A 144,179-nucleotide genomic window follows, 5' to 3' on the forward strand; every position below is an offset into this window, starting at 1 on the left:
CTGAGCTCTGCTGCAACCACCGCCATCACCTTCGTGAAGACTCGAGGTGCTGAAGTAAGATCAAACTGAAGGACCGCAAACTGATAGTGCTGCGATCCCACCACAAACCGGAGATACTTCCTGTGCGACTTGAGTATCGGGATATGAAAGTAAGCATCCTGCAAGTCGACAGATACCATCCAATCTCCCTAGTTCAACGCCAAAAGCACGTGAGCTAGGGTCAGCATCTCAAACTTTTCCTGTTTGAGGAACCAATTCAAAATCCTCAGGTCCAGGATTGGTCTCAACCGACCATCATTCTTGGGGATCAGGAAGTATCTTGAATAACAACCCTGACCCCTTTCCTGCTCTGGAACCAACTCCACTGCACCCTTTGAAAGGAGGACTAGAACCTCCTGTTCTAGTAACAGGAGATGTTCTTCTGAACAGAAGGATGGACAGGGTGGGATGGGGGGTGGAAACTCCCGAAAGGGAAGGGCATAGCCTTTCCCCACAATGCTGGTGACCCAGGAGTCCGATGTTATTGCCTCCCACATGTGGAGAAAGTTCATTAACCTCCCCCCTACAGGAGTGGCATGCAAAGGAATTGGTGGATGACTAAGGCTGCTTCCCATGGTGCACCCCTCCAGAGGAAGAGGCAGAGTGCTGCTGGGTGGCTCCTCTGGTTCGGACCCTACCACTCCCCCTGTATGATCTATAGGGGAGGGCAGTGGCGGCTTGCTGCTGAAACCTGCCCCGAAAGGAGGAGCCACGACCAAACCCCCTAAATCTTCTGAACAACCTAGAAGAAACAGAAGAGGAGGCTTACAAGCCTAACGATTTTGCTGTGGCTCTACTCTCTTTAAATCTTTCAAGGGCAGAGTCCGCCTTTGATCCAAAAAGTTTATCCCCATCAAAGGGAAGATCCAGCAGGGCTGACTGAACATCGGATGAAAACCCTGAAGAACGAAGCCAGGCCTGTCTCCTCGTAGCCACAGTGGTGCCCATAGCTCTGGCCACAGAATCAGTCGTGTCTAGCCCTGACTGGATTACTTGAGTCGCCGCAGCCTGAGCATCAGAAACAAGGCCCAACACTTCCTAAGGCAATTCGAATGAGATGACTTGATCTCCTCCATAAGGGCGTAGATGTATCTGCCCAAGATGCATGTGGCATTGGTGGACTTGAGGGCCATACTACAAGATGAAAATGCCTTTTTTCGAAGACTGGTCCATCTTTTTAGAGTCTCTGTCCGAAGGCACACCTGGAAAAGAATCTGGAGCAGTGAGAGATGAACATGAAGCTTGTACAACCAGGCTTTCTGGAGTCGGGTGCCTCGACAAAAAGCTCAGATCTCCAGGAGCCACACGATACCTGCGCGCCCCTGTCCTATTAACAGCCATAGATGAAACTGGCTTTTTCCAAATCTCTAGAATTGGATCCAGGAGAGCCTCAATAAAAGGCAAAAGTGGCTCTGCAACTGCTGAAGCTGGATGTAGCACTTCCGTTAGTATGTTGGGTTTTGACTCAGCCACTGGAAGAGGAAGGTCCAAAAAGTCAGCTGCTTTCCTTAAAACAGAGTGGAAAGAAGCAGCTTCCTCTGTATATTCCCCAGGAGAAGTTAAATCCCACTCTGGAGAAGTGTCTAAGCCACTTGCCGTGTCCAAACCGTGGAGATCTACAAGAGGTTCTTCAATCTCACCCTCCTCCAAGGCCTGCTTTCTATATTCCTGTTCTTCAAAGAGGCGAAGAGCTAGCCTCCTTGAATGAAGCCTGGCCTCGATCCTTGGCTGACGCCGATCCTCCGATCCATCAGACGCCGGATCCATCGGTGCCGTGGGCTTCTTCGCCGCCGACCGAGGTAGAGGACGCTGGGGCGCTGGAACAGCAGTCTTCATCGGAGTCGCAGGTCGTGTAGGCGACGCCAAAGGAACCAGCGCCGAACCAGCACCTCCCATTGGAAGGAAGGGCATGAAAGGTGCCGGTCGTAAAGGAGCCGGAGCACCCATATTAAAGGCCAATGGCCCCGAAGGACCAGACGGACCACCACCTGGAGCCATCTGCTGAAAAATGGCAAACATCGCATTTAGAAATGCAGAACTATCAGCACTAGGCGCCGGGAATGCCGGATACTGCGGAGCCTGAGCCCGAGGTGAAAACTCCTGTTCCTGCTGAGGTACGACCTCGAAGACAGATGGCGGAGTCATAGGTGAAGCCGGGGATTCGGGAGGCGACTGCGGCTGTGGAGTGATGGTGGGACTAACCTCCCATGTCTTTCGGCGCCGAACCGAAGGCGACATCGAGCGTGAACGCTCTCTACTCGACCGGCGCCGAGATTCATGACGGCACCGGGAGTCACGGTGACGCTGATGAGATTTAGGCAAAGATGATCGGTGCCGATGCCGCTTCTCTTTCTTTTTGGACTTCGCCAAAAACAGCTTCGCCTCCCGTTCCTTCAACGCCTTAGGATTCATGCGTTGACAGGATTCATATTTCTCCACTTCATGGTCGGAGCTCAGACACCACAAGCAATCCACATGTGGGTCTGTCACCGACATCTTGCCTCTGCACTCTCTACAAGGCTTAAAGCCCGACTTTCGCTGAGACATCTTGAAAAAAATTGTAACTGTAACTACGCAGAGCATAAACAGTTGCTCCCTCGAACAATAACCGTCGCTTGAAGGCACGGAAAAAAGGGAACGGACGTCAGCACGCCGGCGAGGACCACTTATTGCCTGTATGACGTCAGACGGCGTCACATGGGCAATTGAGACGTCCTCGTCAACGTGCAGAAGCTAGGAAGAAAATTTCCGTTTGATGCTGGCGAATGGGGGAAAATTCAATGAGTGAGGAATCCACAGGTAGTTGTATCCATCAGAAAGAGAAATTATTGAGAACTGTTTATCCTGTGTCAGAGGTTATCTTATCCATTGGCTTCACCATATTAGGACTACATGTATTACCCTGGGTAAACCAATTATTGTTTAATTTGATGGGGTTAACAGAAGGTGGAAGGGAGTGGGTAAACAAAGCATTGTTGCCTTCAAGTAAAAAAGATAGGGAGTAAATGGAGTTTATTAAAACCCAGATCAAGGATTACATTATGATTTAAACCACCCTTCGGGGCAGAACCTCTTGGGATAGGTCTCTCCTTAACCAGATTTTGACTAAAAATTGTTAGATGGAAATTATGTTTTTTCCCTTGGGCAGTTTGCTTCACTTCTATCCTGCTTTGCCCATGTGACGAAAGCTCCCTGCAAAAACTGCTACATTATTTTTTCCTGTGGTTTTGATGCTTGTTTTACTAGGCGATGTTTAATACCTGTTTTAAGAGGATTATTTTTTAATCAATGTAAATCGGCCCTGTTATATTTACAAAAACAGAGTTACCCCCGTGATTTGTGCTAATGTCTGCTTCTTTCTTAAAAGTGCTTTACATGCAAGGAATTAAACCTGGCACATTTGTTGTTGTTAAGTGGTGGGGGTTTATGCATGACTATGATTTGATATGACTACACAATTGGGATCATTGGATGGTTTGTTTATTTGTAAGTATGAGGGTCGTATGTGATGATGGGTTTATGGTAAAGTTGTTAACTTGTGATGTTTTAATTTGTATACTTTTATGATCATTGTTTAACGTTTGAATAAAGCCTATCAGATTGTATCGACTACAGCATCAATAATGTATTATGCTGTCACACAAAATTCCAGGACTGGAAACAGTGGCCCATATTTATACTTTTTTAGCGCTGCAGTTGTATTTTTTAAGTTTGCGCTGCTTTTGCGTCAAAAAACAACGCAAATGCGGCGCAAAAAAAGTATAAATATGGGCAAGTGTCTGTAAAGAACTGGAGGTAGGTGCTCACCTAAGCACCAGCCATCAGACAGATTTAGGCCCATATTTATACTTTTTGATGCAAACCTGCACTAGCGCAGGTTTGCGTCAAAAAGTTTAACGCCAGCTACCGCCATTCTAACGTGCCAGCCGGGCATCATATTTAATGAATGTAGCCGGCGCTGCGGCCTGGTTAGCGTCAAAATAATTTACACTAACTGGGCAGCGGAGGCGTAGGGAAGACTGGGAGTTGTGCATCAAAGAATGGTGCAAGTCAGGTTAGAGAAAAAAATATTGGCTCTAACCTAACTAGCATAATTTTTTGATGCACAACCCTCATGGAAATGACTCATGGCTTAGTAAAGACAGGAGTCATGCCCCCTGCCCAATGGCCATGCCCAGGGGACTTCTGTCCCCTGGGCATGGCCATTGGGCACAGTGGCATGTAGGGGGGCCCAAGTTAGGCACCCCTATGTCACTAAAAAAAAAATTTAATACTTACCTCTACTTACTGTATATGGGTCCCCCCATCCATGGGTGTCCTCCAGGCATGGGCAAGGGTGGCAGTGGGTGTCCCTGGGTGGAGGGAAGGGCACCTGTGGACTGCTTCCATGGTCAGAGACCATGGAAATTAGCCCACAGGTCCTCTAACGCCTGCCCTGACACAGGCGTTAAAAAATGACTCTAAACAGGCTTAGAGCCATATTTTTAAGGCCCTCCTCCTCCCGTGAGTCATTTTTGCACGGGAGTATAAATAAGGCGCAAATGCCTTTGAATAATCTTTTGCCCAGGAACGCCTACCTTGCATTTCATTGACGCAAGGTAGGTTTCCACTGTAAAAAATGACTCTAACTCCATATATTTGGTGCTAGACGGGTCTAGTGCCAAAGTATAAATATGGAGTTAGGTTTGCCCCGGATTTGCGTAAAGAAAATAATGCAAATCCGGCGCAAACAAAGTATAAATATGGGCCTTAATGACTCAGAATGCTCTGGGTGTCAGCTTTTTTTATTATACCTGTAATGAATAATAGGTTATCATTCTATACTGGTGAATAAAAAAGCAGTAACAAAGAGGGTGAATGACCCACGTCCATAAAGAGGGTGAATGACCCACATACATAAAGACGACATACCACTGGCAATGATGCCCCTCCATCAACAGAGGAAATACTATAAATTGCTACATTTTGCACAGCTTAATTCATTGTTTATGCCGAAATTTTTGTGTTTATTTGGTTCAAAAACGGTAATTTAACACAAACCATCACGCAAAGAGTAGAATTTAAAGAAAATGTAGGATAAATTACATTGAGAAACCTCTTGACTATTAGGAGCGTTTCTTCCATGTGTCAAGTAATTTAACATGCAGTCTGTGACGTAGCTACCAGAGTTTGTTTTATGTCAATTCCTCCCCACTGTGATAACAGAATTTGGCATTTGCACTCTTGTAATAAACGTATGAATGCGTGTTTATTAGTACAGTTGATCTGCATAATGTGTTATTGGGTCACATTTATTTCCACTGGCATGGTATAAATAGATGATACATATATTGTAAATATATAATTTTATATATGAAGGACAAAATATTCTAATTTTATCTGAAGAGGCTTAGATCACCTGCACAGAATATTTTTAAATCTTCTGCAATCCATCACAGAATACCTTCCATTTAATTTTTTATCTTTTCAGAGACATCAGTTAAGTGCTTTTTCAAAACACTCTTTTATCATGTGTTCTTGGATATCTACATACATTTCAGAGCACTCTGCAGCGTAAACCTCAGTGTGATCTTGTCCCTAAATTTTTGTCTCCACCCTCCTATGTTTCTGAATTTTTTGCTGGCCATAGGTCTCTGTGCACTATACCACTGCAATGCAATACTAAAGTTAAAGTGCTTGTACTCACTCTCTACAGCATGGTAAACTTTTATCTAATCAAATATTTAATTTACTTATAACTTCCTAGGAAAGTGAACTACCATGTTTCCAGGGCCTGTAAATTAAATTCTACTAGTGGGCCAGCAGCACTTATTGAGGCATCAACTTAAGTTGCTCCTTAAATATGTCTGAGGTCTGGAGTTGTAGCTTGAATGCAATTTTAAACTTCCAGTTTGACTTGGCAAAATAACCTCCTTGCCAAGAGTTAAACTCCTGTTTTATTGCATGTAAGTAATTTCTAAGGTAGGTCCTAGTCAGCCCACAGAGCATGGTGCATTTTAATTAAATGGTTGGACATGTACTTTTAGGTTTTACATGTCCTGGTTGTGAAAAACTCCTAAATTCGTTTTTGACTATTGTGAGTCCTATCTCTCCCAAAGGATAACATTGGTTTGCCTTATTAGATTTAATAAGTGCTAAAATTTGATCATGAGAAGGTAGGTAGGAAATTCATATTTGAATATTATATAAGAATTGTAATTTTAAATACTCTTTAATGGTAAAGTTGGATTTTAACTTATAATTTTGAAAGTGCCACTTTTAGAAAGTTGTTCTTTGTGCATACAACCTGCTCCTGCGTCACATGACACGGTGTTGTTTGCAGTTGGACATTGTTTATTCCTCCCAGACAGTCACACAATAGAGGGATTAGGTGTGCCTGGATGGGCCGTCACTAGCAGAAATGTGGGGGTGGGGGGGCTAGGCAAAGTCCCATATGGCAATCAATAGGATGTGCCCTGCCTTCACACAAAGGACTTCACACTACTTCATTGTGCCTGTAGTCAGACTGGGACCAGGGCAGGGAAGTTTGGGAATTTCAAGCACTTCAAAGTAAAATCTCTAGAAAATTCTGCTTCGTAATTGGTACCAGATATAAAAATAGGGCCCTTAACCCATTTTTCAGTTCACTTTCTGGACCAGTGGAAGGACTTGTCAGAGGACTGCCTGCTGCTGTGGCCTGCTGTGTACTTCAGAAGACTGCTTTACTGCACCTGGAAGGAATGCTATGCTGCCTGGAGCCTGCCTTGAACCCTCAAAGGCCTAACCTGCTGCTTGAGAAGTGTTCCACCTCATGAACCCAGGGCTCCTTGAGTGACTCAAAGAGCTAGTTGGCTGGCCTCCTGATTGGAACCTCATGGACAGAAAAGATTCCAACTATCTTGAACCCTCACATGGACCTAGCCTAAGTGAGCCCTGGCCCTCCAGGTGGTGCCCCTCTAATCCTGGACCCTTGGACTTGGTGCTAAAGGTGCCCAGATAGCCAAAATCCAACACTTGGGCCTTATGAACTGAGAGGAGACCGGGACCTACCTGCTTGCGATCTGCTCAAGGTTCATCACCAGTGGGCCTGAGTTCATGACAGCTCTTGCTACGTACTTCTCTGCAGCAGCAAATCCTGCTCAGCAGTCCATCGCAGAGGGGGTATCTCCCCTTGTGCAGCCCTTGTCGGCTGCAGCCTGCACATTTGTATTAATGGAGGTTTTCGACCTCCAAAAAAGAAATCTTCACTGCAGCTTTGTCCACAACTTCCCAATGATGATGCCTCCTCCTCGGACACTGCCTGCAGTCTTGCCACGCTGAACCATATTCTCAAACATTTTCCCACTAATTTTCTTCTAAATTCAAAGGTAATCGCCGACTAAGCCCAATCAACTTCTTGTATCAGACCTGCACTCTATTGCGGTCGGCCATATTTTTCAACTTTGACCCAGTCTTGCGTCGTTAGGTGTCTACGGTTGGCGCTTTGATCTTTTTGGCACCAGTTTTTACCTTAACTTTTAAAAATTCATAACTAGATTTTTGTTTTTTGGGTGTCAGATAATCTATTACAATTTACTCTCTGTTTCTAAATTGGTGTGGGATTTTTATTGTGTTGTGTTTTTCACTTTATAACTGTTTAAGTGATGCATAAATACTTTACACATTAGCACTAAGTTAAGCTTGACTGCCTCATCACAAAGCTCAATAAATTAAACCACAAATTGCCCACCATAAAAAATGTACAGAGTTGCTACATCAGGACTGCATTCACTTCAAGATAGGTTACAAAACTTGCAAAACAGTGATAAATAGTGCTCTCACTTGACAAAAAATGATGTCCTATAGAGTCAATGGATTAGAAGAAGCAAGGACATTATCAGGTTGGACATGAAGAACTGCAAAAAACAAGAAAAAAAAACATAGAAACAATTCAAATGCATCTACGCATCCATAAACTGACACAACCCACTAAATATCAGGTTTGCACTCTTACTCATTTGTTTCAAAAAGCATCTACTCAATCTATAAAGGTTGCCAGTACTTGCATGGCCGTGTTGATTATGGACTCCATTCCTGTATGCCTGGCTATATAGGCTGTGCCTCTGACCAGTCCCACCAGCCACAGACAGATACACAAGCCGAAAGCTGCCAACTGCAAAGTGTGACATCAGTGGACCTGGGTTCAGGACCTGGCTGAAGGCTACATCCTACACTTAGAGCCAAGAGGGCATGGAAAAAGGCTGTACCCAACAGGCTCTGGGGGTAGAGTGTAGAGGATTCAGGCTGCACCCAGTGGGCACTAATGCTATGGATACAGGTAAATTCCAGGCAACGGTTAAAATATATTTTTTCAAAACCAGACACAAACAAAGCAAAGCTTTCATTCACAGACACTGGAGCTTCCTACTGAAATGTGTAACTATTCACCATAAAAAATCCAATAAAAAACTTTAATTAAAGGACATAATCATTGCTGAAATTCCACAGTCATGATTAGCTTTGCCACTACACCCCGCCTATAGGAATGTAAATAAACTCACAAATGACATAATAGATGAAATCACAATTGATATCAAATCAAGGTTTATAAAGCGCAACTACTCACCCGTAAGGGTCTCAAGGTGCTAAGATGGTTTGTTCTTTGAGCTTCAGTTGAAGAACCAGGTCTTAAGGTCCTTTCTGAATTGAGGTAGCAAATAGTGACTGCCTGGGGTGCAGGGGCAGGGTGTTCCAGCTCTTTGCCGCAAGGGAGACGAAGGATCTTCCACCAGTGGAGGTCTTTCGTATGCGGGGTACGGTGGCTAGTGCTTTTTGACCGGAGCGAAGAGGTCTGGTGGGGGAGTCGAAGGTGATGCGCTGTTTGCTGTATGTGCGTCCTGGGTCATGGAGTGCCTTGTAAGCGTGGGCGAGGAGCTTGAAGTTAATTCTTTTCTCAATAGGAAGCCACTGGAGGTCTGTTAGGTGATTGGAGATGTGTTTACAGCTGGGGGAGTCCAGGATGAGTCTTGCAGAGGCCTTTTGCTGTAGCTTCTTCAGGTTCTTCTGGGTGGTACAGGTGTAGAGCGCACTGCCTAGTCAAGTCAACTGGTAACCAGGCATAGGCTATGGTTTTGCGGCAGTCCTTTGGGATCCATTTGTAGATCTTCCAGAGAAGTCAGAGACTATGAAAGCAGGAGGATGCGACTGAGTTGATTTGGCGGGTCATGGTGAGCCATGCTTAAACCTAAGATGCAGACAGTGTTTGTATATTCCACTTATTCAGTTCTGTAATCAATTCTGAGGACTTCTGTATATTTGGGATTTCACCTCAGACTAATACAGGCGTTGTTTTTGTCAAATGTATGAGCAGGCAGCTGGGGCAGAGCTGGGAGACTCATCTGAGAAGAAAACCAAAACAAGGCTCTAAAGATATATGAGCTGTCCCATGTAGCTACCTATAATCCAGCAATAGGGGTGGGTCTCACTTTCTCAGAGAACAAAAGTTGGATAAGGGTACCTGAAAACTCCCTGACTTCAAAGAGACCCAGTGTTTCCTCTATTAAACATTCTCTGGTATGGCTTATCACAAAGGTCTCTGGAATGACAGAACATTCTCCTTCAATAAACATCAGCTGTCTGCTCTTTGGTCCTCTCCCTCCATCTTAGGTACAAACAGATTTGGCCACATCCAGAACAGAGGCAAATGTGGCCATGGCCACTTAAACAACATATACTCTGAGCACTCATGTTACTTAAATGGACGTGCACATATGTGCCACTTATATCGCACATGTTTGGGTGAAGAACCTAGTTTCGGGAGACTGCAAGACAAACTGAAAAAAGGGGTGAGAGATCCCAGTATGAATCGCTGCACTGAAGCAGCCCTTCCAACTTTCCAACACAAGAACCTTAACTAAACACTATAATGTGGAGAATGAGGCATCATGCCCTCCGCATTACCTCCTCAATGCTGTGGAAGTGAAATTCTCACTGTCCACACAAGCAGAGAATATCCTTCTTGTGCAACCACTAGAAGAATTTCTTTAAACACTAATCTTGAGATGCAGGAGAAAAGCTTCCTTCATAATTCTTTTCCATTCTGTATGATGAGCAGTACAAACTGTGTACTGAGGTCACACGGTGAGTGAAAGCAGAGAGCACAATTAGACACCATCTGCTTTAACTTTGGTTGGTATACAGGGGCATATTGCATCTCCTCTTCATTTATTAAATGGGGAGAGGTATAGTTGACAATGTCCCTTTTCCAATGGTGTCTCTCCCTAGTGTAACCCTGCTTGGAGATCACCACGAGGGCAATCCTCAAGCAGGGAACCTGTCACTACACTGCAGGGAGGGACAATGCTTCCAAACAACAAGTGCTTCCTCCTTAAAAAAAAAATATTCTGCCTTTCCTCCACCTTGAGAAGGCCAATAGGGGACAAAAAGCCTATTAAACCCAGTAAATATATTTTTATTTGACAAATGGGGTGGAGGGGCTCACCCTGGCATTTGGCTGTGCCCCCCACCAGAAGGCACACAGAGGGTGCAGAAAGTCCATCTTAGACACAGGGATTACTTTACATAAGAAAGAATAAGGAGGGGGGGAGCGGCTCACCCTGGCATTGGGCTGTCCCCCCACTATGCACACATATGGTGCAGAAAAACCACTACAACAGGGATTATTTTATACAGCAAGCAATACGGTGGGAGTGGCCCGTCTTGGCAGGGGTCCAACCCTCACCGTAAAGAACCCAACAATCTCTCTACCTTCTGGGGGCAGAAAGTTAACTAGACATTAGAGAATTGATTTTTAAAAATGAGACAGGCCAGCCCACTCTGGCATGTGGTTATGCCTCTACCCTAAAACAGCTCTGACAGACTTTCTGCTCCACAGGTGGCTCTTTGGGGGTTAACTGCCCTCTCAGGGAACATAAAGCCTTTTATAACACCAGGGATTATTTGATTTAAAAGAAAGAATGAAGTTGGGGCAGCCTGCGCTGGCACTGGCCTGGTACCCATCCTAAGGCCCCAACAGTCTCTCTGCCTTCTTCGGGGGATGGGGTGAGGGGCAGAAAGCTCACTAGAGATTAGGGGATTATTTTTAAAGAAATGAGTAAGCCAGCGGGTCTGGAAATGGGTAGTGCCCACACCCTCCAACAAATCAGACTGTCTTTCAGCCACTGTCGGTGCAAATTAGGTGGTTTACCTCCAGTCTGCCAATCCCAGGGGCATAAAGCCAAATAGACAGCAATGAATTCTCTTTTTTTTACAACTGGCATAAGGTGGCTCATGCCTCTCCCCACTAACAACACCAACAATCATTCTGCCCACTGTGGCAGCAGCTTGTGGAGTTTATTGCCTAATGTGACCACCTTTGGAAGTGGGGACATAAAGCCCACTACAAAACCACAGACTAATTTGTACAGTAAAAATAATAATGGGTTGGCGTGACCTACCTTGGCATTGAGCCTGACCCACCCCATTACAGCCCCCTGCCCAACCCAGGGGAACAGAAAGCCTGCTGCATACCAAGGGTTATATTTCAAAAATAAAAACAAAAGTGAGCGAGTGGCCCACAATGGCATCAGGCCTGACCACACATCTCTAAAGACCACAGTACTCTTTCTCTCCCTTCGGAGAGGCAAATTGGGAGATTTTAAACCAGACTGCCCCCCAGAGGGGTACAAACCCTGATGGACTCCAGAGCTAGGTTTTTAAAATCTAGCTCTGGAGTCCTCGCTCTGGCTGTACACCCCAACTCTCAAAGCCCCAGCAGTCTTTCTACATCCCCTGAGGCCTAAAGCGTCTCCATCCGCATGGCAATGGAGAGGACATTTGGGATATTTTAGGAGAAGTTTTGGATATGGGCTAACAGGGAAGGGGTTAATCCCTGGCATTCTGCCTCCTCCAGGTGGCAGAAAATGGAGTCCCCCTGGCGTGGATGGGTACCTCTCTGGTGTCGACAGCCAAGGAAGTTTAGGATAGCCAGAGCCACCTTGAACACAATGGTGGAGCAAAACATAAATAGCTTCAGCGACTGCCTATAGTGATGACAGGTGACATAACACTGAAACACACAATACAATGCATACTTACCAAGCAGCCAGGCCCTCTCTGTTTGTAGTCGTGCCATCAGATGTGGGAAATTTCTGTTCCGCATTATGTAGGAATCATGCACTGATCTCGGAAACTTGGCTGTGACTTGTGAGATGTACTGGTCTGCAAGATACACACACCTGTACGTTAATTGAGTGGTAGTTCTTCCTGTTCCAATACACCTGTTCATTGGCACTGAGAGGGACCAGAGCTACATGGGTGCCATCAATGGCTCATACCACTTGAGGAATGTGTCCCATCCCATAAACGTCTTCCTTCACAAACGCCAAATCCGCTTTTAGGGGGAACCTGATGTAACTGTTCAGGCGCTTCAACAATGCACACTGTACATCCTTCAACACCAGACTGAACATGGGCTGAGACATCCCAGATGTTAAGGCCACAGTATTCTGAAAGGACCCGGTGGCAAGGAAGTGTAGCACTGACAAGACTTAAACAATGGGAAGTATGCAATACAGATTGCGAGTGGCTGGCATACGATCAGGCTCCAACTGTGTACATAAATCCATGATGGTATAGCGATTCAGGTGATATGTTTGGATGGCATGCCTGTTCTTCCAGGTTGCCAGATCCACTAATGGACGGTACACTGGTGTTTCCCTCACTCTCCTCATGGCATGATAACTATGTTGAGAAGAAAGAATGTACAATTAGTTATGCAGTATGAACACATCACCACCACCTTGTATATTACCTGATACCTAACATCATTATAGGTGGCATAGGACTGCTGACATATATAATGCAGAACTCAGATATTTACCACATTAACATTCATTGCTGCTAATTGCCTTACATGTAAATTGGAATGTACATATGAAACATATGTCATTGTATATGTGTGGGTGACTTTGCTGTCATGGACTCATTACACACATGTTTCGGTATCTGCCCATAGCTAGCCGTGGCCTAGGTATCACATAGTCGCTTTACATTGTTACCAACATTTAGACAGCCTGAACATATCATTGTGTAAAGACAGTCACAATATGTTGCACAACCATGAAGGGCCAACATACAGTTACACTACAAATAGGGTGAGTGAGAGACGCAAATTATTTTTCACATCCATCGAATACATGTGGCCAAAATGGCATGTGCCTGACCTACTGTAGTGGACAGTTGGAAGTGACCTAAGCCTGCCGGCGGAAGTCATTATGGCGGTAGGTGGTCGCAACTGCTGTGCAACTTATCATTGGTTAACATTGCGGCCTTTGGCTGACTGGAGCCAATGGGCATGACCGCCGGTGGTGACGGTCCTGTACGTGGCGGCCATGACTGCCATTTTCTGCAATTATGCTCACTTGACTCCTGACATTGTTGCTAACAAGATCTCCACAACGTGAGCTGCTGTGTACTGCCACTGTGAGCCATCATGCAGGTGATAGGGCCCATGCCTTCACCCCCAAAGAGCTTGAAAAGCTAGTGGGGGAGGTCCTACCCCTGTATGGACAGCTATATGGGGCACCAGAGGAACAGGTGAGTACAATGGCCCAGCCATGTGTGATAGGTGTTGTGTGTGACGTTTATTCGGGCAGGAGAAATGGTGAGTGTGTAGATGCATGCAAATGCCATGTTGTGAAAGTGTGTGAGCAGATAGGATGGGTATGTGTGCCTACTTGCAGTGACAGATGTGTAGTTACCAGTTCTAATGGCATGGTGTATGTATGTATACATGACTTTTCCCTTTTGCCTGTGTCATACATGCAGGTAAACGAACATCGGAAGAAGGGGATATGACGTGCCATCGCCAAGCAAGTGCGGACTCTGGGGGTCCACAGCCGGCAGAGCACCTATTGTCACAGGCGGTGGGAGGACCTGAGATGCTGGGCCCAGAAGATTGTGGAGGCACAGCTGGGGATGTCCTCCCAATGAGGAAGGGTGCCCATTGCGGCGTGTCCCCCTAATGGCCTGCATCTCTGCATTGGCCTACCCTGAGGTCGATGGGCATTAGAGGGTAGCATAGCAGCCACAAGGGGGTAAGTACTGACTGTATCCTGGTCCTTGGCTCTGGTTCTATGGTGTTTGCTGTCACACTGTAGCAGCTGTGACCATGTTTTAGGTGTTACATGTATGTAGATTAGTGGGCGTATGTAGTACCCACACTGCCTATTAGATGTAGATCTGGCATTAATAGAATGATGAGTACGTTTATTTCACCTGTATCAAGACCTATCTATGACTGCATGTGGAGATGCTCAGATGACAATGCTACTTGTGTGAGTTCACCCAGCCATTTAAAGGTTGTAAGATGCAGTTTCACCCTACACATAGTGTATGTCCTGGTCCATCCTTCAGCATACATGCTCTAGTAGCTGTAAAGTGTCTGAGCACTCCCATCTATCTTGATCACCTGTATTAGCCACTGGGTGCCTGGCATAATGTGTACAGGGGCCGTGTAACATTTCTTATGGTACAGGTATTGACTCCATGTGAAGCAGGCCTCTCCATCACTGCACAGATATGGCTAGGATAAACAGTACATATGGGTCTGTAAAGGTGTCCCCAGTGTCCCATCTTCTTCATACTATAGGGTATGTAAAGGTAGTAAAGGAAGGCTATTCAACTGTGGGTGTCTGATTTTGTCTATTTGTCCTTTACATGCATCCCCATGGCACTGACATATGGGCAAATCATACTTAAGTCAAAGGCTTTGTTCCCTACTTGGTAAGTGGCTAGGCAGTGCTACCCTATCACTATATGCAATGTCCATGCAATGTGTGCCAAAGTCCTACCAATTACAGTGACACGTTATTGTCTGCATGCATCATGTCTCAATGGTTACTTGGGGTTATATGGATTACTAGATGACATAGCCTAGCCAGGAGATGTATAATTATAGTTGTCCTTGTTTTAATGTGTGCATGTGATGACCCTCTGTCTCCATCTCTATTTGTCCCCCCCCCTCTCTATTTATGTGCATCAACATTGGCAGGCGTAGGAGACAGGGCACAGGCGAGTGGGGATGCTGCTGGCTACGGGACCCAGAGTGCGGATACAATGAACAGCGAGGGACCCAGTGGACCAGAGGGCTAGGGGAGTGCCACTGGAGAGACTGGATCTTCCGCTTCATCATACTCGGAATCCTCCTCCAGTGGACACTCCCTGGCAGTGGCAGACCCTTCTGCCCCTGTAAGCCCTGCTGCCCTCAGTGAGGCAGCTATTGACCTCCTGAGGTCGAACTCTGTGGGTCAGTCGACCGTTGTGAATGCCATCCAGGGACTGGCAACTCAAGTCCAGCAGAGTAATGTGTTCCTGAAGGGAATTCACAGTGCACTGGCTGGCCTACAGAGATCCTTTCAGGTTCTGGCATCCAAACTGATGGCAGCAATTCACCCTTTGTCTTCCGTCCCCTCTCCACCTTCTTCTTCCCAATCCCAAACCCCTCTTCCTCATCCCAGTCAAAGCACACAGACAGACAAGCATGCATCCACTTCAACATCCAAGGGTACCACCGACAACCACAAGCACCACAAGACCCACCACTGGCATGCACACAGACAACACCCTGCTGCAGACACACCAACACTCACTGCCTGCACTGACTCCCCGGCCACCCCCACCTTCACAGACACTACACTGGACACACCTGTAGACACCACACCCACATTCAATGATACAGCCACAACTCCTGTCCTACCTACACTCACCACAATAGCAAACCCTCAGACATTTATCCCAGTCACCAGATCTGCAGCCACCACAACCACAGACATAACTACATGCAGCACATCCACCATACCTGAAGTCACCACCCAAACAGACAGTCACCTATCCACCACGGCATCTCCCAGCACCTCCACCCCCCTCCTCCCAAAACACATAAACGCCCAAACTCACCCAACCAACAGACACCCAGCACACACAAGCATACCTTGCACACACATGCACCAAAGACATTGCCTAAAACACCTCTCACAAGCACTCCCTCTCCCTCCACTCCCAAACCCTTTTGCCATGACCGTTCCTATGTGTATAAGAATTCTTTCCTCTCGGAGTTGAACCTTTTCTCTACTCCACTCCCACCCTGTGTGTCCCCCCAAAGATCTGTATCCATCCTTCCGTCCAGCCCTTCCACCTCCAAGTCCTCTCCTGGCCCCCCTGCAGCTACCCATGCACCTCCCCTGCCAATAAGTCGACCCCTCCCAAGAGTTCCCAGCCCTCCCCTAAGCCTCGACCTAAGCCTCCCCTTCCAAGCCCAAGGATCTACCTCCCAAAACCAAGCCCACCCCCTCTATTCCTTGAGGTGCCTGCCTACCCCCTTGATGCCCCTACATGTGGAGGTTGTATGGCATTCAGGAATCAAGTAGGGGCACTAGAACATGCCAATTGTGCATGATGCACATATTTTATTGGACTGGCCAATGGCCTACTAATCTTGTACCTAGTTATGTATATATTTATATATTTATTGCCATACATCTGGGCTAACCAGTTGTTGGTTCCATGGTTACATTTTTGTCCTGCCTTTCGTTCATTATGGCTGTTTTGATCTTGGCTGCTTTAGCTTGTGTGTGAGTACGTTTTGTGTGTGTGTTGATAGTTAAACCAGTTATATGTGGCCAGCATGTGTGGGTGTGTCCATTGCATTTGTCCCGCTGTGATGGCTGTGTATTGAATGATGGGCATGGATGAGTTAGGGACACGGATTAATGTTGATATTGTGTGCACTGATTGTGTTGACATGTGTTATTTCGCCCTTGTGTGGTTGTACTATGTGTGTGTGTGTTGATTGTTATGTCAGATCCGTTGTGATGTGTGTTGGCGGGATATGACGAATGGCTTGTTGTATGGATGTTTGATTGTGTGTGCTGGTTCTCTAGTGTTGTTAGGTTGTGCTGCATGTATGATTTGTCACGTGGAAGTGTGTATTGTGGATGTATGATGGTGATTTTGAGGTGTTGCCGTTCTGGTGTTGTTGTGTCATTTGGTTGTGTTGTGTGTTGTAGTGTTAGGCTGTGCTGGTGCTGTGCAGCTGGGTGTTGGTGTGTGTTTTGAAAGTGTGTTTGTTGATCGTAGTCTGTGTACTATGTATGTGCGTGTGTGTATGTGGCTATGTGTGGGATGTTTGTGTCAGTGTGAGGGTACGTGTGTGTGTGTGTTGCCATTGACACCCAAATAGGTTGTGTATGATGTGTGCGCATGTATACATTGACATTGTGCAACGGTGTCAGGTAAGTGTGTGTACTCACGGTTGCTGTTGTCATCGTCATTGCTGGTTCCGGAGTCGTTGGGGAAGCAGAAGCAGCGGAAAGCTGTGTAGCTCTGTTTCCATAGAGACAAAAGATGGGTATGTGTTCCTGAAGGTGAGTGTTTTCTTTTATAGAGTGGGTTTCCACCAGGGTTTCCACAATGGTGCGACCTTGGCAGTGTGCAGCCTCGTAATCTGTCTGGCGAGAACATTCTCTCTGCTGGCCTGAAGGTAGCTGCCATCATCTCTGGTGACCTGACCACACTGGCGGTGCTGGCGGTGGATTGCATGTATTCTGTTGGGAAGACCGCCATAGTCATAATTTGGCAGTCTTCTCTGCTAGCCTGTTGGTGGTATGACCACAACCGCCAACATGGCAGTCATGAGACCGCCAAAATCATAATGACCCCAAAATGTCTAATGGAAAATTGCAGATAATGGAAATGATTAAGGTTTATTGGCACAGGTAATCCTCTAATGAATTTTCATTTTTTTTTTATCTTCTTGTTACATTTTTCTTTGTTTTACATATTACAGTCATATGTAGCAACTGTGTGACATATATCTGTACCTAAGAGTGGCAACAGAAGTCATCAGGATGATGAGCTGAAGATTCAGTAAACACGTAATGATAAACAAGAACTGTGAAATTACATAACAAGTCTGCACCACATTTCAGGAGGAAGAGAAAATGAGCAACATTACAGAGGAACAACATGCAAAATAATAAATGATGGGGGGGACAGCTATTGACTGGAGAGGTCCCTGCGCTTTCAGGAGTAGGAACCTCTCTGGGTGTGTCATCTACAGGTAACAAATCAGTTGGAAAGTTGACCAGGATGGCCTCCCAACTAGATGCAAGAGGGTATTTCTGCAGGCCCGCATGTCTTTCCTGCCTAGGCCAGTGCCTTCAGCTCGGGTCCAAGCCTGCATGGAGGGTTCCTAGGCAGTAATCACTAGAGGTACAGGCGACCTCCACTTTAGGGTAAGCAATCGTTTGGCCAGGAGGAGCCCCAGGTCAACTGAACTGGGTGGTGGCTCTGTGTTTCTTGTCCCAGCGGTGAAGGCCTAGCAAGCAGACCAGTATTTGGTGTGGGTTGCCCTGTACAATTGGCCAAAGGTGTGGCCACACCCAGCCAATAGTGGTGCAGGGAGGGGCAGGGCCAGAGAATGTGTATTAGACCAGCATCAGGCAGGGCACAGTGGGGGCAAACAGCATTGGCACGGCGGTGGTAGTAGCGGTTCAACTTGTCTGAGTGAGATAAGCTCTGTGAAGTATGTAATGTTGAATAAGGCAGAAATGGGTATTACGTGGGATAAGCGCTAAGTATTCCAGAATGGCAACCCATTCCTTATCAGTACAAGGGCAACCCAAGTCTGTCTCCCTGTGCCGGTGCAAAGGAGTTAGTGGAAATGTGGCGTGTGTGCGCAGAGGTTCCTCAAGCTACCGTGCAAATGGCGTCCCCTTCCCATATCTGAAGGTATTGAATTGTGAGTTGTATCAGATGTTCCTGTTGCATGCCACGTCCATCATACATCTGACACCAAAAGTATAGAGTTATGTAACAAAACATGACCATAAGGGAGTCTCTTATCTGCAACCAGGATCTTGAAGGGTAAGATGGATCCATTGCCTTAGAGATCTCCTATTGTGTGCAAGCCTACTTCATGGCAAACAGCAAGCTCCTTCGCAGAGGTGGTTCAGTCTCCCTCGAGGTTCCCAAGAGTGGTATAGCTGGGGCTCCGCTGATAGCAGCGGTGTGCCACACGTAGTAGTGCAGGGTTTATGGTGGCATTTTAGTGCAGGGGTCAAAGAGGTGTAATATGTGAGACAAACTCCAGGCATGGGAAATCGTGGCAGTGTTGGCAAGCTGGAGGCCCGCCAGCCAGCAGGCCAACCATGGCAGCAGAGATGCCGGGTAGTAATGCTTGAAGTTCAGGACAGCTAGCCGACCCTCAGTTATTGACAAATAACATTTATGAAGTGCCACACTACAGCTTGGGGTGTGCCAGAGATGTTCCCTTGTGAGTTTCTCAAGAGTTTGAAAAAAGGATTTTGTAATGTAAAGGGAAGGATTAGCCAAATTGTATAACAAACAAGGACGCAACACCATCTTGACAAGTATTATCTGCCCGCATCAGAAAGAGGGATTGATTTGCAAAACACCATCTGTGCCCTCAGTGAGGACACCATCCGGGTAAGACTGACATCAAACAAGTTGACAACTTCACGATAAACATGAACGTTCAGGTAGCAAAACGCGAAGGGCTGCCATGTCAATCGGGCACCGTTAAGGAGGTAAGCAGGATCAGGAGTGGAAGCATTAAAGGAGTAAAGGCATGATTTTGTCCAATTAAACTTAAGCCCTGAGATTGTTAAAAATCCGTCAAATTTAGGCACTATGGGGGTCATTCTGACCCTGGCGGTCCATGACCGCCAGGGCAGAGGGCAGCGGAAGCACCGCCAACAGGCTGGCGGTGCTTCCTGGGCGATTCTGACCGCGGCGGTAAAGCCGCGGTCAGAAAAGGGGAGCCGGCGGTTTCCCGCCGGTTTCCCGCTGGCCCAGGGAATCCGCCATGGTGGCGCTGCTTGCAGCACCGCCATGGGGATTCCGACCCCCTTCCCGCCAGCCTGTTTCTGGCAGTGTCCACCGCCAGAACCAGGATGGCGGGAACGGGTGCCGTGGGGCCCCTGCACTGCCCATGCCACTGGCATGGGCAGTGCAGGGGCCCCCTAACAGGGCCCCACAAAGATTTTCACTGTCTGCTTTGCAGACAGTGAAAATCGCGACGGGTGCCACTGCACCCGTCGCACCCCTGCAACTCCGCCGGCTCCATTCGGAGCCGGCTTAATTGTTGCAGGGGCTTTCCCGCTGGGCCGGCCGGCGGTCTTCTGGCGGTCGCCCGCTGGCCCAGCGGGAAAGCCGGAATAGCCGCTGCGGTCTTTTGACCGCGGACCGGTCTTTCGGCGGGAACCGCTTGGCGGGCGGCGACCGCCGACCGCCGCGGTCAGAATGACTGCCTATGTCAGGGGAGATTTCTTGTACATCTCGAAGGTAAAGGAGCAGATCGTCAGCGTAGAGTAAGACTGAGTGTAAACCATCTCCTAGTGGGATCCTCCAGTCCCAGCCATGTGCAGAGGGTGGCCGCCAGTGGTTCAGTGCCGACGGAGAAGAGCAGGGTGGACAGTGGGCACTCCTGTTGGGTTCCCCTTCCAGGGAGTCAAATGCCTTCTATAAATTCAGTACAAGGGAGCCCGATTGTGGGCAAGAACGGGAGGCATACTCTAGAATACTAAAGAACCTCTATAGGTTGAGAAAGTTATTTCGGGCATGGACAAACCTGTTTTGATCTGGGCGTACCAGCGCCAGTACCAAGGGGGCCAGGTGGTCGGAGAGGATTTTGTCCAGTATTTTATAATCTGAGTTATGAAGAGCAAGTGGGTGATAAAACCCTAAAACAGCAGAGTCACAATCAGGTTTCGGAAGTGAGATGAGGAGTGCCTCAAGAAGTGAATATGTCAAGCAGGCAGGCAGTAGGGCTTTGTCATACAGTGTCTGTTGGCGGGGGTCTAAGAGCAGAGCATAGGCAATATAAAATTCAGTTGGGAGACTATGAGGACCCGGGGCTTTCCCTGTGGCAAGTTCACGGATAGCCTCCTGAAACTCAAACGGGGTGATAGCACCACCCAGTTTAAGCCTCTGGTCAGGGAATATGCAGGGCAAGTAAAGGGTGGCTAGAAAGGAATCAATCTCACCCGTATTAATAGGCATGACCGAGACATACACGGAGGGGTAGTGATGCGTCATTTAGATGTGGATGGCCTTCTGGGTATGGAGGAGTGACCCTACCTCTGATTGAAGTGTCAATATGGGGTGTCTTGAGCGTTCTTGGTGGATGAGCCATGCTAGTAGCTAGCCCGCCCTGTCTGTTTCTGCATAAGGGAGCGGAGATGCTCTAAAAGTGCAACATATTTCCCCTGTGCCAGGTGCAAGTGCTCCTTATGCTCAGGAGCCAGGAGAGCTAATGATCTGTGACCCTGCAGGTCATGTTCTATATGGTAATGTCCCTTCAAATTTCTGATGCACGATCCAGATTTGTCCAAGACAGTGGCAACAACCTTAAAGATGTCCAACTTGAGTAAACGAGTCGAAGCTGTGTTGGCATTATTGTCAAAATGTTCCACAATAGCAATGCCCAGTGAGGCACAAAATGGGGGTGGGGGTCAACCAATCCTGCCAGCTGCAGTTTCCATGTCAGGATTGAGGCGGTTCTGGATCCCAGTTCAGTTGTAAGTGTAGAGAGTTGTGGTCTGAGTGATTGCGACCTAATTAATCAATGTGTATTGTGTGGGCAAGGATGTCCAGTGTGCCAACCAGACCATATATGCAAACATGCAGGTTATGTGGGCGTAAATTTAAGGAGTAGATCCTGGTGTGCACATTACGCAGGCACCATATGTCGGACAGTCGCCAGTGTTCAAGCCAGGCAGCTAGTGCCTGGGCATTAAACGTGTTGACTGTGCGGGGAAGAGCAGGCAAGGAGTGGTCTATGTCTATGTCTAGGACACTGTTGAAGTCTCCACCAAGGAGCCAAGGTATCCTGTTCCAGTGTGAGAGTACCCCTAACAGCTTGACCAGGAATCCCGACTGGTCAGATAAAAAAAAAAAAAAAAAAAGGGGAGTGGGAGAAAGAGGGAAGATTGAGGGGGAGGAGTGAGAGGAATGAAGGCATTAATCATGTTATCAATTATAAACACAATAAGCAATAATGAAATATACCATGAATAGTAAAAGTGTACCATACAATTTATAGCAGAACTTAGCCAATGCCATAGGCTCTTTGTGGTGTCACATGGGGGTGGTGTGACAGAGTCTAACTTGGAAGGCCAGGTTGTCGAGGAGCAATCTTCACTGGAGGATTTGGACATTGCTTCATCCAGGTCAGATAAGAAGGTTGGGTCTTGGATCGTCGCTGCCGCCTTGTAGTGCTTTCCTCTTATTTAGTTTCTAAGCACTAACATAACACAACAGAAATGCACTTCTGAGGTCAAAGAAGACTTTTATTGTTATTTTATTCTTCCCCAACCACAATGTTTATGAATGAATGACGAATTAGTAGCTTTCAAGTCCGCGTTAATCAAACAAAATATATCAGTTTGCAATATACACAGCAGGTTATATTTATAAGATATTGAATGCAAAGCAAAACAAATACTTCACCGTGTGGGAACTATTTACAGCTACATCTTTCTAAGGTCTGCAAGCTGGGGACCCCTGTCAGCCGCGAGAAAGAGTGTCATCTACCCACACGGGATGCTGGCAACTGGCGCCAAGCTCCAGCACGAGGTCCGGCAGATTCGAATCTGACTCTCTGCAGCCTGTTACATTCGTTACAAAGGTGTGCCCCCTCCTCTCAGACCTGGGAAACTGAGCAAGCCTTTTGGAGACTGGCCAGGTCTCCAAGACTACTCCTGTTCCCAAGCTCAAGGGAAGAGAAACGACGCCCATGTACTCTCTCTTATCAGGTCTAGTCTACTGTGAGAGCAAAACATCTTGGTTCTCTGGTACAAAAACACAGCTTGGAAAAATACAGAACTCCACGTTAAAGGCAATGGGCAGCTAACCTAAATATCAAATGCAATGTCATGTTAAAGGCAATAGGCAGCTAACCTAAATATCAAATGCAATGTCTAGTGTCATGTCAAAGCCAATAGGCATCTAAGCTGAATACAAAATGCAATGTCTTATATCATGTCAAAGCCCATAGGCAGCTGAGCTGAATATAAAATGCAATGTATAATATCATGTCAAAGCCAATAGGCAGCGGAGCTGAATATCATGTCAAAGCCAATAGGCAGTTAAGCTGAATACAAAATGCAATATATAATATCATGTCAAAGCCAATAGGCATGCAATGTCAAAGCCAATAGGCGGCTAGACTGGATACAGCATATCAAAGCCAATAGGCAGAATACAGAATGTAATGGCTAATGCAATGTCAAAGCCCATAGGCGGCTAAACTGAATACAGAAAGCAATGGCTAATGCCATGTCAAAGCCAATAGGCACAATACAGAATGTAATGACTAATGCAATGTCAAAGCCCATAGGCGGCTAAACTGAACAAAACATACCATGTGCTACTGGTGAACATTGAGCAACTAATATGCGCAGTGGTGAAACACAAAGTCATTGGTCAAAACAAAACTCCATCAAATAGCAGGACATTCCGCCCTTTGACCAATGAATTTTTGTTTCACATATCTCATATTTCAAACAAACAAAAAAACATCAGCACAAAAAAAAAACATTATGATCAAAGCAATCCCTGTAAAGCAATAGAAGTGAATTAACACATTGATTTCATAACCTTTCACATCAGATACATCTACATAGAAAAGACTGGGCAATTTTTTTTTTTCTCTGAATGAGTCTCTAATTCAACAGTGTTAGCAATTTGATGTGGCATGAGTTCTGCTCATGTAAAGGGGCACGGTCCACCTGAAAGGTTTTCTGGAAGGTAAGCAAAAATCAGAGTTCCATACGAGAGGGAAAAAAAAAAAAACACAGCAAACAAGTTGAACTTGAACTGAAGGCGCAGTTTGCGCAAAATGGATCCATGGCGCTGGCACTTTACTCAGCCAGGTTCAGGTTGGGGATTCGGTCCCTTCCCCGACCCCACACGCACACACCGGAAGGGGGACCACACAGCGCACTCAGGGACAGTGGCGAAACGTGGTAGGATCTGCAAAAGAAACAAGTATGACTTTTCTTGCAAATAACATTTTTCATTTAAACTGCACCCTTCCTCTTTCTTTCCCTGTTTTATAATCAGCAGGACGTTTTTGGGGCCCTTTGTTATATTTTCTGCAGGTTCTGGAGGGTCACTTGGGGCTTCAGCCCACACATCAGTACTGAGGTTTTTATCTGCTGCGCCACAGCTTCCTTTTTCTTGCACTGTCAGAAGGGCTGGGGCAGACTCCTTCTTTACCAAACCTCCATTCACTGCACTTTTGTCAATTTGGGCTATTCTGTCTCCAATTTGTATGAATGAATCAGATTCTTTTCTAGGTATCAGCATAATTTCGATTTTTCCTTGGTAATTTGCAGCAATCACTCTCCCTAAAACCTGATCAATTTGCCATTTCTGTTCTGGTAACTTTCCTCTCCCCAACTGCTCTGTGACTGCTTGCATGACAGATTGCTTTTGTGCGTGCTGCACAGTTTTTATCAAATCTAGGGGAATGTGCATCTCTCTCATCTCTGCCCACCTGTAAGTGGCCTTTTCACATTTCTGGGGCACCCACATAGCCATCCCCACTAAGGCAGAATTCTGGGTGAACACTTCTCTCTCTGAATTTTTCTGATTAACATCTGCAAGGTAATTGAACCAGTTAGGTACAAGCCATGTGGCTAAAACATTATCAAAGAACCAAAAATCAGCGTAAAAATGACACATCTCACGTAGCTCTTGCTTTAAAATCTGACACACATTATACAACTCTGTTCCTTCTACGGTGCCAGAAAACAACATTTCAGTCAATGAATCATCAGTAAAACAAACATGCTTTTTATCTTCAGTGGACACGAATTCAAATGGTGCACACAATTTCATTGATAATTCTTTTATCTGTGGTACTCTAGCCCTGTCTTGCAAGTACCAGATCCATTGTATGATTCTAGCTAGGGGCAGTATTTTCTTCCCTTGTTCTTGAATTACATGTACATCAGTTTTTCCTTCTTGCACTGCGCAGAAACCTAAAGTCTGCATTATTTCATTTGCCAAATCACAAGCGCGCAGCTGCATATTATTTTTCACAGTGACCATGTACAAAAGTGTTAGGATTTCTCTCAAATGAGGGCTATTCTTTTTCCAAAAATCAAACAAGCTAATGAAACTCGGGGTGTCTTGCTCTAAAATCCTTCGTTTTACTTGTGCATTTTGCAACGGTAACTCGTCGTCCGTGTTATCAGTTAAGGAATGCACTTTGGCTGCCAAAAACCCTGGCTCACACGGAAACTCAGTGCAGCTCGGAGCTGTCTTAACCCCCTCATTACTGGAATGGGACAAGAAAGATTCTTCAAAAACAGCCTTTTTATAACTTTCAGTCTTATTTTGAATTATTGTATCCTGGCTAATTTGCTCACGTAAATTCCTATTTTCATGTTCCAACTTCCTACATTTCTCCTGCATTTCTCTGTAAGCAGATAAAGGTATCCAGACCTTTCTGTCATCATTACTTCCAAAACACACGTTTTCTACATATATACAACAGGAATTATTTCTCAAAACATTATCAGGCCTTTTAGCTACACATGCATTTTCTTCTGTAATTCCCCAAACAGAAAACAATTCACAGTTTTTCTTAGCACCATCAGGCAGTTCATCAACACATGTATTCTCAGACATGGTCTGCCGTGCTACTGTGATTCTCCAAACAGAAAACAATTTCTGTAATTCTCCAAACAACAAAAAACAATTACACTTTTAAAGTGTGCACTTAGAAATCTACTAACTCGTCAAACCCCTTCTTAATCACCTCTTAGTGACCGACACCCCACTTCTGGTACCAATTGTAGTGCTTTCCTCTTATTTAGTTTCTAAGCACTAACATAACACAACAGAAATGCACTTCTGAGGTCAAAGAAGACTTTTATTGTTATTTTATTCTTCCCCAACCACAATGTTTATGAATGAATGACGAATTAGTAGCTTTCAAGTCCGCGTTAATCAAACAAAATATATCAGTTTGCAATATACACAGCAGGTTATATTTATAAGATATTGAATGCAAAGCAAAACAAATACTTCACCGTGTGGGAACTATTTACAGCTACATCTTTCTAAGGTCTGCAAGCTGGGGACCCCTGTCAGCCGCGAGAAAGAGTGTCATCTACCCACACGGGATGCTGGCAACTGGCGCCAAGCTCCAGCACGAGGTCCGGCAGATTCGAATCTGACTCTCTGCAGCCTGTTACATTCGTTACAAAGGTGTGCCCCCTCCTCTCAGACCTGGGAAACTGAGCAAGCCTTTTGGAGACTGGCCAGGTCTCCAAGACTACTCCTGTTCCCAAGCTCAAGGGAAGAGAAACGACGCCCATGTACTCTCTCTTATCAGGTCTAGTCTACTGTGAGAGCAAAACATCTTGGTTCTCTGGTACAAAAACACAGCTTGGAAAAATACAGAACTCCACGTTAAAGGCAATGGGCAGCTAACCTAAATATCAAATGCAATGTCATGTTAAAGGCAATAGGCAGCTAACCTAAATATCAAATGCAATGTCTAGTGTCATGTCAAAGCCAATAGGCATCTAAGCTGAATACAAAATGCAATGTCTTATATCATGTCAAAGCCCATAGGCAGCTGAGCTGAATATAAAATGCAATGTATAATATCATGTCAAAGCCAATAGGCAGCGGAGCTGAATATCATGTCAAAGCCAATAGGCAGTTAAGCTGAATACAAAATGCAATATATAATATCATGTCAAAGCCAATAGGCATGCAATGTCAAAGCCAATAGGCGGCTAGACTGGATACAGCATATCAAAGCCAATAGGCAGAATACAGAATGTAATGGCTAATGCAATGTCAAAGCCCATAGGCGGCTAAACTGAATACAGAAAGCAATGGCTAATGCCATGTCAAAGCCAATAGGCACAATACAGAATGTAATGACTAATGCAATGTCAAAGCCCATAGGCGGCTAAACTGAACAAAACATACCATGTGCTACTGGTGAACATTGAGCAACTAATATGCGCAGTGGTGAAACACAAAGTCATTGGTCAAAACAAAACTCCATCAAATAGCAGGACACGCCTGTAAGGTGATTCCTTTACCGTGAATCATCTGTTTCAGAGGAATGGTGCTATACCAGGGGAGCAGTTTGAGAGGCGGCAACCATGTCCTCCCTCTGTGAGGGTGGTTGCAGTCACAGTCTCCTGTTGAACCGAGCCAGTGGGGTCCAGCCGAGAGTTATCAATCCAATCCCAAGCATCTTTAGGGTCCATGAAGAAAGACATCTTGCAATCTTGTAATAGACAAAGTCACTACCGGAAAAGGAGGGAGTATCTAATTTCCAGTGCATGAAGACGCCAGTTAACTGAGAGGATGGAGTTCTGCCACGCTGCGCCGCCAGAGTGTAATCTGGGACTATCATGACCTGTGTGTTGTCAACTGCTATTTCCAGGAGCTTGCAGGGTTCTTGTAGAATTCAATTGCGGTCTAGTGACCCAGTTCAATCGAGAAGAAGGGCAGAAGAGCAGTTGAGGGAGAATACTGCATAGCCAATTTTCTGCATAGAAGACCCGGCCTTGTGCTTCAAACCCACAACGTGAATGTTGTTTCAACAGGAACATCCTTCTATAACTTCAGCTCTTTCCTCCAAAATACAGACTTGCTCCTGTAGGGTGTGCAGTTCCTTCTCAGCCTCACAGGCTTTTGGGTGTATCATGGAGTTTGCCTGTTCTGTATTTTGGACTTTGTCTGCCAAGTTGTGGTGGTCCGTCCGTAGTATGATTAGGTCCACTGCAAAAGTTTCTATCTTGTGTTCTAGTGAGGTAGGGGAGTTCTCTATCGCTGCCAGGACAGCGTCCAGTTTGCCTTCTATGGACATGGAGTCAGTGTTGGTGCTCTCAGCCGCCAGTTGGGATGCGGTCACAGAATGTACAGGGGTGTTTTGAGTCCCAAAGCGCAGGCGTCCCCTAGTGAGCAATAGGTTCTGCAGTCAATTGAGGGGATCCAAGCACGTAGAGGGAGCTGGGCCCGCTTGCAATTGCCAGTTAGTGTGCAGGGGTAACGCAGCATGATCAGACCAGCCTGCAACACTGGCGAGCAGTTGTAATATAGGAGGCATATGATTAATGCCCTGGAGGGGCAGCAAATAGACCATTCCCAACCAGTGAATGGAGAAGAAGCAACAACCAATTGGGCCCGGTTCGCACATCAGAGCTCCCTGATAATGTACAGCTTAAGCAGCCCCATGGAACCTGTCAGGGATAATGGTGGTCAGTGTAGTGAGCTCCTGACTTCGTTAAAGTAGAAGTCCCACATGAGTGAGCAGTGTCACCACGGGCTGGTGGCCAGTGCATGATTAATGTGGACGACAACAGCCTGTGGCATCAAAAGTAAAGTGGGAGCCAGATGAGTAGCATGTTGTTCAGGGGGAGGTGTATCTCCACTCCTAGCCCAATAGATAAGCAGTGCACCCCCAGGGTATTAAGGATTAGGGGGGTTAATCGGGGTCAGCCGGGCCCACAGGCCAAAAGGTTGGGAGGGGTGGAAGTCGAAAAAGAAGGCCTATATCCCAGAAAAACATAGGTCCGATGAGCGCAAGGCCCAGTCGGGCCGCGAGGGGCAGTGCCTCCCCTACCTTCCTCTAGCGTGGGCCCCCAGTGGGCGCAGACCCAGATCACAGAGTAGAGTCAGCCGGGGCGCTCCTCAGGCAGCATGTGCAAGTAGATTGCAGTGTTGTGGTGCGGGTACCGCAGTGTAGCTGTGGGCCAGCATAGGCCCCTGAGTGGTAGGGGTTGCTGAGACACCACCAGGAGGTCCCTACAGTCTGTGTCGCGTGTTGCCAGGTGATCCTACATCAAGCAGGGGCAGAAGGGTAGAAAACATAGCCGTGGAGAGCTCATCTCATGAGGCAGGAACAAAGTCTCAGGCTCCACAGGCAGCCAGCGCAGGTAATCCTCAGTGCCGGGGCTCAAGCTCGTGGACAGTGACGGTCATGGGGTCCACGGGGAGGCTCCCACAACAACGTTGTCTGATGTTTGCCAGCCTGCCTCTAGCTGGGGGAGGGTTTTTTTGACAAGGCAGCTTCAGTGTGCCGCAGGAGCAAGGCCTCTGCAGTGGCTCAGGGGCCAGGTCTATTGGTCTGCAATGTGGTGTGTGGCCGGCCGCCTGGGCAGCGGTCCCCATGCATGGAGACCAGTCAGTCAGCAGCCCCCGTAAAGTGGCACAAGCAGGTTGCAAGTGTCTGGCAATTCATGGCAGCGCCAGTAGCAGAGACGTTGGCACATGGGATGCAGGATGAGTGCCAGATAATGGGGTTATGATGCGGAGCTGCACTGTAGAGCACCCACCATGAACAATATTTATTAAGCCTACTTTTTGTCATACCCAAAAGTGCAAGCATCACAGAGGAAGGCTTTGGCGAGGGGTTCAATTACACTGCAGGAGAACTCGGAATGGAGTAGTGGGGGGCACTCTGAATCTTATGTAATTGGTGGAGACTTGGTTTCAAAAATGTATAGTATGCGACCAGCTCATAACTGTGTCATAATCAAGATGGGTGGTGCAGGGGTGGGGTGGGATACTCAGAGAGGCATATCTGTTAGAGGTACTCCAGGACATAATATAATTTGAATGCAGACACTACACACACAACGTCTGCACAAAGAAGGCCCTTAAACATAAGTTTAGGGACTGCAAAAAATCTGCATCACAACTAGGAAGGGAGAGTGGACCCCACTGCCCCAACAGAGGCTAATGTCTGGTAGATCAAGGAAATGATTACACGTGTAAAGGTCAGTGAAGATGTAAAAGTCAAGTTACAGAGTAATGGTTTTGCAGAGACACCACAGTCCTACTGTGCCAGTATGTCCAATGGTATCTGGGGGGATTTCATCAGAGGGGTACAATAGACACTGAGAAATCTTCCACAAGTGACGGTTCCGGTAAAAGTACCCTATTCTCAATTCACCAATCATTGCCTCACCAAGCTTCATTTTAGCAAGATACATATGGTGTACCTGGTCCTGAGACAGCAGTGGGTGTAGTGATAGCCCTGGTGGAACAGGAGTTAGAAAGTTATGATAATGAGTGCCATACATTCCCCAGGTGGTTCAATAAAGGCACTGTGGAAATCCGTGGGACGGGGTGAGAGAGACAGTGGGCTCCATTGATTCCGGTGATTGGTTAGTGGTAGTTTCAGGGTAGTGTGGGAGACTGCCCAATAAAACTGAAGGGCATCATCCTAGGCAATGTGCCTATGAGTTTCTCTTGTGCTCAAAATGGGGAAAGGAAAGCAAGCAAGGGGGGGGGAGGTCGGTGGCGTGTGTCACAGTGGAAGGATTGGGGTTATTTTGGTGACTGTATACTTCCTTTAGTGACTTAGTGCCCCTCTTTCCCCGTTTTCCCTCCTCCCTGGTTCCCGTCCCCCGTGCCCTCCGTGCCCCTCTCGTCCCTAGGAGGGACCGTACCTTCCAAAGCCACGACCTTCCGGGCCGTGGCTGGAATCTCGCGTCTTCTGGGTCTGTGTAGCCTTCAGCGTCTTGTTTCCCGTTCCGTCAAAGGGGTCCTGCGTCCTCGGGGTTTCACTCTCCTGCGCGTCCTCCTCTGGTCGGCGTCCTTGAAGTGACGTTCCGCACCGCTGCATCGTTGACCGTCCTGTCTTTAACTTCCTGAACCAGGAAGTTGATGCTGCCGCCGCGCCGTAGCGTCCCCTCGTTGCCAAGGCAGCGTAGTGATGTATCAATGCAGCCGGCGGAATGATGTCGGATCCGAGGCATTAGAGACGCGGTCTCCGAGACCCGTCTACAGGGGGGTCTTGGATTTTCGCTACAGCTGATGATACTAGTAAAGGCCTTATTAGGGAAGTAAGTTAGTTGGCGGGGTTGCTCCAAAAGAGACTTGAGGTGTCTCTAGGTGCCGGAAGATGGGCAGGGGGTCACTGCAAGTGGAGCCACCTCAATAGCCGGCAGTGAGCATGAAGAGGCGGGGAGTTCTATAGTTACCAAAGAGCTTCAGCGGTGAACAGGAGCACCAGGTCTCAAGGACTTTCCCCCCAAGAACTCAAATCTCTAGTTGTGTTACCTATAATAAAATGCCACGCCTGGCTTCCAAGTGCTATTGGCGTCCCAAAGAGGTCTCTCCTCTGCCAGGCCTCCTCCCAGATCCACAGCCTGCACCGAAGAAAGAATCGTGAATTTCCCCAAGGCAGTGCGTTCTTTTAGGAAGCCCTCCAGTACCACGAGCGGTCCCAATAGCACCATACGGTCCTTCAAGATTGCGGGGTAGGTGGTAAAGAGAGTTCCCAGTGGGTTCCAAGTAGTATGAAGCTACAATTTCAGCTGTCTCCCACTGCTGTATAGGCTCCCAACTCATTCCGCTAATTCCCACCTCAGGCACTGTCCAGAGGCACCGCCACATTCTGTTCAAGCGGCCGGCGTCATGCTCCGGGGCTCAGCATGCCACGTGGCAAATGTCGGAAAGTTTTCAGGTGCGGCGTAGGAGCTACTTGTCAGCTGGGGATAGGCGGCTTCGATGGAGAGTTCAGGCACGGCCCTGCAGGCCTATATTTATGGTGCAAGGTAGCCCTTCATCCGGTAGAAAGCACTTAGGACGGCAGTTTCACGCAGCTGGGTCACGAAGGATGAGAGCCGCAGGTCAGGGGGCTCTGCAGAAGGATCCCAGATGTGAGGATGACCATCCCAGCCCTGCAGTCAATCCCCCGGGCTCCCCGTTCACCTCCTTGGGGGTCTTGTCTCTCCCCCGCTCTTGCCCCAGCAGCAGACACCGCTTTCCAGGCCACAGCAAGTGTCGGCACCCTTGACGCCATGGCAGCACAATAGTCAGCCGCAACCCTCAGTCACCAAGGTCTGGGTTCTTGGATGACTTCTAGCCTCCGGGGATGTAAGCCCTTGTACTCCGGAGGCAGCAGCTGGAGCGAGGCGCATGAAAGATGGAGCCGTCGGACAATCTAGACCGCAATGGCAAAAGCACCACAATTCTTCAGGTGCCAGTGAAAGATCCCAGCTGATAGGCAACTCACAGGTTACGGTTGTTATGGCCGGGTCGTTGTGGGCTTCAGCGCGGCCCGGATGCGGTGGATGACACCAGGAGACATTCCTGAGGGACATTCCTGAGGGTAGGAGCTCCCCCAAAATGCGTATCACTCCATGTTCAAGATGGCTACGCCCCATCACTTCCAATTTTAACACTACATCCAGTCACTGGACATTCTAATGGTGCCTGCAACTGAGAAAACTAGAACTACCTTTCATTTCAACTTACCTTTAGCTGAGAGGCCCCTACCCATTCTCGCAATACTTCTATATGTGAGTTTGTGATTCACTTTTCATTTCTACTTCCTGTCCAGCTGAAAGGCTGTAGAACTTGATCCCATTCACACTCAAGCAACTGCAAGGCCCTGAATCACTAATACTATATCTACATTCAGCTGAGAGACCTTGCTTCACTATCCATTCCATTATTCCCTCCAATTGAGACCATGCACCCTTCCCCTTTGACACTTTACCTCTGGTCCCTACTTGCAAGAATTCCCACCCATATTATTCATACATGCCAAAAATTTAGAACTGGTGGACATTTAAAAAAATCGTAGTAATGGATTAGTCCCCCTTGACTTCTTGAAGCAGAGACAATTTCAGTTGAGAAACAACCAGAATAAAGCCTGCCAAATCGGGAGTCTCCCTCCTGAAGAGGGACTATTGGCATGTATGTTTGTTGCATACAAATGGATTTATTCCACTTAATCATTCCGACAATACCATCTCCACTTCAATGCGGGCTGACAGGGACAGTGATTTTCCCCAATTTTTTCTCCTAACCTCCATACCCCTGAACTGTCCAAAACCTGTTTGCTCCAAGACCTCCCATATACTGTGCAACTCCTACATCTCCATTGGTCGCTCTTTGTCCATCATCCACAACAGCAGCGAAGTTGCAGAGCTTTTCTCTTTCACTATGGATAGCCTTCCGTTAGCTTGCGTTCCGCGTCTAACTCACGCTCGGGCCTGGTCACGTGACTAACGTGATTTCGACGTCGTCGCTATGTCGGTAGTATTTCTTCTGCGGTTACCAGTTAATAGCGGCAACCGGATTTTGGAGAAAAAATAACGGACTGTATATGGAAATTGTGCATGGGTAGGCACACTAGGCGCAAGTTGCCGGTCTTATGCATAGCCTTTACGCCGGTCCTATGAACTGAAGCGGTTAAAATACAAGTAAGACATTTGCATATTGTAAGGACTGTGCACCTGCACCAAGTACGTTTTTATAATAATGAGTGAAGTAAAATCCTTGTTTTTGTGGTCTGCAGTTGGTACTGCAATCGGAGCCGCTGCAGGAGTGGGTTTTGCGTATTATAGTCAACAGTCTAGAGTCAGGAAAACTCAGGCCGAAAAGGTGAAAGAGGAGGTGCAAAAAAAGAAGGCTGCAGGTGGAGTGGGAAAGAATAGAGCAAAACAGCCAGGAAAACGTGACGAAAAGGAACGTGATGAGCAACACCCTCGACCAAAATGGATTGTTGCTGCATCTTCTGAAGATGAAGCAGAGTTCCCAGAAAAGAAGCAGGAAAAAGAAAATGAACAATTAGATGCTGCTCTTAATACCGTGGACCAACTGAAATCTCCAATGGAAAGAAACCGGGACGCTTTAAATGCTTTGGAAAACAAACTGCCAAAGTCGAACTTGCCGAATCCAAATAGAGAGCCGAGTAATTACAAAACCAAAAGCGCAGACCTATCCCAATCTGCCTTTCTTTATTTGGTTGACTCAACTGAAGACATTTACATAACTTCAAATGGAAGGTGAGTTCTAGGTAAAAGGACTCCAATCAGAAAGTGACGTGCTTCAGTTCTTTTGTATACTGTATACAACATGTTCAAGATTCACCTCTGCCACTGAGCCTTTCAAAACTACTACCTGTGTAGGAAAAAACAACAACAAATGAGCTGGTCATGTATGGTTTCTATTTTATCTGATTGGTAGCAATTAGCGTTTTGGTCATACAAATAACTTATATACAGAAAATCCGAGTTGCTTTATGTTGCACATTGATATTGGTCACACATGATGTGCGTAAGTATCCATTAGTATGTTTTCTCTACTAGCAGATCTTCCCTTGCCTTTTTCTATCAATTGCATCTAATATTCCATTATCCAAGAACGCATTGGCACCTACTCTATGGGTTAGGAAGCATTTGCACCCTTTGAGTTTGAATTTGCACAATGTTCAGTATGTATTTTAACTGTAAAAGTTTCTAAAATATGTAATTTTTTGTTATATGATTTAATCTGCAGCTTCAGTTGCTGTTAATTTGTTATTGAAAACACAGTACAAAGACCAAAAGATTTTTTTGGAGTCCCTGGCAGACAGTGTTGAATATCGGGACAGCCGAGTATGAAGTTGGCTTAATTTTAATTTGAGCACATGTGACGGATTTCCTTCCAGCCCCCTACAGTCCCTGCCTCGTATTCTCCCTCTTGAATCAGATTGGATGAGAGGCCATTTAGTTGTGGCGAGTGTACTCAATCTGTACAAACATAATCATTACGTTTTTCCATTACCACCAACACATGTGGGATTTTCCTTGGGGTAGCTTGAAAGTGAAAGTTTTTTTTGACGATTTCTCTCATAAGCGCTGAAAAGTTTGCAAATTTACTATGTATTATGTTTACATTGTGTGTATGTCTGACATTGCTGTGACTTTTACTTCACACTTTGAGTGATGCTTTATCTGAAGTTGAGCAACAATAAAAAAAATTCAAGCTTACGCGTTAAGAATTTTCAATTCTATTAAGGACACGGAGGCGAGGATTATGCTTCTCTTTCTATGCTTTATTTTCATACAGCAGCCAATAGGAGAAGAGGGGTTATCAACACAATCTCCGTTCTCAGACGGCGGACTTGGGAAAGGACACAAGGAATCATGCTGAACGGGGGAAATGCATAAGCTCAATGGGGTGACAAGTCTTGGAGAAAGGCATTGGTGGCCATCGCTTCCGGATCTGGTCTCCAGCTGAAGAAGAGAGGAAGCTGGCGATTCAATCTCGAGGCAAATAGATCTTTCGAGAAAGGGCCCCATTTCTGGTTGAGAGTGGCGAACACTTTTGGGAGGAGCATCCAATCGCTGGAATCCCGCAGGAATCTGGAATTCCAATCCGCCACTGTGTTGCGAGTCCCCGGAAGGTTCTCCGCAATCACAGAGATGCGATGTTGGAGGAAATATTGCCAGAAATCCCTGGCAATGCGAGCTAAGGTCTGCGATCTCGTGCCCCCCAGTTTGTTCACATATCTGACCGCGGAGATGTTGTCCATTCTCAAGAGAATGCAACAATCCGCCTTCGGAGGAGACACACTCTGGATTACAAAGGATCCGGCTAAAAGTTCCAGGCAGTTGATGTGGAGGCGGAGTTCCTCCTCTGACCAACGGCCCCCCGTGGTCCCATCCCCACAACGGGCTCCCCAGCCCCATATGCTGGCATCCGATTCCAGAATAACATCCAGGGACGTGCCGAAAATCGCTCGCCCATTCCAGGCCTCCATGTGCTCTAACCACCAGGTTATCTCCGAGCGGACCTCTGGATTCAGAGGAACTAAGTCCGTATAAGACAAGCCCTTCTGGAGGTGAGAAATCTTGAGCCGTTGGAGGGCTCTGTAGTGTAACGGACCCGGGAAAATAGCCTGGATCGAGGATGATAAAAGACCCACCATCCTGGCTAAACTCCTCAATGACACTTTCTGTCTGGACAAAAGGAGGCTCAATTCCTTCTTGATATTGCGCACCTTCAGAGGAGGAAGGATCAACTGAGCTGTCACCGAGTCTATCTTGAAGCCCAGAAACTCGATCTGTTGAGACGGGCGGAGACAAGACTTGGGCTGATTGATTATGAAGCCCAGATCCCGAAGAAGCTGGATCGTCCAAGACAAATGGACCTGAAGGAGAAGGGGGTCCTGAGCCATAATGATCAGGTCGTCGAGGTAAACTATCAGACGCACACCCCATGCGCGAAGGGATTCCCACCACAGGCCTCATCACGTTGGTGAAGCACCAAGGAGCGGAGGAAAGCCCAAAAGGAAGTACTTGAAACTCGAAGCACTGGCCTTGCCAGAGAAACTGAAGGAAACGCCGGTGAGGCGGGAAAATAGGAACGCTTAGATAAGCGTCCTTTAGGTCTAGCCGCACTAACCAATCTGCTTCTTGCAGTATATCTCCGAGGAGATGGATTCCTTCCATCCTGAAATGTCGGTAGACCACCCATGCATTGAATTCCTTGAGATTTAGGACCAAACGCAATCCTCCCCCTTTTTTGTCTACCAGAAAAATGGGGCTTAGGAAACCCGTGGGATGGGGAACAGTTTGGCAAATAGCACCCTTCTTGAGGAGCGCTTGAACCTCCAAGTCTATGATGTCTATATCGGGACGGGAAAAATGGGGAAGAGGAGGAGGGGATTGTTGATAAGGGGTCTGGTAAAATTCCAATCTGAACCCTTGAACGGTCTGTAACAGCCAGGGGTCCCTGGATAATTTTTTCCATTCCGTCAAACAAGTTTGGACCCTGCCCCCAAGAACCACCTCGGAAGGGTGGATTATTCTCACCTGAATTGGTGCGATCCTGGGTATCTCTTTGCTGACCTCTGTATGAGTTCTTGCGGTACCGGCCCCTACCTCCTCGGGACGAGATGGATAGAAGGTGGAGCCTGCTTGTTGCTCTTTGTAATATCCACGGCCCCTGGACAGGGCATCTCGTCTGGGGCCTTGATAATAGGAGCGGCCAGACGAGCGACCCCGCAGACGTCCGGCTCTCCGAAAAAGAGTCTCTCTGAAGACTTTTTTGAGCGACAGTTGGGCTTTATCCATGGTATTGAAGGTCGCAGCAAATTTGGCTAAGTCCTTAATGAAGGGGGCCCGAAAAGGAGACCCTGGGCCACAGGGCCCGCCTCAGATGTGGCGAGTTCAGTGAGCTGAGGGTCGATTCTCATTAGGATAGATCGCCTCCTTTCTGTTGATAAGGCCACGTTGGCATTGCCTAGATGGCAAATGGCTCGCTGAGCCCACCCTACCAGGATGTCAGGATCGATAGGGGATTGAGACTCCTTGGCTACGTAAGCCACCTCCAAGATCTTTGCTAGAGGGCCAGAGAGGTCCAGGAGCTTGTCTTGGCAAGAGCGCCAAGCACGGTCTAGACCCTTTTTGGGGTCCTTAGCCCATTTCTTTAAGAAGGTGACCATCGTAGGATAAACGTCTGGTGTATCCGTGACCTTACCCTCCAAGTCTGGGCAAGGGCACTCAGCGCAAAGCCTGGCCATCACGTCCTCGTCGAAACCTGCTCTATGGTTTTGGTGGTATTCTGCCACCTCGGGCGGTGGAACCCAGCTTGGGGAGCGGGGGTGGATGATCTCCTCCGGGCTGAAGGTCAAGACACGAGGGGCTTTGGGAGGCGGGGCTTTAGCAGTCTCCGACTTCTTGCGTTTGCTCGGGCCCAGCCGGTCCCCGAGATCCTCCTCAGAATCAGACTTGGATGAAGATTTGGAGGACGACTGGTCTGAATCTGAACCATAAGTATCTTGCGCTTGAGAGGAGCTATAACCGTGCTCCTTTTGAATGGAGGAGGCCAATTTCCTGAAAATGTCGGAGTGGGCCCAAGACTTGGCTTTAGCCTTACCTTTGGAGGTAGAGGGCTGGTCAGATAATGCCTCATCCGAAGGCGCAATGTGGGGCAGCCAACCTTTTTGGCGCACAAAGCTCTCAAAATGATGGGTGAGGGGCCCCAGAGCCTTCGCCAGTGCCTTATTTACCGAGAGCTGCACGGTATTGTCTAGCGCGCCCACCAAATTATCATCAAGAAAGGGAGGCTCACTCCCAAAATATTCCTCGTCCTCATAAGTATATGACTGGGCCATAATATCTCTGTCACGTGGAAAACGTGGATTCTGGGTAGTACAAGACTACAATCAGGGGTAGTGCAAACCCCAGCAGGCTGCAAGCAGCAGGGATAAAACACTGCTTTACAAAGATTTAGAGTGTGGAGGGAGCCAGCCTGCAGCACTCTAGGCAGCTCCTAATTTGATTTATCCAACCCTGGTCACAACGTGATGCCAGGGCGTCAGGGAGTGAAGAAGAAGCGGTCAGGCAAAAAAACTATAGGCAGCGATAGCTAAAAATGCTGCACAACCCTTGCAAAGGCTTCAGGAATCGTCGCTGGGAAATACTAGGCACTCGCACCGTCTCGTTCTCTGTCCGCACCTTTAATTAAAAAACAGGCGCCAGGAGAACGAGCAAGCGCGGGTGCGCGTCTAGAGAGGGCGCGCAAGCGAGGAGAGAGAGAGAGCGCGAGAGCGCGTGCGCGTCAGGCCGCAGGTTAAAAACAGCTGATCCGCCTCAACCTACGGAGAATATCTCCGAGCCGGGAAAGACCCAACACACTCCCGCTCCACAGAAAAAATGCCGCGTGACCAAACACAGCGCGAATAGCAAACACCGTCAGAAGAAACAATGGCAAGGTAAAGAGGTAATGCACTTAACTGGCTGCGGAAGCAGCAAAGAAAGAGGAAGTTCATTGAATTTACTAGGTATTATGTTTACATTGTGTGTATGTCTGACATTGCTGTGACTTATACTTCACACTTTGAGTGATGCTTTATCTGAAGTTGAGCAACAATAACTTATGTCATGGAAGGGTGCTATACTATCAATATCAGGAATACTCGTTGCGCATTTTGAAATGTTCATTTGACATGTACTGGCACTTCATGTAGGAGGCTGGCCTGGTTTATAGTGGGTACATAAGGTATTTACACCTTATACCAGATCCAGTTATCCCTTATTTGTGAAATGTAGGCAGTGTTGTAGCAGCTTAGGCTGTCTAGCGGTAGCTGTAGCAGAGCAGCTTTGGTTGAACTAGGAGACATGCAAAGCTCCTGCAATACCACTTATAGTTACTCAGTACTTATACACAATAAAATACAATACTCAGTGTTACCAAAAATGAAGGTACTATATTTTAGTGACACAAGGTTAAAAATATCTTAGAAGCAATACTCCTTCTGGAGGTAAGTATTATACACAGTATATACACTAGAGACCAAAATCAGGTAAGTAAAGAGTCACAGAATAGTGCAAACAGTGGAAAATACAATAGGACGCAATAGGCCTAGGGGCAACACAAACCATATACTAAGAAAGTGGAATGCAAATCACGAATTCCCCTTTAGGCAAGTGTAGTGTGTTCAGGGGCGCTGGGAGCATAATAAAACACCAAAGGTAAGTGAAACACCCCACCCCAGGGCCCAGGAAGGTAGGAGTAAAGTACTGCAAGTTTCCTCAGGACACACTACAAGTCGTGATAAGATCCAACTGTTCCATTAAAACAGATTTTAAATTGCAATTCAAATGAGTGGAAGAAGTATTTCTTGTGTTTTATTTGAATTCTTAATTTATTGGGACTTAAATGTTTATTTTTTAAGTATTCATTTAAATAAATAATTTGATACTGTAATTAATATATAGTGATCTGGGGCAGTGACCTCTAGTGAAAGGGTGCATGCACTTTTTCACACAGGCTGCAAAGGCAGGCCTGCAGACACATTTTGCATGGGTTCCCATAGGTGGCATAATATATGCTTCAGCACATGGGGTACCCCTTGTGCCCCAATGCCGTGGGAACCTAGGTACCATATTCTAGGGACTTACATGGGTGTAGCCGTATGCCAACTGTGAGGTGCACAAAGTCAGGGACAACCAAATTTAGAGGGAGAGAGGACAGTCACTGGGGTCCTGGTTAGCAGGATCCCAGTGAGCACAGTCAAAAACACACTGACAGCAGGCAGAAAGTGGGGGTAACCATGCCAACATGAGGGTACTTTCCTACATAAGCCCATCCCCAAATAAAGGACAATGTGTCAACATCAGGGCAGTGCTTGCTCTACGGGTGACTAAAATGCAAAAACACAGCCTTTATGCAAGAGCATAATTCATGCATTGTGTTTATATGCAGTTTGTTAACCTTTTGCATTGCAGACTTTCACCTTGAAAAGCACTATTTACGATGTTTGCAATAACTGTTCTCTGGCAAGGTATTGCTGCAGACTTACTGAGAGTGTTAGGGTGTGATCCCTTTCTAGGACCTTCCAGAAGCTTTCTCTGTAGCATGACTGGGTGTGGGCTGGGCCAGACTCTATATTAGGGAGCCAGCCCGGCTCCACGTGCTCACTATTCAGAGGTCCCAGTGCAGAGCAGCAGCATTCTCCTGAGCTCCTGTTCCGGAGGCCTACCTTGACGTTCCAGGCCTGCCCCGCATTCTTTTGGTGATCCTTGAGCAGGGTGATAAGACGGAGGTCGGGCTGGGCCCCCGACCCCGTTCTAAGAGACTTTTGAGTTTTGGGGCCTACTCGTGAAACTTTCAGAGTACGCAAATCATTGCTCTGATGCAGATCTTGGTATTCAGATCGGATCGGCAAAGGCTTTCATGATCATTTCATGGCATTTGCATATTCTTGTTTGAATCGGCAGTGTGCGCGATTCATTCACCGCATGTACATCTTGGTGTTCAGATCGGCAAAGGCTTCTGCTATCATTTCATGGCATTTGCATATTCTTGTTGGAATCGGCAGTGTGTGCGATTAATTTCCCGCATTTAAACCTTGGTGTTCATATCGCTTACAGTGAGCGCGATAATTTCATGGCATTTGCATATTCTTGTTGGAATCATCAGTGCGCGCGATTAATTTCTCGCATTTAAAACTTGATGTTCAGGTCGCTTACAGAGTGCACAACCATTTCATGGCATTTGCATACACTTGTTGGAATCGACAGTGTTCACAATTAATTTTCCACATTTAAATCTTGATGTTCAGATCGCTTACAGTGTGCGCGATCATTTCATGGCAATTAAAACTCTGATGTGTAGTGTTTCCGGAAGTGCACATAATTATTCCAGGGCCTTTTGAATTTTTTGCAAAAGTGCTAAATTCAAGATATTACTTTCTTTGTGAATATTAAGTCCATAGTACAGTTCCTACTGTTTTCCAGGGAATGTTCCAGATTACTTTTTGTCCTCATGTAAAGATGCAGTGTTTGTTCTGAAACTTTATTCTAGAAGGTTCTTGTATTCCTAGACAGTATGCAACAATTCATGAAAAGTTCATATGAAACATTGTATTAACCATTCGTGATTCCTTTCCAGGTACCCAGACTTCTTGAGGTCTAGTTATAGTCCTTTCTTAAGTTATCCATGGTTCCAGTATGACAACTCTTAGAATCGTAGTCTAGTGAATATCAACGTGATATACCTTGATATTTTGTTGTCTAACCTTTTGCTTCCTACAGGTCTCCTTCCCAGCTGTTCCCTTCCTAATCCCCTTTCTCCCCGCTTGGGCTCTCTCAGGCTCTGTGATATTTCTATCAGAGTTTTGGAGCTGTCTAGTGGTGGACATGTTGGGAGCGTACGCAGGCCCAGAGGATCTGGTCTCCCTGACACAATGAGTCTAATCTTGTCCAGATGAGTCTTCATTGTCTAAGTGGAAATATCTGCAGAGTCCATCAGCATTAGAGTGGTTACTCCCAGATCTATATTCCACTGTATAGTCCATTCCCTATAGGGACATGGACTACCTCGAAAGTTTGGGATTTTTAGCTTTCATTTGTTTTAGCCATAGAACAGGCTTGTGGTCGGTTTGAACAAGAAAGTGAGTGCCAAACAAGCATGGCCTCAGCTTCTTCAAAGCCCACACCACAGCAAAGGCCTCTCTGTCTATGGCTGACCAAATCTTTTCCCTTGGGTTCAACCTTCTGCTTATAAAAGCTACAGGTTGATCCTGGTCATCTGTATTCAGTTGTGACAATCCCTCCCTCAGAAGCATCTGTCTGTACTATGAATTGCTTAGAGTAGTCAGGGCTTCTTAAAATATGAGCAGAGCACATGGCTTGTTTCAAGTAATCAAAAGCTTTTTGGCAGCTAGCTGTCTATAAAACTTTCTTAGGCATTCTTTTGGAAGTGAGGTCATTTAGAGGGGCTGCAGTGGAGCCACAATTCTTAATGAACCTCCTGTAGTACACAGTGAGACATAGCAAGGCTCTCACTTGGGTCTGTGTAGAAGGGGCAGCCCAATTCAGAATAGTCTGGATTTTCCACTGTACTGGTTGAATCTGGCCTTCACCTATCAGGTGACCCAGATATACCACCTTCCCCTGCCCTATCTGGCCATTAGAGGCCTTGATAGTGAGGCCTGCCTTTTCCCTTTCCAGTATGACAACTCTTAGAATCATAGTCTAGTGAATATCAACGTGATATACCTTGATATTGTGTTGTCTAACCTTTTGCTTCCTACAGGTCTCCTTCCCAGCTGTTCCCTTCCTAATCCCCTTTCCCCCCGCTTGGACTCTCTCAGGCTCTGTGATATTTCTATCAGAGTTTTGGAGCTGTCTAGTGGTGGACATGTTGGGAGCGTACGGAGGCCAGCGGATCTGGTCTCCATGACAGAATAGTGCGCCCACAAATTACTTATCCTCCTGGTTTGCGTGTGTTCTCAACATGGCCACATTGGACGAGCTAGTCAAGGTTATCACGCAGCTCCAAGCAGAGGTAGTGTCATCAAAGGATACAGCAGCCAGCTTAGCTGAGAGAGTGAGTCAGTTGCAGGAAAGGGTGGAAAAGAAGGCACAAAGTCCTTTGGGTGTGTCTTGGCCTGGTCCTTCTTCTCAAGCTTCTGGAGGTAATCCTCCTACGAACATTTCCCTCAACGTTCGTTCAGCCATTCCCCTAGCTCCTCCAGAACGTTTCTCAGGCGATCCCCTGAAAGCGCAATCCTTCCTGGTTCAAGTGGAATTACATTTTACCTGCCGACCACACACTTTCCCTGATGCCCAGTCCAGGGTGGCCTTCTTGTTATCATACCTGACTGGAGACCCAGCCACCTGAGCAATTCCTCTTGTGCGCAAAGACAGTCCCCTGCTTTACAATTAGAGACATTTTGATCGTAGAACTGTGACATTGTCGGCAGACTGTGAACTATTAGACTTATGACAGGGTAACAAGGATCTAGTGTCTTACTTAGCTAACTTTAATCCTGGCCTGAAGAAAAGCAAGCTGCCTTGTTTTACAAATGACTCAAGGATGAGTTAAAGGACATCCTTGCTCAAATTGACCCGCAGCCTACAGATTGTCAAGATCTAATAAACCTTGTTTTGAGACTGGATCATCGTCTAGCAGAACGAAGGGGAACACGCAAAAAGACTGAGAAATACTCCTGGCGTGTTCACAATAATAAAGAATCAAGAACCCAGAAAGAGAGAACTCCAGAACCTACGGAAATCGGAACAATCAGGAGGCCTTTGACCAAAGACGAAAAGGACCTATGTACAATGAATGGACAATGTCTTTATTGCGGGCGCAAGGGTCATTTCGCCAAAGAGTGTCCAATCAAACCAAAGAGCAAATGAGGTCCTGTCCAGAAACTTGCAGCCAATGCACAAGTCGAGTCGGAAAACTAAATCACCCAAGATGTAAAGAAGGGGTTGCTTTTTGGTGTCACCGTGGACCCTTCACAGCCCAGACATCTCAAGCTGGGCCTAAGAGTTCAAGTAAAGAAAAAGAACTATTTCAAGAAGGCCCTCGTAGATTCTGGGGCTACCGGGAACTTTGTTGATGCCCAGTTGGTTCGCGCGTGGGGGATCCCATACACCGAGAAAAAGACTCCAGAAATAATACAAGCAGTAGATGGAAAACTCTTGACTGGAGGCCCAGTAACTCTTCAGACTGTCCCCTTGTCGGTGATCTGTGAGGGGGGGGGATCAAAAAAACAAACATAAAGAGAAACTCATCTTTGATGTGATCCATGCTCCTCAGTATGGAATTATCCTTGGCTTAACCTGGTTAACTCATCACAATCCTGAGATTAACTGGGCAGAACGGAAAGTCGTGTTCTCTTCTGCCCTATGTAATAAAAATGCTTCCAGACGTCTCATGTCACCAAAAGTTGTAACTCTTACATAGCCACTGCAGCGGAGAAAGAAGTAAAGTTGCCCAGACAGTATTCGTCCTATGAAGATGGATTCGATGAAAAAAAAAAAAAGCAGAAACCTTGCCTCCTCATAGACCTTATGACTGCCAAATTGATCTAACTCCAGGTGCGATACTCCCCAGCTGTCGTGTATGCGCCTTGTCAGAACATGAAAAGTATCTAGATCAATTCTTAGAGAATGGCTTCATCTGACCTCCCAAGTCTCCTGCAGCCTCCCCTTTGTTTTTTGTCCCTAAGGAGAAATGGGGACCTTCGAACCTGTATTGACTATAGGGGTTTGAACAAGGTCACAATCAAGAACAAATACCCCTTGCCCCTGATTCCTGTCTTGTTGGACCGAGTGAAAAAAGCAAAAATCTACACTAAGCTCGATCTACGAGGTGCTTACCATTTAGTCAGAATGAGAGAAGGCGACAAATGGAAAACTGCGTTCAAGACAAGATATGGTCTCTTTGAATACACCGTCATGCCTTTTGGGCTGTGCAGTGCTCCAGCAGCATTTACATTTTTCCTGAATGACATTCTTAGAGAGTATCTTGACATATTTGCAATACTCTATATCAATGACATTTTGATCTACTCCGACAATGGAATCGAACATGTACAACATGTCAAGAAAATTCTCACAGCTCTCCGAAAGCATCATTTATATTGCAAACTAACCAAGTGTGAGTTTCATGTTACCACAGTTGAGTTTTTAGGGGTTATCCTTACCCCTCAAGGTATGGTCATGGCAGAAAAGAAAGTACAAGATGTATCTGATTGGCCCACTCCAAAGACTGTTCGAGATGTACAGTGTTTCCTGGGGTTTGCAAACTTTTATTGCAGGTTTATAAACCATTCCTCTCAAACAATGGCCACAATCACCAAGTTATTGAGGGAGAAAGAAAAATTTGTATGGTCTCCAGAAGCTGACCAAGCCTTCTCAACTTTGAAAGAAGCCTTTTCCACTGCCACAGTCTTGACTCACCCTGACGTGGATCGTCCATTCATAGTGGAAGCTGATGCTTCAGATGTGGCAATTGGTGCAGTCTTATCACAACGAAGTAAAGACACTGGCCAACTTCATCCTGTAGCCTACATGTCTCGAAAGCTGAACGAAGCTGAACAAAACTATGTAATTGCTGAAAAAGAGATTCTGGTGCTCCGTGACGCCTTTAAAGAATGGAAACATTATTTGTTGGGTGCTAAATACACTGTCACAGTATACACTGATCATCGCAATCTCCAGTTCAAGAGTTCAGCCAGACTTTTGACTCCTCGGCAATTATGCTGGATGTTGTTTTTTGCCGAATTCGATTTTGTGGTAACTTTTTGTCCTGGTAAAGACAATCGCAAAGCAGACGCCTTGTCCCGCCAAGAGTCTACCACGTTGCCTACAATCCCTCCTTCCAGAGCTATCGTTGCTCCAGACAAAGTTCTATGCATCATAAAAACCGAAGATTTCTTTGAAGACATCCGTAATTCCTTCACCATTGAGAAATGGCAGGCATGGGCTCAAGCCGATCCCAAAAGATCAATCAAGCAAGGACTACCTTTCCATAACACTCGTTTGTTTGTGCCCACTACCAAGCTTCGCAAGTTAGTATTTAATTGGTTGCATGTTATACCTATGGCAGGTCATCCAGGTACTCCTAAAACTCTTGAATTAATCCAGCGCTACTTCTGGTGGGTACTCTGACAAAAGACGTCAAAACGATGGTAAATAATTGTGAAGTCTGTGCCATGTTCAAGACAAGTCACTCAAAACCGAAAGGTTTGTTGCATCTGCTCCCAACTCCATGTCGACCTTGGGAACACATCTCTTTAGACTTCATTACAGGACTACCAGTGGTTCAGCAACCCTCAGTAATTCTTGTGGTGGTAGATAGTCTCATGAAATATGGACATTTCATTGCCTGTAAAAAATTGCCCATCTCCAGTGAACTGGCAACCATTTTACTGAATAGAGTGGTCCGTTATCATGGGCTGCCAAAAATGATTCTCTCCGATCGAGGGTCGCAATTTGCCTCCAATTTCTGGAAAACGTGGTGCAAAACGCTTCAAGTCACGTCCACACTATCTACTAGCTATCATCCTCAAACAGATGGTCAAACTGAGAGACTGAATCAGACATTGAAGCAAGATCTGCGTGCTTACGCTGAGAAAGCACTTCATTCCTGGACATCAATGCTCTGGTTAGCTGAGTTAGCTACAATAACTCATTTCACACCTCCACTTGTGTCACACCCTTTTTTAGTTTGTTTGGCTATCATCCTGACACTTTGCCCATTACGATTCCTCAAGAAAGTTCTCTTACACCAGCTGTGTCGGAAACGATTCAACACCTCCACCAAACCCAGAAACTGATTCAACAGCATTCAGAAAAAGCTTATCAAAAATACGAAAAGCACTACGACAAGAAACATTGTGAAGGACCTCAGTACCAACCAGGTGATAAAGTGTGGCTTTCTACAAGACATATAGGGCCTGATTACAACTTTGGAGGAGGTGTTAATCCGTCCCAAATGTGACGGATATACCACCAGCTGTATTACGAGTTCCTTAGGATATAATGGACTCGTAATATGGCTGGTGGTATATCTGTCACATTTGGGACGGATTAACACCTTCCTCCAAAGTTGTAATCAGGCCCATAGACTTTAAAAAAAGCATATGTTTAATCCCAAATTCATAGGTCCTTACACTGTCCTCCAGCAAATTAATGCAGTGACCTATAAACTGCAGTTGCCCCGGTCACTGCATATTCATCCCGTGTTCCATACTTCCCTCCTGAAAAAAGCAGTCCAGAAGGTACACTCACAACCAGCTCCCGTTCTAGTACAGGGGGAAGTGGAATACGAAGTCAAACAGGTGTTGGATTCCAATCTTCGAGGTTTCTGTGGTATCTGATCTCTTGGAAAGGTTACGGTCCTGAAAGTAACTCACGGGCTTCTGCATTTGATGTTCATGCTCCACGACTAGTGAGACGTTTTCATCGTCTTAACCCAGGCAAACCAGGCCCTAGAGCGTACTTGGGAGAGGGGAGTACTGTCAACATTAGGGCAGGGCGCGCTCTACAGGCGACTAAAATGCAAAAACCCAGCCTTTATGCAAGAGCATAATTCATGCATTGTGTTTATATGCAGTTTGTTAACCTTTTACATTGCAGACTTTAACCTTGAAAAGCACTATTAACGATCTTTCCAATAACTGTTCTCTGGCAAGATATTGCCGCAGACTTACTGAGAGTGTTAGGGTGTGGCCCCTTTCTAGGACCTTCCAGAAGTTTTCTCTACAGCATGACTAGGTGTGGTTGTGGGCTGGGCCAGACTCTATATAAGGGAGCCAGCCCAGCTCCACATGCTCACTATTCAGAGGTCCCGGTGCAGAGCAGCAGCATTCTTCTGAGCTCCTCTTCCAGAGGCCTACCTTGACGTTCCAGGCCTGCCCCACATTCTTTTGGTGATCCTTGAGCAGGGTGGTAAGACGGAGGTCGGGCTGGTCCCCCGACCCCGTTCAAAGAGACTTTTGAGTTTTGTGGCCTACTTGTGAAACTTTCAGAGTACGCAAATCATTGCTCTGATGCAGATCTTGGTATTCAGATTGGCAAAGGCTTGCGCAATCATTTCATGGCATTTGCATATTCTTGTTTGAATCAGCAGTGTGCGCGATTCATTTACCGCATGTAAATGTTGGTGTTCAGATCGGCAAAGGCTTGCTCGATCATTTCATGGCATTTGCATTTTCTTGTTTGAATCGGCAATGTGTGCAATTCTTTTACCGCATGTAAATCTTAGTGTTCAGATCGGCAAAGGCTTGCGCGATCCTTTCATGGCATTAGCATATTCTTGTTGGAATCGTCAGTGCACGCGATTCGTTCCCGCATTTAAACCTTGGTGTCCAGATCGCTTACAGTGGGCGCGATCATTTCATGGTATTTGCATATTCTTGTTGGAATCAGCAGTGCGTGCGATTCATTCCCGCATTTAAATCTTGGTGTTCAGATCACTTACAGTGTGCGTGATCATTTCATGGTATTTGCATATTCTTGTTGGAATCGGCAGTACGCGCAATTCATTCCCGCATTTAAATCTTGGTGTTCAGATTGCTTACAGAGTGCGCGATCATTTCATGGCATTTGCTTATACTTGTTGGAATGGGCAGTGTGCACAATTAATTTCTCGCTTTTAAAAACTTGATGTTCAGATCGCTTACAGAGTGCACGACCATTCCATGGCATTTGCATATTCTTGTTGGAATCGGCAGTACGCGCAATTCATTCCCGTATTTAAATCTTGGTGTTCAGATCGCTTTCAGAGTGCGCGATCATTTCATGGCATTTGCTTATACTTGTTGGAATCGACAGTGTTCACAATTCATTTCCCACATTTAAATCTTGGTGTTCGGATCACTTACAGTGTGCACGATCATTTCATGGCAATTAAAACTTTGATGTGTAGTGTTTACAGAAGTGCACACAATTATTCCAGGGCCTTTTGAATTTTTTGCAAAAGTGCTAAATTCAAGATATTACATTCTTTGTGTATATTAAGTCCATAGTACAGTTCCTATTGTTTTCCAGGGAATGTTCCAGATTACTTTTTGTCCTCATGTAAAGATGCAGTGTTTGTTCTGAAACTTTATTCTAGAAGGTTCTTGTATTCCTAGACAGTATGCAACAATTCATGAAAAGTTCATATGAAACATTGTATTAACCATTCGTGATTCCTTTCCAGGTACCCAGACTTCTTGAGGTCTAGTTATAGTCCTTTCTTAAGTTATCCATGGTTCCAGTATGACAACTCTTAGAATCGTAGTCTAGTGAATATCAACGTGATATACCTTGATATTGTGTTGTCTAACTTTTTGCTTCCTACAGGTCTCCTTCCCAGCTGTTCCCTTCCTAATCCCCTTTCCCCCCGCTTGGACTCTCTCAGGCTCTGTGATATTTCTATCAGAGTTTTGGAGCTGTCTAGTGGTGGACATGTTGGGAGCGTACGCAGGCCTAGAGGATCTGGTCTCCCTGACACAATGAGGCTAATCTTGTACAGATGAGTCTTCATTGTCTAAGTGGAAATATCTGGAGAGTCCATTAGCATTAGAGTAGTTACTCCCAGATCTATATTCCACTGTATAGTCCATTCCCTGTAGGGACATGGACTACCTCAAAAGTTTGGGATTTTTAGCTTTCATTTGTTTTAGCCATAGAACAGGCTTGTGGTCGGTTTGAACAAGCAAGTTAGTGCCAAACAAGCATGGCCTCAGCTTCTTCAAAGCCCACACCACAGCAAAGGCCTCTCTGTCTATGGCTGACCAAATCTTTTCCCTTGGGTTCAACCTTCTGCTTATAAAAGCTACAGGTTGATCCTGGCCCTCTGTATTCAGTAGTGACAATCCCTCCCTCAGAAGCATCTGTCTGTACTATGAATTGCTTAGAGTAGTCAGGGCTTCTTAAAATATGAGCAGAGCACATGGCCTGTTTCAAGTCATCAAAAGCTTTTTGGCAGCTAGCTGTCTATAAAACTTTCTTAGGCATTCTTTTGGAAGTGAGGTCATTTAGAGGGGCTGCAGTGGAGCCACAATTCTTAATGAACCTCCTGTAGTACCCAGTGAGACATAGCAAGGCTCTCACTTGGGTCTGTGTAGTAGGGGCAGCCCAATCCAGAATAGTCTGGATTTTCCCCTTTAGTGGTTGAATCTGGCCTTCACCTATCAGGTGACCCAGATATACCACCTTCCTCTGCCCTATCTGGCCATTAGAGGCCTTGATTGTGAGGCCTGCCTTTTGCAGAGCCTCTAAAACATTCCCTAGGTGGATGAGGTGATCTCACAGGTGGAGATAAAGACAGCTATGTCTTCCATTTAAGCTGCACTGAGGCTTCCCAACCCTTAGAGTACTTTATTCACTAGCCTCTATAATGTGTTGGGTGCATTTTCTTTCAACCCAAAGGGCATCACAGTAAAGTGATAGTGGCCACTAGGGGTGGAAAATGCTGTTTTTGGCTTGGCATCTTTTGACAACTGGTTCTGCCAGTAGCCAGCAGTAACAAGATCAAAAGTGCTCAGATACGTGGCAGATGCCAGTTGTATCTATAAGCTCATCAGCCTTAGCGATATGATAAGCATCTGTTTTAGTGACAGTGTTAAGATCTCTAGTCTACACAAAATTCATTTATCTTTTGTCATCTTTGGAGTGAGGTTTTGGGACAAGCACTACAGAGCTAGCCTACGGGCTATCTGAGGACTCAATGACTCGCAGGTCTAGCATCTTCTGAACTTCAGATTAGATACATGGTCAGGTTGCCCGTAGATTTTGCTCTTAACAAGCAAGCTGTCCCATGTGTAAATGGTGTATTCACACCATGTGGTTTGACCAGGTGTTAGGGAGAACAGTTCTGAAAACTGTTCTCAGAGGTTTCTGCAGTCCTCCTTTTGGTAATCCTAGAGGCAGCCAGCAAGTACTACCCCATCAACTGAGCATCAGCTGCACTGTTAGAGAAGAGGTCAGGGAGACGGCCACTTTCCTCTTCCTGTCTCATCAGTTGCCATGAGCAGAGTCATATCCAACCTGCCATAATAGAGTTTAAGGTGGTTCACATGAAGCACCCGGTGGGGGCTTCTAGGAGTGCAAAGGTCTACCAAGTAGGCAACCTCACTCCTTTTCTCCACAGTGGTGTGGAGACCACACCACTTGTCCTGGAGTGCCCTGGGAGCCACATGCTCCTGGACCCACACTTTATGGCCTGGCTGGTAGACAGTTAGGACAGTGTTCTGGTCATGCCATTGTTTCTGTATCTCTTGGCTGGCCTGACGGTTTTTACTAGCCCTCTTTATGTACTCAGCCATCCTTGATCTGAGGCCAAGCACAAAATGTAAAATTTCCTGTTTAGGGGGCTTGAGAGCTTGCTCCCAGCCTTCTCTTACAAGAGCAAGGATACTCCTAAGAGGGTTCCCAAACAGAAGTTCAAATGGGCTGTAGCCCACACCCTTCTGAGGGACCTCCATAAAGACGAAGAGGAGGCAGAGTAACAGGACATCCCATCTCCTTCTGAGTTTTTCAGAGAGCCCTATTATCATACCCTTGAGACTTCTGTTAAACCTCTCTACTAAGCCATTTGTTAGGGGGTGGTAAGGAGTGGTTAACTTGAAAGTCACACCAGATTCTTTCCACATGGCTTTCAAGTAAGCACACATGAAGTTTGCACCTCTGTCTGATACCACCTCTTTAGGAAAACCCACTCTTGAGAAGATACCAAGAAGGGCTTTGGCCACTGCAAGAGCTGTAGTGGTCCTAAGAGGAATGGCCTCTGGGTACCTGGTGACATGGTCCACTACCACTAGTATAAATCTGTTCCCAGAGGCAGTTAGAAGGTCCGGGGGGGCAAACATATCCTCCCTACCCTCTCAAAAGGAACCCCAGCAACAGGAAGTGGAATTAAGGGGGCCTTAAGGGTGCCACCTGTCTTGACAGGTCACATAGGAGCAACAAAAATCCTTTGTGTCTTCAGACATGTGGGGCCAGTGAAAGTGTAGGACAAGCCTGTCCCAAGTCTTGCTTTGCCCCAAGTGACCTGCCAGGGGACTGTCATGTGCCAAGGTCAACAGGAACTCCCAAAACTTCAGAGGGATCCCCAGTCTCCTGGTGGCACCAGGTTGGGATCCCCCGGCTCTGAATATAGGAGACTGTTTCCCAGTACACCTTATGGGTGTCACTGACATCCCCTGCCTCTTGTGCTGCTTGCTGCCTTAAGCTCTCCAGTGTGGGACAAACCTGTTGTTCCCTACTGCGCTCCTCCCTGGTGGGCCCCCTGCACTCAAGAGTTTAGCTGTGTCAGCTTGATGTCCTTCTGGTGTAGGTTCCACCCAGTGAGTGGATTCCTCTCCCTCAGGAGTTGAATCCTCACTGGAGGCTGGAGCATGAGGTACTTTCTTACCCTTCCTGCTTTTGGATGTTGGAATTTCTTCGGCCATTGTTCCAGGCTCCAAGGTTCCTTGCTCTTTTTGCTTTTTGGCCTGTGCTCTTGTGAGGGCAAATATATGCCCTGGGATGTCCAGCATTGCTACATGGGCCTCCAACTTCACCTCAGCCCAAGCTGAAGTCTTCAAGTCATTCCCTTGTAAACACTCTAAAGGTAGGTCTGAGGAAACCACAACTTTCTTAGGAACAGTACCCCCCCGGCCCCCCACCAGCTTAAATCAATAACTGCCTTGGTGTGGCACAAGGTGTTATTATGAGCATCAGTCAGTTGGTGCGTGTGACCAAGTAGGTGTTGGTCAGGAGACACCAGTTTCTCAGTCACCATAGTGGCACTGGCACACGTGTCCTTGAAGGCCTCAGCCTCAACACAATTAATCTTGGGATGCTGCCTGTATTTACCCATATTAAGGGGACAGGCAGCAAGGGTGGGAAAGTCAGTGCCCCCAGCAGAGACCAAGGCAGCCTCAGTGGTCTCTCTAACTGGCCCAGCTACTCTCTTGGACTGACTACTGTTATTGCTAGGGGCACTAGGGGTAGAAGTGGGGTTGGTAGTGGTGGAAGGCTTGGTGCTTAGTGCTTTTCTTAGTGCAGGAGCTGTCCTCTGCCCTATGGCCTTTATTTCTGCAAACATAGCACCAAGGCCTTTCGAAATCAGAAGAGGAGGAAATGGTTTTGTTCCCACCCCCAGAGGAGTTTTGTGGGCCTGATGAATACTCTTTGTGTTTTTATTTGTCCCCCCCCCCTTGTCTTGAGACTTACCTGCTTCCTTCTTTTTGTGTTCACCCCCCTGTGTGAGCCTTCCTACTCACCATGGTGCGGACCCATTTGTCTGCTTTCTTTCCCAACTCTTGGGGAGAGGTCAGATCAGAGTTCACCAGGTACTGACGCAGCTGATCAGATACAGAATTGTTCAACATATGCTTTCTTAGAATTAGGTTATACAAGCCCTGGTAGTCCCTAACTTTGCTCCCATGAAACCAGCCTTCCAGAGCTTTCCCAGAGCAGTCCACAAAATCAACCCAATCCTGGGAGGACTTTTTCCTTGTCTCTCTGAACTTGATCCTATACTGTTCAGTAGTCAGACCAAACTCACCTAACAGTGCTGATTTTAAAACTGTGTAATTGTCTGCACCCTCTTCTCTGAAAGTGAGGAGTCTGTCTCTACCTTTGTCAGAGAAGGAGAGCCACAATTACCTGCCCACTCCCTCAGAGGGACCCTCTATACCTTACAGGCCCTTTGCAGAACAGTGAACCACTTCTAGATGTCATCACCCACCTTGTGAGGTGGGACTACCTTGTTTAGGTTCCTAGAGTCCAAAGAGTCCTCCATGACCCAGGTGTCCCTGAAACTAAAACTGTTGTGACCATGAGGCACTAACCCTGCATTTGTTTCTCTCCACTGCCAAGGCCTCCCTCTAGGGCTAGCTGTTGCTGCTGCAGCCTCAGCTTGGCCTCCTCCAGTCCCAGTTGCCTGAGCTCCTTGTCTAGGGAGTCCTCACCTGAAGTTGAGCAGTGGGACCTCTCAGAGACTGAGGAGATGTGAGAATGTGCAGAGGAGGATCTGATCCTAGTTTTGGAAACCCTGTCAACCAGCCCTTTGGGACAAAGGTGGACCTACTTGTGTGACCTACCCTTTTCACTACCAATAGTGCTCCTAACAGGACTGTGAGTGTTTGTAGGTTCTCTCTGATCCTCTGACCCACCCCAGTGTCTAAATCTACTCTCTCTAGCACTGGGGGGGGGGGGCAGGGCAGATTCTACTTCTTCCTCCTCTTGGCTACCAACATGGTCCTGGTCATCCTGGAGGAGCAGGCCTTGCAGCAGACATTTATTGGGATTTCTCCCTGTCTTCAGTTTTCTCTCCGCACACATCTTCCTTAACTCTTGGAAAGTGAAACCCTCATATTGAGAGTTCAGGGCCCGAAAGTTGAGTTCTACTGAATACATGATGTCTAGCTAGAGTGGTGTAGGAGTCCCTAACTACTCTAACTCTAGGTTCCCAGCAAACTTTGGAGCAAGGTTGTGCCAGTTTCTAGCTTACCCAAACTTAGGAGACTCAATCCTTAACATTGAGTGCATGGTGTACCTAACAGTTAGTAAATGGTCTTTCCTGAGGATAGTTACCAGAGACAGAGTGATAAAGCAATTGCATGTACTTATCCCACCGCTGCAACAACAATGTAGGAAGATGGCCTTGTGTGTGTTGAGCACCTGTGGTGTTATCACCTTGTACGAGGTCCAGGTACCCCCTATTAGTGAGGTGTAGGCAGTGTCTAGGAAGCCATGCTCTCTAGAGGTATCTGTGGATGAACAGCCAAGGCATGCAGAGCTTATGCAACACCACTTATAGTCACACAGCACTTACACACATGAAATAACCACGCAGTGTTACAAAAATAAAGGTACTTTATTATACTAACACAAATACAAAAATACTGTTTAGGCAATACTCTACTAGCATGTGAGTAAACACACTATTACATATACCTTAGTAATCAGGAATGGGCATAGAAAGCAATAGAAAACAGTGAAATAACAGTAAACAGTAGAGACCCTAGGGGTAGACCGAACCATATACTAAAAAAATGGGATGCGAAAGTCAGACCCCCACCCAGGTAAGTGAAATCTGTAGAGGGGAGCCGGAGAAACTAGCAACCCCAAAAGGTAAGTACCAGAGTGTCTCCCCCTCCCCCCCCAGCGACCAGGAGCAAAAAGGCAAGTACTTGGTTTTTCCCAAACCCACAGAGAAAAGGACTGTGCAAGACCCAAGCAAGACTGGAAGAAACAGGAGATAGAGCCAGACGGAAGAGGACCTGCAAATGAAGGGGACTAAGTCCAGTCCCAGTTGGAGTGTCCGGTTGGGGCACAAGCCACTAACCACCCTTCTCGAGATGCAGGACCAGGTCGACAGTGAAGACCAGGAGTCGGCTATGCAGCACAGGAGAAGAGTTCCAGGAGTGATGCAGCTGGTGTCGCAATTTGGAAGAAGAGTTGCAGTCTGCCAGTGGTGTGGAAAAACCACCAACAAGCCTTGGCAAAAGCAAGAGTTGCAGATGAAGAGTTGCGGAGCTGCTCGGACCAAGAAGGTCCGAGGGGACTCAACCCAAGAAGGAGAGTCCCAGGTGACCCTCAGCAGTGAGGAGTGCCAGAAGTCGAGAATGCAGCCCTCACAGGCAACTCTCAGGCAGCAGGCACACTCTGCACACCTGGAAAGGGGTCCCACGTTGCTGGAGCACCAGGCAGGAGACTACAACTTGCAGAGAAGAGTGCTGGAGGATGGGGCTAAACGGAGCCTGACGGTCCCTTGGAAGAAGAGCCAACAAGCTTTGGTAGCTGCAAGAGTCTCGGAGCACAGTGGTACTGTCCTGCAAGGAGAGGCAAAGACTCACCACATCCAAAGTTGGACATCTGGTAGAGGGGACCACTCAAGACCAAGACCTGTGATGCAGGGTCCACGCACAGTTGAAGGAGAGAGGATCCACGCGGCTGGTCGTTGTTGCAGTTGGTGCCTGTGGATGCAGAGGAGTGACTCCTTCACTCCAAGGGAGATTCCTTCTTGCTTCTTGGTGCAGACTGAAGACTTGCCACCCTTAGAGGATGCACAGCCGGGTAAATGTTGCAGTTGCTGGAAGGAGCCAGAGAAACAATGTTGCAGTGCGAAGCCATCTCTAGAGCTGCAGATTGTAGGTTCCTGTGAAGTCCACTTGTGGTTCCAGTGGCCAGAAGTCAAAGTAAACTTTGCAGAGGAGTCCTGCTGGAATCTTGCACGTTGAATCTGAGGTCCCACCCAAGAGGAGACCCTATGTAGCCCTAAAAGGGGGTTTGGCAACCTAGCAGGGTGACCACCTATTAGGAGGGGGCTGTGATATCACGTGCCTGACCTCGTCACTCAAATGCTCCCATGGGCCCCTGCCCACCTTGGATTCAAGATGGCAGAATCAAGTGGCCACCTGGAGGAGCTCTGGGCACCACCCCTGGGGTGGTGATGGACAGGGAGTGGTAACTCCTCTTTCCATTGTCCAGCTTTGCGCCAGAGCAGGGACCAGAGGTCCCTGGAATTGTGCAAACCAGTTTATGCAAGGAGGGCACCAAATGTGCCCTTCAAAGAATACCAATGGCTTGGGGAGGCTATCCCTCCTAAGCCATGTACCGAGGGTGTTGCCTCCCTTTCCCAAAGGAAATCCTTTGTTCTGCATGCCTGGGCTTGAGCTGTTGAAGCAGCAGGAGGGCAGAAACCTGTCTGTAGGATGGCAGCAGCGCGGGCTGCCCCGGAAAACCCTGCAACTGGTTGGAGCAAAGCTGGGGTTCCTCTAAGGAAACCCCCAGAGTGCATGAAATCATACAACCAAGACTGGCAACAGTATTGGGGTATGAGTCAGACATGTTTGATACCAAACATGCCTAGTTTCGGAGTTACCATTATGTAACTGGACATAGCTAGTGACCTATGTCCAGTATATGGGTAGAATGGCTTCCCCGCATTTATGAAGTCCAGGGAAATGGAGCTGGAGTTTGTGGGTGCACCTGTGGTCATGCTGGGGTTCCCTCACACACAGGCACTTGCACCCTGCCCTCTGGGCTAGGAGGGCCTTCCATAGGGGTGATTTATAGTGATCTGGTGGATTGATCGGTAGTGTAAGGGTGTATGCACCTTTTATGCAGGCTGCAATGGCAGGCCCGTAGACACATTTTGCATGGGCTCTCATGGGTGGCGTAATACATGCTGCATCCCATGGGGTACCCCTGGTGCCCCAATGCCCTGGGTACTTAGGTACTATATACTAGGGACTTACATGGGGAGACCAGTATGCCAGTTGTGGTGTGCACGAGGTCAGGCAGAACCAAATTTAGAGGGAGAGTGCACAGTCACTGGGGTCCTGGTTAGCAGGATCCCAGTGAACACAGTCAAAAACACAGACGGCAGGCAAAAAGTGGGAGTAACTATGCCAAAAAGAGGGTACTTTCCTACCGGGTCCTCTGGTTTCAAGCTGCAGACGGCGGCGTGTTGGCCAGGAGGGGTCAACTGATGGTTGACACAAGGTCTGAATTGCCTAGTGACGTGCTCTGGGCCACCTGGACTCTGGCTGCAGGCATCGGGCGCAGAGTGGACAGGACTCGTGGATCCAGGGCAGTTCTGAAGTCTCTTGTGGAGTTTCTTGTGGACAGGGCCACTGCCCTCAGGAGGTCTTGGTCCTCTGGTAGGCAGGCAGTCCTCTAGGAGTTTGGAGAGGTCGCTGGTCCTGCTGGATGCGTAGCAGAGTCCTTGAAGCTCCAGATAGGCCGGTAGGGCTGGGGCAGGTCAGTTGTCGTCTGGAGTCTTCACTGCTGGGGGGTTGGCTTTGCAGTCCTCCTTCTTTCTTCTTGTCTTGAGGTCGCCAGGAATCTGGTGAGCTAGGTTCAGGGGTGCCCTTAAATCTTCGATTTAGGAGTGTTACAGGGGTCAGAGGTCAGTAGCCAATGGCTATTGTCCCTAAGGGCGGCTACACCCTTCCTGTGACCACTCCCATTGGGGAGGGGTCACAATCCTAACCTTATTGGTCCCGGTCTTCCCACCGAAGATGGAGGATTCTGCAGGGAGAAGATCACTTCAGCTCTGGACACCTTAGGAGTGTCCCTAGCTGGAGTGGTCACTCCTACCTGTTTTACCTAATGTTCCCACCAGACTTGCCGCCAAAAGTGGGGCTTTGTCCAAGGGGCGGGCATCTCCGCTAACTGGAGTTCCCTCGTGCACTGTAACAGGATGCCTTAGCCTTTGAGGCTCACCGCCAAGTGTTACTTTACCTTCAGATGGGAGATGTGAAGCACCTCCACCCAGAGCAGCTTTGTTCCTGACCCCAGAGAGCACAAAGGCTCTCACACCATGGGTCAGAAACTTGTCTGTTAGTGGCAGGCTGGCACATACTGGTCAGCCTTACACTAAAGGGTTGGGTAAAATACATGGGGCATCTCTAAGATGCCTTCTGTGTGCATTATACAATAAATCCAACACTGGCATCAGTGTGGGTTTATTGTGCTGAGAAGTTTGATACCAAACTTCCCAGCCTTCAGTGAAGCCATCATGGAGTTTTGGAGTTAGCAATGACAAGCTCCCAGCCCATGTACTTAATATGGCCACACTGCACTTGCATTGTCTAAGAATGGACTTAGACACTGTAGGGGCGTATTGCTCACACCCTATGCCCTCATCTATGGTATAGTGCACCCTGCATTAGGACTGTAAGGCCTGCTAGAGGGTGACTTACCTATGCCCCTGGAAGGGGTGTTATGTCAACTTTACCTTTTTCTCCCCACCAGCACACACAATCTGCAATGGCAGTGTGCATGTGCTTGGTGAGAGTTCCCTTGGTGGGGGGTACAATACATGCTGAAGCCGTCAGGGACCCTCCCTGTCCACAGAGCCCTTGGTACCATTGGTACCTTTTACAAGGAACTTAGCTGTGCGCTAGGGGTGTGCCAACTGTGGAAGCAATGGTACAGTTTAGGGAAAGAACACTGGTGCTGAGGCCTGGTTAGCAGGATCCCAGCACACATCAGTATCAGGCAAAAAGTGTTGGGGTGGGGTTGTAACCATGCCAAAAGTGGCACTTTCCTACTATTATCTTTTGATTCTGCAATCCATCCTATTTTTATTAGAGATAGTGGCTCTTTCAGATGCCTTGTGTGCCTTGTGTGCATTTAAGTGAACTGTAATATTATAGCGTTCTTCTCTACCTCCTATAAATGCTAAAGGATCATCAGTAGATGTTGTTATTGCCGCACTCAAATTGGTTAACACACATTCAAGTGACCCCCATTTTTTCATAATGTTCTCCATTTCTGTCTTTACGCAAGTCTCTACTAAGCATTGTTTAGTATTCACGTTTTTTTCAACCAGACCAGTATCTATATCGGAGGTCATAAGTTTGTCACAATTGCCAGTAGGTCTTTATCTGCCAGTTGCTTTATTTTGGTTTGCCTTGAGGCATGTAGTATTGATTTAACCCTTTACCCTTTTAGCCTAGGGGAGAAATAGCCGGTGCAGCAGGCTTAAAGGCAGAGATCTTCAGAGGGATAGTTGTGACGCAAGGGTTATTGCTTGCCTGTGTATGTGTGCTAACTGGCTTTTTGCTCAATTCTTTTGAGCTAAAGTTTGTCCATAATTTCATTTGTAGCATGTTGGGGTGCCACCACCTTCTCCTCAACACTTACTGTTTCACTGTCAGTCCCATAGGGCCAGAGAGAGAGTTATGGTGTTAGTACTATCCATCAAATTAAGGTTGCCTGCTGCGCTTGGTGCCATTTTTCATTTCCCCATTCTTATGATCCCAATAACCCTAAGAGAGTACTAGAGAAGATGCTACTCATTCACAGCGTGGTGTCAAATATCAGGTGTTAAAGGGGTGGCCCAGCCCATCATTGTCCAGTGGCAGACCAGTGCAGATTGGCCTAGTCTTTGCCTGGGCATGTGCCCGGGTGAATCCTGTGGGTCTTTTTGCAATTAAACATGCATTGGGTACGTTGTAGCACCTCTTCCTGGGCTTACTGGTGGATACTGGGAGTTGAATTCCCCATCTGCAGGAGCAGAATGAGCATCCAGTTCCGGCAAGTCTCCTTGCACATAAAAGCATGCTGGACACGTGGGAGCCTGTCCTCCTGAACTCCGTGATAGATATTGAGAGTTGAAGTCCCCCTCTATTACCAATTACTGCATTGGTTTAGCATTCCTTGAATTACTTGTAGTGGCATGTTGCTCCTGCAAACCTCTTCCTTCTGGGCTCAGTGGTGGCTGTTGGGAGATCAAAGCCTCCTCTGCAGCAGCAGAATGAGCGTCCAGCACCCGCAGGTCTTCTTGCGCTTAAAAGCACTCTGGACGCGTTGGAGCCCCTCCTCCTGGGCTCAGTGGTGGATACTGGGCGTTGAAGTTCCCCTTTGCAGCAACAGTATAAGCGCCTGTGCCCCCGGGTCTCCTTGCACTTAAAAGCATGATGGAGAGGTTGGGGCCTGACCTCCTGAGCTCCGTGGTGGATATTGGGAGTATTCGTCTATTACCAATTACTGGAATGGCTATCATTTCTTGAATTATGTGTGGGGGCTCGTTGCTCCTACAAATTCTGTAAATATAGCGGCTCTTATGCTGAGACACTTAATCCAGGGGTCTGCAACTGGGGCAAAGTACCAGTCTTCTGTTCACTGATAGGCTCCCTGACTGTTCATCACTGGATGATTGCAGTGCCTCTCACTGAGAGCCACCGGCTGGAGAAGCTGCAAAACTCCCCTCGTTGCTAACCGGCCCTGTTTTCACTAGCAAGTGGCCATCGACAAGTGCTATCTGGACCGTGCACTCTATCACAAGATTAGGAATAGTAAATCTAACCCCACCAAAGTCCAGAACCTTCCACACTGTTGCTTTGACTGGAGTTGGAATAGTAAATCTAGCCCTTCCAAAGTCCAAAACTTTGCCTATTGTTGCTTAGACTTGAGTAGGAATAGTGAATCTAACCCCTCCAAGGTGCAACACTGTCCCTAGTGTTGCTTAAAGTGCAGTGGAAACAGTAAATCTACCCATCCAAAGCTAAACACTTCCCATACTGTTGCTTAGAGAGAATTGGGAATACTAAATGTAACCCATCCGAAGTCCAACACTTTCCATACTGTTGGTGAAACTGGATTTGTATTATCATTTACTTTTTAATAGTAATTGTTTTTACTTTTTCAATAAATTTTGGAAGGATACCATTGTTAATAAAAAAATTTTTTGGGGGGGGGCGGGCTAATATTTTACCATCTAATGTATTGGTTGAATTCATTATTCGATTTTGTAAAAAAAAAAAAAGTGTATGTATGTGTGTGTGTATATGTATATATATATATATATATATATATATATAGTAGTTTCTTTAATTATCTATATATATTAGATATATTCATATGTAATTTAAATGACATGATTTGTATATTTTGAATAGAATATTTTTTATTTATTTTTTAAAAACAAAATCAAATTATTGTGCACTTGACGCAGGTTACAACACTATTCTGAGCAGTAAATAGATCATAATGGAGTAACCACAGTCACATGTGGTATATATACCAACTGAGTCCTTACAGGTCATGATCTGGGAAAAGTTTTGCTCATCCCACTTGACCCAACGGTTTCTCTCACACTCTACCATGTTTTTTAGTACAGCCACGGGTTTCATACACTGTTTTTTCTTGTTGGGCACCCCAGTCTACTCTTCTCCGTCAATGTAACAGTGTTGGAGGGGCAGGTTTGTTCCATCCGACTGTGATGATCCGCTTGGCCACTAAAAGCGCAACGCCTAGGAAGTACCTATCTGCCCTCGAGCCACCTGTGCCCTCCATCACCCCAGCAAGATCAGTAAGGGCAAGAGCTATACTTCTGACCCCAGGACATTGGTCAGCTCTGCCACTACAGCTGTCCAATAATTTTGAATGCGGTGACAGGACCACACCATATCAAAGTAGTCTGCTGGCTGTCGTCTACAGCGCGGATAGGCAGGAGAGAGTAGGATTCTTGCATGAAATAGGCAGGTTAGAGCCTGTTATGCGCAGTAAAGATAATACCTCTGTATCAAATGCAGCCTAGAGGAGATTGCAAGAACCCCTGGGGCCATCAATGTATCCCGCCAGTCCGCATCATCCAAAGGACCCAGCCACCTCTCCTAGCGAGCCCGGCAGTGGCCAAGACACCCTGAGGAGTTAATCACCAGAGTACGGTAAATTTGAGACATTCCTCCCTTGCCTAGTGCACCCATCAGTAGCTTGGCCTCCACCCGGCTGAACTCAGGAAGTGGGTCTTCGTAGGTTATGTGTGTCTGTAGAGCATGGCACTTTTGCAAGTATCTGTGGAATTGTGCGTTTGTAAGCACGTTAGCATCTCAAAGATCTTGAAAGGATCACATATGAGATCCAGCTCACATGTACTGAGTAAGGGCAGTTGAGTTCAAGCCCCTAAATCCTTCCAGTGCCACCAATTTACCAAGCCAACGTCTGTGCCACAGAGCCACAGAGGTGTCTGTTGGCAGAGTTGACCAGAGATGTCTCCAAAATGGTGATGGAGACAGGGAGAGACGCTAACCGCAGGGCCTGACATGTATGGGTGGACGCCATAACACGGTCCTCATGACTGCCATTCCACCTCCAGCCTCGCATTTGGGTGTTGCACTGGAGGAGACATGCTAGGGGCTTGGTGGCCAGCGCAAAGGGGACAGGGGGCAGCCCTGTCACATCCCTCTCCCAGTAAGAAAGGTCGAAGATAGTACTCTGATCATCTGAACCTGTGTGGTGGGGCTAGTGTGTAGTATCTGAACGAACCATCTAATGCGGGGTCCAAGTCTGGCACGGTTTAACACGTGTCTCAGGTACACCCAATCCACCAAATCCAAGGCTTTTTCAAAATCAATAAAAAGCAGGGCCAAGCATGGCGGCAGGTGGTGGCGATGCACAAGAGCAATGTGAAGGTGGCGTATGCAGTGCCGTGTACTGTGGGCCAGCATGAAGCCACATTGGTCCGGATGGATAAGTGTGCCAAGAACCGTTTTAAGTCAAGAAACCAATAAGGTGGAGAATATTTTGATCTCCTGTCAATTAGCGAGATAGGGTGGTAGCCCACACAAGAGGTGGAGGGTGGGTGAGGCTTAGGTATGACTGCTAAAGTAGCTGCATCTTGCTGGGGGTGGGGGGCATTAAGGCACTGTTCTCTTTAGCCTCCTCCTAAAGGGTGAGAAGGTGAGGTGTCCATATTTCTCCAGACCTGACATAGTATTCCGCAGGGATGCCATCTGGGCCTGGGGTTTACCTCAGGTGGCAGCTGACATAGCAGTTCTTACATCTTCAACATTTAGAGGCTCGTCAAGAATTTGGGTCTCTGCTCATGACAGAGGCACATCAGTGAGGAATTGAGATATTGCTTCAGGATCAGGATGGTGAGACGGTGTGTAGAGGTGGTGGTAGTAGCACGTAGATGCATTTGCAATATTTGGAGTTAGTGATGAGTCATTACGAACTTGTCTGCGATTTCAGGAATGATTCTGTTGGTCACTGTTCGGGAGACCAACCAGTATAGGAGTTTTCAATTTTTGTCACCACAGCCATAGACTCTGGGCTGCTGATGTGTGCCAAAGGTGTTTGGCGGCCTCAAATGATTGGAACCCGATCTCCTCTCTGATGAAGCCTAGCCATTGGGGGACCTCTCCCAGGAGATTGGTGGAAAGTTTCTAAGCAAAGGGCATGTACCTCCAGTTGTGATATGCGAAGGACGCGGGTGCGCTCCAGTGCTCAAATCCACCCTTTTAGCAAGTACAGAAGAGTTGCCCTCCTGAGGGGTTGGGTGCGCTTGGTCTGTTTAGCGGACGCTCCTCTGTGAACCAGGTCCAGGCTGATTCAGGAGTGTCAAAAAAGTGAGCTTTGTTGGCAAACACTACTCTAATCCTGGCTGGAAATAGTAGGCGGTATGGAAGGCCCAGGGAGTTTTTGCTTAACTGTCATATAGGACCTGCGCTGCTGCTGGACCTCCCTGTTGTAGTCCGGAAAGACAACACTTTTTCATCTCCACATCGGCGCTCCATTCGGGAGTGTGCCTCACTCAATATTGCATTTCTGTCTCTAAAGTTCAGGATACGAGCTATGATGTGTGTGTATGTCCCCCCGCCCCCCGCTCTCTCTTTAGCGAACCAATGGGAGAGTCGATCTGATGGCATCCAAGACTTGATCTATGCTTCCAAGAAGTCAGTCACCGCACCACCCAAGGGACCAATGACGCAGATGTAGTTGCGCCGGGATCAATATTCTGCATCCTCGGCACAACAATGGAGTTCCAATGTACGGGCTAGAAGGCCGGAAACCTGAGATTTTAAGGTGGTCACTTCATCCTCCAGTGTTGAAATGCGGAATTCGGCCTCTGTGATCCTAGTTGTGGCTTTGCACAGGTCTTGGCGCATGAGGGCCACGTTCTCATGAACCTCTTCTATTCTGGTCTCCACTGTGGTCTGGGAGGTCTGTATGACGTGGAGGACAGTGACCTAGTCTCCAGTCGAGGAGGTCGCGCTCTCTGCCTCCCCTGCTCCACAGCGACCTGAGGTTGAGCCTGTAGCGTATTGCTCCATGCGGGTCTGGGAGGTCGCCCGTTGATGTGGTTTATCCTTGCCAGTGACTGTTCAACATCAGCCAGCTCCCACACTGTGAAGGCAAAGAAGGGCCTGGTAATACAATCAGCGCTGCATGCTGTGTAGAGACGGTGGGCATAGAGGGAGTCAAGTCAGTAAGGGGAGTTGGCCAGTCAACATAGAGCCTCAGTCAGAGCCAGGCGGGTCCCCCGGTATTGATCACCTCTTGGGGGGGCCCCAACAAAAGCCGGTCGCAGGCACGCACAAGATCAATGTCCCACCCAGAGGGGGCATGGGTCCACATGGGGGGGGGGGGTCCCGAGGGATCCGCAGCCGCCACACACAGGACTGAAGCACAGTTTCACATTGAGTGAGGCCACAGAAATGAAATCCAGTGAGGCTGTTGCTGGGGCCTTGGGGGCGGGTCCCCTGAAGGTGCCAAATTGTTCTAGTGTGCAGGAGGGGGGACCCAACGTACCACCGCCGGATCCACTCTGGAGGGATGGGGCCGTCTCAGTCCTCAGGGCCTGCATATGTCCAGTGCGGGCCCTGCAATGAGTGGTCCAGTGCTCACAGAGCCTTGTATACAGGGGACTGCCGTCGGAGCAGACCAGCCCGCACAACAGCAAGGAACGAGGTCGCAGACCGCCCCCGAAGCAGGTGCGCACCCAGCTGAGGAAGGCCTGCTACCAGAATCCAACTCCGCGGGTGCCGCAGACAGTCAGCTCGGTTTGGGCAGGATTGCGGCAAGATTCTGCTAATGTCTCAGGGCCAGGTGGGAGATGTGAGGTTTCCGATGGTAGCAGGCTTGGTTTAGATGACGGAGGGGTCCGGAGCACTCCTAGAGTGCAACTTCCATTGTGAACCTCCAAGATATGCTTATGTAAATGTTTATGAAAATATTTACATCAGGCAATATTTTTGTTGTTTGTACATATCTTTACTATTTTTATTTTTTGATACATAAGATTTTAAAACAAATCCATTTGAAAAATTGTATAATGATTGTTGTTCTTTCTTTTTTTAAAATCTGTATTGTAGTTTGGAATGGATGCCTTTGATATAACTTTATATATTTTAATCTTTTAAATGTATTACTATAAAGTCTATATACATTTAATGTTTTTTTACCTGTTTTGGACAATATTCTCTTCCATGATATTTTTGAGTCCATATTTCTGTCCTATCCACTAAATGTATAGGAACACAGGTGGTCATTACAACCCTGGTGGACGGTGTTAAAGCGGGGGTAAGACTGCCAACAGGCCGGCGGTAAAAAAATGGGAATTATGACCATGGCGGAAACCGCCAACAAAGACAGCCACTTTAACACTCCGACCGCCACGGCGGTATAGACAAACAGCGCAGCGGTCACCGCCAACAGACAGGCGGAAGACAATGTACCGCCCACAGTATCACAACCTACCAATCCACCACCTTTTCCGGGGCGGATTCACTGTGGATAAAAACATGGCGGAAACAGCCATTTCAAAGGGAAAACGCTCACCTCTACACACCCCATGAGGAACGACGACACCATGGAACCGGAACTCCAAATTCTCCCTGCGATAGTCTTCCTGCTCCTATACGACCATCATCAATGCCGGCGTCGAAGACAACGATGAGTACTGCACATACGACATAGGGGAGGGGGAGGCAAAAGTCAGGGACACACACACGCAACACCCCCACCCCGACCCTCACCCATTACAACACACACACCAATGCATATCCAAACATTACAGTAACAACCCCAACCCCCCCGGAAGAATGCAAAGACAAAAGGAAATGAGTTCAACCATTGTAATAGATCAAAATACAGTAACCAAATATATACAGATATATATACACATTCAACAAAATATACATCATGATTAGTAGTGCAGGTAATGCACCATTCATTGTCCGTGGACCACTGGGCCCAAAATGCATGGGCGAGGCCCACATCAGAAACCCGATCAAAACGGAGAGAACACTGCCGGGGCATCAGAGAGAAATACAACAGGCACCTCAGGGGGAAGGGAATGGGGGGGCACCTCAGCCGGATGAGTGCACCACGCCAGATCCACGAGGGGGCTCCATGCCCATTGATGTATCCTGGGGGGTGCAAAGCCACAGTCTCTCAAGTCTCTACAGTGGGTGGGTTGCCCACTGTACCATCCTGGGGAGTGCAAGGCCACAGTCTCTCAAGTCTCTACAGTGGGTGGGTTGCCCACTGTACCATCCTGGGGAGTGCAAAGCCACAGTCTCTCAAGTCTCTACAGTGGGTGGGTTTGCCCACTGTACCATCCTGGGGAGTGCAAAGCCACAGTCTCTCAAGTGGATAACAGTCTCCACTGGTTCTGGAAGGGGACTGGTGCCCAGAGTGCTTCATCCTGTTAAGGACAGAGGTGGTGGATGCATGTCTCCACTGTTTCTGGAGGGGGACTGATGCCCAGAGTGCTTCATCCTGTTAAGGACAGAGGTCGTGGATGGATCTCTCCACTGGTTCTGGAGGGGGATTGGTGCCCAGACTGCTTCATCCTGTTAAGGACAGAGGTAGTGGATGCATGTCTCCACTGGTTCTGGAGGGGGACTGGTGCCCAGAGTGCATCACTCTCCCCGTGACGGTCCCACTTGCGTCACTGCCCCTGCCACTCATGGGCTTGAGTTGGCGCTCCTTGCCCTGTTCAGCGGTGCTTGACCTGTTCAGCGGTGCTTGCCATGGCGGTCTTTGCCCTGTTCAGCGGTGCTTACCATGGAGGTCTTTGCCCTGCTCAGCGGTGCTTGAGTTTGCAGTTTCTGACCTGTTCAGCGGTCCTTCATTGCCCAGCTGGGCTGGCGGTCCTTAATTGGGCAGCTGGGCTGTGGCTGCCGGGGCCCCCTGGGCAGCTGGGCTGTGGCTGGCGGTGGCCTCCTGGCCACTGATGACGGGGCTGCCCTCCTGGGCACTGACTCTGGCGGTGGCCTCCTGGCCACTGACGATCAGGCTGCCCTCCTGGGCACGGACTCTGGTGGTGGCCTCCTGCCCACTGACGATCGGGCTGCCCTCCTGGGCACAGACTCTGGCGGTGAACTCCTGGCCAGTGAAGATGGGGCTGGCGGTGGCCTCCTGGGCAGCGGGGATGATGGCGGTCTTCACCGCTGTGCTGCTCCTCCCAGACTTTGGCGATTTCTGCCCTTCCCCACCTTGGGAGGAGTCACAGCTGAGTGGACACTCCCCCCGGGACCCTTGTGCGCGGCTTTGCTGGCTGGAGTCTTCCCCCACTCCCGCCGGGCACTGTCCAACTTCTGGTGCTTCACAGGGGGGGGGACAGGCTGTGCTGTGGCTCCGTGTCACACTGGCTGCCCTGGTGCCGGGTGCACTCCACATACCTCTAACAGGCACCACTGGTACCGGAGATTTTTTGGCTGAGGTGCTAGTACGGGACCTATGAATTGGAGGGGGGGTGGGAAGAGGTCAAGCTTGGTCAGGAAAAGTTTCTTAGGAACACTGACGGGTAGCTGGAGGGGGTCTGGGAGTGGAGGAAGAGGAGGTGGTTGTAGGAGGTGTCACTTTTGTGGCTTTGGGTGCAGGTGCATGTGCTGGAGGCTGTCGTGAGGTGGATGTATGTTGGGTGGGTGTGTGCCTGCGTTTGTGTACTTTGGGAGGGAGCGTCACAGACACACTGGGAGAGGACACAGGGTACGTGTAAATGGTAGTGGGGGTGGTGAGTGCAGGTGAACGGGGTGTGGTGGTGGGTGTGCTGGTGCGGGACCTAGTGGCTGTAGTGGTAGTGCATGCAGGTGAGAGTGTAGATGAGACTGGGAGGGAGGAGGGAGATGACGAGGAGGGGGACACAGTGGAGGCAGTGGATGTTGCTGTGTCTGTATGTGTGGGATGCTTGCGTGAGTGCCTGTGGGATGTGTGGTGCTTATGTTTGCCTGAGCTTCCCTTGTGTGTTGAGGTGTGTGAAGGCTGGTTTGATGGTGTGCTTGGGATAGGCCGGGGTACAGGGGTTTGGGTCTGGGTGGAGGAAGTTGGAGGGGGGAGGCTAGAGACAGGGAAAATGGCTGCCATCAGTGCTGAGGCCAGAGTTTGCAGGGTTCGACGAAGGGCAGCCTGACCAGAATGAATGCCCTCCAGGAATGCATTTGTGTGTTGCAATTCCCTTTCTACACCCTGGATGGCATTCAAAATGGTAGACTGCCCAACAGTGAGAGACCTGGGGAGGTCAATGGCCTCCTCACTGAGGGCAGCAGAGGTGACAGGGGCTGAGGTGCCTGGGGCGAAGGTGATGCCCACCCTCCTGGGTAAGCAGGCACGGGCGAAGGTTGAGGGGCTGCTGGGAGGGCGGTGCTGGTAGGCGGGGTGGCGGCTGTACCTGTAGAAGTGGGGGGCACAGATTTTGCCGTCACCACAAGGGAGCTCCCATCGGAGGACGATGGTTGCAGATCCTGTGACCGCCGTGAAGCTCCCCTCGCCTTCCGTCCCACTGGTGTATTCAGAGTCCGTGGTGTGGCCCTCCATGGCCATGTGGGATGCAGCTTCCTCGTGCTCCGGTGCCACTGTACCTCCGCCTGATGATGCTGATGCACACAAGAACAGGGAGAGCACAAAAAGGGGGGGGGACGACAGAAGAAAGACAGGTTGAGTGCATGGCTTACCGCTACCGTTGGCGGACAATACAGACACAGCAGCCCCCTGCACTACGCCGCGCTGTTGGGCTCTACAGATGCAGTTCCTGGGATATGGCCTACATGGCTACGGTGGACATCGGCACACATAGATGACACAGGGGCATGTATACCTGTACTTGGCACTCTACAGAGGTGGGGTGGAGTGCCACATGGCCTGCATTACGGAGGGGCCTAGCCTACGGAACTCGCCCTGGTCTAGGGGAACCCACAGCCCTCCTCCCCCACCCAGACACCTTCACTGCGCGCAAAGTCCGCTGAATGATGTACTCACCCCCTTGTGTCTGCTGTGATGCCCTCAAGTGCCCATCCAACTCAGGGTAGGCCACCGCCCGGATCCAGAACATCAAGGGGGTCATGGTGCGACGGGCACCCCTCCCACGTTGGGAGGCCATCCCCAGCTGAGCCTCCGCCGTCTTCTCGCTCCAGCGGCGAATGTCCTCCCATCTTTTACGGCAGTGGGTGCTCCGTCTCTGGTGGACCCCCAGGGTCCGGACGTCCTTGGCGATGGCACGCCAAATATCCTTCTTCTGGTGGGCGCTGACCTACATGAAATGTACAGGGGAAGAAGAGAAGTCATTACCAACTGCATCGTCAAAGTGAGTGGCCCACATCCCTACCCTTGCCATGTGGCACATGCATTCACAGTCCTTCATGCACGCAGAACTGTGGCCCCTTCCTTCTTACAACCAGCCCTCTCCACTCAGGCATAGCCCATACAACGTGCTCCCTGTGTACTTACCTGTTGGTCTGGAGGACAGTAGAGTAGCGTGTACTGGGGGAGGACCCCGTCCACGAGCTTCTCCAACTCCTGTGCAGTGAAGGCAGGGGCCCTTTCCTCAGACGCACAAGCCATTGTCTCTTCCAGACCGAGGTCACAGCAGCACTTGCAGTGTAGGTCCTCTCCTGTCGAAGATCAGGTATTGAGTGATTGAACAGCTAGAAAATGGCGGTCACGTCCGCGGCGGTGCGTATCATCACCGCCGGCGCACTTCGTCATTGGCTCCTGGGACCCATAGGGTCCAATGTTAACCAATGCAGCATTGCGTCGCGGTCTTCGGCCGCCTACCGCGACGGTGTACAACGCCAGCGCAGTTACATCACATCCCATTGTCTCAGTTTAGAGGTCAGGCAGCCGCCATTTCAGGGGCCCACATGTCTTCATTTTCAACTGCGTCACACCTACCTAGGTCTAGACTCAACACACATACAGGCAACTTTTTGGATTATGTTTCGTGTTCTGTGTAGACTGTGGGTACATACCTCTGAGTTGTTTGACTCTGTGGTCGCTGTTGTCCTTCCTAGGCACCATCCGCTGGGACATGTGAGGAGATGGCGGAATCCTCCGGTGTACCTACCGCTGGTGGACCTGTTGACAATGGAGGAGCGACATTTATTCATCACCTACAGGTTTGACCGTGCCACAATCCAGGAACTGTGTACACGCTGTGTACACAGTTGGAGCCTGACCTGATGTCAGCAATCCGCCATCCCACAGGGATCCCCCTCAAGTGCAGGTGCTATCAGTGCTCCATTTCCTTGCAAGTGGCTAATTTCAAACAACAGTGGCCATGGCATCAGGGATGTCCCAGCCTATGTTTTCCAACGTGTTGTCCAGAGTGTTGTCTGCCCTGCTGAAACACATGCAGAGCTACATCGTTTTCCCTCAGGTGGAGGATTTGGCTACAGTTAAAGGTGACTTCTATGCCCTTGGACATATCCCTAACATCATAGGTGCCATTGATTGGACCCATGTAGCTCTGGTTCCCCCCCCACAGGAGTGAACAGGTGTACAGGAACCGGAAGAGTTATCATTCCATGAATGTACAGATGGTATGTTTGGCAGATCAGTACATCTCACAGGTAAATGCTATGTTCCCTGGCTCTGTGCATGACGCCTACATCCTGCAGAATAGCAGTATCCCTTATGTGATGGGTCAACTCCAGAGGCACCGGGTGTGGCTATTAGGGGACTCTGGTTACCCCAACCTGTCATGGCTACTGACCCCAGTGAGGAATCCCAGGACCACGGCAGAGGAACGCTACAATGAGGCCCATGGGCAGACTAGGAGTGTTATCGAACGCACCTTCGGCCTCCTGAAGGCCAGGTTCAGGTGCCTTCATATGACAGGTGGTTCCCTATTCTACTCACCAAGGAAGGTGTGCCAGATCATCGTGGCCTGCTGTATGCTTCACAATCTGGCTTTGCGACGACAGGTGCCTTTTCTGCAGGAGGATGGTCCAGATGACGGTGTTGTGGCAGCTGTGGAGCATGTGAACAGTGATAAGGAGGAAGCAGAGGAAGAAGACATTGACAACAGGGACTCAGTTATCCAGCAATATTTCCAGTGACACACAGGTGAGAACACATTCCTGCCTACTACAAGTACTTTCACACTTCTACCTCTATCCTGTCTGTCGATTTCAACCAGTATATGGTAACTGAGTTGTACATTTCCATTACGGTTTCACAGGTGTGGTTACCAACGTGTGTCATCTGCTTAGATTCCTCATGGACTTGAGATGTGTGACATAGGTATGTTGACATTACATTTGAGAACGGATTTTGTCACTGTCATTGCTAATACACATTTTCAAAATCACAGACTGACTCCAGATTGCTTTGTGCTTCAAGGGTGTTTATTGAAGTGCTAAATATTGGAGGGGGGTGGTAAAATGGTGAGGGGTGATGGTGGAGGAATGTCCATGGCAGAGTCCAGTCTATTAGTCTCACAGGTGCACTGCCCATATGGGCATAGGAAGTGGAGCTGGGTCAGTTCCAATATGGACAGGGTTACAAAGTGGGACAAAAGGATGACAATCCGGGTGGTCTCATTTCTTGGCGGGGTCTTGGCATCGTGCTCTGTCTTGTTCTTGGATCTCAGGGACGGCTTGCGGGGTGGTTCTCCATCTGCAGGGGGTGGGTGCTGGCGTGGTGGTCCTGTGGCGGTGCCTCCTGTCCACTAGCGCCGGCGGAGGTGGTGGGCAGTTCATCGTCCAGGCTAGTGTCAGGGGCCCCTTGGAGTGCCACAGTGTCCCTCCTGGTGTTGAGTATTTCCTTCAGCACCCCTACGATGGTGCCCAGGGCGGAGCTGATGGTTCAGAGTTCCTCCCTGAACCCCAAATACTGTTCCTCCTGCATGCACTGGGTCTCCTGAAACTTGGCCAGGACAGTTGCCATCGTCTCCTGGGAGTGGTGGTATGATGCCATGATGGAGGAGAGGGCCTCGTGGAGAGTGGGTTCCCTGGGCCTGTCCACCCCCTGTCGCACAGCAGCCCTCCCAGTTCCTGGGCCTCCGTCCCCTGGACCGTGTGCCCACTACCACTGCCCCCAGGTCCCTGTTGTTGTTGGGGTGGTGGGTTATCCTGGGTTCCCTGTAGTGGTGGACACACAGCTGATTGACGTGTCCTGGGTATGGAGGTATGGGCCCGCTGGGTGGGTGCTGTGCTTGTGTTACAAGAGGGTGGAAGGTCTGTGGTGGGCTGTGACTGGTTGTGAGGAACGGACTGTCCCGAGGCCCACGATGGTCCGGGCTGGTCATCTGGATCCAGTTGGACAGAGCTGCTGGGGTAGAGATGTCTGGACCCTCCTGTCTGGTGACGTTGGGTAGTGGTCCTGCGGGGGTGTAAAAGTATGATCATTGCATCTGTGTGTGTCATGGTGTGCAATGGGTGGGTGAGCGTGTACCCCAGTGCTAGCATTCCTGTGTGGGGGCTTGTGTGATGATGGTTGGGGGGGTGTTATGGGTATGTGCAGTGGGCATGCTTTAGTGAGGGGTGTCCATGCTTTGTTGTGTCATGCAGGGCTTGGTGTTGGGATGGGTGGTTTGTGTTAGTAGTACATATGTGAGGAGTTGGAGTGATAGGGGAGGGGTTGAGGGTGGGGGTCTGTGATAGCATGCAGGTAGGGTGGGGGATATGATAGTTAAGATTTGACTTACCAGAGTCCATTCCTCCACCGACTCCTCCGAGGCCCTCAGGATGCATAATAGCCAAGACCTGCTCCTCCCATGTTGTTAGTTGTGGGGGAGGTGGTGGGGGTCCGCCGCCAGTCCGCTGTACCGCGATGTTGTGCCTGGTGACCACGGAACGCACCATCCCCCGTAGGTCGTTCCACCTCTTCCTGATGTCGTCCCGATTTCTTGGGTGCTGTCCCACTGCGTTGACCCTGTCGACTATTCTTCGCCATAGCTCCATCTTCCTTGCTATGGAGGTGTGCTGCACCTGTGATCCAAATAGCTGTGGCTCTACCCGTACGATTTCCTCCACCATGACCCTGAGCTCCTCCTCCGAGAAAATGGGGTGTCTTTGCCGTGCCATGGGGTGGTGTAGGTGATGTGTGGGGTGGTGTATGTGGTGATGAGTGTGGTGATATGTAGTGGTGTGTGGTGTTTTGTGCGTGGATGTAGTGTGGGTGATGGTGTTGTGTGCCTCTGTGTGGTGGGGTTGTCTATGCTGTGCTGTCTCTCTGGCCTTCGTCAAAAATTTTGGTCGTAGGGGTTTGTGGGTGATGTGAGTGTGTGTTTTATATAGTATTGATTGTGTGGGAGTGGTGTGTGTATTTCGAATTGTCCAATGTGGCGGTGTTTTGGAGATGTGTGTGTATTTTGAGCGCGGCGGTGTGTACCGCCAATGGAATACCGCGGTTGAAAGACCGCCGCGTGGATTCGTGCGTCGTGATAGCATGGGCGTGTTTCTGTTGGCGTGACGGTGGAGGTTTTGTTTTCGCCAGTTTATCACTGACCTTTGGTGTGGCGGACTTGTGTGGGTGTCTGAATTTTGGCGGATTCCGAGCTGTGGGTCATAATAGCTGTAGCGGAATTCCGGGCTGCGACGGTGTGTTGGCGGTCTTCTGCACGGCGGTAAGCGGCTTTTACCGCTAATGTTGTAATGACCCCCATAATATTTTGGTAAACATTATTTTTTTACAGAATATTTTTGTCAACAATATTTTTTACTGCTATCTTGGGCTAGAGAACGCCACCAGAAAATATTTTTGATTCACATGAAGTGGGTGGAGCGGCCTCCCTGTGCATGGGCCCGTGCTCATCCCCCACCTCACAGTCACAAGTCTTTCTGCCTTCATGGGGTGGATAGTGGGCGTGTACTCCTAATCTGCAACCCTCGGGACTTTAGAGCCCTCACTAGACTCTCAGGGAATATGTTCCCATTATTGTTTGGAGGGAGCACCCTTCCTGGGAATCGCCTGTGCTCCTGATTCAGTGTTTGGGAGGGAGCAGATCCTGGGCATTGGCCGTTGCTCCACCTCACCTCCCAGGCCTAAGAGTTTTTCTGTGTTTTTTGCAACACATTTTATTGATTTTTGTAGCAAATATATCAAAATAGAAAGAGCTTTTCTGCCTCCCTAGGGGATGGATAGCAGAGTGTTTACCTCCAATCTGCTCCATCCCCTAAAGAGCAGAAAGCCTACTAGACCACCAAGGGATATTTTGTATTCACTCTTGTTTGGGGAGGTGGGGGGCAGAGGTTTCCATGGGCAAGTGTTGAAAATCTGGGTGATAGGAATCTATTGGATTTGCACAGATTCCAGAACTTTCACAGAAATCTGAGGGAAATGCTTGATTTTGCACAGTTTGAGGTTTGCTGAGCATTGTGGGTTGGAAAACTTTGTAGGATCCACATGGGACACACCACCATGGACTACTTTGTGTTTCTAGCTTTCCAAACTTGTCTGGGATTGGTAGGTTTTCCTGGGGGGCAGCTGAACCCATATCCTAATACCACAGCCAACCACATTGCTAAAACAGCTAAATAATGTTGTCAGGAAATGCTTATTGCATTTGGGCCTGTTATGTTGCATCACTAGGCAGGGTCACACAAATTGAGTAGCGTTTCTATTGGGAGAAATGTTGGAACATAGAACAGAATAACATTTATTATTATAAATTGATTTTCTCTCTGATATTGGCCTCCAAATGTAAGCCAGTGTGCACGAAAGAGCACACTTTACAAATTTCCCTCTTAATTACATAATAGCATGGATAACCCCAAATTCAGAGATGCAAAAATACCCATTACTCCTAAAGTCAGTATCTTGTGCACATTTAAAAAGGTTTCCTTCGCAGACCTCAACAAATCTGCGGGTCTAGTGACTCGAATATTCTACTCGACCTAACGGTAATGCTTTTGACCTAAACTCAAACTAGGTGACCCTAGGCAAATATTTTATTTCACCGAGTTGACTTTTTCGTCATTACCACATTTTAGAGCACCTTCAAATATATGAGTTTGCCTGCTGTACAAAAGCCCCTTTGATTTAATGGACTAAACTTTTGCTTCATGTATAATAAAAGTCAAGCCCACTTATAGGTTACACATTATTCCTCCCTTGACTCTTAGGGCCATCTATACAGAAGCACTTTTTGCGTTCTGTAACAGCCCTGTTTGCAGAATCAGGCATTGTCCGACCCGCAAAAATGCTTTTACATATGTACTAAGCACGAATTGCAATTCGGTAACATGGTATCGAATTGCAATTTGTGTTTAGCATTCGGAATTCGAAAAGGGCGTGTTTAGGGGGTCCCTTCCTAGTATCAAATCCCAGTGGTATGTATGAATGTTTCATGACTGAATTACAGTCACAAAAAATATTTTTTACCTACACCTTAAGGGTGGTGGTAATCATTCACAATGTGAATGTTGAAACAAATATTTTTTAAGAGCAGGCAGTGGTCATGGGTTACTGCCTACTCATGAAAACATAAACGTTACCGTTTCATTTAATTTTTTTAATGCATCCCGTTTTCCTTCTAAAAAATGCTTTATTAAAAGCAATAATAGATATGTTGGTTTGCTGACCCCCAGAAGGTCACCATCCCTATGATAACTGCAATTCCTGATGGGTCACAATTTGCGACCTACCTTATTAATATTCATGAGGTGGGTCTACTGCAACCCCATTAGGCATCACTATTTACAAGTTGTATATTTTTGTACATCAGGAATTGCGATTTGGCATGGAATTCTAATTATGAAATTGCAATGATAATAATGGCTTGCTGTGACAAAATCTGACATGCTATATAGCGAGTGGATGAGTAGATTTCTTGAGGCCTACTTCATACCCATTTTGCATCCATTAGACTCTGCCATTTAAATTGTTGCCTGTTCTGTACACAATGAAAATCATTACAAGCTGCAGCTCAGTTATTGGGTCTGGGTATCACGTGTTTTTGGGCAGCCATCAAGCAATATATATCCCTCTGACCATAAGGGTCTTATGTACGTAAATGTATGTTGCTTTTGTAAATCAGCTCTTGAGGCAAAAAATTACAAATGAAAATGTTACCAATCGCTAGTTGTTCCTGCTTATTTTCATTAGATTTTTCTTTAGTTTGTTTTAGAAGTCCATGCACTGTTTACACAAATCACTCACTTCTGAATTTGGAATCATTCCTAGTTTTCAGGAATACTGTCTTTCTGGGTTCACCCGTGGGTTTCATGCCTGTTTCCATCACAAGCTGTAAATGAGTTAAAAATGCAGAAGAGAAACGAAAACAGACTACCCGTTATAACATTCTAAAAACTGTGGCAAAACATGGGTTTTTCTTTAAAGTATGCTTGCTCCTGAGAGCTGGAAAGAGGGTGATCTTAGCAGAGCAAAGCTTTTTTTTAAAAGATACACTTTCTTGCACAACACGTTTCTTTTCCATTTTTTCAACAAAAACACAGTTTTGATATATTTTGGCTATTTTGTTAGTTCTGTCCCAGATAATCCACACAATCTGGGCACCTTTACAATCCCTAAAAGGAGGGGGGAAAGTATGTCAATTTGACCTGTATACCTTTTGTGGGAAACACTTTGTGAAGGTCTGAGCAAACAATGCTCCACACATCAAAAAGGGCTAGCACTGAGTTGTGAACTAGTAGCAGCAGCAAGGAGGTTAAGGGAAAAAGGTATTTTATCTAACCCCTATCTGGAGAATTGGCAACTGAAAGCAAGGGGTCAACAGAAAGTCAGGCAGGATTTTCTTTTAGCCTCCAACCTTCTTCAGAAACTTGGTCTTTAGGTCAGCCTCCTGAAGTTAGTCCCCACTCCAACACAAGAGCTCACTTATCTGGGAACAACAATAGATACCAGAAACAGAAATAGGTTTCTTTTGGAAGACAGTATAGGAAAGTACCATCCTTCTTGGCATGTTACCCGCAATTTCTGCCTGTTTGTCAGTGTGTTTTTACTGTCTCACTGTGATCCTGCAAGTCAGGACCCCAGTGCTCATAGTTTGTGGCCTATGTGTGTGTTGTCAATAGTGCTTAACTGTGTCACTGAAGATCTGTTAACCAGAACTTCAGTGCTTATGCTCTCTCTGTTTTCAAATTTGTCACTATAGTGACCACTTATTTCACTCCAGATTGGCATACTGGATCCCCCCCTTATACGTCCCTAGTACATGGTACCTAGGTACCCAGGGCATTGGGGTTATAGGAGAGCCTTATCGACTGCAGCATTTCTATTGCCACCCATAAGCAGCTCATACAAACACTTCTTCAGGAATGCCACTGCAGCCTGAGTGAAATAGTGCAAACACTATTTCACAGCCATTTTTACTGCACCAGGTAACTTATAAGTCACCTATATGTCTAATCTTCAGTTCCTGAAGGCTAGGTGCAACGCTACTGTGTGTGAGGGGACCCCTGCACTAGCAGAGGTGTCCCCCATGTTGTCCAGGACCAATTTCTGGACTTCGTGAGTGCGGAGATGCCATTATAAGTGTGCACTACAAATAGGTCAATACATATATGTAGCTTCACAATGGTAACCTCTAATATGGCCTTGTGAGGTGTCTACGGTTGGGGGGTACAATTTCTCAATATGATTCTGGTACTGGGGGCCAATTCCATGCACCTTGGAGGCTCCACCATGGACTCCCCAGTACTGCCAAACCAGCTCTCTGAAGATTCCACTGCAGCCCCAGCTGCGGCACCTCCTGCTTGGAAGAGCACAAACGGTACCCTACTTGCATAATCCAGTCTACACTGGTTCAGGACCCCCCAGTCCCTCCCCTGTCCACCCTAGGGGTGGTGCCCAGAGCTCCGCCAGAGTGTCCCTGGGTTCTGCCATCTTGTTTTCAGGATAGTCATTGAACTCTGGGAGCATCTGATTGACCAGTGCCAGCAGGTGATGTCAGAGAATCTCCTGATAGGTGCTTACATGGTTAGGTGACCAATCCTCCTGTCAGGGGTATTTGGGGTCTTCCCTCTGGGTGTTCCCTCAGATTCGGTTTTGCAAGATTCCAGCAGGACTCCTCTGCAACCTCTGCTTCACCTTCTACTGTCCGATCAACCGCAGAACTGCTCCAAGAACTCTACAACTGCAACAAAGTATCCAAGAAGGCTACTGCAACTCTGTAACTGCAGCTCCTGCCAACAACTGCAACAGTTTCCAGGTTGTGCACGCTCCGAGGACTGCCTGTCTTCATCCTGCACCAGAAGGACCGAAGGAATCTCTTGTGGAGTGCAGTCACCTCTCTGCAGCAACGGCCGGTACTCTGGGTCCCCTCTCCTGACGACGAGCGTGGATCCTGGAACACAGGTGGTGGACCAAAGTGACCCAGACTGTCCAAAGGTCCAACTGTCCAAATTTATTGGGGGAACCAACTTTCGCATTCCACTATTTCAGTATTTGTGTTTTCCCCAGGCCAATTCTAGCCTACGGTGATTTTTACTATTTGCACTATTTTATGACTGTGTGCATACCTGATTTTGATTACTGGTGTATATTTTATGTGTATTACTTAGCTCCTAAGGGAGTATAGCCTCTAAGATATTTTTGGCCTTGTGTCACTAAACTAAATTACCTTTATTTTTGGTAACACTGAGTATTGTCTTTCTTGTCTGTGAGTACTGTGTGAATACAGTGGTATTGCAAAAGCTTTGCATGTCTCCTAGTTCAGCATTAGCTGCTCTGCCTACTGCTACCTCTAGACAGTCTAGCTTCTAGAAACTGCCTACATTTCACTCATAAGGGATAATTGGACCTAGTATAAGGTGTAAGTACCTTAGATACCCACTACAAACCAGGCCAGCCTCCTACAGACAGACTGTCATCTTTGCAGGATGCTATTCTTGTCCAACCCTATCAATCCCTAGGCAAGACAAATCTCCTCTTGTTCATGTTCTGTGGCAAATTGTATTTACATTGTCCCAAATGTAAGATTGCAAGTAAGACGTCTCTAATAATGCTTAGAAAGGGAATGTTGTTCGAAGAACAACAACTAGGAAGGTAAAACATTTCTAACCATGGCCTTGAAACAATTTCTAATATGGTGATGCAACAATCGGAATCTTCTACATGGAGTTGGTTTCTAAAAGGAGACACCCTTACAAATGATAATCACAGATGCATCTCTATCAGGATGAAGTGCATATCTGAATCACCTGTCGGTTCTGGGACAATAGACAGAACCTGAGGAAACGTAACAGATACATGAATTGAAGCGGATAGCTGTCGATTGTGGTGTAAAAGCTTTTCATCTATCACTTCAGAAATGTTCCACTATCCTGATTCAGGCAGACAATACCACCAAGATGTGCTTCAGAAGCAAACAAGGGGGCACAAGATCAAGACTGTGCTCAACTGAAGGGCACTGATTTTGGCATTAGATTCTAGCTTGGGATCTGTCATTAACAGCAGTGCACATTCCAGTGTCAGTGAATTAACATGCGGATACCCTCAGTTGCTATTATGAACAGAATCAAAAATGGATCATGGATGACGATATTATAGTCAAAATCTTTGAAGAGTGGCAACAGCTTTCAATAGGCCTCTCTGCAACAATACAAAACAGAAAATGCTGAGACTTCACATCCAGGCGACCAGAACAGGGGTCTCTGTGCAATACCTCTTTGATTAATTGGTCAGGAGTTTTTAAAAATGCCTTTCCTCCGATAGTGTTAACCCCCTTGGTAATAGTGAAACTGAAAAGGTCCTCAGCTACAATTATTGTCATAGCTACAGACTAACTGAGGTGGCGGTGGTGGTACCCACACCTTTTACATTTGTCAAACAGTGGCTCAGGAGGCTTCCTCGCAGACTGAATCTGCTATCCAGACTTCAGGGGCAAACTAAACACTTGGACTTAATATCTTTACATTTGGCAGTATGGCTGCTGATGTCAGACAGCATGGGTATTTGAATCTTTCTTTGGAGTGCATGGAAATTTTGAAAGATGCAAAACATCTTTCCACAAGATCATGTTATCCCATGAACTGGAAATGTTTCTTCATCTGATGTCTCAACAATAGGCAGGTAAAATTTCCTGTCAAGAAAACATCATTATTCCTTATCTACTACATCTAGCTTAGCCCAGGCTCCAGCTTTCATCCACAAAGGCTCATGTAACAATTTCTGCCTACAGTAAATCTCTGACTCCAAAATGCCTTTTTCAAACTCCTTGTAATTAAAGACATTTTAGAAGGAATCAAGAAAGTTTTCTTGCCAATCAAACAACCTTTTCCATCAAGGAAGTTAAATTTTTTTGTTTTATCAAAATTAATGGGCCCTCCATTTCAGCCTATCCATAGGCTGCATTACAGTATCTTTCCTGGAGAACAGCTTTTCTAGTAGCCATCACCTCTACCCAGAGAGTGAGTGAATTACAGTATTCTATAAAACCTTATTTTGTTTTTCATGTGAATAGGTTAGTGATGAGGACACATCGTTCATTCCACGCTACAGTTTTATCTGAATCTCATATTCACCTGACAATTACACTGACCAACATTCTTTCCAAATCCATCCGCTCCAGTAGAGCATGCCTTGTATTATTTGGACTTTATGTTTCAGTTCTCTTTATTTGGCATTTCAAAAACCAAAAAAGAACAAGCTGTACTACGAGCTCACATCACCTGTCGTTAATGTTGTTCATATAACTGAGAACAGCATAACTCTTTATTAAATGCCCCCTCCTGCCCCAGCCTTGCCCTCCACCCTCCATAGCACAAAAAACGATAGAACTGCACATAATATGGCATTTCATGAAGTGGAAGATGGCATCCTAGTTGACGGCGTTGTGTTGCGTGGTAGTGGCAATATAGATCAGGTGCAACAAACGGAGATATTTGGGGCACATAAGTTCCCTAAACTCAGCAGAGAGTAAAGCATTGTAGGGACACCAGAATTCATGAGTCCCGCTGCCCTGTGAGGGTAAGGGTGAGTCTCTCCATGCCCAATATATGCCATATGTGATGTAGCCACTGTTGGTTTTGTTGGAATATGTCCTGTGTCACAATGTGTAAGGCTAATCTGGAGGGCTGCACCTAAAGCTATCCTGATGATTTGAGTGAGCATGTGAGCGCATCTGGGAGTCCCAGAATTGTGTAGGCAGGGAATCAAGGTAGTCGAGTGTTAAGGTGTATATCGATATAGTCGAGGATTTGATCCCAGTATCTTGTAAGTTTGGGACAATCCCACAAGTAGTGAAGCAGATTATCTGGGAATCCGCAGCCTCGCCAACAGTCGGAGCTTCACGCAGGGTTACCTCTGCATATGCATACGGATGTGAGGTACCATTATGTAGCAATCTTAGTGGCAGTTTCCACAATGGATGCATTGCGGGCTGTATGTTGTGCTCTGTAGTACATCTCCCACTGCTTCTGTGTCAGATGACGCCCAAGCTCCATATCCCATTGCTTTTGGCTCTCTGTTTTAACCGGCAGGATGGCCTACTGTAAAATGCTTTAGAGTTTGGCCACTGAGCACCTGTCTGAGGTTTTGGGCACTAACCAACGCTCCAAGGGCGTGAGGGGGTGCTATGCCCCGGGGTGGACTGTTGGGTGCGTAAGCCAGAGTTGTATCTGAATCTAGCACAATCTTTCAGTTTCAGGTATCGCGTACCCAGAGCAGAGTTGGTCAAATGGAGTTGGGCCATCCTCATTTTACAAGTGGCCAACGGACCGACCTCTGGCTCGCTGCCACTGCTGGAATGGCTTCTGATCAAGACTAGGTGTGAAGTCAGGGTTTCCTATAATCAGCATCAAGGGGGAGAACGACAACAAGCTGCAGCGCACACCCATCCTATCCCAAACCCTTAGGATAGCTATATTTACGGATGAGGAGTATAGACTCTGCGGCCTGGATATCTTTGACAGGAAAGGGACTTTCCATAAATGCCGCCCAGCAACTGCCCTATCCAAACAGAGCCACTGCTTCTCTGATTCGTCTTTGGTCCATTCAACCATATACAGGAGTTGCGTAGCTTGGAAGTATTGGAGGCGGTCTGGGTTCCCCAAGCCCCCTGAGGTCTGTAACTCTGGTTCCATTGTAGGGACAAAAATGAACCTTTAGAAGGTTCCACTGGAAGAGCCTGGAACAAAAACAGGATTTTCTGTAACACTGTCATCTTCAGAGCTGCGATGCGGTCGAGCCAGGGGAGGTGAAAGTGCTTCCACCTGGACAGGTCATCTTTGATTTGACAATGATGGGTCTGATAGTTTGGTATTGCTGTTGTTCTTGTTGATGAGGCCAGCTGAGGGTATTGATGGGCAAGCTGCGTCTCTTTTGCCGGGGATAGCAATAAAATAAGGGCCTGTGATTTATGGACATTAACCTGGAATCCCGCCGCTTGGCCAAAGGTCTCTGGTCTAGCCAAGAAGGCCGGAAGACATGCCATCGGGTCTTCCAGGTCCACAATCATATCATCCGCTTATAGACCTATAATGTGTTCTTCTCCCCTGAAAACAACCCCTCAGATATTACGGTTGTCTCGAACGCGCTGAGCTAAAGGCTCCATGTATAATGCAAACAACAGAGGTGAGAGCGGGCACGGCTAGTGCGTGCCTCTGCATATGGGGAATGAGGTCAAGGTCTGTCTTTTCACGTGGACTGTTACCCTGGGTTGGCCATAGTTGCTGGCAGTACTTAATTTGTAAAGAAATAAGTGCTAGGGCCCTTGTCAGGAGATCAATGCAGCTTGCACCACCCATAGCACTACTGATCACTAATACCTGTCACCCAAGCTATTTTTATAGCTTTGAGTGGCACATATTAGGCATTTTAATGTATATATAATTATTAAACAACTGTTGTGTTCTTCACAAAATTCAAGAAGTAGCATCACCATGTGGCTGGCTGTCATGACACCCGGTGTTGACAATGAAGTGCTGGTGAGGAGCACCGGAAACCACCGGCTCAAATTAAACACTGGTTGCTGAAAACGCACATGCAGAAGTGTCTGCTGAAGCCAAAATGATGTAGCGTGGGCTCGAGGTAGGGCCAGTGGACTCAGTCAAATGCCTTTTCGGCATCTGTGACCAAGAGCTTTCTCTCCTGGTTAGAGCGTTGGGCCTTGTCTATCAGGTTTATGATGCACTTGGTATTGTCACTACATTGTCTGTGTGGTATGAAGTCCTCTTGATCTGGGGCGACCAGGACGGGCATGAGAGGGCCCAGTCGGGTAGCTAAGATGCTAGTGAACAATTTGAAATCCACAATTAGAAGAGATATCAGGCGGTATGAGCCGCTTTGTTATTTGTCCTTCCCCGGCTTCAGAATGACCACTAAGGCCACTTCTACATGGCAGGTAGAATTGTTTCTGGGCCCGCAATTGAGTTGTAAAGTCAGATTAAAATAGGGGCAAGCATGGTGCAAAAGGTTTTATAAAAAAGCGACAGAAAGCTGCCCGGCCCTGGGGATTTGAGAGGTTTCTGCCGTGCAATTGCAGAGATGACCTCTTCAATCCGAATCGAGCGATCTAGGGCAGGCGGCTGATTTGGCATCAGATGCAATGTGCGTGTCTTGGAGGTAGAAGTCTGGACCATCTGGAGGTAGAGTTTGCCACATATAAACATCTTGATAGAAGTCCCAAAAGCCTGAAGCTGTGGGGCCGCCTCCAGTGATTTCGGAGCTGTCATTGGCCCATAGAGATTGTACACCCATGGCATGTTGCTGCACCCTTAATCTATTGGCTAAAAGGCATCCGCACCTGTTTCCCTACATAAAAGAAATGTTGAGTCCGAAGAACAGCATATTCCGCTTTGTCTAGGTCAAGTCCCCCCAGTTGAGCACTTGCCATTTCTATCTGCCGCCGGGCTCTCTGGGGCACAGGGTGAGTTTATGTATGCGTTCAAGTTCCTTCACTTGCTAATGTAATCGTTCCCTTTTCTAGCGGTGGAGTTTATCTTCTGCTGATTCCACATTCAATTCCCCTGAATTACAGACTTTAGGGTTTCCCATAGTGTAGAAAAGGAAGTGTCAGCCTTGTTGTTCGTGGACAGAGTCCACTATAGCTCGATTAACCTTCTTCACCACTTCAGGTCTTTGCAGTATTTTTTCTCGCAGTCTCCATGTCTGGGATGGATCCCTCACAGGGGAGGGCCAGTGTAGGGATACTGCGTCATGGTCTGACAAGGAACGGGGTTCGATCTCTGAAGCTGTAACCAGGGTCTGGAGCTCCTGTGTACCCAAGAAGTGCTTTAGACAGGCGTATGTTTTATGAGCATAAGAGTAAAATGTATTTATCTCAGGTGTGGGGATGTAGTTTGTGCCATAGATCACTGAAGCCCATCTCCTGCAGCCAGTGTGTCCCACCCCTGAGTTAGGGCCCCAATATGTCCATATCACTAGGCTGATCTGTCAAGACTAATTTGAGATCTACCCCTAGAATACCCAGTCTATCCTGGGTGGACATGACCTCTGTTATTGCACTACAAAGAATGCGCTCATGCCTGTCAGACGGGCCATATACGGTGCCTAGTGTAAATGTGTGGGTTCTCTAAGTCACAGTGTGTACTAGAAGCCTGCTTCTGATTTCAACCAGCTTGGACCCCACCTTGCCTAGAAAACAGCAGGACACCAACATAGCCACTCCTGCTGTCTTGGGGGGAATTGATGAGAAATTTTGGAGTGGGAAGGCATAGGAGTGTAACCTGTGCCATTCTCTAGCGGCTCAACAGGTTTCCTGCAGACGGAAGAGATCCACCCCAGATTGTTCTAAAAAAGGACAGGATGGCGTGGCGTTTAGTTGGCTAATTAAGACTCTTCACATTGAAGGTAGGAATCTTTAGCAGAGCATGCATGAGCTGGGTGTAGGTGATGTGCAGTAGGATTTTCCAACATTTGAGGCTCCGTTCTCTCTCTCCTGGTGGTGACTCAGACAGTGACCAGGCCAGTGTAAATGTATGTGAGAAAAGCAAGGTGGCATCTTATTTTGTGTGGGCACCCCACAACAAACCATAAGAACTAGAAACATTAACAAAACAGTATGACTCTCGAATGAGAGATGTCAAAGGATATCAAGAATGTTCCAGTAGGAATAACGTTTTGTGTGGTGCTTCAAGGCGAACAGCCCTTGCCCCTCCTTCGGCCCCCACCCCTCAATAACAGTGCTCTCCAGAAGCCACACAGAACTCATGTCACCTGTGGTCCTACAACATTGCCAGACAGCGTCTCTTGCAGTGCTTCCTTCTCCATCACTATAGTTTCTGGGTCTGGCAATAACCCTTTAGGAGAGGGTTTGTTTCTTTGCCAGCAAAGGCACTTGTGGGCTTTCCAGTTGTGTGAGCTGAACTGCTGGTTTCCAGTGAGGAAGTCCTCTACCCCCAACAGCCAGCAGGTATCTGCAAGGGATCAGACCTGGTGGAGCGTGCCCTCCAGTCAGAAAATGATCCGGATGGATGGCCCCAGGAGTGTGAGATGCCATTTCTGTGCAGGTAGGCGGTCACTCCACGTTTTTGCAATGTTATGTCAGACAAGTCTTAGTAGAGCATTGGTGTGTGTGCCTTAAAGCACACAGGGTCGCTGTCTACAGCAGACTTTGTCAACATATCCCTCAGAGTGCCACGCAAGCTGCGTGGCAGCCATGGCCTCCCCTTCTGGGTTGTATTCCTGTCTCCCATTGCTCCATAGCGCCCTCAACCTTGTTGTGTGCCTACACTGTGGCCCAGTTGACCTCCACCAAATTTATTGCTGCCACTGATGGGGTAAACGAGGAATAATGGGGCATGTCAGTGCCCTGTGTGGATATGCTGATACTTATGGTTCTTGTGCTGCAGTCTAATCACAGTGGTTCCTCTTGAGTGTGCCCCAGCGCCATGCTGCGGCCTTGCCGCCTATTGGGCCTCCTGTGGGCGTCGGCTGAAAGTATCTCTTTAGGGCGGGGGCGCAGTTAGTATTAGGTAGCAGGATGATTGTAGTGCAAAATAAAACAGTCAGCTCCTCCCAATGTGGCTGTCATAGTTAGGTCTGCCTCTCTTGTGGACCCTCAGCTCTGGGGATTAATGGATGCTGCTGAGTGGTATAACCCTCACAGTCATAGGTGTAAGGGGATAGTTGTCCACATTGTTGCCAGCCAGAGCAAAAGTGGGTATTGGGGGACCTGAGGCTGCTGCCCTTATCTCCTGATGCTGTACCCATCTGTCCCCACAAAGTGCTAATGATTGTCCTGCTCAGGCGTGGGGTGTTCACACTGCTGGTATTGTCCCCTCACGCCTCAGATGCACAGTGACACTCACCCTCGGGGCTACTGCATAGGCCCAGTCCTCCGTGGCATCAATGGACTTTGTGGAGTCTAGAGGTTAAGTGGAGCTCAAAGGGCCTCAGTGCTGTTCGGAGGCAGCCCCCGTTCTGTGGTTGTTGAGGGGAGGGGCAGCTTGCCAAATGTCTCTGAGGGCTGGATTTGTTAGGGGGCCAAGAAGGGCTCTAAGGGCCTCAATGATGTCTGGAGGTGGTCGCAGCTCTGTTGCTGTTTGGCGGGGGCAGCTCTCTAAATGTCTTTGGGGGCTTGGTATCTTGCGGGCTCCCAGCATCTTTCAGGTGCAGGACCCAGACTCCAGGACGGCTGCGGGTGGTAGGCCACTCGGCCATTAGAGTCCGGCCGCGCTCGCAGGACACTTACCCATTCCCCACTCACTCAAGTCTCTCCTCTGCCAGAGCAGGCTGGGAAGCAAACAGGCCACGGAATCTTGCTGGCCGAAATGCCATAGAGAGGAACGTCAGGCACGGCTCCTCACTGACTGCCGCATGGTTGCTGCCATTACACCCTGCTCGTTTGTATAACAAGGATCATGGAGGGCCACAATGCAGTATATTTCAACAGTTTACAATTTAGAGCAACCCATCGTATACCAGCCATTTCCCCATATTGGTTTATGTTTCCCGTGTCAAACCTTTGAAATATAAATGGTTTCTTCTTGCAGAGACAATGTCTAGTGCTCCTGTTGGGCATCAACCCACACTTATATGGGTGAATCAGGTGCAGGTTTTGATTTTGGAGTTGATGAGAGATAATGGGCGATGTGCAGCGATCTGGCTGTCGGGGTGACTTTGGTAATACTACTGTGGTGGCTAGGTCAAGTTGAGGTGGGAAGTGTGCCTTATTGATCACCTCTTCGTACACATTAATGAGATGAGGTGTCAGTTGGGCCTGAAAATGTTGACAGTATACCATGAGTAAGCCATCTGAACCTGTAGTCTTCCCAGAATTTATGTCTTGGAGTGCCCAGATCATTTCTTGGGATGTGAATGGGTGGCATAGGTCGGCCCTGTTGCTCCCTGTGAGTTTCGGCATCAGGATGTCGGTCACCAGCTGAGAGACCCTCTCCCTTGGGGCTACACTAGAGGGCATATTGCTCACAGTAATATTCCATGAATGCAACAGCAGCGGCTGTGGCAGTCTATGCCACTGTTCCATTCTTGGTGTTAATTGAGGGGACATTTCTAAAGGACACTTCTCTTGCCAGTCATTGAAGAAGCTTGCCCGACTTGTCCTGCCACTTGTAGACCCATCTGGTCAATGCTAACCAACATTGACGGGCTTCATTTGGGGCTAATTGCTGAAGGGACTTTCTTGCCAGCGCCAGTCGGTGGTGATCAGATTTGATCAAGTTTGCATAACTGGTAAGTTCTAGTTTATGGATAGTGGATTTTATGTTGGTCATTTGTTCGTGCTTGTTCGCTCGATCTTTTCCTTTCAGGTCGGACTGTGCCAGTCCACGAGGGTTGGCTTCACTGGCCTGCCACAGTTTGCCTGGAGAGTTCACAATGCTTTGATTAATTTCATAATAGTCTCCTATTTCCTGAGCAAAGAAGTCCCTGAACTCACTCTGTTGCAGATGCCACCTGTTGAGCCGCCACATCGAGCAAGGACCTACAAAAGTAGGGTTCGCTGAGTAGTGATCTGAAATACTGCAAGGTAGTATTTGTGAGCCTGTGGTATGTGGGATTTCAGATGCCGGGAGTAGTATTAGATCGATTCGAACATGGATTTATGCACTGCTGAAATGTGGGTGTATGCCTCGATTCTAGGGTCCCGCAACTATTCCCCCCCACCAAAAGCTGCATCGAGGCCGATGGAATCGGACGCTGGGTCCGTAATGTCATTGCCCCATGGGGGAATTGGAGGGTTACTGTTCACAAGTCTTCTATGGTGCGTTGTGTCAAGGTGGGTGGGACATATATGCTAATAAAGTGGTGTACTCAGTGTTTGATGGTCCCCCTCAACAACAACATATCGTCCTAGTGGATCTGAGTGATCCTGTGAAACAACCAATAGGAATGCCTTGTGAAGGATTACTGCTGTTACCCTGGATCCAAGTATAAATCCTGCATGGTAAGTTCTTTTATACCCGTGACGAACCAGGAAGGAGAAGTTGATACCCAACAAGTGGATTTCCTGTAGCAGTAGGGCAACAGGTCCCTATCGTTTGGCAGAACAGAGTACCACTACTCTTTTCTTAATATGGTCATTTAGGCTGTTGACATTCCATGTCATCAAGGTGAAGGAGCCCATTTTGGGGGAGGAGGCAACAGAGGAAGTAGCCAACCTGACCCACGTGAGGTGTTTTAACTAGTGCTGGACTTAGGCACCTTATAAGTGTGTGTGCTCCATATGTAGAGTGACCATTGTGATTTAGTACAGAAAAGTATCAAGAACATAACCCTCCTTCCCCCCAAGGCTCCTCCTCCCTATACTACTACTCAGAAGCATCTGTCACCTTAAAACAAATGAGAACATAAACCACAAAAAATGCACTAAACTTGGGCATAAGAAGGGGACCTCATCTGCTTCAGGATAACATGCCAAATTCTTAATTAGGTTTCTTAGCTAAAGGGGAGCAGTTCACCATCACCATGACGTGTTCTAAATCAAATGGGTCAACTAGGTGGGTCTGGGACTCGAGTTCTGGGGTACATGCATATCGAATGGCCGCTCCATTTCCGCCAATGCTGTGTGCTCCCCTTCTGTCCCAGTGGAGTCTAGGTGATTGGAAGTGTGCACACGGGTCTTGTAGAATGTTGTTTACTTCCTCCTTGGTGACTTTGGATCCAAACACAGAGAGCTCTGTGCCACCCTTGTTGCATTGTATCCAGCCCCACAAGTCTGACGGATCACCTTTCTCTCTGCCGCCCATTCCCAGGCCTGTTCAGCTTTTTCAAAGGATTTCAATGAAGTGGGTTTTGGAGTTAAAGAACACCTTCAGTTTTGCTGGAAAAATAAGCACATATTTCAGATTAAGGGATCGAAGTTTTAGCTAAACCTTTTTGTGTATGCTGTTCAACCGCCCGAGTGTTATTGAGAAAAATCATAATGTGTGACTTTTGTATTTGAAGGCAGGGTTGCCTTCAGGCCTCTCGAAGGATGGTGTCCCTGTCTCAATATTTAAGTGTCTGGTAGATCAATGGGCGTGCTGGGTCTCCAGAAGTTGGCCTTTGGGCCCGGGACCTGTGGCTCGCTCCACCACAGACCACAGGGATGCGTGCTGGGTCCCCAGAAGTTGACCTCTGGGCCCAGGACCTGTGGCTCGCTCCACCACAGACCACGGGGACAGTTTGTCCTTAGGGATCCAAGTTCTCAGCTATTGTTCCAGGAAGTGCCTGGTGTCGGAAGCCTCTGAGCCTTCCAGGAATCTCATGAACCTGAGATTGTTTCTGAGTCTTTGGTGCATCATTTGAATACCACGGGTAGAAGAGCACACTTGAAGACCTCATTATGAGAATGGTTACGACATCTTCCACTGTGGACACATGGTTCTCAGCCTCAGTGACTCTTTCAGAGCATCAGTCAAAAAAACTTTATTTGATCCGACCAAAGCAAATCATAAAAGTGCAAAAACATAAATGCATCACATAATAGCATGAACAATTCAACATAGTAAAACAACAAATAAAAAGGTGATTGCATCTCAGCACTTCAATCTAAAAACACCTGATAAAAACCATGGTAAAGAAAAACATGCATTAAGAGATAAAAAATTGTAAAAACAATAAAGCTGGGCGCGTTTGTCTAAAATTCAGTCTTAACGAAAGAGGTTGGATGTATTCGTAGTGCAATGCATTGAAACTAGGGCACAAAAGAACAATATGCACTGTATCAGGGGAGAAACATTATAACAAGTACACACAGTAAATCCAAGGCTTTGAACCAACTGCCATTGGCAAACATAAGCTGGGGAATCACATTCAGTCTAAAAAGAGTCAGCAGCCTTCTATGATGACAAGACATATCAAGGGTCAGCCATGGTTCTAAACCGCTCATCGATGTCACTAAATAAAAATGGGTTATCGCATACTTAGTGCAAGAGCATGCCTCTCTGCACCCAACTGTTTGACCCATTCCATGTCTGCTTTAACAATACAATCTTGGTCAAAGAAAAGATCAGGTCTGCAGAGGTCTCTCATACTACTCAGATGGGACATGAAGTCCAGGCCCAGGCAGTCCCGCAGAATTTGTTTAGTGAATTTAAGCTCTTCTTTTAGCCAGACCAAAAGCCACAGGGGTAGAGGACAGAGACAAATAAAACCTGAGATGTATCCAAGGCCTACTTCTTCATGGACAATCTCAGTAGGAATACTTGGGTCCAACCATCATAGTTTAAGATTTAGCAAAATTGGTATTAAGGTCCAGACTGTCCATGAAGTTAATAAAAAGATCTAAAAGCTGCTGCAGACCTTTTGCAGTGCATGTAGTTAGTGCCGTGTCATCAGCATATAGAGGGGCAGGTACTGGGCAGTCTCCAACCCTAGGGACATCCTGACACTGCTCAATTATAAAATAATTTCAAAGATTGATTTATAGAATAAAAAGAAAGTGCGCCAAGATGCATCCCTGTCGGACCCCTCTCTTTAGCTTGAAGTGTTGCATGCATTCCCCATTAGGGCCATATCTTACGGAGGCCATGAGTATCTTGTTCGAGTTATGCAAAAGGTGACGAGTGCTGGCTCGACCCACAATTGACTCCATTATGGCCCAGAGCTTAGCTGTGTTAACTGTGTCAAACGCCGTGGTGAGGTCCATAAAGGCGCATATGGATGGCTCTCTTCTTTTCTCTAGTGTACTTGCTGATGAGCAGGTGTAGGTTCAGGTTGTGTTCTATGGTCACCCGACCTGGCTTGAACCCATATTGCAGATCCGACAGGACATTATGCTCGTTTGGCCAAGCCATTAAATGACCTAACAGAACCCAACCAATAATTTTTACCTCGCTATGCACCAGGGAAATCGATCTATAACAAGCTGGGTCAGCTCTATTCCATTTTTTAAAAAAAAACTGGCACTGGCTTTTGCCAGGACGGTGGCATAGGACCACAAAGAGCAGCATTTAAAGGCAAAGTCAATATAGGGGTCCAAAGATCAATACAAGATTTGTATACATCTGCGGGTACCCCTTCAGGGTCTAGGGCTTTCCACGAGGAAAGTACTAAAATGTCAGATTTCACCTCCTCTCAGCAAAAGATGAGCCTCCAGTTCACCATTCTCCAAAAAGGCACACTGTCCTTCAAGATACAAGCAGCAAGTAAGTTCTCCCAGGCCTCCCTCTTGAGTTCTCTTTTACATTCATTACAGGCTAGATTGTAAAAGGTTGTGGCCTTCTTCAACTCTTCCTGAATCCGCTGCTTTTTATGCAATGCCACCAACAAGTCTTTGTGAGCCCTCAAGCACCTCCTATCAAACTGTCTATGACAGAGAAGGGGGCAAAGCCAGACCAGGCCTGGTGAGGGCCAGTTTAGCTGTGCTACAGATATTGGAAAAAGATTCCAAAATGCAAGTGTCAGAGGCAAATAAGAAAGTCGGAATGGCTTGAAGTAACCAAACTCGATAAAAAGTCAGCAGGGACAACCTTTGACCAGCTAATCCTGTGTCCCTGGCCTGTAGTTACTACCAACTCATTATTGGTGCATGGTCTAACTGCTTGTAATTCTTCCCAGTAGGAAGTGGCTGAGAGAGGGTTATGATCACTCCTAACATCACATACCATCTGGAAATTTAGAAAGGAGGGAAAAAGACAAAATGATGCAAAGATATAATCAGTGACCCTTAAACGTGGGTACCGGATCAGCAGAGCAATATTTCTTCCTAGTCAGCAGGTTAACTAAATTGTAATCAGAAATCAAATAATTTAACACTTCCCCTGTTGTGTATGTTGAAGATGAACATGATCCGGAGGAAAGAATGAGTTACAGGCATCTCTGATGTTACAAGACATGCAAGGATGCAAATCAAAACCTGCCAATAACAAAACCATAGTAAATTTAGACAATCCAGAAAAATAATCATCAAAAAACGTTTTAAGTTCCACAATGACATCATAAGTACCTCTATTCAAGACAGATTTATAAACATTAATAATTCACAGTATATAGTTGTCGGGCAAGATCAAGAGGACACTTAGAATGTTATGGGAATTGGAAAATATCATCCTAGCTGTACAGTTCAAGCCCAAATTCACAAAAATTGCTAGACCCCAGTGATGTTTCTGAGATCCTGGCGTAGGACTGAGACGTTAACCTTAATCTTGTCCTCCTCAGTCCCCACTGCCTCCCTTGAATCTTAGATTACCTGTTGCAAGGTCAGATGGTTCAAGAGTCCCCTGTTGCACTAGTGAAGGTAAAGGTGGAAGCTCTGTTGCTTGTGGCAGCAGTTGTATACTAGTCTATCCTAGTTTGTGCCTCAGCAGGTAGTGGGGGCTGATCCCTCCCCATGACGGCCACAACACGCTGAGTTCAGAGGCAGGCTGGTGTGTGCACACTGCTTCCATTTGCAGCACGAGTGACCAGAGCAAAGGCCTTCAGCCTGTCCCGTGTTGAAGCGTTGGATCTAGATTCTGAAGGGGCTTGGGTGGTGCTGTGGTCAGGTCTGCTTGGCAGCCATACTAGGTGTCAAGGGGCATCCAATCCAGTCCACACCAACTTCACTGCAGTGAAGGAAGTGGACTTCCCCAGTGCTGTCTCACTGTTAGCCAGCCCATGTGTCCCCAAGCTGGGAGCACCCATGCACAAGCAGCTGACTTTGGCCGAGCCCAAATCTTCTCTGCCTTCAAGTCAGGTCACCTCCTGGGCCATTGTTTCAAGTTCGCCAACCTACAGGCTGCTTGCCCTTCCCAAAGGGTGATGGGGCAGCTCAAGCATTTGCGCAGTAGTAGGCTATGGGGTCAGGCAGCAGGCCAGGTGCAATATAGACAAAGGCGAAGGGTGGAGGATCCCTCCTTGTGTCGAGCAGCACTGTACATGCAGGCAGTTTACAGGGGGCCCAGGTGGGCGGAGGCGCACGTTCCACCGCTCAAATTCTCATCCTGTCTCCTCATCAGTCAGGAGCCACAACCCAGCCACTCAGCTGGCTGGGTGCCATGTGGAGTAGACCAGCAGACCCAGCGACTAGACTACCACCCAGGCTGATGCCGCCTTTGAGAGTGGCAGTCTTCTACCTGCTCCCGGGACTCACCCGGCCTCCTGAAGTTGTGTTTCAGGCCATTGCTCTTCTCAGTAGTCGGCCCACAGACCATAAGGAGTGGCCCGGCTTGGCCGCCCCACGCCTCCATCATGCGCCCAGGCCCCATGTTGGGACTGGCCATCTGGTGCCGATGAGGGCCACAATCTTCTTCCGGCCTTGTTGGCGATCTGAAGCGCCAGGAAATTCAGGGCTTTGTCCTCTGCAGGGATGGGCCACCGGGTGGGGTGCATTAGGTGTGGCAGGTGCTGCGGATACTGAAGGATGACAAAGGAGGTCCCGGTGTGCCCACCATCTTGGCCGATCAGGTCACGCCCCCAGGTCAGGGAACACCGCTAAACTTATTCAATGTATATTCAATGTATATTCTACTGGAGAGTCTTGTCCTTAGAATCAGATTTTATTTTTTCTGCTTTTCGGATTGCTGCTCTGCTTAAACTCTATTCAAGTATTTATGACTGTCATCGAGGATCCTAAGATGCAGATGAAAAGGTTACTTACGTGTAGTCCTAGTTCTGCATGAATGAATCTTCATTGAAGTCCTAAACGACCCACCGCCTAGCCAGTTGGGTAGGATTGGGCCTTGGAAGATATCATTAACATTCTGTCCATAAAATAATAGCTGGCTGTGTGAGGCAACTTTCAGTACAGTGCTTCAAGGGTGGGTTAAGCTCATGGATTCCCAATGGATCTGGAGCTTTTCCAGAGCTTTTAACATAGGCCTGCCAGGCCGCTTGTGTTCTTTCAGATTAGACATTTCAATCTCTTTTGCATCCACAATGCTGCAATGCAGTCTTGAATAGGATATTTGTTCAATGTAAAAAAATACATACAGGAAAATATATCACCTCTTGTAGACCCCTAATGAGTGACGTTAGACTGATGGACATATGGAAACTGGCACCCATGTTTTTTATATTCATGACAATATAGAAAAGAAAAGTGCTCTATGGTCCATACACACAACATAGACCTAGCCAAGCATATATGACTTCAATGAATATTCACTTTTCTCTAGAATGTAAAGCAGAATTGCTATGGTAGTTTCCACATTCCCTTGGTATATAAAGCTCAATCTCTGTGTGCCCTGTAGGGAGCTGGGTTCTGGTTGCAGCACCCCTCAACACACATTTTGCTTGGTTTTAGGATGCAACTTCAACTGAAGTGCAGTGGGTTCCTGCTAACCAGGTTCCACGGCCAGCGTTCCTTCGCTAGAACAAGACACCTGGTCACTTGATCCCCAGGTGACCAGGCCCTTGAGCCCCCTATACGTCACCAGGCCCTTGAGCCCCCTATACGTCCCTAGTAAATGGAACCCTTGGTACCTGAGGGAAGGGTACTGAAGAGGGCTCTTCAGAGCTGCAGCACAACTTGTGCCACTCTGAGGGGCCCAGGACCAACCTTATGCAGACTGCCATTACAGGCTACGTGACAAGCTGCTTCCAAAAGTGAAAACACAACATGGCAGTCCCCTAAACACTGCATGCAATATATGTAAGTCACCCTTCTAGTAGGCCTTACAGTCCTATGGCAGGGTGCATTGTATTACGTGTGAGAGCATATCTGCAGGAGCAGATATTCCCCTGCTATTTCTTTGTCGATTCTCAGACATAGTAAGTGTTCAAGGAAGCCATTTTAAATGCATGTGCTGGACACTGGTCACTACATGCTCTCCAGCTACATGATGGCTTCCCTGGGATGTTTGGTTTCAAACATCTCGTAATAATAAACTGTAACCCTGTGGGTGTGGAGGAATCACTCCAGACTGCGTTATTGACTTAAAAACGAAGGAATTTTATTGAAGATATTGAGGATGGCATGATACAGGTAAGTTTGTTTCAGTCTTGCCAAGCTGGGTTTTAGGTGGTGGGATGTTCTTGAGGTTTGGTCTTTACTCGTCTCTTTCTGTCTCTCTTGTTCACAGGTCGTTCCCCGGGAAGCGCATGTGGAGAGAAGAGAATAATATCTGTAAGTGGTCGTTATACTGGCATCTCTTTTCCTTTACAATGTCTTTTCTGGTCCCTGTCTTTCTATTCTTGGTAAGATTACTCTCATTAGCTCCGATTAGCACATACTTTTCCTTCTGTTTCTTAATAGTCTTATTCCTACTCTTTCTGTCTTGATATATTTTCTTTTAGCGCTCAACCGTTCCTGTGCTCGGGTTTTGGCTGGCCCCTTAAAGGTGACGGTGGTCTATGGTGCCTGACGGTAAGTTTTGTGTTTCTCCCTGATCCTGGTTTGCTTCCCTTTTTCCCCTTCCCGTTTCCCCAGTGCTCGTGCCTTTCTGTTTCCTCAGTGTTTGTCTGTCCCCCTTCCTACTCCCCGTGTTGCCCTTTTAGTTTTCCTTCCCCCTCCCTTCTCACTCCACTCCTTTATCTCTCTCGTATTTCCACTCACTCAGGGACGTAGTTCCACACACCTGAATGGCCACGCTTCTCCTGGAGCGTGGCGGGATGCTGCGTTTCTTCCTGACGGTCGCCTGGAACAGGGCCGTCTGGTAATCGTCTTCCGGTTTCTCCTCCGATACCCGGACGGTATCGCCGGTGCTGGCTCACAGGTGGGCTCCTCGTCTTCCTCCTTCCAACCTCCGCACGCCGAAAGTGCTGACAGCGGCACATTTGACCTTCTGGTGTCCCGCCACTGCGGAACTACCGAGCAATCACGGGCAGAGTGACCAGGAAGCTTCGGAGTAACAGGGGCAGAGTCAGCACAAGTGGGAGCCATGTGCGGGCGAACAGGTCCCAGCCCGTCACATACACTCCCCCTAGAGAGCGGCCTGTCGAGGCGCTCCAAAGCCGGATAACGGGAAGGGAAATCTGCGGCCACCATGTGTTTCCCCGGCAGATGCTGGATCCGAAAGGAGAATGGCTGTAAGGAAAGGAACCAGCGGAGAATATGGGCATTAGTGTCTTTATGATGGGAAAGCCAGGTCAGAGGAGCGTGGTCAGTAATCAGGGTAAAAGTCCTGCCCGACAGGTAATATCTGAGAGATTCAATCGCCCATTTAATTGCCAAGCACTCTTTCTCTATAGCTGGATAATGACATTCCCGCGGTAGAAGCTTCCTGCTGATGTACAACACTGGGTGGAGGGAATCATCATCCTGCTGTTGGGATAACACTGCCCCAAGCCCCACGTCGGAGGCATCAGTCAATAACACAAAAGGTTTACCAAAATCAGGACAACACAACACAGGTTCAGACGTGAGAGCTGTCTTTAGCTGATCAAAACTACGTACTGCAGCCACAGAAGGGGGTCCAAGGGTGTTGGAACAGGAATTTTTCAGCATATTAGTAAGAGGTTCCGCAATTGTGGAGAAATGAGGAATAAAACGCCGATAATAGCCAATCAAACCCAGGAAAACCCTAATGTCCTTTTTTCTCTTGGGGAATTCCATTTTAGAGATGGCTTCTACTTTTTCTACTTGTGGGCTAATCCTACTGTTCACTACAATATAGCCCAGGTACTTGATACTAGTTTGTCCGAGTTTACATTTGTCAGGATTGGCGGTTAAGTGGGCCTTTCGTAGAGCATGCAATATGTTACCTAGATGTTACATGTGCTCCTCCCAGGTCTTACTATACATAACAATGTCATCGAGCTAGGCAGCAGCATATTGCTGAAAAGGACGTTGGATTTCATCCATGAGCCTTTGGAAGGTGGCGGGGGCCCCATGGAGCCCAAACGGGAGGACAGTAAAGTGATATAATCCCGAAGGGGTAGCAAATGCTGTTTTTTCTTTGTCTTCCTTTCTTAAGGGTATCTGCCAATAACCCTTCGTGAGATCTAGGGTGGATAGGTATTTGGCTTGGCCTAATCTCTCAATCAGTTCGTCGATTCTAGGCATGGGATAAGCATCAAAATAGGTTACGTTGTTGACACCCCTATAATCTACACAAAACCGTTTACTGCCATCTGGCTTGGGTACCAATACGACTGGTGAGCACCAAGGGCTGGTTGACGGCTCTATGATACCCGCTGCCAACATGGTTTGGACTTCTTCTTCAATTATGTTTTGCTTTGCTTCAGGGATGCGGTATGGCCGCTGTCGTGAGACAGTATTCGTTTTCAAACGTATGGGATGTTGGACTAAGGTGGTTCTACCCGGATATTTAGAAAAGACATCTTGATTGTGCTGTACTAAACGGGTTAGTTGGTTGTGATACCCTTTAGTAAGATCAGGATTGATCCATGGGTGTACCTGGTTGGACCGATCCTGGGGATTTATCTTGGGATATAGGATGTCGTCAGTAATCTCGGAGTTGATAAAGAGAACAGAGTTGTCTCCTGTGGGTTCTAGCCATTTTTTCAGTAGATTGATGTGATATATCTGCTCCCTACCGCTCCCTTGTGGAATGGCCAGCTTATAGGTGGTGGGGTTGATCTGTGCTATCACTTCAAACGGTCCCTGCCATTTGGCCAATAACTTATTGTCAGTGCTAGGGAGTAAGACTAGAGCTTTGTCTCCTACTAATAAGGTGCGAACAGCACTTCGGGTATCATACCTTTGCTTCTGCTTATCCTGTGCTTCCTGTAAGGCCGTATGGGCTTCTTCCCATACTGTATGGAGATTGTCTCTTAAATCCCTGGTGTAGGTTAAGAGGTCTTTTACTTCCTCTTCTGTGTCCTCCCACTGTTCTGCTAACATATCTAACAGTGTGCGTGGCTGTCGGCCGAATAACATTTTAAAAGGACTATGGCCTAGGGACGCTTGTACATGTGTACGGATAGCATATAAAACCAAGGGTAGTTTCTTTTCCCAGTCTTTCCCAGCTTCAGATATACTTTTTCTGAGTAAGGATTTAATGGTTTTGTTGTATCTTTCTACTAGCCCATCTGTTTGCGGATGATAAACTGAGGTACGGATCTGTTTCACCCCCAGTAGTAGACATACTTCTGCCATTAATCTGGACATAAAAGGAGTCCCTTGGTCCGTCAATATCTCTTTCGGGAAACCCACCCGGGAAAAAAACTCTATCATAGCCTGAGATATAGCTTTAGTGTGTATACTGGGAAGGGGTATGGCCTTGTGATATCGTGTAGCATAGTCCACCAAGACTAACACAAACTGTCTACCCCGAGTGGAAGGGGTAAGAGGACCGATAAGGTCCATTCCATCCCGGGTAAAAGGAATATCAATAATGGGAAGAGGCTGAGGGGGAGCAGGTTTTTGTGGAGAGGGGTTGTACAACTGGCATGTGGGACACTCGGAGCAATGCTTACGTATCTCGCCATAAACCCCTGGCCAATAAAATCGTCTAAGGACCGCTTCTTCCGTTTTCTCCTTTCCCAAGTGCCCTTCCCCATTATCCCCATGTGCTAGTTGCAACACTTGTTGACGGTGACTTCTAGGTACTACTAATTGTAGGTCATTTCCTCTTGTGGGCGTGGGACTCCTATATAAGAGATTATTACGAATCAAGAATCGGGGACCTACCCCTTGTGCTGTCCCAGACTCGGCCTGCTGCCAGGCATATTTTAAGGTAGGATCCTCATTTTGATTCTGTCGGAAATCTCCGGTGATTGTGCAAACCTTCCCAATGCCAATGGAACCATTTTGGGATGGGCAGTTCTGCGTATAGGAGCGTCGTTGCTCTCTTTTTTGTCTCCTTCTGAGGGCAATTCGTACCTGTTTGGGTTCTTCTGAGACCATTTCACTAGGTGCTTCCTTCCACCAATTTCTCAGAAGGTGCTCTTGTCCGGCTTTCTCTAATAAGGAGGGAAAATCCTCATAATCTGTCCGAGGATTATATCCTCATCGAGGCTGGGAAGCACCCCTACCTGGAGGGTCTCACTCTGTTCTCTACATTTCAACTGTATTGTGGCAAGGGGGTAAAACCATTGATCCCCATGTACACAGGTAATGAGGACCTGAGTCTCTGTCTCTACCTGCCCTGGCAATACTAAATCGTCCCTGATCACGCTCTGGCTACATCCAGAATCGATTAGAGCCATACTTTCTACTTCATTGATGAGGAGAGGAAGGGTATAATTGGGTTTCTCCCCTCCAGCCCAGAATACTCTTCCCTTGGTCAGGCCTATCTCCATGGGCTCCTCTGTATCTTTTTTTTTAGGGCAATGCCGGGCATTATGGCCCCACTCTGAATAGTGATAACACTGGGGACCATGGCTTGTATATCCAGAGGGACCCGGACCAGCTTGTTGTAATCGGTCAGTTCCGGGATTCCCTACAGGCCGCTGCACATGCATTCTAGATATGGCCGGACGGGTCGGAGGGGTTGGGGCCCGACTAACGGTAGCCCGGAAGTCCGAGCCTCTATGATAAGCACAGGCAAGCTCTATGGCTGTTTCATTTGTGAGTCCAGGATGTTGTCGTACCCAGTTCCGGGTGGTAGGTGGTAGAGCATCTAAGTATTGTTCCAAGACTATGATGTCAAACATGTCTTCTTTTGTGTTCTCTGTGGGATGCAACCACCTCCCGGCTGCATGTTGGACTCGATAACATAAGGTACGGGGGTTCTCCTGATGCTGCCATTTCATTTGTCTAAACCTGGTGCGATAACTCTCACTATCCAAACCTACTCTTTCTAAAATGGTTTTCTTAAGGTCTTTGTATGGAAGAGTACCACTTGGGTTAATAGCTTGATATGTTGCTTGTAAATGGCCGGTGAGTAGGGGGGCGATATACTGACCCCATTTATCCTCGGGCCAGTTAGCAGTGCTGGCCACCCTTTCAAAGTTTGTGAAGAAAGAGTCGGGGTCTTCCTGCTCCTGATATCGTTGCAACACACTACTCGGTACTGTGGGGTGTACTTTTGTATGAGCGATGGTATCGGTATGTGTACCCCAGGCGGTCTCATGTACAAGTTGATTATTGGCCATAATCGTTGCCTGACTCTTAAGGACTGTTTGCAGTGCCTCTCGTTCCTCTCTGGCTTCTTTCATTTGTTGTTCCCACATTAACTGGAGATGCTGTTGCCCTTCTGCCAACTGAGCAATTACGTCTGCCATTGTTGCCTTTTCTTCCATGGTGGCGGTGTCTCCACAAATCCCACTTCTGACACCACTTGTAACCGTGTGGGTGTGGAGGAACCACTCCAGACTGCGTTATTGACTTAAAAATGAAGGAATTTTATTGAAGATATTGAGGATGGCATGATACAAGTAAGTTTGTTTCAGTCTTGCAATGCTGGGTTTTAGGTGGTGGGATGTTCTTGAGGTTTGGTCTTTACTCGTCTCTTTCTGTCTCTCTTGTTCACAGGTCGTTCCCCGGGAAGCGCATGTGGAGAGAAGAGAATAATATCTGTAAGTGATCGTTATACTGGTATCTCTTTTCCTTTACAATGTCTTTTCTGGTCCCTGTCTTTCTATTCTTGGTAAGATTACTCTCATTAGCTCCGATTAGCACTTACTTTTCCTTCTGTTTCTTAATAGTCTGATTCCTACTCTTTCTGTCTTGATATATTTTCTTTTAGCGCTCAACCGGTCCTGTGCTCGGGTTTTGGCTGGCCCCTTAAAGGTGACGGTGGTCTATGGTGCCTGACGGTAAGTTTTGTGTTTCTCCCTGATCCTGGTTTGCTTCCCTCTTTCCCATTCCCGTTTCCCCAGTGCTCGTGCCTTTCTGTTTCCTCAGTGTTTGTCTGTCCCCCTTCCTACTCCCCGTGTTGCCCTTTTAGTTTTCCTTCCCCCACCCTTCTCACTCCACTCCTTTATCTCTCTCGTATTTCTACTCACTCAGGGACGTAGTCCCACACACCTGAATGGCCACGCTTCTCCTGGAGCGTGGCGGGATGCTACGTTTCGTCCTCCCGGTCGCCTGGTACAGCGCTGTCTGGTAATCGTCTTCCGGTTTCTCCTCCGATACCCGGACGGTATTGCCGGTGCTGGCTCACAGGTGGGCTCTGCTCCTCGTCTTCCTCCTTCCAACCTCCTCACGCCGAAAGTGCTGACAGCGGCACATTTGACCTTCTGGTGTCCCGCCACTGCGGAACTACCGACCAATCACAGGCAGGGTGACCAGGAAGCTTCGGAGTAACAGGGGCAGAGTCAGCACAAGTGGGAGCCATGTGCGGGCGAACAGGTCCCAGCCCGTCACATAAACCCTCACTGATTTCAGTGATGGATTTATTAAGAAATTCACACAGAGGGCACCTTAGAGGTGCCCCCTGAAAACCTACCAGCTGCTAGTAAGTTTACTGACTGTTCCTGACCAGTTCAGCCTCCACAGATGCATTTCTGGATCCCCATGCTGCCTCAAAGCCTGCAGCCTCAAATTGAAGACTCCCCCTGACCGCGACCTGCCAGGTAATTTGTTCTTGATGCCAAAGGACACTCCTCCACCCGGAGCCCCTGGGTCTTGGGTAGCTGGACCGTCGGTGTCCCTACATCCCCTAGCATCAGACGTTACCTGGGCAGCTGTGGGTTTTATTCGTTCAGCCTCCTGGCCCGGGGCCTGCAGCCTTTTTCCAAAACTGATCTCCCCCATTGACTAGCATTTGGCGCCCAACACTGTGTTGGCACTCTGCACCTGGCCACCACTGTGCCACTGAGGGTATAAGTTTTGTGCTGCCTTGTGCCCCCTACTTACCTGAACCCCAGGAGATCAATGCCTGACAACACTTTACTCACCTGTAAGCAGCGCTTCTTCGGCTACCTCCAGCCTCCATTGGTTAACATTGGTCGCCTGATGCTGTGTTGACACTCTGCACTCGGCCGCCCTTGTGCCAGTGAGGGTGTAAGTTTGGTGCTGCCTTGTCCCCCCCCCCCCCCCCCCCTTTGTGCTGACCTCAACCCCTAAGCGCATCTTCGTTCACCGCCCCAGTCTCCATTGGTTAACATTGGGCACCCGACTCAGAATTCAACCTCTGGACCCAGCTGCCACTGTGGGTGCGCTCTTGGTACAGATTTGAACCTTGCTTGGTGTTGACCTAAAACCCCAAAGACCTGCATTTGTTAGTTGTGTACTTTCCTGCTAAACTGCATTCTTGTTTTCCTCCCATAGGTTAACATTGCAGAACTGAAAAATTGAAAGTGTTGATTTTTTAAACTGCAAAGTATTTATGCTTGAAAATCTACTTACCTGATTACGCAGCTCTTGGTTTTGAACTATATATTTAAACAAATGTATTTTTCTAAATTATTCTCAGATTTATTCTTTATTCCTTTATTACCTCTCTGAGTACAACAAATGCTTTGCTCTGCCCTATTATAAGCCTAACTGCTTGCCCATACTACCATAAAATAGAGCATTAGTACTATCTATTTTTGCCTCTGCAATTACAATTGGGGATCCACTGGAATCTCTGCACAGTGTACTTCATTTTAGTGCACTATATAGAGAGTCAGCTTCCTACATATCCTTACAGCAGTTTGCCTTAGTACGGAAACTTCCATTGCTATTAACCCCACTGCCAGTATAACATGCACCAGAGCAATACCATTTTCCAAACTGCCAAGTTTTCTACAGTTCCGTTGCCATGCAAAGTCCCAAGTTTCCCTGCTATATAAAATTCAATTTCCATTGTTTTCCTGGATGTAAAGCACCATATTTATGTCAAATCCACTTTGCCCCAGTAGAAAAAGTTCTGTTATCATGCAATTTACAAAATTGCTGTGGCTTCTACTATGTAAAGCACCATTCCATATCGTATTGCCTTGATATTTCATGTTTAATTTCTGTTCCCCCAGTATCTAACGCACAACAGCAATCCCAGTGTCTACACTACTTATTTATCTGTGACTCCACTGTCGTATTGTACTCCAGCATCCATAAAGTTCAGGTATGTAAAACTCTTCAGTGCTTTCCAGCGTCCTTATGTAAATAACCTCCAACATGCCAATTTACACTTCAACAATCATTACAGGTTCCACTTTGCTTTGGTATTTAAATGGCATTGCCATGTCCCAACCCTTAGATGTATTTAAGCAAAACTCGAATACTACTTTTCACATTGCTTTAGCATATAAGGCTCCACTGCTATAATTGATGCCTATATCCACATAGCCCTCGTATGTAAAGGGCCATTGCATGGCTCCCCCCCTTGTGTATGCACCATTTCCATAACAGTATCCACACTGCTAAGGAATATAAAGCTTACCATGCCTGAATCTGCCCTGGTACGTAAAGCTTTATTGCCATTCCAGGCACTTTAATTGCAGTGGTGGCTGCTATGTTTTTAGAGTGGTGGGGCGGGCAAAATATGGGTGGCATTGGTATAGTAACAAAAAAAATGGCACTTACCTTCTTGACTTGCCGTGACGTTCTCCTCACTCCAGTGTCTTCTCGCCTCGAAGCTCCAGACCCAGGAAACTGCACTACCCAATCCTGGCACTGCTCTCATGCTGTTAAACAGCATAAGAGAAGCATGAGGATTGAAGAGAGCGGCCTCTTGCAGCGCTCTTAAGAAAACTGGAGGCCTGTTCTCTAACCCAGCTTGTTTAAAATGCGCATGTCTGGCAGGCCGTCCCAAGACTTACGGCCTAAGGGACATGTTCACTCTAAACATAAATGCAGAGCTCCCTGCTGCCACTCAGCAGCAATTTCAGACACTCCGTTCAAGACAGGTTGCTGAAAAATAACAAGATAATAAACTTTATGGCACTCGCATCAGGACGGGTTTCTGAAAAATAAAATGATAATAAAGAAACGTCATTACCAATTTATTTTTCAGCTACTTTGCGGCATTTTTTCAGCGGGGCGACGCTCACCGCTCTCATGGAAGAGCCTCTTCTGTTACATCGTCATAATCAATGCAAAGATCCACATAACCCCAGCATGTAAAGACCCACTGCCATCTCCAAAATTATGTGAAGTAGTTTTATACAGCTATTTTGTGTTTCTAATATTGATGGGCTTATATCATATCAAAGATATCTATTATCTCCATAATCTCAGTCTTTAAAACTACATTGGAATGCCCCGCTATGTGTATTTTTGCCACACTGGTATCCTTATTTACAAAGCTGCATTGCTAACCTCCTTACCTAGGTCTAATCACAAGTTGCACAGTGCAGGCAAATGTGATCAAACTACCAGGTTTGGAATCACCAACTCCAGATGGTAATTGCACACTTGCACACTTGCACCTTGCAATTATGTGTTTGATCCCACAATTGGGACTAACCGTGCAGAGCCAGAATAATGCCACCCTAGTGGAAATCTCTTATATTTTCAAAAACCACCTTCACGGCGGTTCCAGTCAATGCATTGAAAGTGCACTGTGCGCCTCCGTCCACATGACAGTGCCGCCCGGCACACTTTAAATATGTTTTTTATTTTAGAAAACAAAGGAGCAATTCCTTTCAATGTAAAAGATGTAGACTGGGGCAGCGTACATTTCTAAACCCGAAATACGGGCGCTCCGTCAGGGCGACTGCGTATTTTACTCTGTCGTCCCGATGGAGGAAATAACGCCTTAAATGAGCTCCTAAGCTCCCTTTGCCTTCACATGTAGTGCAAGCACCAGGAGCATACAGACAAAACTCTCTCTAGTTCTGCGATGAGGACCTTTTCGAAGGCATAAGCATAGCAGTGCTTTTCCAAGTGACAATTATTAGGTATTTCTTGGCTCACATTACACGCATTGCAGTACTGTAAATGCACACTTAGTTTAGTACTAATTTAGTTAACCCGTGTAATTTTAAAGCCTCGGATATGTTGGCTGCTTGAAATCTCCACAATATCTAAACTTGACATTTAATTTGTCTCATTGTGTTTTTAATTGTATATTATTTTTCAGCTCGGAAACCGCTGATGTAGGAAGTGTGGGGAAACAAAGCAGTGAAGAAAAAGTACCATCAGTATACCCATTTAGCCCAGATGAAGGCGCTAACCTAACCGAAGAAGTGGAGGAGTTGACAATGTTTCTTCAAGAAATCGACAAAATGCACACAGGGACAGATGCAACACGAAAGGAAGCGTTTGAAATTCTACTGGAGTATTACGCAAAGGTAAGAGGACATGAGAAGCTTTTTTCATCTGTAAAGCAATTACCGTACTTTTTTTCTAAATATTCCTTTGCTGTGACATATTTTGTGTAAACGGGGAGTTCACTCTGAAGTTTAAAGAAGAGCCACGTGGGTGTTCTCAGTAAGTCCCAACAGGCAAGCAGGGACCCTTTTCGCATCTGCTCTGATTTTACGCCACATTTTTCATATATCTTTTTATTTAGTTTGACACACGATACAACAAGCAATCATGTACAAGAACAACAAACTAGTACGTGTGCACTAAAGTATCATAAAATACAGTATCCCTGATAGATCGGGCACATTCGAGAACACAATATGCTTACTACGGTGTGGCTTAAAGAGTATATCATGGTACATAAACTATAATAGGAGGCCCATGAGGATTGTTCGGGAGGCTCCAGGAAGCATAGAACATTGACTGCGGGTCTCAAGGTGGAATACAAATCGAGTAGGCCGGGTTGAGGATATTGCGTATTGCGAGGATAGCACCCACCTTAGGGGTTGTAAAGGGCAAGCTACCCTCAGTATAATGAGGAATAGGTCAGCAGTTCTCCACATCAGAGATGGAATGACTGGTTGACAGGTGTATCACCACTCTAGGCTGTGGACCATTACAGATTTGGGACTATTTTGTTATTCAGGGTAGATAATTGTTATTCTTCGCTTCCACATTATTAAGAATATATGTATCCCACAATCCCATCCCAGTCTTCAACAGGCCGCTTCTGTGTAGTACTTGCAGTGTACTGGCTCGAGCCCACAACAACAGGGTCCGCAGCCATTGCTTCATGTACTGCGCCGATGGGGCTTTCTGTGTCATAGCTATCTCACATTTAAAAAGCACAAATACTGGATCAACAAATCTATGCAACTCTTTGGATCCTTTGGCCTCGGGTCTGAATCCCAGTAAGCAAGATTCAGGGGTAGGGTGTAGGGTATGGCCCACTATTTCGATCATGTGTGTTGTAACCTCTACCCAAACTCTATTCAAAGGAGGACACTCCCACACCATGTGGTAAAACCCCGCATCAGATAGCCGGTATCGGGGGCACTCAGTGCGTGTGTCTGGGAACATGCTGCCAATTTGGTGCGTTGATAGGTTTGTTTGAGGCAGAAAATTGAATTGTGTGTATCCGAGTCAGTGATAGTGGGAAACCTCTCTGACCTGACAGAGTGCCTGTGTCCATGCTGCTAGGGGAGAGTTCAATACATTATCCCACCTAGTCCTAGCTCGAGCTAGTGCTTTGGGTGGTGTGGTCATGAAGGAGGAATACAACATGGACACCGCCCTCTGTGTGGACCCCCATGTAAGGATCATGTGTAAGTCCGGCTACAACACAGGGTCCCTGTCTCCTGCCTGCCATGTCAGCTGCAAAAGGCGCTGGATAGCATAGTAGGAGAGGAACAGTCCAGGGCCGACATTGCATTCAGTCCTGATGTCTTGAAAAGACAGTAATGAGCCTTCCTGTAAAAAACTTCCACTTCAATAAAACCTGCCGCACGCCATGGTGTAAGGTTGTGCTGCTGTAGCAGGTGACGCATACCCGATATTTGGTATATCGTTATGAGAGGGGAGTATGGGTCAGGAGGTCCCTTGCTGTGTATAAATCATAGACAACTATGTCAGGTGACCCACATCTGGAGCTGCACATTTTGGGGGCAAGATTTGCCAGCCAGATAAGCACAGGTGCATCACACATCATGTCCCTAGCTGCCGCTTGTCCGTAGTGGCCAATGGAGAGATCCAATTGAGATCCAGTCCTTAGGACATTGCAGCTGTGCTGCAGCATAGTAAGATTCAAAATGTGGGGCACCCATACCTCCCTCCATCAACTGAATGGTTGAGAGGGCAACCCTCTATCTACCTGTTCCCCATACACATTTCAAGAGTAATCCGTCTAATTCCCGAAAGAAGGATTTAGGGAGCACCACAGGGAGGGCAGCAAAAAGATATCAGTGGTCATTACAACCCTGGTGGTCAGTGTTAAAGCGGCAGTAAAACAGCCAACAGGCCAGCGGTAAAAATAAATGGAATTACGACCGTGGCGGAAACCGCCCACGTAGACTGCCACTGTTACACTCCGACCGCCACGGCGGTACAAACAAACATCGCGGCGGTAACCGCCAACAGACAGGCGGAAGACAAGGTTCTGCCCACTGTATTACAACAGTCCAATCCGCCACCTTTTCCGGGACGGATTCACCGCAGACAAAAACAGGGCGGAAACAGGACTTGGAAGGGAAAACGCTCACCTCTACACACCCCACGAGGAACCAGGACGCCATGGAACCCGAGCTCCAGATACTCCCTGCCTTTGTCTTCCTGCTCCTCTACCAGGAACATCAAAGACGGCGGCGAAGACCACGGTGAGTACTGGACCTACGACACAGGGGAGGGGGGGAGGGAAAAAAGAGTGACACGCAGCACTCCCACCCTCACCCACTACAACACACACACAAGTACATGTTGATACATTACATTTACAACCCCCCTGGAAGAATGCAAGGACAAAAGGAAATGAGTTGAACGTTTGTAATCTATTAAAATACAGTAATCAAAAATATATATATATTTACACTGTAAACAAATATATACACCAAGAATACAAGTCCAAGGTATTCCACCATTAAAGTCCGTGGACCACTGGGCCCAAAATGCATGGGTGAGGCCCACACTCAATACCCAATCAAAACAGAGAGAGCACTGCAGGGCATCAGATAGAAATACAACAGGTACCTCAAGGGGAAGGGAAGGGGGGGAGCACCTCAGCCGGATGAGTGCACGACACCAGATCCACGAAGGGGCACCATGCCCATTGATGTATCGTGGGGAGTGCAAAGCCACAGTCTCCCAAGTGGATAACAGTCTCCACTGGTTCTGGAGGGGGCTTGGTGCCCAGATTGCTTCATCCTGCCAAGGACTGAGGTAGTGGATGTGAATCTCCACTGGTTCTGGAGGGGGCTTGGTGCCCAGAGTGCTTCATCCTGCCAAGGACTGAGATAGTGGATGCCTTTCTCCACTGGTTCTGGAGGGGGCTTGGTGCCCAGAGTGCTTCATCCTGCCAAGGACTGAGGTAGTGGATGCTTTTCTCCACTGGTTCTGGAGGGGGCTTGGTGCCCAGAGTGCTTCATCCTGCCAAGGACTAAGGTAGTGGATGCCTTTCTCCACTGGTTATGGAGGGGGCTTGGTGCCCAGAGTGCTTCATCCTGTTTGTGGCGGGCTCTTTAGCGTCAGAGCTTTTGGCGCTCATTGGCCTGCGGTGCTGGTAGCGGCGGTGTCCTGTTCAGCGGTGCTGGTGGCGGCGGTGTCCTGTTCAGCGGTGCTGGTGGCGGCGGTGTCCTGTTTAGCGGTGCTGGTGGTGGCGGTGTCCTGTTCTGCGGTGCTTGTGGCGGCCGTGTCCTGTTCAGCGGTGCTGGTGGCGGTCTTGTCCGCCGTGCAGGTTTTCGGCGACTTGCCTGTTTTTCTGTGCCCCTTCCCCACCTTGGATGGTGGCGCAGCTGTCTTCCCACTCCCAACTGTACTCCTGGGAGAGGCTTTGGTAGTAGATGTTTTGCCTCTCTCCCGCCGAGCAGTGGGCAACTTTTTGTGCTTTTGAGGTGGGGGACTGTCCGTGGTCTGGCTCCTTGGCACACTGGCTGCCCTGCTGCCTGGCGCACTCCATAAGCCGGTTAAAACTGGCACCACTGTTCCCTCAGATGTTGTGGCTGAGGTGCTGGGTTGGGACCTGGAAAGGCGGGCCTTAGTGGACTGAAGGGGTGGGGGAGGTGAGGGGAAGAGGTCAAGGCTGGACAGGAACAAGTTTTTTGGACACACTGGGACGGGTAGATGGAGGGGGTTTGGGAGTGGAGGAAGAGGTAGTGGTTGTAGGAGGTGTACGTTTGCTGACTTTGGGTGAAGGTGCATGGGCTGGAGGATGTCGTGAGGTGGGTGGGTGTGTGGCTGCGTTTGTGTACCTTGGGAGAGGGGCTCACAGACACACTGGGAGAGGACACAGGGGATGTGTGAATGGGAGTGGGGGTGGTGAGTGCAAGTGAGCGAGGTGTGGTGGTGGGTGTGCTGGTGATGGAGGTAGTGGCTGAAGATGTAGTGCATGCAGGTGTGAGTGGAGACAAGACTGGGAGGGAGGAGGGAGACGAGGAGGAGGGGGACACAGTGGAGGCAGTGGATGTTGGTATGTCTGCATGTGTATGATGCTTGAGTGAGTGCCTGTGGGATGTGTGGTGCTTATGTTTGCCTGAGCTTCCCTTGTGTTTTGAGGTGTGTGCATGCTGGTCTTATGGTGTGCTTGGGATAGGCTGAGGTACAGGTTTTTGGGTCTGGGTGGAGGAAGTTGGAGGGGGGAGGCAGGACACAGGGACAATGGCTGCCATCAGTGCTGAGGCCAGAGTCTGAAAAGCTCGCTGTTGGGCTGCCTGACCAGAATGAATGCCCTCCAGGTATGCATTCGTCTGTTGCAACTGCCTCTCTACACCCTGGATGGCATTCAAAATGGTAGACTGGCCAACAGTGAGGGACCTGAGGAGGTCAGTGGCCTCCTCACTGAGGGCAGCAGGGCTGACGGGCAGGGGCTGAGGTGCCTGGGGCGAAGGAGATGCCCACCCTCCTGGGTGAGCGGCCACGGGGCACACGCTGAGGGGCTGCTGGGAGGGCGGTGCTGGTGGGGGGGGGGGGGGGGTGGTTGGGCCTCCGCCGTCTTCTTGCTCCAGTGGCGAATGTCCTCCCATCTTTTACGGCAGTGGGTGCTCCGTCTGTGGTGGGCCCCCAGGATCTGGACTTCCTTGGTGATGGCACGCCAAATATCCTTCTTCTGGTGGGAGGAATAGTGCAGGGGAAAAGGAGAAGATATAGCCGTCCGCACCGTCACAGTCATTGGCCCGCATCCCTACCCTTTCCATGACGCACCTGCACTCACTGTCGTGTCATGCACGCCTCATTCTTCCCCCCCCCACTATCTTTCATCCACACCACTCCACACAGGCATTGCCCATTGAGCATGCTCACAGTGTACTTACCTGTTTGTCTGGAGGACCGTAGAGTAGCGTGTACTGGGGGAGGACCCCATCCACTAGTTTCTCCAACTCTTCCGTGCTGAAGGCAGGGGCCCTTTCCCCAGACACATGAGTCATTGCCTCTTCCAGACTGAGGTCACAGCAGCACTTGCAGTGTAGGTCCTCTCCTGTCGAAGATCAGGTATCAAGTGAGTGAACAGACAGAAAATGGCGGTCACGTCTGCGGCGGTGCGTACCGTCACCGCTGGCATACATTGTCATTGGCTCCTGGAACCCATAGGGTCCAATGTTAACCAATGCAGGATTGCGCCGCGGTCTTCGACCGCCTACCGCGACGGTGTACAACGCCAGCGCAGTTACATCATATGCCCTTGACCCACCTTACAGGTCTAGGCCTTGCATAAACACTAATACAGGCATATATCGATTTACAAAATTTATGGAATAAAGTTGTGTTTAGGTACCTCAGTGTTGGTTGACTCTCTGCTCGCTGTTCTCCTCCATAGAGCACGTCCGCTGGGGCAGGTGAGGAGATGGTGGCATCCTCCGATGAACAGAACGCTGGTGGACCTGTCGACAATAGAGGAGCGACATGTAATTGTCACATACAGACTTGATCGTACCACAATCCTGGAACTGGGTGCCCAGTTGGATCCAGACCTAATGTCAGCTATCCGCCATCCCACAGGAATCCCCCCTTTAGTGTAGGTCCTGTCAGTACTGCATTTCCTGGCAAGTGGGTTTTTTCAAACAACAGTGGCCATTGCATCAGGGATGTCCCAGCCTATGTTCTCCAACATGTTGTCCAGAGTGTTGTCTGCCCTGCTGAAACACATGTGCAGCTACATTGTGTTCCCTCAGGTGGAGGATTTGCCTACAGTGAAAGGTGACTTCTATTCCCTGGGACATATCCCCAGCATCATAGGTGCATTGATGAGACACATGTGGCATTGGTCCCCCCGCAGGAGTGAACAGGTGTACAGAAACCGGAAGAGTTACCATTCTATGAATGTGCAGATGGTGTGTTTGGCCGACCAGTACATCTCCCATGTGAACGCCAAGTTTCCTGGCTCAGTGCATGACGCTTACATTCTGCGGAATAGCAGCATCCCTTTTGTGATGGGGCAACTCCAGAGGCACAGTGTGTGGCTATTAGGTGAGGACATGGACCCAATACAGTGTGACTAGGTGTCTGGGGTCCGTAAGAGTTAGTGTGTGTCTAACAGTTGTCCCTCGACATTTGCAGGGGACTCTGGCTACCCCAACCCGTCATGGCTACTGACCCCAGTGAGGAATCCCAGGACAAGGGCAGAGGAACGCTACAATGAGGCCCATGGGCGAACTAGGAGGATTATAGAAAGGACCTTCGGCCTCCTGAAGGCCAGGTTCCGGTGACTCCATATGACAGGTGGTTCCCTATTCTGCTCACCAAAGAAGGTGTGCCAGATCATCGTGACCTGCTGTATGCTTCACAACTTGGCTTTGCGACAACAGGTGCCTTTTCTGCAGGAGGATGGTCCAGATGGAGGTGTTGTGGCAGCTGTGGAGCCTGTGGACAGTGAAGACGAGGAGCAGAAGAAGAGGACATAGACAACAGGAACACACAGTGATTCATCAATACTTCCAGTGAGACACAGGTAAGAAGACAACACTGCCTGCTACATCTGATTTAATTCTTCTACCTCTCATCTGTCTGTCACTTTCACCCAATGTATGGACCCTGATTTGTCACTTTCCCTTTCAATTTCACAGATGTGGGTCCCACTGTGTGACATCTGCTTTGTTTCCGCATGGACTAGAGCTGTGTGATATAGGTATGTTGACAATACATTGGATATGGCATTTTTCCACAGTTATTGCAAATACACATTTGTGAAAGCACAGACTGACTCCAGATTGTTTTGTGATTTAAGGGTGTTTATTTAAGTGCAAAATAGTAGAGGGGGTTGTAAATTGGTCATGGTTGATGGTGGAGGAATGTCCATGGCAGAGTCCAGTCTATTAGTCTCACAGGTGCATTGTCCAAAGGGGTATAGGAAGTGGAGCTAGGGTAGTTTGAGTATGGACAGGGTGACAAAGTGGGACAGAAGGATGACATTCAGGGTGGTCTCATTTCTTGGCGGGGGTCTTGGCATTGTTCACTGTCTTTGTCCTGGATCTTAGGAACCGTTTGCGAGGTGGTTCTCCATCTGCAGGGGGTGGGGTGCTGGTGTCGTGGTCCTGTGGTGGTGCCTCCTGTCCACTAGCGCCGGCGGAGGTGGTGGGCAGTTCATCATCCAGGCTAGTGTCAGGGGCCCCTTGTTGTACCACAGTGTCCCTCCTGGTGTTGACGAGTTCCTTCAGAACCCCCTACAATGGTGCCCAGGGTGGTGTTGATGGATTTGAGTTCCTCCCTGATCCCCAAATACTGTTCCTCCTGCAGCCGCTGGGTCTCCTGAAACTCGTCCAGTACCGTTGCCATCGTCTCATGGGAATGGTGGTAGGCTCCCATGATGTTGGAGAGGGCCTCGTGGAGAGTGGGTTCCCTGGGCCTGTCCTCCCTCTGTCGCACAGCAGCCCTCCCAGTTCCCCTGTGTTCCTGGGCCTCTGTCCCCTGAACCGTGTGCCCAATACCATTGCCCCCAGGTCCCTGGTGTTGTTGGGGTGGTGGGTTAGCCTGGGTTCCCTGTAGTGGTGGACACACTGCTGCTTGACGTGTCCTGGGGACAGAATATGGGGCCGCTGGGTGGGTGCTGTGCTGGTGTTTCCAGAGGGGGGAAGCTCTATAGTGGCCTGTGCCAGTGTGAGGGGAACCGACTGTCCCGAGGTCCCAGATGGGCCGGCCTGGTCATCTAGATCCAGTTGGACAGAGGTGCTGTCATCACTGTGGGCCTCTTCTGTGGGTGGAGTGGGCATGTCTGGATCCTCCTGTCTGGTGACATTGGGTAGGGGTCCTGCAGGGGTGTAAAGGCATGATTATTGCATCTGTATGTGCCATGGTGTGCAATGGGTGGGTGACCCTGTACCCCAGTGCTTGCATTCTTGTGTGGGACATTGTGTGCTAATTGTTTAGGGCTCTGTGTGGGTATGTACAGTGGACATGCATTGGTGATGGGTGTCCATGCATTGGTGTTGCATGCAGAGCTTGGTGTTGGGATGTGTGGTTTGTGATAGTGGGACATATGTGAGGAGTTGGAGTGATGGGGGTGAGGGCAGGGTGGGAGGGGGTATGTGATAGCATGCAGGTAGGGTGGGGGATGAAGTAGTTAAGATTTGACTTACTAGAGTCCATTCCTCCAGCTACTCCTGCGAGGCCCTCAGGATGCAGTATAGCCAAGATTTGCTCCTCCCATGTTGTTAGTTCTGGGGGAGGAGGTGGGGGTCCGCCGCCAGTCCTCTGAACTGCAATCTGGTGTCTTGAGACCACGGAACGCATCTTCCCCCGTAGGTCGTTCCACCTCTTCCTGATGTCATCCAGTGTTCTTGGGTGCTGTCCCACTGCGTTGACCCTCTCCACGATTCCGCGCCATAGCTCCATCTTCCTAGCTATGGTGGTGTGCTGCACCTGTGATCCGAATAGTTGTGGCTCTACCTGGATGATTTCCTCCACCATGACCCTGAGCTCCTCCTCAGAAAATCTGGGGTGTCTTTACGGTGCCATGGTGTGGTGTGGGTGATGTGTGGGGTGATATTTAGGGGTGTGTTGTGTGAGATGCGTGGATGTTATGTGAGTGATGGTGTTGAGTGCCTGTGGATGCTAGTGTTGTTTCTGGTGGTGTCTCTCTCTGGCCTTCTGTCGTAATGTTTGTCATTCGGGTTTGTGGGTGATGTGGGTGTGTGTTTTATATTGTATTGAGTGTGTGGGAGTGGTGTGTGTATGTGTATCAGGTGTGTGTATTTCGATTTGTCCAATGTGGATGTGTTTTGTAAGAGTGTGTGTATTTTGAGCGCGCCGTTGTGTACCGCCAATGGAATACCGCGGTTGAAAGACCGCCTCGTGGATTCATGTGGGCGTATTCCTGTTGGCGTGACGGTGGAGGACTGACCTTTGGTGTGGCGGACTTGTGTGGGTGTAAATATTTTGGCGGATTCAGAGCTGTTGGTCATAATAGCTGTGGTGGTTTTCCACGGCTGTGGCGGTGTGTTGGCGGTCTTCTGCACGGCGGTAAGCGGCATTTACCGCCAATGTTGTAATGACCCCCTCAGTAATCTCGTTAGGATCAGCATTTTAGCAATCGCCGTTCGACCAAGTGGTGACAGAGGTAGCGAACTCCAAAAAGGTAGCGAGCCCCGTAGAGAGCAGACTGCCCGCCCCAGGTTACCATCCCAAATGGCATTCTCAGTGTGATAAATATGTACCCGAGGTATTTAAATGAGTCATGGCACCACTGAAGCCTGGAGCTGGGTGACACCCCGCTAATGTGTTCAGGTATGGGTGCGAGTGGGAATAAGCAAGATTACCTCCAATTAATCTTAAAGCCGCAACGTCGTCTAGTAATGACATCAAACATGGAAGGGCCGACTATATCTCTCTTAAAAACACCAACGCATTATCAGCATATAATGATACTATTTGATGGGATGTCAGGTCCCTGATCCCCAATTTTTTGCTTATAGACATAGGTGAGAAGCCAGGGGCTCCGTTGCAATAGCGAAAAGGAGAGGGGATTGTGGGCACCCCTGGCGAGTACCACATTGAATAGGGAAGCTATCCGAAATCAAATGTCCCGTCTTAACACGGGCAGTAGGATTAGTATTTAAAGTGTTTATCCACCACACGTATCCTGCCTGAAACCCATGTATTCCAAAGTGTTCATTGGGTAGTCACAGCCAAGGGTATTGAATGCTTTTTCGATATCTAGACATGTTGCAACTCCATCATACATTTCATTTGGTGTGTCTGTGACCAGCCGCAACAAGTGCCTAATATTCAGGAATGTATTTCGTCCAGGTATAAACCCTGATTGGTCTGGGTGTTTAAGTGTGGTAATAAGGGGAAGCAAGCGAGTGGCAAGGATTTTCCCAAGTATCTTACATTGGAGGTTCAATAAGGATAAGAGGCGGTATGAGCGAACATCTAGTGGATCGCGACCCTGCTTTTGTAAGACTACTATTATGGCTTCCCTCTTCGAGGCTGGTAGTTGGGTGGCAGCGTAAGCCTCTTGGAACACCTCCAGCAGATGCTGGGACAACATTGCTGAGTAAGCCGAATAGTACTTAACCGGAAGTCCATCAGAACCAGGAGCTTTATTTCTAGCGATCTGCGATAATTCTAGGTTGATCTCCTCAAGTTGGGTGGGTGCATCCAAATCAGCCTGTTGGAGGGGAGTAAGGTGGGCAAGGGGGAGGCCGTGCAAGAATTCGAGTGTACCATCTTGGGCAGAAACAGGTTCCACTGCATAGATCACGCGGTAATAGTCTCGAAATTCAGAGTTAATTTCCCGCTGTGTATTGAGCATCCCACCATTTCCACTCTTCAGTGCCCCTATCAACTTGTGCTGATGATCTTTGATCAGCCAAGCAAGAACCCTGCCCGTCCTCCGCATGAATCAAAGATAGGCGGCGTCTATAATTGTGATGGCAAAGGCATGTCTCCGCCTCTTTATATAGTTTCCGCATTTCCTTGAGACGTGTGGCCCCCTCTGGATTACCCAGTGCTTCTTGTTCCAATTCACGTAAAGAGCGCTCCAAAGAGGTTGCTTCCTCGATGAGAGTGTGTCGAACACCACACAAGGCACACGTGCAGTGTCCTCTGACAACTACTTGATGGGCCTCTCATTCCATCGATCTAGTGGAGGTGGATCCCTTATTATTTCTGAAATACTGGAGTATACAACGGGGTAAATCTGCACTGGGTCCAGTAGCGCCTCAGAATGTAGCTGCCACTAAGGAATGGGTGGGGTGGGTCTTCCCCAATGTCGTTCAACCTGTAGAGGGCAGTGCTCTGACAAGGTGCGAGTTAGGTATCTCGCTCGGGTAATGGAGGGGATCAGTGCACCCGTGCCAAGCATTAAGTCTAGTCGTGTGTGTAGGTAATGAACTGGTGAAAAAATGAGAATTCCCGGGTCATTGGGTGGTTTGTACACCATATGTTGTGTAGGTGTTGGCACTCCAGCCAGGTTCTAAGATGTTGAGCTAATTTGATGCCGGGAGAAGAACGCAAACGAGGTCAATATCTACCACATAATTTAAATCTCCCCCTCATAAACTGGGGGTCGGTAAATAGTGATGAAGAAAGGGCATCAAAAACTCAGATTGATTGGAATTTGGAGCGTATAGACCCACCAGTGCGAGTGGGGGAGCGTATCGTCCCTCTGGATCTAGGAGGTGTCTAGTGACAACATATGGTACCCCAGGAGCAATCCATATGAGTACTTTCCCGGCAAATGCCAAGGACGTGGTCCTGTAAACCTGGCCCCTCCGTTTGATGTGTAATTAATGTAATTGTGAGATGGGATTGTTGTATCATAGCAATGTATGTATGGTAGCGCTTAAGATATGCGTGGACCCGGTACCCCTTAATCAGTGTGGCCAAACCCCTTACATTCCATGTGATAAAATTATAGGATGGTATTCTATTATCAACTGTCAGTCAGAGATTAAGGTGGGCTCATGGAAATGAGGGGTTAGTCTTTTTGTCCACCGTCAAATTGGGACCACGTACCAGCCATCCCCTATATATAGGAGTCGGTGAAATCCTCAATGTGAGAGCACCCTCTGTATGTAGGAGTGCTGGGAGCAACATTACAAAAACACAACAGGATTCACATAATGCAAAAGATAAAAGACATACATCTCCCACCTGGTCAGTTGACAAACCCGTCTCCGGCCATAGTGCCCCAACAACAAAACATAAACAATAAGAAACAACAACATAAGTTCACTTTGAAAGTCTTGGGGACCATAGTGAGTTGTAAGTCGAAGAGTTTGTGCCCACAATCTTTCACAGGTTCTGTCCCATCCAGTAACAAGGGAAAACTTTAAATTACCTGATTCACGGCACCTGCACCCAGTTCGTCAACCATGAGTGTCAGAATCACCTCAGTCACAGGTTGTCAGACGATCTGGGGGTCACCATGGGACCGCTGAGGTACACTGTTGAAGATAAATCAGACTCGTCCATATCTGAGTTGGAGTCCAATGGGTTGTCTCTCGAAAGGGGATCAAAAGGATTACCACTGAGTTGTGAAGCCCTTGCTTGTTCATCAGTTGCCTAATCAAGCTTAGTTCTATGTTTACCTCTGGGTCTTTGCTTCCAATGGGGTCTGCAGGGTGTCAGCCAATCTCACTTGGACTCGTCTTCGGTCATTTGTAGTGCCAGGCCTTTGTCATGAAGCCATGTCCAAAAGTCCTCCGGCGAGGAGAACATGTGAGTGTCTCATCTGATCTTTCTATCAATTTAGCCGGAATAGATGGGTTATGTTGATGAGCAAGCAGACTATCCCCTGTGACCCTAGTCAAATATATAGAGTAGGGTTGTTCTGCAGAGTGGTGGAGCAGTGTTGCACCAAGTGCATATTAACTCAATGGTGAGGCACAAGAACGGCCTGTGTCCCTCAAGGAGTCTCTTCATGCCCTCCAGGTTGAGCAATCAGTGGCTGCACTGCAAGCCTGCATGCCCGCCAGAGGCCGCAGCAGCACAGAATATGAGCTCGCTGTCGCAGGCAAACCTCTGTTCGCCCATAACACAGCTGTCCGCTGTTGGGAAGCATTGTGTGGTCAGCGCTAGAGGCTTCAAGAAAACACGTACCCCTCTAATGGCGATCCGGCACCAGGTCTGAGTGAACAGTCAGTGAATACGTTTTAATCACGCTCTGGTGGGGCTCCCCTGCACAAGGCCTTCACTCGCGGGGCCCAGGGTAAGGTCAAAGAGAAGAGGAGGAGGAGTGAGGGCTGTATTACTGCCCCCTCCAGCTTAGTATGCCCACGGGTTGAGGTCCATTGTCTCTGAGGTCAGCAGGTCGGAAATCCATCTCCATGCACGCAGCCTTGCACTATGGATAAGAGCATGCCCCTAGTAGGGCAGGAGGGGCCGGGGCCTAACCTAGTCTGGCAGGAGGCTCGCGGTGAAGCAGTGATGCAGGGGAGGGCCTCCCCGTGGGACGCAGCAGCAAACTCGCAGGATGGCAGTAAGGGCCATAGCGCTCGCTGCGTCAGTTATCAAGGTCTCCCGGGGAAGCTCAGGCCTCTCACTTGGTGGGGAGGATACTCACTGCACAGCCCCACTTAGCAGCTGTTTGGTCATCAAGAGAGCGAGGAGAGGCACCCCTCGAATCTAGACCGCAATACCATTTCTGGGTCCGAACACCTTGCGACAGGTCTCAAGAGGATCCCCAGCTTATCAGTCGCATCTTCGCGCTATCAAGTCGATGCTGCAGCATCCCAATGGGGCAGTTGTGAAATCTGTGCTAAGATGGAAGGGCAGGTTATTAAAGGATAATAGGTAAGGGTCAGGCTCGGAGAACTTTAAAAAGCATCCTTAGCGGCCGCCATCTTGGCCACACCCCATTTTATGCCACATTTCAGCATTTAACTCTGTCTCTGGTTACCTAAAGCCATATAAATATTGAAATTGTAATAACGAGGAGATAATCTCAGTAATTCATGCTATATTCATAATGTACGTAGGTGGTGTTTATATAACATGAATGTAGCTGCAAGGAGGCTGGGGCGCAGCTTCGGGGGGAGGGTTCTTACACCCGCCTAATTAATGTATCTTGTGATAAATAGTTGGGTGCAGGTGCTTTCAGTCGGGTATGGTGAGGTGTCTATTGAATTTCACCAACAGTTTGTACACACAGAGACAAAAACGAACACACACACTCTGTTTAGAAAGACTTAAAAAATGTTGGTTATTTCTCAAAATAATGTGCTTTCTCTCACTTAGTACACCTACCAATCCGCATTCCTCTCACTTTCCACTGCCTCTTAAGCCCCTTTTATGTGCCCTGCTTGTCGTACAATGTATTTTGACATCATGTGCCAGTATGATTGTTGTGAAATCTGAAGCCCATTCTCTCCCCCCTCTCCTCCCCCCACCCCCTTCCCCTGAATCATACGGAACAAGCTACTAGCTACGCCCCTGCAACAAGGTAGCGCAAAATAAATACCTTTGAAACACACCCTATATCTTATCGTGTTTTTTTAGCTCTCGTTGTCAGTTGAACTGTCAAACATATGTTTTGCTTATAGAACACTTGTATTGGGGTTTGGGAACACCACTTCTACCACTTTTCTTTCCAAGTCTCTTTCAGCCATTTATTGGCCTGAGTTTTTTTTTTTTTTAAATAGCTTTTTTCATTTTTAAAAACAGAATTATTGTTGTGCATTACATCAGGCAGGGTGGAGTATACGAAGTAAAATACACCTCACAAATAATGTGCATAAACTTCACACTCACCATCCCAGTGCTTAATTTGAGCCGGTGGTTTCCGGTGCATAATTGTCAACACCAGCGCTTGTGAGAGTCTGCCACATGTTTGCACTATGTCTAATTTAAGAGATGAGCCCAACAACAGTTGTTTATTAATTCAGTATACATTAAAAATGACTATTACCTGCCACTCAAGCCATTCTTATAGGTTTGGGGGCCTGAAACAGTCTGAATTGTCACAGTTGTAAGAGTGTGATGGTTAATAGTTGTATTGATACTATCATTGGCAGTGCTAGCAGGGACAGTGTGTGCTGCAAGCTGCAATGACCTCCTGGCAAGGGCCCTGGCGCTTATTTTTTTAACCAGTTAAGCTCTGTCCCATCCTCTCAAGTACAAAAATTAATCCTTGTGGGTGTTGCTCATTTACTTTCACACTTTTCTATCCTGTGAATCCAGATATATTCCCTCTGGACCTCAGATTTTTTGGTATTTCTCTGCTAATTCATGTACTTTATAGGCAGAGTTTTTTTCCACAGAAGCACAAATGTTCATGTCCCTGCACCATTCTGTCAATGAGGAGGGTTTTGCACTCCTCCGGGCCTGTGCTATGTAATGTTTAGCCACTAGATACTTCACCCAGCTAGCGTATTGGAACTGGCAATACCCTCTCATCCATCCCTTATTCCCCCTGGAATACCACCTTTGAGTCTTAGCTCACTGGATGACCCACCACTTCAGAAAATACCCTGTGAATTTTTTCCTAGTAACCACCCATTGCTGGACATGTCTATGGATGTGCTGAAAGCTACCCTTCGTATCAGCGCACCTTGGGCAACTAGGGCAGGGTGCTTCGCCCATGGGTAATAATGCCCTCAGTGCAGAAACGTCAAGTTTGATGGCATGCGTGGCTTTAGATACACATGCTCTGATTATTCCTGCCATCTAATGTTGGGTCCCGAAGTGTGCAAGTTGTATTTCTTTGAAAAGACTTTCGAGTCACTAGGTTTAGTGACTTCTCCTCTTGCTGGTAATGCACATGGGCTTCTACTCAATTGGTAGATTTTTTTCTTCCACCATTGGGTCTGGTCGTGTATCACCGAGCAAATGGTCTAGACCATTTTCAGACTCTTTCTGTTTATGATCCACTCCCACCTTCATCGGTATTGCTATCAAACGTGTTTCCCATCTTCGGCGCTTCGAGATCAAGAAAGCATTGCCTGTCGGATTGACACGCTCAAACTAAATTCCATTGGGCCTTGCCCTTTTGGGGCAACCATTTCTATTCCTTTTGATTCTGCGGACCGACCAATATCGGGTCAGCAATCTGTTTGTCTCCCACCCACAGAGACAAGGACTGCAAGGCCTGCCAATTGTTTCCATTCAAAAAGACTTTACTGGATCGAAGAGCATGTCTCAGGGAAATGCAGCAAAAAGAGGTTGATGACACACCTGATATTGTCGAAAGTAGGAAGAGCTTCACGAGGCCTCTCTAGCCAAAGAAGAGGCCTTTTCCTTCTAGGGCTTCGACACAGGGGTAGAGATAGACCTCGAAATGCAAGATCTTCCAACGGCTCAGCGTTCAGTCAGTGAGTACTAACATCCCCCTCTTGACACCTATAAACAGTCAACTTCATTTGAACTTAAGGCTTCTGGGCCACTACTGCCAATAGGCTAAGGTCGGCACCGAAAATTCGATTTGGATGTCCCGCCCTCGGACTCTGGACCGAAACATAAGCCTAAGCCGACCACCTCGATACCTAGTCAACCAACTCACCCTTAGCACCAACCACTTCAGCCCCACCAGCTTCGGTGCCCGAGCAGTTCGTGTTAACCAGCTTCGGCATCAACCAATTTGACACGAAACATAAAATCACTAACCACATAAAACCACTTTGAGACCAGCACCGAAATCTGACTCCAGTGCTTAGGTGAAACCAATTCTCCATAAAATGCAGGAGAAGTTTGATGCCCATCAGAAACACATACATATTCAGACTCATACCGCCCATATTTTGGCACAGGCTGTTGTTTCAATGCCTCCTTCATTGAAGTGACCGTTTTTCTTTTGAAGAGGCTGTTGATTTGCTAGTGTCTACCATCAAGAAGAAGAGGACTGATAAGGCCACCAGCCCTTTGCACCCCCCTGCACCATCTTCTCCTCCACTTCCATCACCACCTCTACCACTTTCATCCTCTCCCCCTCATTCTCAGGGTGACCAATTACCACCCTTAATGGGTCCCCACACTCTTACACTTGTGGGAATGGGAAAGAGGATGATACTTTTAATGCCTCACAACTTTCTGATCCTTGTTCTAGCCTATTATGTTGAACCACAACCTGATACTGATCCAGACCTTTACCCTGCTAGATCATCCCCTCCAGATGACAACACTTCCTTTCAGGAGCTTATTGGCAGGGTAGTGATATTCCACCATGTTCCTTTACATAAAGAACCCAAAGACATGAGGGCAGGGTATTGTAATTGAGGGAAAACCCATCTCCAATAACTCAATTTGATGTGCCTTAGATTCTGCAGACAGGGGAATAAATATAAGTGTTTTTCTGCACTGTAATATCTGGCTTCAAGCCAGAAGTCCAACAGAGCATCTTGGATGTCCCTTTTGATAAGAAACACCTTTTTGGCCCTCAAGTTGACCAGGCCCTGGAAAAAATGAAAAAAGACTCAGAGGCTGCAAAGTCCTTAGGTGCACTTCAAACACCAAGTCCCTGTGGCTCAGTTCGCAGTCCATCCACCAAACCATGGTCTAAGACAACCTCTTCAGATGCATTGTCCTCATTCTATCGAGAACAGAGTCATCAGTCCTCTCCCCAAGGCTACTACAGGGGCACATACACGAGCAAAAACACAAAGGGAAGAGGTAAAGGTGCTTCCTCATGTGGTGGAACATGTGCCACAAAGCAGAGACTCACTTCACCTTCCCCGATTATTCTACACCTGTCGGGGGACGATTGCAACATTTCCTCCCTACTTGCCAGTCCATAACATCAGACAAGCGGGTGTTGAACACTATCCAACATGGTTACTGTCTGTAGCTCATTTCCACCTCTCCACACATTCCACCTCACACTAAGGCTTTCCTCAAAACATCTAACTCTGCTCAAACAGGAAGTTCAGAATCTCTTACTTAAAGGAGCTATAGAACCCGCCTCTACACAGCATCAAGGGTTAGGAGTATACTCCCTATACTTCCTAATCCCCAGAAGGGAGGGGGCCCTTATGGCCAATCTTAGATACATTAAATCACTACATTAGTTGGAGCATTTCCATATGATCAACCTCCAAGACATGATCCCACTCCTCCAACAAGGCGATTTCCTCTCAGCACTAGACTTAAAGGGCAGCTATTTTCACATTCCCATACACCCAGCACATCACAAATACCTCAGATTTGTGATAGCAGGCAACCATTACCAGTTCAAGGTCCTTCCATTCGGGGTCACTACTGCACCTTGCATATTCACAAAATGCATAGGGGTAGTAGCAGCACATTTGCACAGACTAAACATTCATGTCTTTCCATATCTAGGATTGGTCCGGGAGAACCACCTTATCTCTGTGTATTTGGTAGAAAGGCTCTTGTAAGGTTAAAGCCCTGAGCGCCCTAACACATGTGAGTGAAGTGATGCCAACTAAGAATGCCACTCTCCCCCTATGCCTCCATCACACGCAAACTGCCATAGACTTACTACATCAGCTAAGCTTCACCATCAATTTCCAAAAATTTCAACTTCAGCCTTTGCAGACTCAATCACATCTAGGGGTTATTTTAAACACACAGCTGGGATTAGCCTATCCCAATGAAGCACAAATAAATAATTTTCAAACACAAATAGTTTGTTTCCAAGCCAATCAGCAAGTCACAGTGAGAATGGTCATGAGACTTCTGGGTATGATGGCTTCTTGCATCACCATAGTGCAGAGTGCATGACTACACATGCGACTACTGCAGGTATGTCTGGCTTAACAATAGTCTCAGTCAAAGGGTCAGTTAGGGGATCTAGTGTTGAAGGACAGCCACACTCATTGCTCTCTGCAGTGGTGGAAGAAAAACAACCTGTTAAAGGGTCTGCCTTTTCTTGATCCTGTTCCTCAAACCATACTCACAACGGACGCATCACAAACTGGGTGGGATGCTCACCTTCATGACTTCATAGCCCAGGGTCTCTGGGATACCAAGTCACCAGGGTCTGTATATCAACTACCTAGGTTTGAAAGTATTCACTCTTCACCTGATTGGCAAGGTTGTCTTGATCTGTAAAGACAACATGACAGCAGTGACTATTTACAAAAGCAGGGGGGACACATTCTCTACAGTTATCTCGCCTATCGCAATCTGGCATTGGACTCTACATCACATCAACAACATCCATCTCTTAGCAGAACATGTTCCAAGAACACACAACAATTTTGCAGACCTTCTCAGCGGGATACGGTAACAAGTTCACGAGTGGGAACTCCACCCACAAGTCCTACTCCCCTACTTCCAAAAGTAGGGGTTTCCAAACATAGATCTGTTCACAACAGTGAACAAGGCAAAATGCTCCAATTTCTCGTCCCGTTTTTCACACCCCCGATCCAAAGGCAATGCTCTTGGGGCAAACTGGTCAGTGATATTTGCCTACGTTTTTCCCCTTCTCCCTCTCCTTCCGTTTCTGGTTCGGAAAGTCAGGCAAACATCTCTCACACTAATACTGGTGGTGCCCACATGGGCCAGACAGCCCTGGTTCACCACCCTCCTTGAACTGTTAGTAGTTCCCCTAGAGAAGCTTCCCCTCCACCGGACCTTCTCACTCAGAACCTTGGAGAAATTAAGCACCCAAAACCCAAGGAACTAAATCTAGCAATTTGGCTCATGAGGTCATAGAGTTTGGCTACCTTAATTTGCCACAAGAATGTATTGCCATTCTTGAGGAAGCCCACAAACCCACCATGAGAGCATGTTATGCAGCAAAATGGATATATTCTGTTTGCTATTGCCATGCAAAGCAAATTGACCCTTTCAAAGCCACAGAGCAAAAGACTTTGGCCCTCATTACAACCCTGGCAGTCAGTGTTAAAGCAGCAGTAATACCGCCAAAAGGCCGGCGGAAAAAAATGGAATCATGACCATGGCGGAAACCACCAACATAGACAGCCACTTTAACACTCCGACCTCCACGGCGGTAGAAACAAACACCGTAGTGCTAACCGCCAACAGACAGGTGGAAGACAAGGCTCCGCCCACTGTATAACAACACGCCTATCCGCCCCCTTTTCCGGGGCAGTACCAACGCTATCAAAAGCACGGCGGAAACAGGACTTGGAACAGAAACCACTCACCTCTTGACTCCCAACGAGGAACCAGGACGCCATGGAGCCCGAACTACAGGTCCTGCCCATGCTGGTCTTCCTCCTCTTATATCAGGAGCAGGAAAGACGCCGGCGACGACCACAGTGAGTACTGAACCTAGCACACAGGGGAGGGGAAAAGAGAGTGACACACACGCAACACCCTCACCCCCCACCCTCACTCACAACACCAACACCATACACACAAATACATGCAGCAACATTACATATACACCCCGTCACCCCCTGGAAGAACTCAAGGACAAAAGAAAATGATTGTAACACGTGTAATCAATAAAAATCAGATAGGGCAAATTCAAAAATTAGTATATACAAATATGTACACCAACTGCACAAGTCCGGATATAAATTAAATCATTGTCCGTGGATTAGTGTCCCAAAATGCATGGGCGAAGACCACACAAGATACCTGACTCGAAACGGAGAGAACACTGCAGGGGCATCAGATGGAAAATAAACAGGCACCTCAGGGGGAGTGGGAGGGGGGACACCTCAGCTGGATGAACGGACGACGCCACTGCTCCACGAGGGGGCTCCATGCCCACTGCTGTATCCTGGGGAGTGCAAAGCCACAGTCTCTCAAGTCTTTCCAGTGGGTGTTTTGCCTACTGCTGTATCCTGGGGAGTGCAAAGCCACAGTCTCTCAAGTGGATAACAGTCTCCAATGGTTCTGGAGGGTGCTTTGTGCCCAGAGTGGTTCATCCTGCCAAGGACTGAGTTAGAGGATGTGATTCTCCACTGGTTCTGGAGGAGGCTTTGTGCCCAGAATGCTTCATCCTGCCAAGGACTGAGTTAGTGGATGTGATTCTCCACTGGTTCTGGAGGGGGCTTTGTGCCCAGAGTTTTTCATCCTGCCAAGGACTGAGTTAGTGGATGTGATTCTCCACCGGTTCTGGAGGGGCTTGGTGCCCAGAGTGCTTCATGCTGCCAAGGACAGACTGAGTGGATGAGATTCTCCACTGGTTCTGGAGGGGGCTTGGTGCCCAGAGTGCTTCACATGCAGTGTGGCAGGTCCCATTCCCTCATCTGGGTGTGTGTGCCACGAGATTGCCTGGGAACAGGTAGCATGATATGCCATAAAGGCAGAGACACACTCCACCCTGCTGCAACTTCGCCTGCCACCTGCAGGAACAAACAGTGCTGGGAGTCATGCCTCATGTACACTGGGCAGGGTCCAGGACGTCTCCTGCAGCCTTGGTCGGATGCCCACTGGGGATGATTGCCATGTCAGCTGTGGTGGCACTGTCTGAGCATGTCGCGGGGCTGGTGGCGGTGGTTGCGGTGGTGCCTGTGGCGGAGGTGCTGGCGGTGGTGCATGTATCTGCACCTGTTGAGGGACACGGCAAGACGTCTCCTGCAGCCTCGGACAGCTGCCCACTGGGGATGATGCTGGGGACTGTTGGTGAGGCAGCAGACGTGCAGGTTGCAGTGCAGGTGGTGGTGTCCACCGCCATACAGGTTGATGTTGTGGTTGACAGAAGGGGTGACTCTGGTCCCTCATCCGGAGCCACCGTGCCCTGTCCTGACCTGCTCTTCGGCTTGTGTCCCTTCCCCACCTTTGATGTTGCTGCTGGTGCCTTGCCACTGTCCCCTTTTGGCTTGGAGGAGCCCTTGCTTGCTGGTAGGTGCGGCTTCTCCCTCTGGCATGTGGGCACCTTCTTCAGCTTGGCAGGTGGCGGAATGGCCTGCTCCTTGGCCTCGCTAGGTGGCACCTGGCAGCCCTGATGGGTGGCGCCCGCGATGAGACTGGAGTTGCTGGAACCTCTGTGCTTGAGGGTTTGGTGGCTGAGGTGCTGGGATGGGACCTGGACAGCCTGGCCCTTGGGGAAGGACGGGGGTGGGGAGGTGTAGGGAAGAGGTCAAAGTTTGCGAGGAAGAGTTTCTTAGACACACTGGGACGGGAAGATGGAGGGGGTTTGGGAGTGGAGGAAGAGGTAGTGGTTGTAGGAGGTGTACGTTTGCTGAATTTCGGTGAAGGTGCATGGGCCGGAGGCTGTTGTGAGGTGGATGGCTGTTGGGTGGGTGTGTGCCTGCGTTTGTGTAGTTTGGGAGGAGGGCTCACAGACACACTGGGAGAGACACAGGGGATGTGTGAATGGTAGTGGGGGTGGTGATTGCACGCGAGCGGTGTGTGTTGATGAGCGTGCTTGTGCTGGAGGTAGTGGCTGAGTATGTAGTGCATGCAGGTGTGAGTGGAGACGAGAGAGGAAGGGAGGAGGAGGACGTGGAGGAGGGGGCACAGTGGAGGCAATGGATGTTGGTGTGTCTGCATGGGGATGGTGCTTGTGTGAGTGCTGGTGGGATGTGTGGTACTTATGTTTGCCATGTCCACTCTTGTGTGTTGATGAATGTGCATGCTGGTCTGATGGTGTTCTTGGGATAGGCTGAGGTACAGGGGATTGGGTCTGGGTGGAAGAAGTTGAAGGGGGAGGCTGGACACAGGGACAATGGCTGCCATCAGTGCTGAGGCCAGAGCCTGAAATGCTCTCTGTTGGGCCGCCTGGCCAGATTGAATGCCCTGCAGGTATGCATTTGTTTGCTACAAATGCCTCTCAACACCCTGGATGGCATTAAAAATGGTAGATTGCCTAACAGTGAGGGATCTCAGGAGGTCAATAGCCTCCTCACTGAGGGCAGCAGGGCTGACGGGGGCAGGGGCTGAGGTGCCTCGGGCAAAGGAGATGCCCACCCTCCTGGGTGAGCGGGCACGGGAAACACGCTGAGGGGCTGCTGGGAGGGCGGTGCTGGTAGGGGGATGGCGGCTGTACCTGTTGATGTGGTGGGCACAGAGATGCCCGCCACCGCAAGGGAGCTCCCATCAGAGGAGGAGTCTCTGTCGCTGGTGTATGCTCCTGTCCCTGTCGTGGAGCTCCCCTCACCCTCCGTCCCACTGGTGCCTTCAGACTCCTTAAATTCACCCTCCAGGGTATGTGGGTTGCAGCTCTCTCCTGCTCCGGTGCCAATGCTCCTCCTCCAGATGATGCTAATGCACACAAGAACAGGGTGACAAAACAAAAAGGGTGGGAAAGACAGAAGAGACACATGGTCAATGCATTTCACACCACTACCGTTGGCGGACACAACACACGGGGAGCAGCCCTATGCACTAAGCCATGCACTAACAGTGCAGGGGAAAAGCACATGCCCAAGGGGGACTAGACCCATTTCATGCACAGCTGGAACCCATGGGAGCGTGACTAGGTATAGAGGGCAAATACCACCTTCGGGGTTGGGGTGGGAATGAGGCTGCAAAAGAATGGATCTACCTTTGCGCGTCTGCCCTGGCCTAGGGGAACCCACAGCCCACCACCCCCACCCAGACACCTAATAAAGCGCGCAGAGTCAGCTGAATGAGAGTCTACTCACCCCCTTGTGGCTGCTGTGATGCCCTCAACCGCCCATCCAACTCCGGATATTCCACTGCCAGGATCCGGTACATATCAGGGGGGTCTTGGTGCGACGGGCACCCTTTCCATGTTGGGAGGCCATCCCCAGCTGGGCCTCCGCTGTCTTCTTGCTCCAGCGGCGCAGTTCCTCCCATGTTTTCCGGCAGTGGGTGCTCCGTCTGTGGTAGACCCCCAGGGTCCGCACTCCCTTGGCGATGGCACGCCAAATCCCCTTCTTCTGGTGGGCGCTGACCTACAGGAAAAGTGAAGTTAGAATGGATGTTACTCTCCCATACAGTTTTTTTCACACATTGCCCACAAACCTCCCACCCTGGCCCAGACATACATACATACACACACACACTATCCTCACATGCTGGCCTGTCACCCCCCACTTCCATCCAGGCCACTCCATACAATCATGTGCCATCCACCACGCTCACAGTGTACTCACCTGTTTGTCTGGAGGACCGTACAGTTGGGTATACTGGGGGAGGACCCCATCCACTAGTTTCTCCAACTCCTCCGAAGTGAAGGCAGGGGCCCTTTCCCCAGACACTGTAACCATTGTCGCTTCCAGACACAGGTCACAGCAGCACTTGCAGTGTAGGTCCTCTCCTGTTGAAGGTCAGGTATCAAGTGAGGGAACTGATGGAAAAAGGCAGTCACTTCCGCGGCGGTGCGTACCGTCACCGCCAGCGTACATCGTCATTGGCTCCTGGAACCCATAGGGCCGAATGTTAACCAATGCTGAATTGCTCCGTGGTCTTCGACTGCCTACCGCGACGGTGTACAACGCAAGCGAAGTTACCTCATTTCCCCTTGTCCCACCTTACAGGTCAGGCAGCCGCCATTTCAGGGGGCCACATGGCAGGCCAAATAACTGTGTCACACCTATTTAAGGCCAGGAATATGGACAGACAAAGGCACATAGAGAAAATTTAACGTTTTTGCTAAACAGCCTTGTGATGCCTAAGTGTTGTATGAACCTCTGCTCACCGTTCTCCTCCATAGGGCACGTCCGCTGGGGCAGGTGATGAGATGGCAGCATCCTCCGGTGTACAGACCCCGGGTGGACCTGTTGACAATGGAAGACAGACACATCATTATCACTTACAGACTTGATCGTGCAACAATCCAGGAACTGTGTGCCCAGTTGGGGCCTGACCTGATGTCAGATATCCGCCATCCCACAGAAATCCCCCCTCTAGTGCAGTTCCTGTCTCTACTCCATTTCCTGGCCAGTGGATCTTTTCAAACAACAGTAGCCATGGCATCAGGGATGTCCCAGCCAATCTCCTCTAACATGTTGTCAAGAGTGTTGTCTGCCCTGCTGAAACACATGCGCAGCTACATAGTTTTCCCTCAAGTGGAGGATTTGCCCACAGTGAAAGGTGACTTCTATGCCCTGGGACATATCCCCAACATCATTGATGCCATTGATGGTACACGTAGCATTTGCCCCCACCACCCCCCTTGCAGGAATGAACAGGTGTACAGAAACCGGAAGAGCTACCATTCTGTGAATGTGCAGATGGTGTGTTTGGCAGACCAGTACATCTCCCATGTGAATGCCAAGTATCCTGGCTCAGTGCATGGCGCTTACATTTTGAGGAATAGCAGCATCCCTTATGTGATGGGGCAACTCCAGAGGCACCGTGTGTGGCTAATAGGTGAGCCTAAAGTCCCCACACAGTTTCATTTGCTGTCTGGGTATGGGAGATTCTCTAATGTTTGGAGTATGTCTTACAGTTGTCCCTCGATATTTGCAGGTGACTCTGGTTACCCCAACCTGTCATGGCTTCTGACCCCAGTGAGGAATCCCAGGACAAGGGCAGAGGAACGCCACAATGAGGCACATGGGCGAACTAGGAGGATAATAGAGTGCACCTTCGGCCTCCTGAAGGCCAGATTCCGATGCCTCCATGTGACAGGTGGCTCCCTATACTACTCACCGAAGAAGGTGTGCCAGATTATCGTGGCCTCCTGTATGTTGCACAACCTGGCTTTGCGACAGCAGGTGCCTTTTCTGCAGGAGGATGGGCCTGACGCTGGTCTTGTGGCAGCTGTGGAGCCTGTGGGCAGTGAAGAAGGAGAGTCAGAAGAAGAAGATGTAGACAACCGAAACAACATCATCATGCAATACTTCCAGTGAGACACAGGTAAGAAAATGGAACTGCTTCCCACATCTCATACTATTATAGGACCTAGCATAAGTCTGTCTTTTTACCTCTGTGATGGACCCTGACTTGCCACTTTGGCTTTCCATTTCACAGATCTGGGTCCCAAATTGTCCCCTCTGCTATGTTTCCTCCTGGCCTACAGCTGTGTAACATTGGTATGTGAACAAGTACATTGACATTGCTATATTCCAGAGATTTTGCAATTACACATTTGTGAAAGCACAGACTGACTCAAGATTTTTGGGTTATTCAAGGGTGTTTATTTCTGTGGAAATAAGTAGAGGGGGGTGTGAAATAGGCTGGGGTGATGGTGGAGGAATGTCCATTGCAGAGTCCAGTCTCTTGGTCTCACAGGTGCATTATCCAATGGGGCATAGGAAGTGGAGCTATGGAGTTTAAGGTGGACAGGGTGACAAAGTGGGACAGAAGGGTGACATTAAGGAGGGTCTTATTTCCTGGCGGGGATCTTGGCAATGTTCTCTGTCTTGTTCCTGGATCTCAGAGACCGTTTGCGGGGTGGTTCTCCTTCTTCAGGGGGTGGGGTGCTGGTGGCCTGTTGGTCCTTTGGCGGTGCCGCCTGTTCACTAGCGCCGGCAGAGGTGGAGGGCTGTTCATCGTCCATGCTAGTGTCAGGGGCCTGTTGGTGTGCCACTGTGTCCCTCCTGGTGTTGACAAGGACTGCCAGCACCCCTTCAATGGTAACCAGGGTGGTGTTAATGGATTTCAAGTCCTCCCTGAACCCCAGGTAGTGTTCCTCCTGCAGCCGCTGGGTCTCCTGAAACTTGGCCAGTACCGTGCCCATGGTCTCCTGGGAATGGTGGTAAGCTCCCATGATGTTGGAGAGTGTCTCGTGGAGTGTTGGTTCCCTGGGCCTGTCCTCCCCCTGTCGCACAGCAGTCCTCCCAGCTTCCCTGTTATCCTGTGCCTCTGTCCCCTGAACCGTGTGCCCACTGCCACTGACCCCAGGTCCCTGATTTTCTTTGGTTGGTGGGTTTGCCTGGGTTCCCTGATTGACGTGTCCTGGGGACAGAGGGATGGGCCCGCTGGGTGGGTGCTGTAGTGGTGTTCCTGAGGGGGGAGTTTCAGTGGTGGTTTGGGACTGCCAGGGGAACCGACAGTCCCGAGGTCCCTGATGGGCCGGGCTGGTCATCTTGATCCAGGCGTGCAGAGCTGCTGTCATCACTGTGGGGGGACTGGATATGTCTGGCACCTCCTGTCCGGTGACACGGGGTATGGGTCCTGTTGGGGTATAAATGCATAGTTTTAGTACCTGTGTGTGCCATTTTGTACATTGGGTGAGGTATCCTCTACTCCTGTGCTTGCATCATTGTGTTTGCCCTTTTGTGATAGTTGGTTTCGGGTCTGTGTGGGTATCTGTACTGGACATGCTTTGGTGACGGTGGTCCATGCATAGGTGTTGCATGCAGGGCCTTGGTATTGAGATGTGTGGGCTGTGATAGTGGGACATATGTGAGATGATGGGAGTGATGGGAGTGAGGGTAAGGGTGGGGGTATGTGAAGGCATGCAGGTGGAGTGCCAAGACTTGCTCCTCCCATGTTGTTAGTTGTGGGGGAGTAGGTGGGGGTCCGCCTCCAGTCCTCTGTACAGCAATCTGGTGTCCTGAAACCACTGAGCACACCTTACCCCGTAGGTCGTTCCACCTTTTCCTGATGTCATCCCATGTTCTTGGATGCTGTCCCACTGCGTTGACCCTGTCGACGATTCTCCGCCATAGCTCCATCTTCCTCGCAATGGAGGTGTGCTGCACCTGTGATCCGAAAAGCTGTGGCTCTACCTGGTTGATTACCGCAGTTGAAAGACCGCCGCGTTGATTTGCCGTGATAGTGTGGGCGTATTCTTGTTGGCGTGACGGTGTAGGTTTTGGTATCGCCAGTTTATCACTGACCGTTGGTGTGGCGGACTTGTGTGGGTGTCTGTATTGTGGCGGATTCCAAGATGTGGGTCGTAATACCTGTAGCGGAATTCCGCCGCCGCAAAAGTATGTTGGCGGTCTTCAGTACGGTGGAAAGCGGGATTTACCGCCAGGGTTGTAATGAGGGCCTTTGTATCCTACCTACTACACTTACAGAGGTAACCTTAGCGTACACTTCTACTTGGTTGCATCTTGCTGCAATAGCTGCTTACCTGCAAAATAGACAGTACAGTTCAGTTTTCAAAATTCTGGTCTTCAAAGCCTTCATGGAAGGGATTAAAGAAGTGATCCCACCAAGGACTCTTCCTGGGCCTTTCTGGAATCATAATGTAGACACATGGCTCCCCCATTTGAAACTCTACACTTATGCCCTCTTCAATTTTTAACTTGGAAAATGGCATTCTTAGTTGGCATCACTTCACTCACATATGTGTTAGGGTGCTCAAGGCTTTAACCTTACAAGAGAGATAAGGTGGTTCTTCGGACCAATCCTAAATTCCTACCTAAGGTTGTATCTGAATTCCGTTACAACCAATCCATTGAATTGACAGTTTTTTCCCTCAGACAGACTCTGTTGCAGAGAGAGCTCATCATACACTAGATGTTAAAAGAGTGCTTATGTTGTACATTGATAGAACAAAAACTTTTAGAAGGACTAAATAAATGTTTGTCGCCTTTTAACCACCCCACAAACGCAAGCCTATATCCAAATCAGGCATTGCCAGATGGATAGTAAAGTGTATTCAAACATGCTATGCTAAGGCCAAAAGGCCTTTACCTGCTCCTCCCAGTGCACACTTCACTCGCAAAAAGAGAACAACCATGGCTTTTTTTTTTTTTAAATATTCCATAGCTGACATATGTGAAGCAGCTACATGGTGTACACCCTGCACCTTCACAAAACGTTTTTGTGTGGATGTTTTAGAAAGCCATTGTAGGACAGGAAGTGCTACATACATTTTTCCAAACAACTACAACACCCACAGGTTAGCTACCGCTTTCAGAAGGCACTGCTTTACAGTCTATGCACAGCATGTGTATCTACAGCCACAAATGCAACCAAATGGAAAATGTTACTTACCCAGTAAGCATTTGTTTATGGCATGTAGTGCTGTAGATTCACATGCGCCTACCCTTCTCTCAGGGCACCTGTGGCCATGTTAATTGACTTTTCATTTACATTTTCATTTGCATGGATATATCATTATTTACACTTACTCTACACTCCATTCACACTCGCCTGCAGGAAAACAATCTAACAATGGAGTTGATGCCCATGCACATTACCAGCAAAAGGAGAAGTCACCATACCTTGTGACTCAAAAGACCTTTTGAAGAAACACAACTTGCACGTTTACGGACCCAACACTAGATGGCAGGAGTATGTTGTGCATAAGAATGTACAGCACAACATGCCACAAAGAGATGCTTACTGGGTAAGTAAAAGTTTTCTGATGGATACACTACCTGTGGATTCCTCACCTAATGAATACTCCCATTGTGCCAGCACTCGACGGAAATCTTCTACCTACCTTCTGCACGTGGACGAGGACGTCACAACTGCCCACGCGACGCCGTCTGACGTTATACAGGAAATAAGAGGTCCACGCCGACGTGCCGACGTCAGTTCCCTTTTTTCCGTGCCATTTGAAACGGTTATCTTCGAGGAAGCTACTGTTGCTGTATCGCCAGTTACAGTTTGTTTTTTGGCAATTTTTACTTTGCGAGATTACAATGTCGCAGAGGAAGTCAGGATTCAAGCAATGCCGTGAGTGTGGTGGCAAAATGTCGCTAACGGACCCACATTCTGACTGCTTGTGGTGTCTTAGTTCCGACCATGATATTGATAAGTGCGATTCTTGTCAACATATGAATCCTAAGGCCTTGAAAGAGCGTGAGGCCAAGCTTTTTCTTGCGAAGTTGAAAAAGAAGGAGAAGAAACATCATCGGAAGTCGTCGTCACCGAAGTCTCATCGGCGTCATCGGGACTCCCAGCGTCGTCGAGATTCACGGCGAGATTACGAAATTAAATCAACGCACACAGAGGTTCCTCAGGAATTATTAAGCCTGGTATCTGACGCTCAGGCAGCTGCAACTCAGGTTATCCAATCTGGGTTGGATACAACTGACTCGGTTGTTAGGGCAATGGGCACTGCTGTAGTTACGAGGAGGCAGGCCTGGCTTCGTAACTCAGGATTTTCCTCTGATGTGCAGTCGACCCTACTGGACCTTCCTTTTGATGGTGACAAGCTGTTTGGTGCCAAGGCGGATTCGGCCTTAGAAAGGTTCAAAGAGAGTAGGGCCACGGCCAAGTCGCTGGGCTTGCATGCCACTTCTTCTACTTCTTCCAGATTTTTTAGGAGTTTTCGAGGATTTGGTCGTGGTTCCTCCTCCTCCTCCTTTCGAGGCAAATTCCAGCAACCCACCTCTGCTCTCTCCTATAGATCTTTCAGAGGGAGGGGTAGGGTCCGTACCAGGGGAGCCACTCAGCAGCACTCTGCCTCTTCCTCTTCCTCTGGAGGGGTGCAGCAGGGGAAGCAGCCTTAGGCTTCCACCAATTCCCACTCACTCCACTCCTGTGGGGGGGAGGTTACTGAATTTTCTCCACAAGTGGGCGGTCATAACATCAGACTCCTGGATTACCATCATTGTGAGAAAGGGCTATACCCTTCCCTTTCGGGAGTTTCTGCCCCCCATCCCGCCCCGCCTATCTTATTGTTCAGAAGAACACCTCCTGTTGTTAGAACAGGAGTTTCAAGTCCTCCTTTCAAAGGGCGCGGTGGAGTTGGTCCCAGAGCAGGAAAGGGGTCAAGGTTGTTACTCGAGGTACTTCCTGATTCCCAAGAAGGATGGTCGGTTGAGACCAATCCTGGACCTAAGGATCTTGAATTGGTTCCTCAAACAGGAAAAGTTCAAGATGCTGACCCTAGCTCAGGTGCTTTTGGCGTTGAACAATGGAGATTGGATGGTGTCTGTCGACTTGCAGGATGCTTACTTTCATATCCCGATACTCAAGTCGCACAGCAAGTATCTCCGCTTTGTGGTGGGGTCGCAGCACTATAAGTTTGCGGTCCTCCCGTTTGGTCTTACTTCAGCACCTCGAGTCTTCACGAAGGTGATGTCGGTGGTTGCGGCAGAGCTCAGAAGGAAGGGGATAGCAGTATTTCCTTATCTGGACGACTGGTTGATCAAAGCCAAGTCTCCGGAGCTCGTGTTGCATCATCCGCAGTCGACAACCCAGTTGTTGTTCGACCTGGGCTTTTCGGTGAACGTGCCCAAATCTCACCTAGAGCCCTCTCAGCGCCTCCTGTTCATAGGGGCAGTACTAGATACAACATTGAATCAAGCCTTTCCTCCGCCTCAGCGGATTCAGGACATTCAGGCGTTGGTTCCAATGTTTCAAAGTGGAGCGGTCATTCCAGTCCTCAAGGTCCTACGTCTGCTCGGTCTGTTTGCCTCCTGCATACTGTTGGTCACGCATGCTCGCTGGCACATGAGGGCTCTTCAGTGGTGTCTCCTGAGGCAGTGGTCTCCACACAAAGGAGATCTCGAGGGCTTGGTGAGGATCTCCAGAGATGCTGCCAAGGATTTGAAGTGGTGGATTGCGGGTGGCAATCTTTCCAGAGGAAGGCCGTTCTCGCAAGCTCCACCAGTGGCCACAGTAATAACGGATGCTTCCACTCGAGGGTGGGGAGCTCATCTGGGGGACCTGGAGATCAACGATCTTTGGTCTCCGGTGGAACAGATGTTTCATATCAATCTGTTGGAGTTACGGGCTGTACGTCTGGCTCTCAAGGCCTTCCTCCCATCCCTTCGCGGTCAGTCGGTTCAGGTCCTGACAGACAATACTACTGCGATGTGGTATATAAACAAACAGGGAGGGGTAGGGTCGTACCTTCTCTGCAGAAAAGATCTTCGGCTATGGTCCTGGGCAAAGGACCATCAGATTTGCTTGGTAGCAAATCATCTGGCCGGAGTCTTGAACGTACGTGCGGACGGTCTCAGTCGCCATTTCTCGGCCGATCACGAGTGGCGTCTCCATCCAGATCAAGCCCGTCTAATCTTCCAGATGTGGGGGTTTCCTCGGATAGATCGGTTTGCCACCCGGGAAAACGCGCACTGCCCGTTAGTCTGCAGCCTCCAGTATCCGGTACAGGGAGCATTGGGGGGTGCGTTTCAGAGATCTGGTGCGACCAGTTGCTTTACGCGTTTCCCCCCATACCCTTGATTCCTCGAGTATTGAGGAAAATACGCCAAGACCGGGCTCAAGTCATCTTAATAGCTCCGGATTGGCCAAGGAGGGTATGGTACACTGACCTTCTCCAACTTTCACTATGGCCTCCGCTCCGTCTCCCTCTCAGGGCAGACCTCCTCTCGCAGTCGCAGGGGCAGGTTTTACACCCCCACCTCCAGAGCCTGCACCTTCATGCCTGGAGATTGAACGGGGCAACCTGAGTTCTTTCTCTCTCCCGCCTGATGAAGTGGATGTTATCTTAGCGGCCAGGCGACACTCCACTAAATCTATCTACGCTAATAGGTGGTCTAAATTTGTGTTTTGGTGTGGAGAGAGGCAGATTGATCCCTTACGTGCTCACTTGTCGGATGTTTTATCTTTTGCATTGTCTCTAGCACAGAGGGGTTGTGCAGTAGCTACGGTTAAGGGGGTACTTGTCTGCTCTTTCAGCCTTTATTTGTCTTCCAGACCAGCCTTCTTTGTTTAAATCCCCTATAGTACTTAGGTTCTTGAAGGGGCTTATGAATAAATTCCCTCCTACTCCTTTCGTTATGCCTCAGTGGGATTTGAACTTGGTTCTAACTTTCCTTATGGGGTCCCCTTTTGAGCCTATGCACTCTTGCCCCTTGAGATTATTGGTCCTAAAGACGGTCTTTCTGGTTGCAATTACTTCTGCAAGGAGAGTGAGTGAGTTGCAAGCTTTATCTGTAAAAGCCCCTTATACATCTTTTTATGAGGATAAGGTGGTGTTGAGGACCAAGGCTGCTTTCCTTCCGAAGGTTGTTTCACCCTTTCATATGTCCCAGACGATTACTCTTTCCACGTTTTATCCTCCGCCTCATCCTTCAAAGGAAGAAGAGAGACTTAATCGCTTAGATCCAGGGAGGGCGCTAAGCTTTTATATAGACAGGACGAAGGATTTCAGGCTGGAGGATCAGCTCTTCATCGGGTACGTGGGGGAGAGGAAAGGCAGTCCACAAGAGAACACTCTCCAGGTGGGTTGTTCTTTGCATTAAAATGTGTTACTCTTTAGCAAAGAAAGAACCCCCTGAAGGTATAAGAGCTCATTCCGCCAGAGCTAAATCGGCCTCTTCGGCCTTGGCTTGGGGTGTTCCTGTGGTTGACATCTGCAAGGCCGCAACTTGTTCGTCCCTTCACACGTTTGCAAAGCATTACTGTTTGGACTCTGAGGTCAGAAGGGACGGCCATTTTGCACGGTCGGTGCTGCAGGATTTCTTGGTTTGACCATTCAGGCACCCTCCACCGAGTGCGGTACTGCTTTGGGACTCTATTCATTAGGTGAGGAATCCACAGGTAGTGTATCCATCAGAAGAACGAGTTACTTACCTTCGGTAACGACTTTTCTGGTGGATATATTAGCTACCTGTGGATTCCTCACGGAATATTCCCAGTTCACCCTTGCAGGTGGGCTGCCCAAATTTCCCAAATGAGACCCAAGGCATTTTCATGGCACATTCCAAATTGGATAGCAATGTCTGGATTGATATAAAATAATTGTGCTGTGAGTGGGCATGGGTAGTTATGAGTGATGTAAAAGAAGCAAGGAGGTGTGGTCATTTTAAACATTGCTCCCCTCCTCAATATGGATAATGGCGAAGCAGCCAAACTCTCCATTGACTGCTTTGCCCGGTGGAGTATAGGGGGATATTCATCACTCAGTATCTCCTCTCATTTTTGGCTGCAATCTTATCAAAGTACCTTAAGTGATCATCAACAATACGTAATCTCATGCCTTACAATTCAGTTGGCATGCTACCCTTCATCATAAATTAAATGTATTTGTCACAATTTAGTGGGAGGATGGAGAAATCCCCATATACCTTTGATATTTTAGTTATATGTAGAATGGATTTAACAGGGTCTTGGAACTATAACAGCAGATCATCAGGATAGAATGAGACTCTCTCTTCAATTCCTCCCTTCCACTGAAATCCCCATAACTGTGCGTCCCGCCAAATTAACTCAGCCAAAGGTTCATTCACCAGGGCAAAAGGAATGGAGAAAGGGAAGGATCCCAAAAGCACTCCAATGGTGCTCACTTGGGCAATGGTTCCATGTAGAGCATGGCAGTGTACTTCGCGAACCCATTGAGCAGGTTCCAGGCCCAGCACCCCCCATGCTGCGACATCGCTCTTGTCTCTGTCTTCTCCTTGTTTTTCCCCCTGTTTTTTGAGTGCCTTCTCCTTGCTTTTCTCGCATTCTCACTGCTTTCTCCTTGCTTTTCCCCCTGTTTTTTGTGTGCCCTCTCCTTGCTTTTCTCTCCTTTTCTTAGCTTTCTCCTTGCTTCTCCCCCATTTTTTGTGTCCTCTCCTTGCTTTTCACTCATTTTTACTGCTTTTTCCTTGCTTTTCCCTCGATTTTGTATGCCTTCTCTATCCTTTTTCCTCATTCTCACTGCTCTCTCCTTGATTTTTCCCTTTCTTTATGCCTTCTAATTGATTTTCCCTCATTTTCACTGCTTTCTCCTTGCTTTATCCCTGTTTTTTTGTGTGCTTTCTCCTTGATTTTCCATCGTTTTCACTGCTTTCTCCTTGCTTGTACCACATTTTTGTGTCTTCTCTTTGATTTTCCTTCGTTTTCACTGCTCTCTCCTTGCTTTTTCCTGTTTGTTTGTGTGCCTTCCCCTTGCTTTCCCCTGTTTTCACAGTTTTCTGCTTGCTTTTTCCTTCATTGCCGCTCACACCTGCCGCTCGTTATTTTCCACCTCCCACCTAGCCGCACCCACCGCCTCCCTGCACTGTCTGTCACAAAGACTCTGTTGGGCAGTGATCCAAGAATCTACTCCCCTCTGGAAGATTCGCACTTGAGAGATAGAGGCAGTTTCCACATCCGTAACTAAAATATAGTCGATGCTTGAGTGGGAGTGGTGTGCATGTGAGTAGTATGAGATTGTCAGTATGCCTCGTGCCAACGATGCCATGTATCCTGAAGGCTAGCGAGGTGACCCACTTGTCAAGTGCAAGGGACCTGCCTGTGGTAGCTGCACTATGGACATCCAATGGTGGGTTTATTACAAGATTAAAGTCTTCCCTTTTGATTGTCATCCCTGTTGGTTTATTCGTTAAGGAATTGGTTAAATGTTTCAGGGTGTCTTTTTGCAAGCCAGTGTGTAGATATAGGCTGACCAGTGTCCATGGGTATCTCATGCACACTATAAAGAAATGGCCCAAAGGGGCAGCTTGTGTGTCCAGCAGTGTGAATTGGAATGTTTTCTGAAACAGAATAGCATGTCCCCTGAACCTTTGACAAAACCCAATTGGAACAGTCTTGTATAGACAAACCTCCCAAGAAAGCTGCACTGGGTACCCAGCAAGTATGTCTCCTGGAATAGAAGAGCATCTGGAGCATGTGTTTAGCGTAAAGCATGACTGCCCCCTATATTGTTCAGCCTATTCACATTCCAGTAGATACCATGGAATTGGCCTTTAGTCATGCTGTGGGCAGTGAACTGCATTATGGGTGCATTACTGAGATGAACCCCTAGTGCTTTCCGGCCGAAGTATAACACAGGTGTGGTGCATTGGATGGGATACAATTGTGACTCCTCAACTTCCTGTCTGTGTGGGCCCTTTAGGGGGAACCTCCATTCAATGAAAACAAAGGAATGCCAGGCTGCCTAAACAGTAGCAAATGGTAACAGAGTTAAAACAAAACATTGGATGCAACTAAATTGTAACTCCCAACTCCCCCCCCCCCCCCAATCCTGTTCTTCCTCCCGGAAGCATTAGCCAATCGAGTTCATACATTTAACAACTCAATTTGCAGTCTTAACTCATGAGTTTGTGCTCAATTGTCCGCACACTCCCACCTTACCCTCACCATCCAATAGAGTCTAGTTGCAGCGTTGTCCTCCGTACCCACTGCACAAATAGCCTTATCAGGCCAAGCAAGAAGCTGCAGGATGGTCCAGCCCCCATATAGTGGCGCTTTACCACCTTACCAAGCACCAGCACTGCAGAAGGGAAAAAACTCTTACAAGGCCTGGGGTGTATTGGACCCTCTCCTGCTGTATCTGATGGTGGTGGGCCATGAACTCTCATTCTGCCCTTCCTGATCAGCTGAGTTGACTGCAGCTCTTTCATTGCTTCCCTCATGCCTTCCCCTCTGTTGATGGGAAATTTTCCTCTGCAGTCTTGGACGCTCCTCTGCTCTTGTACGCAGCTAGTTTTCCACTGGCTGTGCCGGGTGCCACTGCAGGGCCTTAGTCTCATCCGCTGGGTCCCATGCTGCCTGTCAAAGAAAAACGATCTGCCACCAAAGTTAACACAAAGCTTGACTGGGTACATTATGTAGTCAAGCAGCATCACTCTAAGTTTTATTTTAGTGTCAGTGTTGTGTTGCTGCACAGCACATGTATAATCTTGGAACACTATAAGTTTGTTCTTCTTGTTAACGGCTCTAGCCAGGGAGGCACTCTGGGATGGGCGTTTGTTGCTAGCGTATGGTGTGCTCGCTCCACAGCGAAGTAATGAGATCAATCTCCCAGGAGAATCCACGTCTCTAACCAGTCAGTGAGGAAAGTTTCAGCGCATGTACTCTATGACTCCTCGGGATGCCCATTATTCTGATATTGTTCCTTCTGGATCTACCCTCTGTATCCTGAACTGTCTATCCCAGACACTTGGTCACCTTGGGAAGCTTTGACATTGTAGTTTGGATTGTTTGGATTTGCTTGTGTGAATCTGCTCTCTGGCATTGAGATGCGCTTCTCCTCCTCTGTCACTTGCTCTGCCATCCTGCAGAGATCTTGCTTCAGCAAGAATCCCTCTATCCCAATTTCCTACATTTAACTCTCTAGGCAGAGTCTAATGCCACAGATAGCTTGCAATGCTTGGTCTCCTGAGGATGACATGTTGGTGCTGGTCGTGGTTTGAGGCTGCACAGATACACCACCCTAAGTACCCATCCGTACTTCTCCATTTTCCCCTACGATTGGTAGTGGCCCTTATTGTTGACCATGGTCACTGCTCCACTGTACGTTGTCATCTGAGGCCCTGTGCACATGGTCCACGATACCCCAGAATAAGCAGGCAGAAAGGCAGTCACTGCAGTGGTGCAGTGGGCCGTGCAAGTTATTGACTGGAAAAATGCAGAGGGATGTTAACCAAATGTATCCTATTCACTCCCTGCTCCCACATAGCACACTTATGACTGCAGCAAGCTTCAGTGCTAGTACACCAGGTCCATTAAGATGAGGGGTGGTGGAAAACAGGTTGGGAGGGGGAGTCAGACACCACAACCAACTCATCCAAGCAATGCTGCAGGATCTTTATGTCTCCGCCTACAAATTGTCAATATACCCACAGGGGAAATGACGTCTGGAGGGGAGAGGGACACCCCACCCACCTCATTTGTTGGGGAAGGTGCAGTAGTTGAATCAGTCATGGTTGTTATGTCCCAGATTGCCCTTGTTGCAGTTAATGAAGAGCTCATCGCTGTGCTTGTGGGCTAGGGTTCAGATGCAGCTTGTTCTACATCGCTACAGGCCGTACGCACAGAAGATGGATTGTGCAGCACTTCCACAGGAGTAGTGGACCACAGCTACTCTGCACCAGCTCCTGGGTGGGGGCTACATTCAAGAATCAATAAGCCTGGTAGTTAACATGCCCTGCCCATTCCCCCTAGAAAAGCAGTCCAACATACATCCAGGGGATAGGGAAGCAAGCGAGGAAAAGAGCACCCCCAGCACATGGTGATGCTGCCAGCAACTCCTCACCAGTCAGTAATGGCCCTGGCTAGCAGCTCTGCCTCAGTACCCACTTCAAGAGTGGCTACTCCTATCAAACACTGTGTTAGACCACTCATCTCCAGGCTGCATCATTTTAACTATGCAGCATGGTGTATCCCAGGATCTCACCAGGCAGAAGCACGTTGCCCTTCCCTTTATTTCTCACTGTGGCCACTGCACTCCATGGCAGGCTGAGGAGGAACACAGGATAATGTCGGGTGGCAAGGGCAGTTGAGAGCTGAATCAAGCATCCTCCATCTTGCCCATTTGACCACACCCTAACCCGAACTTCGTTAATCACATCTTGGCTCAGCCCAGAGTAGTATTACCATCTCCATTGATGCTGTGGCTGCTAGTGTGTTTCTTTCAGCCATCAGTGGAGTGTTTCATTGCACTCAGGAGGGTTTACTTTACAACTACATGGCTCTCTGTCTGTTAGTGATCACTCCCTCCTGAACTCCTTGTTCCCACTTCCTGGCTACCCCTTCTCACTCCTCCCTCCTGCCTCTCTCTTCTTCCCCCTCCTTGGGCCCTATTTCAACCAGCACCCTGGCTGCCACCCCCTCTCATAACTTTAGGCCACTCTTCCCTACCCACAGCTTCAAGTGCCACAGGGACTGCTATTTTATTTATTTTCTTTGTTTCTTAATTACTAGAAGCCGGTAAATTGAATGCTTCCTTTCCTTCAATACAGATCTCTGTTTCTTTCAAGTCAAATGAAAGCTGGATGGCAACAACATGTCCATTATAGTTCTTTCTTTCTTTATGTGTTATAGTAATAGTGTACTATGTTTTTAGTGATCAGTAGCTGATCAAGACCTTTTACCAATTCAAGGATCAGCGTGATGCATATAGGCCAACTCAATTAAACTTCAACTTATGTCATTAATAGGCCCTGCACTAAAATTCCTATTTCAGTATTGAATGTGTGTGTGTGCATATATGGTGTGAACTACCAGTACTCTATTGTTTACGGGTGTGTATGTATTCTGTTTTCAGTGGAACAATCTTGGATCACACCTACTATACATAAGATGGAGGTTGTGAAACAACCTGAGAAAGTGGAAGTATTTTGCCTGCGTTTTGAAAATAAGGGAATAACTAGACATCGAAGTGTGGAGGTTGCAGACATGACTGCCTTTAGAAATTCTAAGTGACCTTTTTAGCAAAGGGTTGCTAATTAAACTTGATTTGGAGACTGAATCCGGACAATCGTGTCTAGTGAATGTTAACTAGTAAGAAAGTAGCATACAAGATCTTATCCATTTAGAATTCGATTGTTTTGTTAAAGTTAACCTTACAGGAGCGTAATTTATGAAGAGAAAATCTGACTTAATTTTTTTTCTGTCTAGGTTGAATTTTAAGTCATTTTTTACTTCCAGTGAAAGCAGAGGTGTCTCTGCTGGAGCTGAAGGATTTTGAAAAACATAGACAAGGAGATTGCCTGGATAATATGAAATTCTGAACCACTTTTGGCAGAACACTACTGTAACTGCTGTGGAACAAAATGAAGGGTTCTGTAGCGCATGAGGCCTGTATTTCACGAACTCTA

General features: G+C 48.0%; 1 protein-coding gene across 1 annotated transcript; it reads left to right on the top strand.

Moving 5' to 3' along the window:
* The first annotated feature begins 33,168 nt into the window (after nt 1-33,168).
* LOC138259748 (regulator of microtubule dynamics protein 3-like) lies at nt 33,169-105,655 on the top strand. The gene is made up of 3 exons (XM_069207639.1): nt 33,169-33,863; nt 105,176-105,386; nt 105,608-105,655. The coding sequence occupies exons 1-3, from the start codon at nt 33,337-33,339 to the stop codon at nt 105,653-105,655; spliced, it is 786 nt and encodes a 261-aa protein (XP_069063740.1). The 5' UTR covers nt 33,169-33,336.
* The last annotated feature ends 38,524 nt before the right edge of the window (nt 105,656-144,179 follow it).

The sequence above is a fragment of the Pleurodeles waltl genome, chromosome 9 (genome assembly GCF_031143425.1).
Source record: "Pleurodeles waltl isolate 20211129_DDA chromosome 9, aPleWal1.hap1.20221129, whole genome shotgun sequence".
Lineage (NCBI taxonomy): Eukaryota > Metazoa > Chordata > Amphibia > Caudata > Salamandridae > Pleurodeles > Pleurodeles waltl.

Coding starts and splice junctions, on each gene's coding strand:
- LOC138259748 (XM_069207639.1), top strand. CDS start 33,337: ATGAGTGAAGTAAAATCCTTGTTTTTGTGGTCTGCAGTTGGTACTGCA. Junction 33,864..105,175: donor TACATAACTTCAAATGGAAG/GTGAGTTCTAGG, acceptor ATTATTTTTCAG/CTCGGAAACCGCTGATGTAG. Junction 105,387..105,607: donor TACTGGAGTATTACGCAAAG/GTAAGAGGACAT, acceptor CTTTTTATTTAG/TTTGACACACGATACAACAA.